Source organism: Scomber japonicus, chromosome 18 (assembly GCF_027409825.1).
Source record: "Scomber japonicus isolate fScoJap1 chromosome 18, fScoJap1.pri, whole genome shotgun sequence".
In the NCBI taxonomy this organism is placed as follows: domain Eukaryota; kingdom Metazoa; phylum Chordata; class Actinopteri; order Scombriformes; family Scombridae; genus Scomber; species Scomber japonicus.
The window spans coordinates 14,064,959-14,209,137 of record NC_070595.1 but is presented as its reverse complement, the minus strand read 5'-3'; the positions used below and the strand labels follow the sequence as shown (position 1 = coordinate 14,209,137).

Below are 144,179 nucleotides of genomic sequence, written 5' to 3'. Positions count from 1 at the left end.
GTGGGAAAACGAGGCATTAAAACATATTTACGTTATTTTTCTTTTCTTTTGTTTGAATGGTCGATATAGCATATAGTAATCTGCTTCGAGTGTAACATAATTAGCCTTTACACACCAGTGGGCAAAGTCACCCCATGAGCCAAAGCATGTAGCCATGTAGCCCCCACGCTGTAGTAAAGTACATCCGGTTCAGAGGTCGCGTGAGCTGCTGGCTGTAGCTGAACCGTGAACCGCCGTTTGATACAGCATCTGCCATTTTGATTAAAGCTACTTTTAGCGCAATAGATGGTGTGAACAGGCTCTCCGGGACATATCTTAGTATTTTATATTAAGGCTACTTTTTTGGGCCAAAATGCTCTCCGCAGCCCAGCTACTCGATGAGTTGATGGGCCGAGATAGAAATTTGGCCCCTGACGAGAAGCGATGCAACGTACGATGGGACGACGAGAGCGTAAGTTAGCATCCTGTGTAACATTAGCCTAGCTGGTTTTATGAGCTGATACAGCTAAAATTCCTGTAAAAACTGGAAGTTTGCTCCTTGTAGCCGTGATTCATGCGTATACATTTTAAATAGTGCTCACTACTCTACTACCACAGAGCTACAGCTAACACGTTACGTAAGCTTGGCTTTAGCTAAATTACATGTTTAATCATGTTAGCATTGTTAGCAGCTATGCATGTGAGGCTAGCTAGCGGTACAATGAAGCTGGTGACGTTGAGGTTTAATTGGTAATTGTTAATGTATTATTGCCCTGCTTTGTGGATTTTATATGAATTTGTAAACTGGGGTTACTAAAACAACAAAGGGTCATTTGTGTTAAATTCACAGTGGGCTTGTGTGTATTGGCTTATCATTGTCCCCACTAACCTTACATGTTGTTACGTAACTCGATGAAGAAAGTGCGAATTCAGTCTGAAATAATTGAAATTCTCTCCTCCACAATAAGGTCTGTCGCTACTATCTGTGTGGCTTCTGTCCAGCGGAGCTATTCACAAACACCCGCTCTGACTTAGGTAAGTCTTGTAGGTGTTCATGAGCATGCTTTTATATAACTGTAGCACACAAGTGCTTCTGTTATACTTTAATCCATTAACGTTACGATTGCTTTCCAGGTCCTTGTGAGAAAATCCACGATGAAAATCTAAGGAAAACGTAAGTTATGAATGCAGTTTTGAAACTCAGTAGTGTGTCATCTAAAAGCCTCTTTCTATATTGTTCTGTGAAAGCATTAGTGTTGTGTTGTTTAAAAATAGTCTTTTGACTGAGTGAACTGAACTGAATCAGTCATAGAAACAACCTGATAATTTATCTTTCAGGTCAGTTTTGACCAAATGTGATTTGCATGCAGGGATAGACTCAATTGCTGATTGAGTGATTCAAGTCATTCATATAACTTGTGGTTCAGTTAAGCACTGAACAATTTGGTGAACTAATCTGTATATTGAACTGATTCAAAGTATTCAGTATACTAAAAACAACTTCTTTGCCCATACTACTAGGTATGAGAAAAGCTCTCGGTTCATGAAAGAGGGCTATGAGCGAGATTTCCTGCGTTATCTTCAGTCACTCCTGGCAGAGGTGGAACGGCGGATTCGTAGGGGGCATGCCCGACTTGCTCTTTCCCAGGCTCAGCAGAATGCAGGGGTACGTGCGTCATCATTCAGAAACATCCTCTGCTCACTTCTGTTGCACGCCTTTGAGTAGGCCTACAGTAAAATTCATATCCCTTTTAAGGAAATAACATGGTTGTGTGTGTTTCTACCTAACATAAAGTTTGTTTATTTCTGCAGGGTCCTGGTCCATCAGGAAAGAATGAGGAAAAGGTTACGGTCCTAACAGAGAAGATCGAAGATCTTGTTGTACAGGTTTGTATAGTTTTTATAATTGATTATTCTATAGTAGTCTCAGTAATTTGGAACATACTGGAACAAGGACACACAATACTTAAAACGTAATTACCAACATGGAAAACAGAATCTCTTACCATTCCAAATTACATTATATGAAAAGAGTTCAGTGTTTCCCCTGTAATTGTACAGGCCTGGCAGGTTGCCAGGCCAACGAGAACCCCAGAAATAAGTCCTTTTAATGCCCAAAATAATAAAATATCCATCAATCTGGAAATCAATAGCTGTCAGGGAGCTTGCATTGTGATTAATTGGCTGATTTATGTTGCCTCTGTTTTACTTTCACTTAGATTGAGGAGCTGGGATCTGAGGGCCGAGTGGAGGAAGCCCAGGGAATGATGAAGCTGGTGGAGCAACTGAAGGAGGAGCGGGAGCTGCTCAGCTCCACCCCCTCGGTGAGTCAGCTAACTCCAGGCTAATCAGCCTACAGACCTCACTGAGGACAGTAGGCGTTGCTCATGTTAAGCTATCTGTTGAGATGTTTCATTCTTGCAATTTATAAAAACCTAAATGTGACCTGAAAATGATTTTTAGTCCCTCTAACATTCATCATGCCTTGCTAAAAGTTATTTTTCACTCTGACTTTTTTTGGTTTGGTTTTGTTAATCCAGACAATCGAGAGCTTTGCAGCCCAGGAGAAACAGATGGAGGTGTGTGAGGTGTGTGGGGCCTTCCTCATTGTGGGTGATGCACAGTCCAGAGTAGATGACCACTTGATGGGCAAACAGCACATGGGCTACGCCAAGATAAAATCCACTGTAGAGGAGCTCAAGGTAACAGGATCACACGTCACCAAGAATATGTAGATGAGATGCAGCAGGCATGAATTGTGCAGTGCAATGACAGTTACTGGATCCACCTTACACCAGAAGATGAAAAACAAGCCTGTTTAATAGTTACAGAACTTTGGTACATTTTTATGCTTTCCATTTAAAAATACTTGCACCAAAATGCTGTCAGTTGATATGGATTCAGGAAAACAAATACTTGAATATAATATGTCAAATGAATTATTCATATGTTGATTAAAACAGTTCCTTTGTACAGAGTATTGATGAAGTTGCAAGAGTTCCCTGCTGTCTAACATCTCCCATCTGGTCCATGTTAATAAATATTGGCTCAGGTTTAAAATCTGCTGATCAACTTTAATTTGACGGCTATCGCTTTACTTTCAGGAGAAACTACGCCGCCGCTCAGAGGAACCCCCAGGTGAAAACCCGGCACTTAAAAGGGACAGAGAAGACCGTGAGCGAGAGAGGGAGGAAAGGGAGAAAAAGCGTAAAGAGGAGGAAGAGAAGGAGAAGGAGCGTGAGAAGGAACGGGAGAAGGAGAAGGAACGCGAGAGAGAGCGGGAACGCGAGAGGGAGAGAGACAGAGAACGGGACAGAGATAGAGACAGGGACAGGAGGGCACGGCGAAGCCACTCAAACAGCCGCCACTCCAGTCGAGCGTCGGACAGGAAAGGGAGCAGGTCCCGTGATCGCCGGAGGTCCAGGAGCAGAGACAAGGAGAGGGAGAGGGAGCGCAAACGCAGCAGGTATGCTTCTGTCGTTTGTCATTTAGGGGCACCATGAAATCCACATTCACTACAGTTAACGTCACATTTTGACTGTGCAGTGTCTTTTTGTTCACTGCCTGCACACTCAGCTTGTCCAAACAACAACCAGTGGCCTGTCATTACTTTTCTATTCCTACATCACAGGACAAATGGTCCAGTTTATTGTCTTCGCCAGTTTTAAATGCATTTGTCGATTGGGGTGTGTTAAATTTGGAACCCGCTTGTTCATACAACAAACACTGAAATTACTGCGAACATCCAGCCTGCTGCCGACAGTACTAATTAAAATGATGAATGCTATCAAAACGTCACTTGACAGCCCTAATAGTAACGTTTGTCCTTTTTTATTTTACATTTTAAATAGCAGGTCTCTCCTTGTGAGCCTTGTGAAATATTTCTGGAAACTTAAAAGCTACCAGCACACCTCAGAGCATTCCCAATGCATTAAACGTAACATGTTACACAAACAAATGTGTGCACCTCATGACTATACATCACTCTGCGTGTATGTTTAAAATATCTCTTTATTTGTTTCCTTAATGACTTATTCCTCCACGCTCTCTCTGTAGGAGCCGGGATAGAGACCGGGAGAGGAGACGCAGCCGTGAGCGCTCTGACAGAAAGCGTCGCTCCCGTAGTCGTGACAGGAGGAGGTCACGCAGCTCGGAGCGCAAATCTCACCGCCACCGCAGCCGCAGCAAGGACAGGGACAAGGACAGAGATAAGGAGAGAGACAGGGACAGAGAGCGGTCATCGAAAGACAAAGGTGAGGACTTAGAAAAGTGTTGGGGTTTTTTGTACTGCATGTAAAAATGACCGTCTTGGTTTTTGTCTGTGTGTGCATATGTTTACTAGTTAATTTCCAGTAGACAGAAGATGCTGTTACTGTCCTTTTGATCTGTATATGTCATGCTTTCCCAGACCGTAAGGCGACAGAGGAGAGGAGCAGCTCCAAGAAAGACAAGCACGCTGACGGCGATGCAGCTGCCATCAAGGCTTCATCAGAAGCGGAACCGATGGAGACAGAGGCTGCTGCCTCTGCCTCCTCCCCTCTGCTTAACGGCCAGCAAGAGCTCCTCCATTCTGAAGGTGACACTCAGTCCAATTAAAACTGATCTGATAGGACCTCAGATCAGGCTCAGGTAAGTGCGTCCTCCTCCTCGCTCCCCCCTGGCTCTCAACCCAACCCACCACCCTCCCACTACCCTCCCCCTCTCCCATCTCCCCTACCCACCCTCTCACCTTGCCTCTCCCACCCTGTTTACGTTCAGTTCAATGCCTATGATTTTTGTCTTATGTACTATATGCATATATCTTTATCCTGTTTTCGAATAGTGCATCATAAGTATGCACTGAAGATGAAGGACTAGGCCCGATGAATGAGAAGAAGGTAGAAAACATTCACACAAAGCCCAGAGGGAAAGGCCAGTGTAGTCCTGAGCAAACATGCCCGGAGGTACCCCTCGTTTTGTATCGGTTTTTGATATAGATGTATATTTGTCTTTGTGGACAAAATGGCAGAAAAAACAATTAACCAATACAATCAATTTTCCTGCCTGTATTTACCTGTTTTTATTTTGTTTTGTTTTTTTTGTTTTTTGTTTTTTTTTTTACTTGGCAGTAGGAAGATGTAATAACTTTTGATTTGTTGAGATAAATTCTTCATGTAGGAAGAAAATTCCACCATTGTGTGTCTACATGTACATATATTTAGGGGATTTTTTTCCTCATGTGTAAACACACAGACATACTTCGTCAAAGGTGTATGTGAAAAACAAGCCATTTATTTTTCCTTAATTACAACTCAAATGCCATGGATTTGTTGTCCAGCTTACTGTGCCTGATAATGCCATGCAGTGTGTGTTTGGGGGGGGTTTCATAGCACCGGGGGGTCCTAACGTAACTAACTAACTGGAGGGTAGGGTTTATCAAATGAATTGCAGCTGACTTCCATACCTCACACAGCGTTGGTGTTGTGAGCGAGACCACATGAGAAAAGGGCAAATTAAAAATCATGGATACTCTCTGACTGTCAAACTGTGCAGGTACTCACCCCAGGTACTCCTTTCTCTACCCACATCCATTTCTGAATGCTGTTGCCTGTCAGAAAAGAAAATTCTGTACTTCTCCAGAACATGAACGTAAAAGTTTGATTGTGTATATTTTGTTACTGTGTTTCTTTGTCGCTCTTTGTTAGCTTTCACATATGTTTGGGGGATAAATTTGGTAGAAATGTTTGGGAGACACACTTTTTAAAATGCTGAGATGCACAGACAGCCTGCTTGATATGCCCATGCCAACAGCTGAAATTGTAACATTGTGTGTATTTCAACGGTGCATTGTCACAGTTGTTCACTTTCACATTGGCAAAGGGAATATCTAACAGAGTTGTCACTGTTTGTTTTTAAATATCTATGGTAGTGACCAGACTTTGTGGGCTTTCTTCTGGCTCTCCAGAAGATATCAAAGCAATACAGTAAAAATATGCTGACAAATATTTATGAAGTATCAGCTTATTCAGCCGCATACACAATTTCAGATGTCCACTGTGCAGGTAAATGGATAATATTTGTGCATTATTAGCAGTGTCTTTGTTTTTCATCTACACTTTCCCCTGTGACTAAATTGAGGGACATATTTGACTAATAGTCTTCATGTTGATCATGTTTGTTGCTCCAGTAGCAACAGCGGTTGCTTCAAACACTTGTTGTGGGGCCTTTGCTAACATTGCATTCTGTGGACATTTTTGCTCAACAGGGGAAGCTGGGATAACTGTTGGAGGAAGAATCAGAAGAGCGCACCCACCCTTACCCTGAACCTGACACTTCGCTGCTTAAAAACAAGGTGAACCACAAATGTGTAGTGGCTTATTTAAAACATGAACATACATGTGTAAATGAGGAGAGAGGAAAAAACAACTTTGATTTTCATGTTTCTGTCTATTCTTTGGATGAGGATAGATGTGGTTCATCTGATGTATTTCTTGGTCTAGATGTCCACCAGACATCACTTTAAATACCAAACTTAGAGGAGAAGTTCATTATGGGTTTTTGTTTCCTTATTTTGAGAATCTTTACACATCCTCGTTTCTTGGCATTTAGTGAAAATGAAATAAAAACAGTGCTTGTGGTTTGTTTTGGTTTGTCAGGTTCCACTTCACTTTCTGACCATTTTTTTAAGAAGTCAGTTGAAAGCGTCTGTACAATGTTAGTCTCTTGACAGGGCGTGTCTCTTTTCTCCTCCACTTTAGAGCTCACATTGATTGCTCTTGTCCCCTTACTGTATAATATACTGATTTAATTTTGATCAAAAGATTTTGAAGACTGAAGATTTGTTTAATTTTGCTCTGCTTTAAATGTCCGTGTGGTCTTGATGAATAAAAAGTAAAAATGTTTGAATGTTGTTTTGTGTTCTCCATCATTTTGACTTTCTACCAAATAAGTCTGTATATTCAATTTAAGTAAATACTGGTTAGTGTAGTTGATTTAACGGATTATTATTATAATAATTATTAGTTTGAAATAGTTTTTAAGCAGTGTATTTATATTTGTTTGCACTTAAGCAGTCTTATAACATCTATTTTTCTTATAATTACTGAAGCATCTATAGCATGACATCATAGGATTGATGTATGACGAAACAGTCTCATGATTTTGTTGAAGGACTATTGAAGTGCTCTCGTCCAATTTTTTTTTTTTAAATGCATTTGATAAGGAAAAGATAGAAACTGTTCTCAGCCTTTTGCAGAAAAACCCTAAATTGAAGCATCCACACTGCACCCAGTCTGTCTCTCACCAGCTTTTGTTGTCCTAAGACCCAAAGTCTCAGCTTGTATTTCCTGATACCCAACCACACATTATAAGCAAAACATGCCCTTTCAGCTAGCATTTTCTTCTAATTGAGTGACAGCACACTGTAACGGTATCCAGTTACTGCCAACCTAGCAAACAAGACATTAATGCAAATGGTGAAATGTACTCCGGCTGGCAGCCACCTGGTTCGCATGCATAATTTTCATTAATCAGCAAAGACACAAAAGCTTCTTGCTCATCAATGTGAGACATTGTGACTTGAGGAAGGAATATCACTAAATTATATTTTAGCTCCAAACACATAAGTTGCTGTTTGGCCTCTAAGATGCCTAGAATTTGAATGGCAGTGTTACGAGCACATTTATTACCAAACAGCTTGTTCCATATATTGAAATACTTTGCCTTGTTCCTGTCTATACAGTATGGCTCACATTGCCCACATTCCAGGCCTGATGTTTCTGACCTTTCCAAACTAGGTGCCTGTGGATTAAGCAGCAGGACTTCATTCATTCATCATTTGAGTGTAATTAATAACTAGTGGGCACCCCTGTCATGCACAACTGGGGTTTACACACCACATCCTGCAGATTCACCAGATCTGAAATCAAGCCAAGAGAAGACAACCACAGAAAAAACACTTGTCCTGACAAGCCTGTGCTATTATCCCACTTGGTGTTGCATGAATTTGAGATGTTCTATTTTTATAAACAATGAACCTTCAAGCTAAGTATTCTGAAGCAATAAATATTTTTTAAATGTTAGAAACTGGACAAATAACTGAATCTTGTGATCAGTTTGCCAGCAAATCGTTTTTTGAGTGTTCAAGTTCTAATTATAATCCAAGCAATATCCTCAGTGTCACAACTAAATATCTTGCAGGTGCCTTCTAGTAGATATTTGGACTGCGTATCGAATTGATTAGTGTCCAGTTTTCAGTAGTTGCAGTTGTGACAGACTGTGGGCATGACTCAGCTATGTGAAAGCTGCTCCCCAAGCATGACTGTGATCATGGATAGTGTTAGAGATCATTACTCTACATGATCTGTGCACATTTTCCTCTGCAGAAAATACTTGAAATGAAAATTGCCTGCTTCTGGTGCTTTGGCACATACTTGTTTTCCCCCATTATTCTTGTTTTGGAGTGGACTAAAACCAGTTTAACATAATATCGATAGAGTTAAATTAGTGTTGGAAAAAATAAATGGCTTTGGGGTGTTTGTGTACTCCATGAGCAAGTTAGCCACCGATTACACATAAACATGTTTGATTGTGCAGATGGACTGGCCCAGCTGTGACCTTTGCTCCTCCTCTTTCTTTTTCCTCTCCTCTGTGGCTTGCTGAGTTGTTGCCTGAACTGGAATCACTTGCCCCCCCTCCATCTTATCCCACAACACCAAAATAACAGGTTGGCTTTAGATGGTTAACTGCTAGGACAGAAGCTGGAATATGGAACAATGATCCATGGAGTAAAGGTGCTTATGAACCAGGCACAAAGCTCATTTAGGGTGATAGATTGGCACCGTGCAGCCAATGATATGCTTGGTTAGGAGCTGAAACCATAATGCAAGTGGGAATGAATACACTGAATTTGGTTTCTATCATACACATTATTTTTATCTTTTAGTTGCCAATTTACTGCAGTAATGTTATTTTTCATGAACAGCAGGAGGCAGTATTTACCTGTTTTTGACTGAAAGACCAAACCACAAACTGCCAGGCACAGGTCTCACAGCAGTGCAGATAACAGTATTTCTTGATGCATATTGTGCCCATTTCTGCATGTACCTTCACACACACACACAGGAGCACAGAAGGAACCCTGAGAATAGTTTAAACAGTGTCACACTCAGGCAACATTAACACCTCATTCTCTCTGCAACAACACAGTCTGCACATGTCGTTAGGAAAAGCTGTATTTCCCCAGAGTAAGAGTTGCAGCTGGTGGAAAAACAGAAGCAACAACAGGATGATAGTGAGCTGAAAAGACAGGGGAAATGAAAAAAGCGATAGAGCAGGAAACCAGGGGAGAGATGGAAAGAGTCGGCCCAATGTGATGCTAAAAAGGATAATGGAGATAAATTGTCTTCCCCTTTCACTACTTTTACTGTACATAGACACACAGTCAGTCTCAAGCGAAGGTCAAGAGGGAAAACTGTATGTAGATTATTTAGTGGAGAAGGTAATTCATCAATGCTGACAGTGTGCAGTGTGATTAATGATTGGAACTCCAACACACACTCGCACTTTATGTCACTTGTCAGTCATGTTCAGATGGGAGAATATGATGTACCCTGAAGGCATCTGCCAGTTGTGCTGTGCTTGTACTTATTCTGTTACTCCTTGCACAGCTGCGGCACTAATATACCAGTACTAGAGCCTCTCTTTGTGTTATTACAGGTGATGCAGTGATAGTATGTATCCTCCCGGGAAAGTGCAGGATGGTGTCAGCACTGCAGAAAGTCTCAAACTCTGGCATTACATTTTATATACTATAACAAAGTCAAACTGATATCTATCTATATATCTATCTGTCTATCTGTCTATCTATCTATCTATCTATCCATCTATCTATCTGTCTATCTGTCTATCTATCCATCTATCCATCTATCTATAGTACCGTTTGGGCACGACTTCCCTTTCACTTAGATGAGAGAGTGTGTCCAAACCTTTGACTCCAACTATATATGCAGTTTGACACTTAAAGGTTGGTTTTACATTCATCTGCTCAAAGTGGAAGGTTTCTCTGACCTTAAGTTTAAGGCGAGTATCAACAATTACAATTTGCCAGTTCATTGTGGTTGGGGGCTGGCAGCAAAATCCACCACATGTTAAAATGCTATAACATATTAAAAAGTGTGAATTCATCAGTTTTTCAGGTTAACAACTCAATGCCTTCACAAATTGACATGTTGGATTTCCATAAGGCTTATTTTCCACATTAGTGTCATTGATGACAGTGGGTGTAAAAATGTTTGTCTCCCTGCATAATCAGGTATAAGTTAAATCTAGACTCCTGCTTCAATTACTTGATGAAGTTGTCTTTAATGTTGGATCTGGCATCATGAATGTTAGATAAGCACAGTTACAGAATACCTGCAGTATTTACTAGGGATCAACTTTTCCCTACATGTGAACACAATACATGTGAACTGAATGCAGTCCAGAATAACAACACCATTAAGTGAGCCTCAAAAGGAACCATAGTGTTAGGCCATATCCTCTCTGACATGGTCTACAAAACATAAACATTATCAGCTCCGAGCACAGATTGGTAAGATTTTTTTTTTCGAAAAGTAGTTTTTTGCGTCATGTAAGTGTATCTATGTCGAGTATGGTTGATTATTGCAGTGGTTTCACCTGTATGTGGTTAAAATCCCAAATCTCTGTATCAGTAATAATGTAACAAGAGTGCACCATGCTTTAGTGTCTGCACCGCACTCTGTCTCTCTCCTTCCCTCAGCAGATGGCTCCACCACAGGAATGGGCTCCGAACTGATAAGTAACGAGCATAGCACCCTTCTTTCTGTCCCTTCCTCTGACTATCTCTTCTTTCATGTTTCTCTCTTGTTCTTTTCTCCCCTCTTTTTCCTGCAGCGTTTGCCGTTTCTGGCCCTAGATAAGCTGCCCGGAGCCAGGAACCAGGGTGACAGCCAGTGAGAGTTTTCAGTCCTCCCACCTGAGCATCAAAGCCCTTTTGTGGGTGTTGGAGTGAGGACAAGCCTGTTCCCAGTGCTGCCTCCTCCTCTGAGAACTTGAGAAGGAATAGTTGGACAGAGAGAATGACAAAACAAAACAGGAGACTTTCCCCCCCCCCTGTTCTTTCTATTTTTAAGGAGCTGAATAATGACTTGTAGACAAAAAGAGTTTGGAGCATGTTTGGAGAAAGTAATGAGAGAATTTTGATGTGCTGAATCACAAATTCCTGCCAAATATGGCTAATATAAAATATTTAGATAAAGTGTAAACTGATGAACATAGGAGTCAGCCAGAGAGAGAGAAAGACAGACTGGGAGGGGGGTGATACAGAAAGCTTTTAGCATCACACAGAGACCTTGTTTATGGGTAAATTGCTGGATCTGATATGTGGGTGAAGTCTATTTTACCTCCTATCCATTAAGAGTGCACTAACTGACACGCACACAGACACACACACATTTGAGACATTTGAGGCACAAGCCAATACCAAATCATCCCCTGGTGCAACCCTGTCCCCATGGCAACGGCTCAAGCTGACCTTGCCTAATTTGTATCATAACAACTGACAGGCGTACAGTGCACAGAAATATGCACCAGGTGAAGTAAAAAACAGTCCGTCATACAGAGCTTAACAGGCCTGCCTTTGTGTGTCCCCACACAGCCAGCAGGGGAGAGAAACCTGGCGGAGAGCTGAAGCAGAACAAATGACAATTACCATCAAAGTCTGGCTGCATTATTATAGAAGATTGTTGTTTTCATTGACCATTTGAATGTCTCCTTTTCGTGTGTGAAGTCAAAGATAACAAAGGTTATCATACAAAATTTGCTGCGCTGTTGAGCTGCATGATCAACAAGGGTGACTTTTTAGCCCCATGATGAGCTCCAGCATCATTAGAAGGTCATCAATGTCCCCTATTTTTAGATATTGATCTCACACAGTGGGACCCAAGGGCGTCTCATTACAAGTTGAATCCACGATGGGGTTTTTTTGGTCTTTGTCTGTCATGAGTGATCTTTGCTCTCTAAGTTCATTGGTATTGACCCACTCATTGTCTGTTGATTACCACTTGATTGATTAATTTGTTTTCCTCCGGTGTGAAAGTAACATTGATCTCACTCGTAGGCAATATAGACCTAAAGATACTTTATATTATTTCATTGTTATGGATTATTACTTACAGAAAACTTTAATTACATGTCAGTCATGTTTGATTTAATGACAAAAATGCAGCTGTTATTCAAGCTCATAACCCTCTATTACACAGTGTTGCCATACAGCCATACTACTACCAACTACCCCCCGCCCTTTAAAAACATATAATGGAACAAAAATAATGGAAATATTCAACTATTTCCATTATCTAAGCAATTTGAAGTAATAAAAACACTTTAAAACATTTTTTATAATGTTTAGATAATAATGCATGTAGCTCATAATGGTGGTTTGATGAAGTGTGAGTATTTTCGGGGGGGTTTTTATGGTAAAGCACACACATGTTTGTTACACACAAATACACACTCCAACATTCTTCTCCCCTCCAGAAAAATGCTGATGGTGCAATTCTTGTCTTCTGTCTCTCGCCCACCCCTCCTCTTTCTTAACACACTTTTCCATCCCATGAATTATGTATCTGATTAATTAGGCCTGTCATTACAGTATATGGTCAACTGGAAATTCCCTTCTGGTCTAGTTCAAACACAAGATGGACCTCCCCCCTCCACTCTCTCCTGGCGATATTGTTGGCTGTGTGTTATGGATGAGAGGGAGGGCCCTGGGTATTTGTTGTAGCCCTTCGGGATGTTGCATGGCATTGCGCGTGGGAATACAATGAAATAACAAGATAACAAGATAAAAGTCTTGTGTTGGACTTCAAAGCGGAACGGCGGCTTGAATAGAAGCAGAGTGAAATGCAGTCTGCGTCTTGGTGATTTCAAAGAACCCGTCTGCGTTCATGGAAGACAAGATATTCACACATGAGATGCTACTTACAAACACGCGTGCACGTGATGGTGTGAATATACACTTTTCTGCACCTAAAATCCCCTTTAAGTCCTACACAATACTAGAATTGCCCTATAGCTTATCCTCACTGGAATGATCAAGTAAAGCCTTATTAACACTAGCTGCAGTGTATAGCCTGTATTACTCTTCCTCTATGCTACAGGCATTACCAAAAGGTGTGAATCCCAGACAAACATGTGATTCCTGGCAGACCGCAAGTCCCCCCAGCCCAAGGTGCCATCTGTGCAATAAATTTGCGTAGCAGTTATTGATCTGTGCTGTGCTCGCAAAGGTAGGCCGTCCTACACCTCAGAGACAGTGAAACACATGTGAATGCTCACACACTTCTGACAGGAAGGAGAGGATGTTTTGGCATACTGTATATCTGTGCAGATGCTCCAAGCTAAGCTCACTATTTTCTCCCTGTGTAAAATATATACAGCACACACACTTACTCCCACATTTTACAAGTTTTAATGCACTGCTCTCACACCATGAAGCAATAGAAGGTTGTTGGGAGGTTGGCCTCTGCATTGTGAATCTTTTGGCCTTTTATTGATCCTGGGCTTCAATTGCTCTGTATCGATCGTCCCTCTTTCCTTGTACAGAGATCAGTCATGTACCTGTCCACTGATGCTCTGTGGCCACAGTGATGTCTTTTATGCTGGCCCAGCAGTGAGATTATACAGATGAGTCAGTGATGGGCAAGGTTTAACAAGCAAGCCACTTATGCTAATTGACAATGTGGCTTGGAGCTAAAGCTTTTGAAATACCTGAAGATTTAAGTGTCTTTTAACACAAGCTTGTCTGGGTGTGTCATCACCTTCGCTACAGCTCAGCTATAAACAGTGTCAAAAGGCTATAGGCATTACTCTGATGTACAGTATTGGTGTGTGCTGTCTCAGTGAAGGTGCATTTATGCATGCGTGGTGTCACTCATTTTCCTGTAATCATCCTGTGTGCGTTTTGTGGTGAGTAATGAAGCTCCTGCTGTCTGGCGGATGCTGTTTAATCATGCAAATCAGTGCCACGCTCATTCCCAGCAAGGATATTACAGGCGATGCCGGACACTGAGCACGGACGAGCTCCTCCTGGCTGATTTACTCTACCCTTCTCTCACTGTCCTGGTGAATGACACCACAGCTCTTATGTAAAAGACGACATGGAAGGAGAGAGACTGAGGCTGAAGAAATTGCACACAAAAAACTGTCAGAAATAAGTAGAGGAGAAAATGAGCAGGAGGGGAAGAAAACAGTGGAATTGCTCCACAATTTTCGTGTGTTCACTGATTATGCAGTACGTTCCATTTTTTCAGATTAACTTGTAAATTACTCAAGTATTTATTTATAGCATACAACATTATCTGCCTCAACTAGCTGGCAAATATGTGTCCTTGCTTTTGAATTAAAGGACAAGTTCACAGTTGTTCAAGCCTGTCTTAAAATAACAGTTAGGTGTTTTTTCTTAATGTAATCATTCCTCCTGTTCATAGAGACCGTTAAGAGACCCCTCAACAGCCCTCCTCCTGTGCAACATAATATTCAAAAGTTTATTTGAAGTTGATACGATGCTTCGACCATCCAAATGTGTCAAATTAAGTCACTATCTTTCAAAGTTAGTCTTTTTCGTGCCAAATTCCCTCTTTTTGTTGAATAGAAAAACACTGTCCGTCGAGACACAAAAGGAGAATATTTTACTAAACAGACTGTAATTGCAGAAAATATCTAACGTAGCTGTGGTCAAAGTTTAGTCAGGACCGCTATTTTTTGCATGCTCAGGTTTGTATTCTTATCTTTCAACTATCTGTCATTCCCATTTCACATGTATGATCATGCATTATTTCCTTATTGTCATTCCCCTGGGCATCAATGAAGGCGTCAGCTGTTCACATCAGCTGGTCACATCTAACCAGTAGCACCATGACGCACCGTCACTGTCAGCCTATAATGTTGCAGTTGTCTTTTTAAATATGTTTTCATCCTTCTCTGCCTTAGTCCTTTCATGCTTTATACACGCCCCACCACCTCCCCATCACCACCTAGTCTTTTCAGATTCATCAGTGCATCACTTCATTAATCTCATCAGCCTTATCAGTTTCAGCAGAACACATCAGCCACCACCACCAGTGTCTAGACTCCATGAGGGGGATTTGTCTTGCTATTGCTCAAGACTGATGTCCCTCCATTCAAAATCTCCTTGTAGAGTCTCAGCACTAAAGACGTTTGGCAACACTTAATCATCAATTTCATCTTTATGATAAACAATTCTTTTGGCTCCGTTCACTTGTCTCTGCTGATTGAACCTCATATTATCTTCAGACACACTTTTAAATACATTTTTGCTCAAAACGAAGACTGAGGATTTTGTCTCCCAGCACAATAAAAGTGCAGTTGCAGTGGATCTTATAATCATCAGTATGAAAAGGAAGAATGATAAAAGTAAGGAAAAACCTGTTTTAATGTTCATTTAGGCACCTGGCTGTTGTTTTAAGACAGACGTTTTGAAAAATTGTGAATCCCTCCTTTAAACCCATCGCATTGAGAGACACTAAGGAGCCTAGAAGCTTAATGGCAAGTGGAATGAACACAATGACAGACATAAAAGGGAAATCATAATGGCAAGTAGTGAAAACAAGAAAGGTGTTTTTATAAATGTAAAGAGCAGAAGTAAGTATACTGCCCGCTAATAAGCTACACAGTATATATGCATTAGAATATTTGTGTTCATGGGTGTGTACACATGTGTGTTGCATTTGTGTCCGAGTGTGTGGTTGTGTGCGTTCTGGGACATGAAGTCAATGAGTACTGACATTTGCACTGATGTGCACTGAAATGGAAAATACAGTGCGGACTGACAAACACCTGACTCTCACCTCAAAAAGAGGAGCAGGTCCGCTCTACACAAAAGCAGACATGCATGCATTCGTACTCATTCACATATTGTACATGCATTTTTCAAACATTTAATCAACATAACAGCCTGTTAAAACAAGTGATGTGAGGACAGAGTGAGCAGGCCTGAGTGTAGGCTGTAAAAATGCTGGTCGGACTCAAATTTTGTTTCATAGCTGCACCCACAGTATAGTCCCCTCCCTCCATTATTACAGGACAGAACCTTGTGAAAATAATGAGATCACATGCCCCAGGTGAGTGGTAGACTGCTGGATGGGCTGTCAGGGCTTGGGAAGGGGGAAGGTGATTATCAGGCTGCTTGTTGCTGTGGAAAATCGAAGAGTCGTACTAAATCCCATACCCAATTTAGGATTTCATGCAAGTTTCAAACTCATCTAGTGCCAGAACTACTTAACTGTGTAAAGACAACAAGTATTGATGCAAATTGTTGCTTTGGCAGTTGTTCTTGCACATTTTATCGCCTCAGCTTGAAACAAACACATGCACACCCAAACCCCTTGTCATTACCAACATCATCTCCTGAGTATACAGAGCAGCAAATGGTGAATGGACATCTACTCCGCTCTTTTTTTAGGTGACTGCATACCATATGTGCAGCAGAGAGAACATCTGCCACTAAGCAGGGATGATGCATACGCAAGAACAACAGTCGTGCGACAAGATACAAAGCCCTGAGAGAGCAGAACGGGGTCACACTACACATTTTCAACTCTTTTAAAACTAATAAACCAAGGAAATTAGCTTGTGTTGTCACTTGAGACCATGCAACTAATACAATACCTTTCCGCAAACAATCTTTCATCCAATGTGCTATGCCTAATAAGTGCAATGCCTAAATAAGAATGTGCCCATTAGGAAGGCCAAATTGGATTCTATTTGGAGTGTAATGAATACAAATGGAAGTAAAGCAGGCTTGATTGTCTTTTTATGGCAGAAGCAAATTTGTGAGTCTGCTTTCTATTGTGTTATTTATTTTTCACATTATATTTGCTTTATTGTATATTAAATCCATCAAGATGAAAATAAACAACGTGAAAGAAGTAATTACCTGAAGTTCCAACCTTTTTTTTAGATCATCAAAGCTTTTCATTCAATTTCTACATCAAAGATTGATTTTAATATATTTCTGTTGCTATGCCTAACAACAATCAGCTGCTAGTGATCTAGTGTGCTTTGTAGAAAATGATGTCACTGTAACCTTTCTAAAAACTTATTTTATATTTTAATATTCTTTTAAATAATGACCTTGATGATTTTTGCTGCCATGCCTCCATAACGGCATGACTGTCAATCACTTTGGTCCACACTTCTTAAAAATTACTGAAATCTGGTACGGACATTCATGGTCCCCAGAAGATGAATCCTATTGACTTTGTCAGTCCCTCAACTTAACCCCTAACCTTATCAGGTCTTTTTTAAATACTTGATAACTTAATACCTGCAAATCTAATGGTTTTTCCATCAACCTCAGCTGTACTTTGTATTCAGGGCAGTTAGTTGTTGCAGCATGTTAGCTGACATTAGCATTTAGCTAATATTTTGCCTCAGTGCAGTTTCACAGAATGTGCTCATAGTGTGATGTTCTTGTTAGATAGGTTGAGCATTTTATTCACTCAAACTTAATGTCATTCAACAAAATTAATCCACTACATCTAAATCTGATTTCCATTATTATTACATTTGAGGTATCTTCATTAACTTGAATGTCAGTTTGACAAAACCAATCTCAATTCAATGCCAATTTAATAGCTGTTTTCAGAGCTGTCAACAGTCTTCATGGAGTTTTATTTCTATTCATGAGGTCAAGAATGAACTTTCATGCTCATCTTTCACAAGAATTTGAACAAGGTTTGCCCCTAGGATTTTATTACAGAATTACCAGGAAGAGACAATATGATTATTTTTTCTGATCAATAGTCCATTTTCCATATGATTTTATGTTCAAACTTGAGTACAATCAAGAAGGTTCACCTGAAACAGGTGGTCTGGGGTTCACGTCCACCTTGCTTTGTTGCCATCACCTGGGCTGAAGATAGGCTGGAAATGTCACATTAACATCAGATTAATAGTAAGTGAGAATATAGGTTAATATTGGTCTCACTTGTCCTTTTTTACATTCACATGGGGAACTGAACAATTAGTGCACCAGGAGAAATCCAATTTTCAGGCACATCAGTCTCACATCAAAATGTGTAATAGCTACATTAGTCCACAGTGGAAAAAAGTATTAGTTTTTCAATAACAGCTCTAAAATTGTGAGATGTCTATGTTGTTTGGTCTATTCCTTCTACTGGCCTACATCCATGTCATGAGACTGCCAAGTTTCTGGCTGTGAAAACAAAAAATATGACTACCTTCCCTTTTATTCTCAGTGGACAATGCAATATTTTAAGATAGTTTCAGTATTAAATTGCATTTTGATTACATTTCTAGTGGCAGACCAGAGGACCCACTGCTGGGAAGCAGCTAATTTTCCTCACTATACTCAAAAATACTAAAGTGTTCTTGATAACTCAACAATACAATAGGTTGATGTCAAGTTATAATAATCTGTTTCACCTTCAACTCTGAGAAATAAAGTTTCTTTTGTCAGTTTTTGATAGCCAAAGTGGCTATATAACCCATGAGCCACATCAGTTGTTACTATGGAGATCATGACATCCTGCTTTGCGTTACATTACAAAACCAATGTAGCTATTATACATTTTGATATGAGACTGGGTTGACTCACCCCCTCACTTGTCTCTTGTTCTCTGTATCATATAACAGCTCCTTCTAGGTCCAGCAACCATACATAGCCTCCTGTCCTGTGATGTCCCTGTCATCACACTGGGGTTCTGTTTGGTGATCCATACAGACCCAAGAACATCAATGTGAGACTGAGGTAAAATCTTTTTTTAACTTCATCTGTCAATCTGTGTGCAGTATTTGGCTTCATTCCTTTGGTTTCAGTGTCTATAATACACCCATAATGTTTTTAGCTTAGTTTTTACAATAGCCATCTTCTAAACACTTCTCATTAATTAGTTGAACTTATACCTTTGAGCTGTGCACACAATAATGTACTAAAAATAACACTCAGTTGAAAAAGAAAGCTGACCTAACAATGTGACCATTAACAGGAAAGACAAGAAAAAAAACCCTTGCTGGGCATATATTAAAATAATTGATCTTCCTTCCTGTATACCAATCATTTAATCATTTCATCTCCTTGAAGCATGGCCGCATCAGCTGTTTCCTCTCTTTCTGCCTATTAGTATCTGCCCTCACCTCATCTCCCTTGCCTCCACATGAGCATCAAAGCCACAGACATCAAAAGTCTTACACAGCTACTCATTTGAATGCGTAGCTTATCGCTTCGTACATGTGAGTAAGACTAAATAACACACCAGCATGCATGCCCACATCTCATAATAAATACAATCGATTCAAGTATGCCATCAGCTTTCAGACTGAAGTGAATTGGAGTTTCTCCTGCGAGCTGTCAAGACTACACCAGATCATGTGATGGATATAAACAGTGGTTCTACAACACACATTAATGCATTATACACTCTACTTCCATTCTTTCGCTGTGTGGACCTTAACAGAGGTGGCCCAGTTTAAGACAATTCATTATCATGTTATCAGCCAGCCTTTCCCCACTAAATTATTCAACACCATTAAAAAGAGGCTAATGTGCATTCAACTAAATTAGAGAAGACTATCAGAAAGAATGGGTGGCTTAAAGGTCTCTAAGTATGTGAGTGAGTCATTGAGTGTTATTGCTGTAGAATTAAAGCCTTGTAATTTGGCAAATGTTTTAACTTTGCAGATTGCATGCTCTTGCATGGGTTGAGAAAACTGTATCAGAGGCAGCATATTAAAGGATATGGTTGGCAATTTTATATGTTTCATGTAAACTAATCTAATGTGAGAGCCAAAACAATTATGAATTGGCCTGATATATTGTATTATTCTGCGCCATAGACCTCCATTGTCATCAGAAAATTATTAAAGACTTGTCAGTGAGCCACACTGCTGCACTGGGTTGCCTGTTCCTTCATGCCACAGAGAGTTTTGGGCATGCTATTTTATGTAGAAAAACCTCCAAAGACTGATAACAGCGATCACATTTTCAGTCTAGAGTAGGTCCTTGTTCAGTGCGGAAACACAATTCTGTTGACAGAGCTTCAATAACTTGTTGTGCTGCATATAACAACCTCTTGACTTTGTACTGACGTTCTTTGAGAAATGAATAAAAATTCAAGAGGTTGTGATGTGTAGCACAACAAGCTATTGAAGCGCTGTAAGAACAAGCACATTCCAGCATTGCAACAGTGTTGTCAAGAAGAAAAATATAGAAAATCACCTGTCATATCTTTCAAGTTTAGTTGTCATTTTGGAGATAGATTTTTACCTGATCAAAGTGATCTATAGATGCTCAGGATAATGTCAAACTGAAGACAAATGCTTACATCATTGTGGTGTATTGCAGGAGTTGTTGTATGCAGGTATCTGTGTGTGTGCCGTGTCTATGTATGTATTTAGGCATCCATCACTGTGAACATGAACTCTGACTTATATTTTTCTGCTCCTCATTTGTATCCTCTTATTGTATCTACAGTCTATGTCCCTCACCATTTCTTGTTTCACCTCTTCTCTTCTTTCCGCTCTCTTCCCCTATCCTCTTTCTTTGCCCTCTATGCTCTTACCTCTTTGTGAATGCAGACAGGGCAGAGTGTAATTTCAATATGGAAACATCCTGTGCATGAAGTGTTGGCTTCAGTTTCACTTCCTGGGCTCCTGTGGATATACAGCATATGCTCAAAAGCTAAATATGGACATTTTTCATCCACCAATGGACTTTGTAGTATGCAGCACATGCTGCTCTACTTTGTCTCGCTGCCGCTTTTCTGAAATGCTTTTTACCTTCAAGCACCTTTCTGCTGTACTTCATTTTGTTTCAGCCACATTCATCTTTCCACCTGTTCTTTGCATTCTTTTGTCGCTGTCTTTCTCTTGCTTTCACGTCCGCCCCGTCTGTCTTGATCTGTCTGTCAGTGATACCGTCACTGTATTTAATACAGACACAGCAAGGACAAAAGACAACATTTGCTACAAAGGAAGCCCCGGTGGCTTCTTGATCCAGGTTGCAACAAAAGGCAGGAGTACTTGACAATCAATGGTGCTCAAAACTCCATTTGCAGTCTCCTTTCTTCTGTCCCTCTCTCTCTGTTACACACACATGCATGCACACAGCAGGCTCTTAGGTAAACAGGGGCAGACAGGCTCTCTAGTGGAGGAGAAATGCTTTCCAAGTGTGAGCCTCAGCACGCTCAGCAGAGCGCCTAATTGCAGTGATAAATATGAGATGGTGAAGATGGGAGACAAAGACTGCTCTCCTTACATGAACCTGGGGAGGGAGGTGGCTGTATAATGGACTATACACACAAACACATAACTGTACCACACACACACACACACATACACACACACACACACACACACACACACACACACACACACACGCACACTAATGAAGCAGGTAGTTAGGATGCACACATGTAGCACAGGGACTCAAAATACATACAGAGAAAAACAGCTTGGAAAATATTATACTGCAGTATGTCGCAAAGACCAGAGTTTACCTCACTGTCTATCTTTGAATAGACAATAAATGCAGTAAACCTTGTCTGGCACCGTCTTAAACTGAGGCTGAATCTGGAGCATTAAAACGCTTGAATAGCCTCATATTTATTTTCAGATTGGCAAATACTATGGGTCATTATCATCATGTCCCGTGCTGTAGACATTCATTTAAAAACTAATAGGTCACACAGACATGATTTCAGTAGTCAGTGTAACATGCAGGATTAGGTTGTTAAAGATCCCCTCCAGACATGTATTAAAACATATTAACATTCTCTATTTGGAACAATAATATGTGTGTCTGATATGGTTTGTTCACAAAAAAGTATAATTAGCTAATTGAATATATGGATATGCAAATATGGTTCATTTTAAATGTTTAACCCGCTGGATAGAAGATGTCTCCCACTTCACCGTAAAGCCCATTATCAGTGTGTGAAGTTTCCACATCACACTTGTGTAAATTGGATACCTGGACCAGGATTGGCTTCCAAACTAGTGATGTCACAAATCATGCTTATAGACCCCAAAATCCCCCAAACAGATGGGATGGAGACTTAATGAATGGATGGAGACAGATGGATGGGGACTTAAATCTAACAAAGTTTTGAGGTATATTTTATATGAGCCATATAAAAAATATCAAACAATTTGAGGAAGGCATATATTTATAATCCCAGAGTATCCACCTACGCACTATTATAAAGATTTGATGGCAAGAGAGAGTTCATGTTTTCAAATTGCAAATCTGATTCTGATTAATCATATATCTCATAGGCTATATTTCAGAAATACAAAGAAGGTGTATGAGTATCTTCATAGTTTGCCCTTTGCTACAACCTTGAGTTGTGCTTAATGCGGATTTCAGTGTGTTTCTGAGTTTTAGCCGATGTTCTTCCTCTCACTTGGCTTGTAGTGCAGCATGCATGAGAGGCTACAGCCAAAAGCTCTTAACACCAACACTCAGGTCTGAGAAACAGAGCTTTCTAAGTTGCAACAGGCATCAAACTCACACACTTTACCATTGAATCCACTCAGCACCTCTGATATGTTTTAAATATCTTAATTTAGTTTCTTCTCTCTAGGCAATGACTCTTCAGGTTTTATAGGCATCATAACACACTGAGATAAGAAGAATGTTAACAAAGCTAAAACCAGGAGTGCCCTGTTTGTGCACCACCCAATATTGAATTAACTTTCATGTACAATTGCTTTGAAGTGCATTGATATTTTCACAAGGTTATTATAATTAAAGGTCCAAATATCAAATAGATAAACTGCATGAATAAAGAAACTAGTGCCTGTGTTGCTTTGTGTGCTCCATGATTTGGAGGACAAAAGATCTCCATAATTTCACAGCAGATCAAACTGTATTACAAATTCAGCAAAGTTGCATGAAACTGTAGCTGGTAACCTTACCTTGGGTTTCTTTAGAGGGCATGATTGATGTTTTACTCAGAATACTTACACTTTAGCTTAGCAAACAATTGCAGTGAACTTTTGGACTGTTCCTGCTTTCATGCTGAAGCTAGGTAATTCAATCAGAGCAGTATTCTTGGACGCAATCATTAAGTGAGATTTTTGTGCTCTCTCTCTCTCTCTCTCTCTCTCTCTCCCTCTCTCTCTCTCACACACACACATTTAGAAAGAGGTATAGCAAGTGCCCCTTATGAAAAATACAACTTGCACTTTACACACAAAAAAAAAACAAAAACAAAAGGACAATACCAGTCATCTACCCCCTCTTGATGCTCTCAGTTATTCTTACTATTCAGCAGTAAATGTAATAAGAGGATTTCTGGCTTTTGCAGCCTTCAGTTGTGTTCAGGTTCGGGGGAAATTGCAGAGTTCTAAATTCAGACAGCGGAGAGATGTGACAGCTTGAACTGGGATTTCAAATCTGGCTGTTGCAAACACAGCCCTATGTGTGACTGAACCGCCGGAGCTCACTTTGAATAAATCTTTCAAAGCATAAACCAGTCGCTCAGGGTTGTTACTGTATTATTTTTCACTATTATCTTACAAAACACCGGGCCAGGTGTTGAGAAAGCCAGTCAATCATCCATCATGATGAAAGCGCGACGAGGCTGAAACCAGCAGTGTCAGCACTGTTCCCAATCTCACGCTTTCAGCTGTCGCCACTTCCCTTTCTCTGCTAATGGCTTTACGTTGTGGAGGCAAAGCGGGAGAAAGAGGTAGAAGAGAGAGAAGAGAGTTTGTGAAGGGATAAGCCTCAGCCATTAGCACTGATGCTTTGACAAGCACACTGCCTTGCAGAGTCACACTGGGAGAAGATGGAGTGCCTGTGTATGTGCATTTGTATAGACATGAAAATGAGTTAATAAAGGCCAGAGGTAACACCCACTAAATTAGTTCAGATATGGAGAATGTGCATACTGTACCTGCTTAATGTACCCTCTAAAGTCACAGTCAGTGGAGTTAAGGTGGTGACAGAGAGTGAGCAAGTTTCTGTGTGAGTCAAAGGTGAAAAAAATAAATGATGTGAAAGAGAAGAGAGACAGAGAGAGGAGGGTGGTGGGCAAACAATAGAGAGACACTCAAATTGAGAGAAAAATCCTCAGAAGTAGTTTAAATTTCAGAGAGGTTAAATATCGTCTGGAGATTTCCCTGATCTTATACAGCAAACTTATTTCAGTGGCACCTCATTCATCCTTTTGTTGTGTTGCCTTCTCAACGTGCCTTTATCTGGCTCTCTCCCTCGAGCTTGTGATACAATCAATGGGCCTGGACAACTCCCTGGGCAGTTAGCCTTGATGGATGACAGGAACTGGTTTCCATACATGGCCTTGATGTATGTGTGTGTGTGTTTGCGTGTGTGTGTGGTGGGAAAGACTCAGGTGTGAGCTATGGGTAAAGGTCTCCCAGAACGATGGGAAAGAAAGAGACAAAGTGGAAGAGGAACTGTTGCTTCAAGAGGAGAAGGCAAAAATATTAAAATGTTCTTTCTTTCAATAATAATCCCATAAAACTGAATTATAGATAAAGAAGATGACTCACTGCAATCCCCCAAAGTGAAACGAAATCTCATCTCCTATAATCCTCACTGACCCTTCTGTCTGTCTTCTGTTATTTATGCTAACTTGAAAAACACTGTTTCGTGGACCATGTTCCCTGCTTTAAGCAATACTCAGGTCACCTCTCAACACATCAAAGACACTCTGCTGGCTTAAGTAACTCATTAGGTGACAGAGCACTAAAAACAACTCATAATTTATTCACTTGATGAATAAAAAGCTTCATATTTCCCCCAGGAAAAGGCAAAAAACGCCTATGAAAACAAGCTGGATGTAAGAAGTGTCCCGCTCGTCCCTCTTGGGCCCAGAAACAAACATATTAATGAGACAGATCTGTTTGGACCTTGTTTATCAGACTTATGTTTGACAAAACTTTGGGGTTGGGATTCCTTTGACAACACAGTATTTCTCGACTACCTTTTCACCTCGCATCTTTAGCAGGCAAACATATGATGTTTTGTTCTAATTTGAATCAATTTTAATTAATCATTACCATCAAAAAATGCTCGCTATTTGTATCAAATTTCACATAAATGTGAGTAAGCTTGAACTTCCTGATATCTCTCCTTGCAGCTTTAAAAGTACAACCTTTGTCATGATTTACAGAAGCACTATGAAGGTTATAGTTGAGACTTGAAGAGTGGGTTTCCAGGTGCTCTTTTTTACCCAAGAGTCCTTGATGTCATGGATGAACTTTGTGTATTGCCATGCAAGGAAATCAATCACATCAGCACACAAGCTCTTATAATTCAGTATAGTTTAGTTTGCTTACATGACCTTTACCTCCAGAGTTTAAGTTGCAAGAGGTCACTTTGTACTCTTCAGGTGATGGAGATGAAGCAGAGATAAAACTTTGATGACAGGACACTTCCTCTTAAAAGACCTTGCCGATAACTGAAGCAATGACATATCCACTCACACGTACTTGTGTGAGCGCATCAACACGCACACGTCCCAGAGACATGCACACTTACCCCTCACCGCACACACCTCCACCCTCCTGCAGTGACATTTGAAGGACAGGAGCCTGGAGGGAGAGCTGGTTTTTGAGAGGTTAGATGAGGTGGAGGGCTAGCTGGTTGGGGGTGTGAGGTAAACAACACCTCGGAGTTCAGCATGCATGCCTAATGTGCTCTCTCTCGCGCTGGCGGCTCTACTGGGCAAGGCTGCTGATGACAAGCTGTCTGGAGAAGTCTCCTGCTTCTGCAGCATCTCACTACCTCGGTCTCTCACACTGTCTGTTGGCTTTACGCTGTACAGCTGTCCACGTCAACACTTCCGGCTTTTGTGCTCCTGTCCTGTCTCTGGTTTTCTCTTCTCCGTTTTAAACTGTCCTGACTTGACCTTTTTTGCCCTGCTGTCATGTCATATACTTATTAACTTAAATGTAAGTAACAGGTATAAAGATAGAGCAGCAGACACTGAGCGGCAGCTTTTACTTACCAAAAAATGTCATATTTTATCATTTTACAATCATATTAAGGATACGTTTGAAGAAAAAAGCTTTTTGCGTCTCCATCAGATTTTTTGTGTGTGGATTCATTAGCAGCAGTCAAAAAACACTGGGCATTCCCTCTAACTTTGTACAATTTTATGAAATGCATACTAATGATATAATCATGGTTACTGGCAGCAATGTACACATGCAGATCAACATACAAAGATATGTACAAACGTGAATTGTACACTCATAAGGCGTGTTCAGACTGAACACAAAGCAAATTTTAGAGGCAGCATGATTGCATACAAATTCAGTGTAGAGTCGCAGTTGGACACAGGTTCGCTCCAGGCAGCGTGGATTGAAACGCACGCACAAGTTGACATTTGAGTGAAAAAAAAAGTGTGCTTTTTCTTCAAGCAGTTGAGACAAGAAGAAAAACCCCCCAAAACTTGAGTTGTGGTAAGTTTTGAAATCAGTCTTAGCTGTGGCACACATATACTGTACAAAGGCACACTCCACTCACACATACTGTTAGCTAGCTACAGCTAACATCTGTATTGTTGGTGCATTGGCTCCAGTGCACTCCAGCAGTTAAAGTTGTGCGCATGAAGCGAGGTGAAAATTCACTTTGTGTTGAGTCTGAGCACACCTTTACAGCTATTTCTAAAATTTTACTAGTGGTTTTTACCCCCTGACCTGAGTTCAATAAGCTAATTTGTTCATGTTTGTCCAATTGTGGCCCATCTCACTACTGACTGAGACTGTTTGGTCTCTGAGAGGGCAGAGGTGTTATCTGATTGGTTTTCAGTTCAGACAAGTAGAAGCAACAACAGACAGTAATGAATACTGTTATATTCTGAGGAGATAAAAATCACATTGACATCATTTACTCAGGGCATACACATAGAACATTTATTGCTGTGTAGTCAGGCTTTAACCTTTGACTCCATATTCATTGACATTTGTCTCAGAAAGATAAGAGGATATATCTTTCAAGCTAAAACAGCCCTTGGTTGTTTCATGTTTTCCCTCTTTAACCTTCTCAGGTATCCTCACGGACAAACAGGACACTTCAGGAAAAGGCAATCACTACTTCACCTGAAGTCATAAACACACACGCACGCACGCACGCACACACACAACTGTCTTTGCTATCACTCATTAATACCCAACACCATGTGATAAAACATAGTCATCAAAGTGATTTTGCATGATAAAAAAACCCCTCTGATTTTCACACATCACCTCATTCTCTTTGAGAAATTAAAAAAGTAAGGTAATGATCAAAACACTAGGGATACAACAGTCTACCTCTAGAAATCAGGCTTTAAGTTGAGCATCTCATTTTTGGATGGAGTAATTAATCAAGTGGCAAAAGCCAAAGTAATTTTGCATGAAAAGATGCAAAATTTTGTTCATTGTTACAGTGTGACCCTTTGATATGAAACAATGTGGCATGTGAAAGGGTTGCTACAACATACTGTATGTGCGGAGAGATGGGGGAAGAGAAGATGAGTGCATCATTTCAATAATAAGCATACTGTATTGCAATCCCAGAACCATGCTTAAGGAACACTAATGTGTCCATAATCGATATGTTGTGGTGTAATTCTCAAATTAAAGCTTTCATAGAGATGGTTTACACTATTCATGTTTTTTTTTCTTTTTTTTTTAGCATAAGAGGCTAAAAGCAAACAAAGTTCCCTGTGTGCAGCCAGGAATGTCTGTGAGCTAGAACGATCCTCATGTGCTGAGTGAATATGGCTGTTCCCATCTCTGGTTGTCCCCTGGGACTCCAACATCTGAAAAAAGAAAAATCCAAGAGGAACCAGCGTTCCCAAAGAGAAATGTGCTGGAGGGAACAATCACTTCAGCGCACAAAGTTTGTTTGAAATTTTTTGCTTTGTTGTTTTATACAATGTCCACACCTTAAAAAATGTTATAAAACTGGAAGCCACTGGCAGACAAAAAGTCCTAGACAACAAGTCAAAGAGACTGTATGGGTTTAAATGAAATAGGAACAAAGTAACGGCAACACTTGCACGTGCCTATTCTCTTTTCTACAAAAATAGTGAAATAGAAATCACATGGTTATCACCCAACATTGACATCTTGATACACTCTGTATATAGATAAAAATCTTGGTTAAATGCAATTCCATCATGCAGTCGAGGTCCCTCGCATCCCTTGTGGTTTTGTCCTTTCATCTCAAATCCCTGGTGAGAGGAAGTGGTGTCAAAAATCGAGTGTGCTTAAAGTCTCGCTTTGTTATGTAGCTGTGAACCAATTTTTTTTGGTGCACACAAGGCTGCCACAAACGTGCATCATTGTTTCTTCAGATGGGGCTTTGTAAAGTCCATCCGACCAAGCCCTCTTTCATAAACATTTCTCTTTAAGTTTGAGTGAGTGAGAGATGCTGGAGATAGAAAGAAAAATAAACCAATTTCACGAATCACTCCATGCACGGTTATACCTCTGCAATCCATCAATTTCTTTTCATTTTCCGCTGCCACTCAAGACCGAGTTGACAGAGGCACAAAGCTTTGATAAGTCAATACTACTCTTCTGTCATGAAAATACAGAGGTATGGTGAGGTGATGAGGATGATTTAATTCATGCCTTGGATACCTGAGGCAGTGCTCTCACACACAAACACACATTATGAACACACACTCTTGAACTCTCCTCCACCTTGCATTTTACTCTGATCTCAGCAGAAGGTCCTATGCCAGAGCGAGTAGGACCTGTTGTTCCGTCTGCCAGAACAGATGGACATTAGATCCGCTTTCTGCTTTCCCAGCCAAACAAATGACCTGACTTCTCCTTCCCTAGCCTTCCTTCCGCCTTGATATATTCTGCCATCTCTGAGCCTCCTCCCACTTACTTGTTGCACTGCCTCACAGACATAAACAAATCAAAACGGTCTATGTTGGCATGGATATCTATTTCAGTACGGAAATTTCTATTTTTGCATTTCGAACCTTGCTGACATGGAGAAAAGGAAACTACAGTAGAGCAACAACAAGACTCTTTCATGTGTCTGTGAGTTTAAGCTCTTTTGCCTCTGCTCCTAACTCAGATATGAGTGAGCCTCTTGGTGTCCCAGTGTGAGCAGAGCCTTCCATGGCCCCCTCTACAGGTATAGCCCCAAGAGGTGTACAAGAGCCTATCTTCAGCCCTTGGGCCTTAACTCCGCAGGGTACTGTGCATCCTCACCAGGAGACTATAACCAAGACCACTCCCCCAGGTAGCAAAAACAGGACATGGGCTTGTTACAAATGTATAGAGAGGGGTTGAAGGGGCAAGATGATGAATACAGGAAATCATGTGTCATCAAGCCTCTCTCTCATTGATGGGAGCAGAGAGAGTGCAAGGGACAGCAATGGGTTTAGATCCAAGGAATGGAGACACAAAGAAACTGTTAGGTAGGTTTCATCTGTTTTCCCGACAAGGCCCCACTGTTGTTTGGCTTGAGCTCTTCCCTTTGAACCCATGCTCTCCGTCTCCTATGTCCCCTCTCCCATCTCCTCTTCTTGTCTCAGGTAATACCCCTGTCCAGGGGTTGGCCAAGAATCCTTGAGGGTCCATAAGCTCCAGACCCAGAATCTCCCTGCGGCCTTCCCTTCCCCGGGATGACAGCAGCATTCCCCCTTGGTCCAGGCTGCCTGTGCTATTGCACTTCTTCACTGCTCCTCCGGGGTACACCAGAGAGCTGGGCGACAGCAGTGATGTCAGCGACAAGCTGCTCAGTGTCTCTGACAAGTGTTCACTGTTGCCTGCTTGGCTGGAGCCACAACCACCAATTGATGACCCAATGACAATGCCCAGATCCTCATCTGAAGGGTCAATTGAGTCATCACGGGTGTAGCCAGGGCTGGTGCTACCTCGCCCACTGCTCTGGCTCCGTTGGTGGCCCCTAGTGGCCTGGAGAGTTAAAGCCGATGAGGGGTTCGGTCTCGGTCTTAGGGTCTGGACTGGGGAAGAGAGCGTGGTGCTGTCTTCGGGCAGCGGAAGTGGGCACACAAGTGGCAAGGGAGCTGTGGGCAACTCCAAGTTCTGTGGTGGAGAAACGCTGAAACTCAGTCCTTCTTCCAGGGTGGTCTGGAGGCTGCCTTCAGAGCTGCCCGTAGCAAGGGATGAGTCACTGTGAGATGGGTACTGAAGAAACATGGAAAGGAGAAAGAAATCTCATCACATGAATCCAACCCTTTTTTTATTAGAAATGTTACAGTTAAGATCACGTAATATCTGTAGTTCTGATGCACTGACACACATTTCCATTTTTTATTGCATTTTTAATGCTGGTTACAAACCAGCTTCATAATATTAAGTTCATATATCATCATCTCTTGTCAGCGACCAAACCATGGGCAATTACTCATCTAGATGAGTTCAAAAATTAAATGTCCTCTCCTGCATCAATCTAATGACTCAATAAAACCCCAACTATCTTTTTGTTCCCACTTCTAGTATCGTCTAACCTACCTGTGTACAGAGCATCTTGCTATGGGCTCCTGGTGAGCGTAGTGAGGCCCAGGAGGAGGGGGAGGTCAGCCTGAGGCCCCTGGACAACCTCAGGCTCCTACTGCGGGGAGGTGCTGGGATGGCTGCTCCTGCAGGGTGGAAGAAGTCTGCAGGCAGATGTAAGAGAGGAGAGATACCACTGGCTCCTTCTTCTCCTTCTGTGTTTATCTCCTTGTTGCTGCTTCTGGAAACGCCACCTTGGGGAGAGAATACACTCGTTACATTTCTATCAATTCATGTAGTTTTTACAGTTTTGTGCTTAGCAGGGTTTTTTTTTTATTTGGGTAATGTACAATATGTTGACCGAGCTATAGTGGAGGGGTACAATCATTTTTTCTCTATATATTTCTGTAGCTATAGCAACAGATAAATATGCTATTATGGCAGCAAGCCCAGCACAAGACTCGTAGGTGGATGTCATGAGTGAATTCTTATCCGAGTCTAGACAGAAGCATGATAAATCAATCAATAACTGTGTGTATTATTCCCAAACTTAATTAAAAAGGGGGAAAAAGGTTGAATATATTTATTAAATAGATGAATTGTGTGTTAAAAATTGAGTGGGTGCAGAAAAAGGCAGCAGGATTTACTAAGTCATTCTGTAAATGCTGTTTTACTGAACAGAATTTACAGTATTTCTTCTACAATATTTATCTTGGGAAGTTGTTACTCTTGTTTAATAAAACCATACCGTATCTTATCCATGAACCACTTGATCTGGTATATAATGTAAGCCATAAACCACTGTGAAAAATCTAAGTAGAGTTTAACTTGTTTGCTGGTACAAGCAAACATTTGAATCTATACTTCAGTCAGACATTCATTTGATAATCCTTACTCACCAGGGCTGCACTGAGGTGAGCACATATTTGGTTGATGTGTTTGCATCTCCATCTCCTGTAGTGTCGTTTCCCTCTCAACACCATTGCTGAGGGCCCTGCACAGCTTGCTGAACCCCTGCACCTGGCTCTGCACTACAGTCTGAGTCTGGTGAACTCCTACATGACCTCCTCCACCCGCGGCCTCCTCAGAGCTGCGGGAGTCGCTGCTGCCACTTCCCTGGAAGAGAGCAGATGATCTGAAATCGAAGAGGAAGTCCTTCCCAATAACTCACCGGGACAGATTAATTAAGTAAGTGTGTGGATTTTCCCCAAACTTAATTTAAATATGGCAACGGATGGAATATATTAAATAGATGAATTGTGTGCTGAAAATAGCTTAAAATCTGACTTAACCTCTTATTTTTTCTGCAAAGGAACACCATTAAGTTTAGGATTAGCACTGTATATTGTAAAGTAATAAATCCAGGTAGAGACTAAGGCTGATAGAAAGGGAGTGCAGAGAAAAGCAGCCCTGCAGACATCCTGCAGATATTAAACATGTCCTCTGATTCTCATCATTCCTCAGGCTTTTTGTTTTAGTGCCAGTGAAGGGATGAGGACTGATTATGAACCTGAAACAACCTGTTATTGTCATGTTAATGTTATATATCGTAACAATAAATGTTTGGTTACAAATTTGGGAGTGTGCGTGATGGCTGCAACAGCTGGAAGCAGATTAAGGCATGAGTTTCGGCTTTGTAAGCTCCTACCTTGTACATTTTAATTACCATCATGTAGGGACTGCAGAATCATTTGTGCGTGCTCGTACACACTTGTGTGTGAGTGTGGGTGTGTGGGTACGCTTTTGTGCTTTCATTAGTGTATTGTACCTCTGAGTCATTCAGTCCTAGGCTCTGAACAGCCCCCTTTCAAACAGCCAGCCACCCACACCCATACAAACCTCAAACAGCCTTGGCACACATGCTTAATGCCACGCACGCACGCACACACACATGCACGAACGCACAAACCTTTTTTTAACCAAACAATGCTTGGCAAATAAAATCCCTAACCTTAGATCCTCTCTCACCTTCTGTCTTTCACTCTTTTTGTTTCTTTTTCCCCTCCTCTAATGAGCAGTGGTTCACAGCCATGCTTGGTGATTGCAGGCTTATCTGGCTATCCTGAACCAAGGAGCATTACCCCGTTACAGAGGAGGAAGCATGGACGATAAGGGATAGAGATAGAGGGGCTAGAGGGAGGTGCAGAGAAGGTGTGCAATTACCAGAGGACTAACAGTGAGAAGGGAGAACCACGAAAGATAAAGTCAAAAGGGGAAGAGGGGATGCAAGAGAGGGAAGAATGAGGGCCACTCGGGACAGCTACTAGGAGGAGCCTGGTGGAGAGATTTATTCATGAGAAGGTCTGTGGTAGATTGAGACTGTGGATACTTCAAATACGATATAGTTACCACTGACACAAAGAAAGAAAGAGATAGAGGAGCCTTTAGAACCTAAAGTATATATCTGAAATTCACAGAGAGCCTATAACATAGCATATCCATGATAAAGATTTTATAATGGTCATTGTTTTTTTTTTATTCCTGACATGAATATAAAATATTCATCAGTGAGCCTCTGCTATTGTTTGTGCTTACCCTCTTGGGGGAGCAGGACAAATTGCCAGCATACTGTGTATGTCAAGTACAAAGTGGTGGCAAAACTAGAAGTGAACAACTTTGAATCTGTGGTGCTGCAGTGGTGACTACATCCTTTTCTGTCTCTAAAGCTGTTTTTTCTGACAGGAAAAGTATAATGGCATGGAGAAAGATCTGCTCTGGTTTATAATTCTGTGTAAAGATGATAAGCAGGTATATAGCCTAACAAAATTACCCTGACAGTGACATTAAAGCAGGTGTTAGCTCCACATCTCACAGTCACACATACACAAACACACACACACACAGAGTGTGTCACTCAGTGTAGAGGGTTTGTTTTTTTGAGATGTAATTTTTAGCCATGCTAGTGCTGTTGATCCACTGACATGAAATTTGCTACAGATATTCAGTATTCCCAGATGGCAAACATTACTCCTGAGTACTGATCCTCTAACTTTTATTCTGGCACGCCTATGGTTTCGAGACGATTTGTTTTCTAATGACTTTGGTAATTCCCTGACTTTTTCTCTAGCGCCACCATGAGGTTGACTTTTTAGTTCTTTAATTAAATATCTCGAGAACTATTGGATGGAATGCTGTGAAATTCAGTACAAACATTCATGGTACCCAAAGTATGAATTATAATATCTTGCATGACTTTCTGACTTTTTAAGTAGCACCATTATCTGGTAAAAACAAATAAACAAAAAAAACAAAAACTAAGTAAAACAAAATAGGACTTTACACTGGCTAAACATCAATATTTTAGCATTATCATCATGTTAGCATTTACCTCAACTATAGCCTCACAGAGCAGCTGTGTGGCTGTAGACCAGCCCTGTTTATTGGAGCAGTGTCATAGACCCAATTTTGGATAAAGTCAATACAAGGACATCTTTTGTGAATTGAACATTCCAACTTCATTTACCAGTATAATCTATGTAAAGCCAGCTTTGTGTTAAATCAGAGCAGGCATACAGTCAGTATTTAGCCTGATCTACCTTGCAAATTGCCAAATGAAATGACAAGGCTTTAATTTCCACACACTGTCTTTCACTTTAGCCCTCTTCCGGATGAGTCATACAGTATGTCCGCACATTTTCCCCCTTTTTTCATTAGTGTAGTTCTTAATTTCCTCTTTCCACCTTACTCTGGTTACCAACCTTGCCCTCTCGTGCCAGCAGCTGGTAGGCTGTATGTTCATCCAGGCTGAGGTCATCTGGCAGGGCAGGGGATGACGACTTGTCTGAGAGTTGCTCTGACTTCAGTGATGCCTGCTCAATCTCTGCCATCCTGATCTGCTGCAAGGAATTTACCTCAGTTATTCATGTCTCAGTCAGAAAGTGAATAGGAACAGCAACTGTTGCACACTTCCTGGAATGCAGATGAATTAGTAGAGCATGGTCCCACTGGTGCCACATGATTCACATCATCTTCATGTACATAGATATTTATAAAGGACAAAAGCAATAAAATGAAGACCATGGTTTCTTTGTTTATACAATATCTCTCCTAATAATAAAATATTAATAATGATGCATTCTTAAGAGCCACCATAAATAGGTAAAACCCCAGTGAAGCTTCGATATGCTTCACCAGACATTTCAAAGTGTCTGTAAAGAGAGAAGGGTGAAAGATTTCAAGATGTAATGACTTTGCTTTGTCATCATCAAAATATTCCATCCGATGTGAGGCCTGTTAGCAATACGTTAACACGTAAACATTGACGAGAAAAAGACAAATAGGTTCAAAGAAAAAAGATTCATGGCTGACATGCAGCAGTAAATACTGCTAAATTACTGTTGCCTGGGCCCCCAAGGAAAGTGAGAGAGAGAGACAGAGAGAGAGAGAGAGAGGAGAGAGAGAGAGAGGAGAGAGAGAGAGAGAGAGAGAGAGAGAGAGAGAGAGAGAGAGAGAGAGAGAGAGAGAGAGAGAGAGGTAGGAGGAGGCAAAGAAAGGAAGCAATACAGAAGCACAGCAAAGAGAACTTTTTTTCATTCCTTTTTCACTTATCTCCATATATCGGCAGTCACTACTGCTACTGTGTAATAATACCATATATGCTGACTGTGTCTCAGAGGTGGGTTGTAATAGCTTCAAAAAGGCCCTCTGCAATTTGTTGTGTGATACATTTATTGGCAGGTAATGGAAACTATAGCCTTCCTCTACCTGTATTCTTGCCTACGCTTCTAGGGACAATGAAAAAGGCACAATAGGTACGGCAACACAGTTGCTTCTAAGGTAACTGTAGGGATATTGAAGGTTTCACTAACAAAAGAGGGGACTAGAACCAATTGAAAGTGTCCACCACAGCCTGAGAGTGCTGAGGCAAGGTATCGTTTTATTCAGCGCCGCTGGGAAGCAATGAGAGTGTGACTGAGCAAGAAAATGAGCATGACTAATATCTCATGTCCACATTGCATGACTCATGGTATGCAATATCATTTATGCTAAACATAGGATGTTACCAACCCAAGTGCACCAGTAGTCATTTGGGCAGCCAAATGACAATTTTCCACAACACACAAAAGTACAAAGAGAGGTTCAGCTCCCGCTGTCTGCCACAGTTTTTGGATACTATAACAAGGACAAGTCAGACATATTCAAATCCTACACATAGGTGCTTGAAATGGTTTGTTACGTATTTTTGCATGCTAATGTCTGTGTCATTTAAATAAATGAAGCATTTTTTCTTGCCCAGTATGACAATGTATTACTATGTACCAGAGTCCATTCACATCATCATTGGTTTGGAGTTTTGCCTTAAATTTTTACTTAATATTTTTTGCAGTAGTTTAATCCGTTTTCTTTACCAAGCAATCTTTTTTGCCTGTACTTTGCTATGGTTTAGCCTCCACCTGTTCACGTAGCTTGAAGAACTATACTTTCAAAGTAGCTTGCAAAACTCGCCTCCCATGATGGTGCCCTTCCAAAAATAGTGTCAGGAGAAATAATCTTGTGGAACGTACATGCACAATTGAGGAATGCCTATTTTTGCTAGCAACTGAATGAATGGCAAAGGCCTTCACCGCTCCATTGAACTGTTCCCTGCAGACTCAACTGGAGTCAGTCTCAAGCTGTGGTTGATCTCAACTCCTTATTAGGCAGTTACTTGATGAATATTCCCGCTGTTAGACACACTGCACCAATGTGTCCCGCTGCTCTTTTGTGTCCCCTTAAACACAATAACATTGTACATACCTCTCAGCAATGACAGACTGTCTGAAAATACCACACACACAGACACACATACACACACTCATCCTCTCACACACAAACACACACAAATACAAGTCTAATGGTTAAAGAACATGGGAAATTGAAATAGAACCAGACCAGTCCAGATACAGTACATCAGACACAGATAGAGAAATAGCTAAAAGACCAGAGGGACAGATGGAAAGACGGAGCGTGTAAAAGAGGGAGGAAAGATTGACGGTTTGACAGCATCTGCAGACAGGCAGAAAGCAGGACTGACAGGTAACGAGGTGTAGAGCCCAGTTATTGCTTCTGGTGAGCTGACCCGCTGCACTTTGTCATTGTGATGAACAACATAGTAGGTTTGTGAGTGTGTCCTCTAAAGGTATTCTACGCAGGATTTTCCTACAAAACAGACCAAAAAACAAACAAACAAACAAACAAACCAAAAAACAATGTACAGACTCATACAAAAATAATCCCTCTCAATAATTACTTATGACCAACTAGAAGTGTGTGGCAGTGTATTTATCTAAAAAGACCCTGCCCTCTGCCTTTATTTTCTTGTTTTCCTATTATTTTGCTGTGTTCAGTACATTTCTGGGTGTCAACATTTGGGCATTGGGTGTGTACCCCCAGTCACTAACAGCGCACTGGTTTGAGGTGGTGACTCCTAGCGTAGCAACTAGGTTACATTGCTGTCACCATCTCTCTCCTTTGCTCTGCTCTGCTCTCTGTGTCATGAATGTATAAAGAGCGGGTGGGGCTGAGCTACACACATGCAGAACAGAGACACAGCGGACCGGATGAAGCTCTGCATTCACCCAAAAATTCCGGAAACCTTCCTGTAGCGTTGTGGGGAGGTGTGGGACATGTTCATTTATGCTTTAGAACATAACCACATTGAAACAATCTGACAATAACATTTTCATTTATCTGATTAACAGCTTTGTTCTCAACAATGCTGCTCAGTCTCTTTATTCACTCTCTAGCTTGCATGACCATCGCTGTTCTCTCTCTCTCTCCCTCTTCTCAGTTCATTCAGTCCGGGGAGGAGGGGCCAACTTTGAATGCTGTTTCTTTACAAACACCAACCGACAAATCCTGCATAGTATACCTTTAAGCACTATCTCCTGTGTACATACTACTACATAGTACAAGCACGAGTAAAGGAGAGTGTTGCGTGCATGCATGCATATCAGAAGTAGTTGCATGTGTGTCTGCATGCAATGGGCCTCATTAATCCACATTTTGCACATATGGAAAGTTGATATTATCTTGTGTTGTTGTTGGGTTTAATTGCGGGCTGAAATTCATAATAACATAATAGCACATAGAGTAGTTGATGTGCCTGATAAAGCAACTACAACACCATTCATGCTACTTTGTATGATGAATGAGGCCCTGTGTGTGTGTATGTCCCTGAACATACATGCAAATGCATGTTCCCTGTTGTTACATGCATGAAATCTGGGCCCAAACATCACGGTAAGAGTGTGTGTCTGCCTGTGTGCAAGAATGTGTGTCCTGCAAATATGAATGTGTCTGAGTGTGTGAGAGAGTGTTTAAGTCTTTACTGTTTTCTGCAAAGTAATAAGTGATTAGCAGCCACTCACTTATTTAAAAATAAGTGCAAAAGCTGGTGGAAAATATGTATAAACACATACATGATTCATTGGCAGAGTCATTAGTAAGATGCACTGACCACAGCAAATAAACTAAGACTTTTTTAAATGCACTGTGGATACTCTGCATTAAGGTTACATTTCAGTCTGGCTGTGTGGTCATCTAAACGTGCTTCCCTTTCTGACTCACTGAACGAAGCTGTCACAGAGAACCACAGCAACAGTAAGTAAGGAGGATCAAAGATTCACCTTTGATTCTTTTCAGGAGAAAGTAAAATATTTTGCCAAAAATCAATAGATCTGTTGCCAGGTGATTTTTAAAAAATAATGTAGCTGTCAGAGTCATAAACGCGGCCATGTCTAAGGTACACGGTTGCTAAATTGATTGATCCTAGTGAAATACTCTGTGATTAATAGGAGAGGTTCTAGCCTGCTTGATAAGTATGTTAAACCAAAAAATGAATGCTTGTGGTTCTGTTGTAAATTCAAACCACATCAATGAATTTAATATCTGGGCTTACTGCTCTCTCCTCACCATATGTGTGTGTGTGTGCTGCATGTACACATGTGTACAAGGTGGTACCTCTTGTGGGTGGCCCCTGCAGTCTTTGCAGACAGGTGGAGGAGAGGAGTAGTGGTGGAAGACAGAACCGGAGAGGTTGTCGATCATCAGCATCTCCCCCTCTAACGTATCCTTGATCAGGAGAGAGACGCTGTCCAACCACTGGCTCTCCTGGAACACATACACACACATACACACACGGACACAAACACACGGGACGCAGGCCGGCAGACCAGTATTGCACGCAGGCGCAAACATGTGCACATGCCGACATGCGAGGACAAAGAAACACGCAGGGAAATGCATACATCATCGTAAGGGTTATAAAAACGCCTGTGTGGAAACGCAGGTAGGCTTTTACACTTTATGTACTTACAGACAAATGTGCTCACTCTCTCTCTCTCACACACACAAGCACACACATATATTTCACATTATGTAAGCTTTAGTTTCTAAAATTCTAAAATAAGCATCTTCAGCACTTTCTCTGTGTCAGAGATGGAGAATATATAAAGCAGAACAAATCCTCCTCTCAAACTTTGTTGTTTTTCAGAGCTAAACACTTTCAGAATAAAGGTGTCAATAACATGACTCCAATCCCTCATTAGCCAAGTAACACATAATTTTACTATCAAAGCCTTGAGCACTGAGAGCGGTGCAATTACATTTGATATATCAGCTCAATTAAGCTGTTCAATACCTTATTGAAACAATTTAAGATTTAAGCTTTTGCTTTGTGCTCTGGGTATTATTAGGTTAAAGCAATTTAGACTGAATCAGTCAGGGGCCTTTCTGCAACTTAAATGATCTCTCTTTGCTTGAATCTCATCTGCCAGATTGGTTTTCCCAGAAACCAATCTGGCAGAAAAAGGAAATTACTGACAGCAAAAGGAAAACTACTTTAAAAACGATTTCTATGTTTCTTGGCAGGGCACTGTATTTCACAATGAATTGAATGTACTGTGCCTCTAGCGCATTCGTAACAGCCAAAATAACTGTATTACATCAGCAGATATATCCCAAAAGATACTGTGAAACAAGGTCACTCCTCTTCAATCCCCACACAAGTCTATTTTCATAACACATTTCTACAACACCGCTTATAGGTCTATACTTAGATGTGTTATGCAAAGACACATTTCTGACTCATACTGCTGTATTACAATCAATCGTGGCTCATGTTTTGAAAATGAGGGAGCTATGAATTCAAGAGACAGGTTACTGTACTCTCAGTACTATAAATACACCCAAATCATACTGCTTTATGAAACATGGGCGTTTGTTGCAGTGCCACATTTTGGCAGAAAGTCTAACTGCCAGCTTTTTAAATACATGCAGATATATATATATATATAAAAAAATAAAAAATAAAAAAAAACACTCCCTCTCTTTCTCTCTTTTCTCTCCCACACACTCTCACAGACAGTCCCAAGATAGTCAATTCTGTGTAGGTGGAGAGCTTGATATAAAAAATAATGTTTGATTGACTGTGGTGGCCTATGTGCTGGCCTCCATTAATAACTGTATTAGTGGACAACAATAGGGCCCGTCTACAGGGAATGGAAGTTGAGAGAGAGAGGAGAGAGCTAAAATTAATTACTGCCTCTATCTGACTGTCACTGGCTCAGCTATTATCTCTCCTCTCTTTTTCCCTTACTCTCTCTCCCTCTGTGTGTGTGTACTTCCTGCAGAGTCTCCTTTTGTGCCTGAGCAATATATTACTAGTGTTTCAAAATACAGTCAAAAATTACATTTCCAAGCATAATATGGCACATACTGTAGTAGCTGCAATCTTTCGCTGACCTGGTAGATCATCAAATCTCATCTGATCCATTAACACTCTTATACATATAAATATTACGACCATGAAGTGCCACACACACACACACACACACACACTCAAACTCTGGGTATAAAATGCATCGATCTACCAGATCCCTAATTGCATCACTTGAGAGACAGACAATGAGAGGAAGATCAAGATAGAGAGAGTGAAAGACAGAGGGGGAGGATGCTGTCAGTGTGTTCTCCCTGGTCTGCGTTAAGTTCTCTTGTCAGCCAACACTGAGCTAAAAATGGCTCCATGTGGCCAAGTTTAGCTCTGCAAAGGTGAAACTCTGCATGGCAGCCGATGAGTCATCTTTATGTGTGTTTCCCGCGTTGATAGCTCAGACTTTTATTAGAGATTTCGTAATGAAAGCTTGTGTCTCGGCTGCGGGCTGTGAGTAAAAATGAGAGACCATCTACTCACTCACACACACAGATGCAGGCTGTGAAATGATCATTTCAAAAAATGTAACCTGTGCACGTCCATCTGCATACTAATGTAATCTCATGTGAGTACTGAAAGGATAAAGTTTAAATGAAAAAAACCTTAATTGAGAAAGAGATTAAGTTGCGCATCTCTTCTCCTTGACAACATCGGTTGCTATGACTACAGTGAAGGAAGATACTGTAAAAAAAACGAACTAAAAAACTATATATGGCCTAGCCCTGACTTTCACCCGCTTAATATCATTTCAGCGCTTTAGTTTCATTTTGTAAAGTGCTGTTAATTCCATCCTGATATGGTCACATTCAAATCAGCCAGTTTTCCTATTCCTGCCTTTCCTTTTTATCTGCCTTTTCTTTTTCTTCCCCCTATTCCTGCAAGTGTTTAACCACCCTTGCACTCCCTTCCCTCTCACAAAAACTGCAAAAGAAAAGAAAGTTCAAACAAATTTCACAAGATATTGATAAAATGACTGAACGTAATCATGCATTGTGGCTGTCAGTCAATTTTACACAAAAAAAAAAGAAATAAAGCGATGACCCTACTCTCTCCCATGTCAGCACCTTTCAAATACTATGCAGAAATCACTGCCATATTGTTTACCTCCTTTGTATTCTTCCAGCTTGTGCATCAAATATGTAATGTCTTCTGCATGAACTAATGCACTGATACTGTGTTAAGAGAAGCAAACTGACAGGCAGCCAGAGACACAGAAAGCCAGAGACACAGAAAAGAATACTTAGAATACTTAAGTAGGGATGTCTTTATTCTGTTTTTAAAAAATGATTTTTCTTTTACACAATTTTACACCGATCATTATTATTTAGCATTTGTCATCATACTGTGTCTGATCTGATATTTATATTTTCCCCACTTAATACAGCTGCAGTGTGCCACTAAACCTAAAGTAGGCTTAAATATAAATTATTAAAGCAAATATTGAAGCAATTCAGATATGTTTAGATATGTTTGGCTGTATTATTTCATACCATGTTATATAGCGCCTGGTTGTTCTTTGAATAATTGAGAGAGGAGTGACACTGTGGACAATGCTGGAACGTTTTGGCAGGATTGTGAACAAAATACTTAAGTTCAAATGCTGTCTCCAATGGACAGCATGCACCAGGAAATTGAAGCCAAAATACACACAAGGCCATCATGTATTTATTTATCTATTCATTAATTATTTATTGAATCACTTGCTGGTACATGCTGTCAATTTATTAACAGAAACTGCTGGCTGCTGTCGATGTCGCTGGTTTACTTGTTTTTAAAGCATTAGATAATGGTTAAAAAAATATATATATATATATACAAACTTAAATACATCTGAATGAGGATTTTTGTATAGCCAATAAAAATCCATTGTGATAAACTAAATCCTGATCAGTCCCAATCTGTAGATTGGCTCGAGACATCCGTACTTAAAAGCAGACAAACACAAACACACACACTCATCCATAAACACACAAAACCTTTCACTCTATCAGCAAACAAACATGCAAATACACACTACACGCACAGAGATACAAACACTCACTTGTGCTGGTGAGTACAGGGTCCGGCTGCAGTCGCGGGGATTGTACACTCCTGGGTGAGCGCTGGCTTCTGCGTGTCGGATCTTCCTAACTCCTTCTCCCCTCTCTCCTCTTACACCTCCTCTGCCCTTTCCCCCCGCTGTGCATCCAGGCCCCGATGCAGCTGCGACCAGTCCTTTCTCAACCCCCCCACCCCCGCAACCGGGGGCGCCCATGCAACAGAGGGTGCCCTGGGCTAGCTCCAGCTCAATTTCTGCATCCATCTCCGCCTCCTCTTGGGCCTCCTTGTTGGAGTCGTCCAGGTGCTTCATCAGCACGGCCACCACCACGTTGATGAGCACGAACTGGGCGGTGAGCACGAAGGAGACAAAGTACATGGGCGAGATAAACTGAAGGCTTGGATTGCAGGCGTAGTCCACATCTATGCCATTGTCTGGTGGACACTCCCGCAATGTATCCTGGTGTTGTGCAGGCAGAAGATGAGGACAGAGGGTAGGACGGGGGTGGTGAGGAAGAGAGGGTTAGAAGAGAAGGAACATATGAGCTTCATCAAGATACATACAGGAAGGGGACAATATAATTATAATTTGCAAATACATTTAATCCAATATAACAGCCCTGCAACAAATACTACAGTGTGTTTGTGAAGTTTTTAACATTCAATATTTGGTGGGAGTCAGTCAGAGAGGTGATTTATGAGACTGTATTGTGTAATTTATGAGAAATACAAGGCAAACATAATTTTTCAAACATTTTACTTTACTTAAACATGAATAAAAGCACCTATTCTTTCACTTAATTTGACAGTGGCAAACATGCAGAACAGAAGACAGGCTCATCTGAATATCATCTAACCTAACAGTGCTGTGAGCACAGTCACACCGCCACTACATTAAAATAGATATTTGCATAACCAATTATTAAGAACATTTTAATTGATAATAGAATAAATCTAGCTCATGTTAACAAGACTCTTTGTATTCTTGACAATTTGTATAATCATCAAACACCTAATTGTTTTTGCTTATATGCAAAACAACAAGAGGCTTTTTTTGTGCTTCTTCTTCTTCTGCAGCATTATTTCTAGTTGTTTTCCACTCTGGTTAACATGATTACAGTGGAGTTGAGTCGGAGCAGAACCAAAGTGACAAGTATTTTCTGGAGGAAGTACACATATCTCACCCAGGCTGTGACCACACATAACATTTTTAGCCCTTTAAGCGGTAGCTGGTCATTTCTGTCTAACTTGGCATGACATTTACACACTGTGCTCCTTCAAACAACATCTCCTGTTTTTTGCTGTCACTCCCTCTCCGTCTTATTTCTCAGTACGTCTTTGTTCTTTTCTGTTCCAAATCTCCATTTTCTCACAATTTCTCTCTTATGCTGCTTTACTCCCAACTTTATTATTTTGGCTGTAATTTCCTCCCCTAGAGAGGAGAAAGCATAATAACTAAACAGTTCCTTTAACACCTTTCCTTTCATCTCACCCTCCGTCTTATTACAGTTTGCTGGTTCGTCCTTTTCTCCCTGCTGTTCCTCTCCCTCATTATTTCCACTCTTCCCTATCACCACCGCATGACTACTAACTGCTCTGCCTCACCTGCTTTCTTACTAAAATCAATGCAGGTCTACCTTATTTCACAGCTTGGTAGTAGTTTTAAAGCTAAAATGATGTAGATTTATACTGAGAGGTAGCATCTGTGGACTGCTGGCTTACTTCATGGACCACCACCGTCTGCACTGCCTGCATCCAGTGTGTGTTTAATGGCCCACGCCCAACACGCTCCTGCATAATCTCTATTCCCCTCGCAGCCTGGGTGTGTGCGGAGGAGTGGTGATAGCTGTTGGTGGTACTAGATGTGTGTAAAGGGAAAATTGGTGTTTTGTGTGTGTGTGTGTGTGTGTGCAATGAAGCACAGTCACTCCCCTGACGACCAGCAAGGAAATCTGTGCTCCCATTGCTGAGCAAGCACATTTCCTTTTCATCAGAGAGTATCATTAAAGTGTGGAAGATGGGATGGATGAAAGAAACAGAGGAAGCATTTGTCTCTTTCAGTCCACCTTTTTCTAAGTTGTATGAAGTCTGTCTGTATTTTAGCAAGGTTGAAATCTTCTGGTCTCTTACTGAAGCAATGAGTATCCTGTAGATGACCTTACCTTCATAATGCCATTCCAGTTGTCGCCCGTGGAGACTTGAAACAAGGTAAGGAAGGCCATGCCAAAGTTCTCAAAAGTAGCGTGACGACTCATACCCTCACATGGGTAGTCTTCATTGCAAACTGAGGATTAAAGTAATTTGGGTGAATGGAGGGAAAGAAGAAGTCACGGGTCCCGGGTGAGGAAAGAGGTAAAAAAGATCAAAGATGAGAGAAAGGAAAAAAATGAAAAACAGAGCAAGGATAACCAAAGAAGGAGTGAAAATAAATATTGATGTAAAAGAGAAAAAAAAGGCATTAACATGTTACTTACTTACCCAACAATCAGTACTTATCATGACATTGCTCCCAAATACTGCAGCACGCATACACCGTTACTGTTGCTAAGCTGCCTGGATGACTGTCCAAACAAGACAACTCAGTGTGGGCACAGTCTGTTATTAAATCAGTAGCAATGTGACCAAACACTCTATTTGTCTTTGAGCTTATATTCCAAGATAATCTTTGGAATGGCCTCAAGAAAGCAACGCTTGCATTTGCCACTAATCCTTTCTCCTGCACAAGGGAAATGTGACAGTTTGGAGGATGTATCTTCCAACTTCAATGTGTATATTTTAGGACAGTGCTTATGTATCAGAACATTGGAGAGTGGGTCTGACTGCAGGAGAGAGAGAACTGATGAAAAGGAATAAAGGAGAGAGAGAAAATAAGAAGGTTCTCATAAGAAAGTTTATACAAGTCCTCACACTTTTTATGTTCACTATGACGCCTGAAAACTGAGTGATGATGTTTGGACACACATACATATAAATATAACTGTACATATATATATGGTAATGATGATTAATTCAATTATTAGAGGATCTTATCTACATACCACATACAGTATATAAAGGTATATTGTTAATTCAATACCAGACATACAGCAGAAAAAAAGCAGTTTAGATCAAAGACCAACTCTCGCACTGTTGAAGAAAAGTCTGCCCAAAACTCAAAATCCTTGAATTAACTAAGAGACTCCTCCACAGATTATTCCAGTTTGAGAACGAGAAAGCTGAAGTTATGACTTGAGAGAGCCTTTTCTTTTATCATTTATCCAATTATACTAGCTTAAATATCCAATTGTTTGCTTCCAAGCTGTGTTAACAATAAATCATTTTCTCTAAATTTGATATCTGTTATGTTTTAAGAACTCATGCATAGAAAAGAAAAAGAAGTTTTACTTGATATAATCTTTGTAGCATCACGATTGCCTGTCATGTGTACTCACCAAGTTCTCCAAAAAGCTCTACTCCTAAGGCGGCGTAGATGAAAAACAGTAGCATAAAGAGCAGGCCCAGGTTACCCACCTGCAATACACACACATAAAAATAAACATCTTTCAATGCACATGTTGTAAACCATTTGACAGCATTCTAACATCTGTAATGAACAAGTTCTCTCTAAACAGCATTATGGCTTGGTTTTATGCCCCAGCTTCATTATAGACTCAATATCTAATGCACACCTCTTCTATTTTAGTTTACAGGATAAAAACCCATGAACCCTATTCCAGTCAGCAACCACCAATTGATTCACTGATTAATCATTAAGCCTAGAAATTCCACAGAATTGTAAAAAAATACCTAACACAAGTTCTCAGAGCCCAAGGTGACATGTGAAATGTCTTGTTTTGTGAAGCTGATAGTCCAAAACCAATTATTTGATTCACAATTATACAAAACACAAAAAAGCAGCAGATCCTCACATTTCAAGAGCTAAAACCACCAAAAAAAAGCCATTTGTGCATCAAAAATGCACAAAGAACTACAAATTGTTCCTTGTGTTCTGCTTCTATTTCCCTCTGCTTAGCTCTGCAAACCATGGCATAACTTCCTCTGAGACTCTGAACCCCTGACGCTGTTGTGAATTTTTGAGTTTGGGGTTTTGAGACTTGGCTCGGTTCCACCACATAACTGCCTTTAGTAACCACAATTTAATGGTGATGATGATGTTGCATGGTAAATGCTCAGGGCTAAATCTAATCCCATTACAGGGATGCAAACCCAGTATACTATTCACTGTCTTTAACACGGCTCTACTGGGAATGAGAAAATGCACTGACAAATGGCTGCTATAATTATACTACACGTGTTATAATATAATATAATATCTGTTTTTCAAGGGGAAAACACTTGAACTTCGCTGTTTACTTTGCAGGGTTCAGAAAGAGTGCATCAACATTGACAGAGCTTATTAAGCCGCTATGCAAAAAAAGAGTACACCTGGTAGAAAGATCAAAATGAAAAGTTTTTATAATAATCCTTTATTTGGAGCAAAAGCTCTCAGTAAATAGGAGCCAAGTCAAACAACTATGGTTGTATTGAATTTAGATTGCATTAAATTGACCTACAATGAGATTTCAAACCAATGCAATTTCCAGCAAAAGAAAAAATACAGTAGGTAGAACTACATTTATTACAATCACCTGTCCTCTCCACTCTGAAATTTACAACAGTGACACTGATTGGTGTAATCAGCAAATACTTGCCAATAATTTGTAATTATTTGCATTTTCATACTACCAAAGGTCTTAAAATAAATGGGCTTGCTAATAAATGAAACTGGCTATTCAACTGTATACTTAAAGAAAAGAAAAATATATCTGCTCTCATCTAGTACCATGGAAATGAATATTGTGGATGTAGACAAATATGCCCTGTTCCATACAGCGCAGTGAGTCTCTTAGGAATACAAGTAATGGAGGTAATTGCTGTACCATCTTTCACTTGGAGTGCTGCAATAATTTTAGATGTGACTGTTGGGGAGGGCTTGCCTCAAGTGTCTCTATGTTACTGCTATACTGCCTGGAGTGCTTAACAGTCTGTGTTTCATAATCGCCAGGGTCTTCATGGAATTCAGGATAAGGATGAATGCACTTTGAGAAAGATGAGTTTATGAAGGACTTAACAGTGCAATCTATGAAAATGTGCAGTATATTAGAATAGCTAACTCTATACTAGATGAACACGAGCTTGACAATTAGTTTAAGCTAATTCTGCACATATATTCAAAGATTCTGTTCTGTTTTATTGTTCTCATTATTTCTTTTGAAAAGAAGAACAAACACTCACATCATTCATTCATTTTAAAGCTAATTGCAAACTGCTCTGTTTCACTGGGGGCAGCTCTGATGCCTCCTTAAAGAAAAAATGACACTCTATGTGGTGTCCACATCTGCTGTGGGCTATTCAGGACCATTCTCAGCTATTCCCATGGAAGAGATAAAACAACTGCTTCAACTTTAGTGCCAACATGATGAAGGGCTATTAATGTTAGTGAATGGTGTGTTGCAGCCATTTTGCATTAGCTGAGGAGGAGAGGATAATGGTGGATGCTGGTGGGTAAAATGATCTTGCCTTACTGTGTGTTTGTAAAGAAAAGTAATGAACATGCGTTTCTCTTCACATGTCAATACACTTACTTACCATTTGGTGTAAGTGTGCAGATCCCTCATTACATCTCCATGTCCTGTCATGGCCCATTAAATCTATAAACTGCTTGCAAACTTGTGCAGAATTCAAATCATGTTTTATCTTATAAATTATTAATCTGGCAGACATCCTTCCCTGTGTGCCATGGCGGCATTATTCATATTTCTTGCCCTCTTATACCAATATCAGTGTATTTGCCTGGTCCTTTGTTCAGCTCTATCCTGAAGCCTTTGTTGAAATGTCAATACTGTCTTCAATATCCTATGTGATGTAATAAGGAAACTTTGGCAGCCTGCCATTTCATTTTCACTGTGAAATATAGCGTAATATCACCTCAGGTTAAATCTCTCGCCAGGTGTAACACTTTCACTCTCACTCCTTCAGTACCTCAATATGCACGCATGCCCATACACACAGACAGAGACCTCCTGGAACTGTTTAATTAGCCCTAGTTTTAATTACCTCCCCTTGCGCCCTTGGGATAGAGCAAAGGGCTCAGTGTTAATGAGAGGGGGATCAATAGACAAGAAAGACAAGGAATCTGTTCTTCCTCACCTCTGCCTGCCCTCCTTTCACCACACCACCTGTTTCCCTCCTGTTTGCTTCATCTTACTTTTTGATGGTCAAATCGGTCAGTCTGTGTGGTGTGTGTGTGTGTGTGTGTGTGTGTGTGTGTGTGTGTGTGTGTCTTTGTGCCTCCATGTCCACAAATGAGGCTGCACACCTGTCTGTCTAGTCAACTGTCTTTCTTTACGTTTGCACAGGTAATGTAAAGAGTTCAAGCTTACGATCAATAGTTATTGATTCAGTAAACATTGGGACACTGATGAAATGCTGGCATGACATGACATAACATCAACAAAAACACTGGATTGATAGCATCATTTAAATATTCCATAAATATTAACTAACTTAACATGTATTCTGTTGTATCTGCTTGTATTTCTAACTTGTTAGATAAGCAAAAATGACACTACTTTTATTCAGTATGAATAGTGAGCATGGTGAAGGAGGTGAGCTGTGAGTGGACTGGAATGATCTGAACACCAGATTATCTTACTTTGTGGACAGTTCACCACCAAATGAACTGCAGACTGGTTTAAGAAGCCCCTACTGTTTCTAGCACAGTGTAGTCTCAGTGGGGTGCAGGGTACTCTCCATGGTGCTGAATGTGAAAACAAGACAAAGCTTTTGCGTGTTTGTGTGCATGCACGTGTATGTGAGTGCATGCACGTGTGTGCAAGTCTACCATTCTTAGGCACAAATTAGTCATATATTAGAGTTGCCTATAGGCCAACAGTGCAGAGGAAGAAAGGGGGATATGGGGTGTGGGGTGTGTGTGTTTTAAGGGTTGTCCTGCCACCCTGGATATCGACTGAGACTGATCAACTCTATTTCTCTCTGGGAGTGTAGAGTTTGTGTCTGTTTGTACCTGAGGCAGGGCTTGGACCACTGTATCCAACAGGGCTCTCATTCCTGTCGCCATCTTCAGCAGCTTCAAAACTGTGTGTGTGTGTGTGTGAGAGAGAGAGAGAGTGAGTAAGAGAGAGAGAGAGAATTTTTAAGTGTGGGCATTTAGGGGGAAATCCCTCAGGTTCAATTACAGACTAAATGGAAAACGTTAAACTGTGGGATGGTCAGTTCTTAATTTACACCTCTTGTAACACACAGAGACATATGCATTGAACAAATACACACAAACTCAACCATGCATGTACATGTACACATCGCAATGTACAAAGGCATTGAGACATTAGCTGCTAAATGGCAAGTCATTTCAACATTTATCACATATTTTAACACATCAGTTAAACTACATCAATATTCTATTTTACTGAAAGGATTTACAAGAAGTGAGGTTAGCATAGTACTTGTGAGTATATGTGAGTGTCTTTGTGTGTACATGTATTTCACACACGTGTACTGTAGTATGCGTACCTCGTGCTATCCGTAGTACTCTCATGATCCTGATGATTGTGGGGTTGATGGGCAGGGCAGAACTGATCTCAATCTCCTCCAGAGTGATACCCATCACTGACAGAAGCACAATGGCCAGATCCAACTGGTTCCACCTGGCACAAGCAAACACAAAACACACTAAGTTAACAGAGAAAGGCACACAGAGGAATTGTTGCACATATACACACAAAGCAAATATAAATGCAAATGCACAAACATACTAGTTATGAGATCTCGCACTTTGTTGAATTTGCCTCTTCAGCCATACATTAGACTTGCAGATACAAGGGCCTGCCTGTTCTGATCTTTACTAAGTGACGGGATCTAAGATCTACACACAGTTTGCCCCAGTCCAAAAAGTCCTGAATAAATCCAGCATGTGTGCCAAAATTCTTGTTTCTCTGTAAAGCTTGAGGACAGATGGAAGACAGCTGTTGTCAGATCAGATAAATATAGTCAATGAGTTTGAAGCCACCATAGTCACTGTGACATCTGACTTAAGGGCAAGCATTTTATCCTGATGAAACTATACCACTGTGTGAGTTTCCCAGGATGTTTATCCCCAATCGCCTCATGTAATTGCTTCGTGAGGTTTTATAGTAATCATTTATCTTCTGATCTTTTGGACATCAAAAACACAAATCTTCAAATCTCAGATAACAGACGCTATCAGGTTTACATGTGATTAATAATTCTTAACCTTAGTTAAAAGGGATTAGATCTGATGCACAACTGAACTGAGAGCACAGTCCAAGGCACCCAGCATGTTAAAATATTTGGCACAGCTAAGTTATGTTTCAGTATCATTGCCAAAATCTAAAACACTCGTTAAAATGCAAATCCCGGCAGTGTATCAATCTGCTTCCTGTCATTCATGAACACACATTTTCATTTGCAATACAAATCCTGTCTGACTGTAGGGCTAATTTTTTCCCCCAATTTGTCTCTTGATTATGCTGCTCACCTTTTCACAGTGGCAAACGAAGGTGCATCATCCACTATAGTTGCAGTCCTTTTAGACAGAGGGTGGCACCTACCTTTGTTCATATTTATAAAATCATTTACCTCAATTACTTACACTTATCAAAATCATAGAAACAATGTAGCACGATTTGAAAAGCTGCATGTTACTCATCAAAAGGCTGAACACACACACACACACACACACACACACACACACACACACACACACACACACACACACACACACACACACACACACACACACACACAAGCGTGCACACACACACACACACACATATCTGCAGACTTACAGTACCTGTTCTGTCGGTGGTACATGTGGCAGTGTGTTTGTGTGTCACCTGCTACTCCATTGACCCAGTTCTAAAGCTGGCCTGAGAGCCACCCCAGCCTATGAATCACACTATGCACAGTGACTGCTCACGGCTGTTGCTGACACTACATAAAAAGAGACAAATTGCCAGCTGATAACCGTGTGATAAATTTTCCCTATATCCGCCCATCTCTTTCTCATTTCATCACTCCTTTGTCCTCTTTCTTTTTTTGTCTTTGATCAGACTCAAGACTACACTCCTATATATTATCTGCCCCCCCTCCCAAACTAAAATAGGGCAATGTCATTAAACTACTATCAGTGTAATATAAGCTCCCCAAATCTCTTACTGGCTATAATTAGTCACCTTATCCCTTAAAAGAATAAGACATCATTCTCATCACTGTGTACGTTTGGGTGAGAGACAAATCAATCAGTCTGGACTCTGAGTGAATGAATGTGAAAGTGAACAGACCAGTGCTGAGGTGTCTTAATTATGTTAAGCAGAATGATGGTAAAGTTTCATTTTTAATTATTTTCACCCATTAAAATAGTTTATGCTGGCATTATGGAACAACTTGATGGATTTGGTTTGATGGTGGCCAAATATTATTACTCCTTCTGCTGTAATAATAGGGACATTTCTGTTTCCATTGACTGTCGGTTGTCTTTGACAGAGCTGATGATGTGTGATAATTGTCATGAAATCCATATTTTCAACACAGTATGGTTTAGTCAGCTTAATTACAAAACGCATCACAGCCAGCTCACAAATTTCCACATATTTCATAATCCTTCATCCATCGTCAAAGCATATTCCATTTATAATGATCAAAGCAAAAGGCGGATTTGTACAGCCATTACACTTTGAACGAAATAACTGTTTATTGTAGCACTATTTATATTATATGTTAATTCAAGAGATTATGGCAAGGCCCTGGAGCCATGTAGCTTTAATGTTTCAAAATGTGATACATGATTTAGCTGAATAGACAAAAACGTAGAGTGATATCTGTTTTGAAATACAAAGCTTACTTTTTAGAATTAAATCCAAAAGACGTTTTCAGGCCGAGAATCATCATGCTGCTCCATTTGGGGACAGTAAAGTCTACCTCTGGACAGCAGATTAACTAATCCCACACTGGATATGCAGTGATACCAAGAGCGGATAGTTGCTTTAATGTTTCATTTTTCACATCAAATATGTGATAACTGACAAAATAAAACATATAATGATATTGTAATTTTTAGTGACAGTGACATTAAATTTCTCATTTTAAAGAATCTAATCCAACACTAACTGACTCACTATTATCATGCCACTTCTGTTTAGGATCAGTAAAGTCTACCTCTGAACAGCAGATTACTTACTATCCCACAGTGGATGTCTCAGTTTTGGAGATAACAAGCTGTCTTGTATAAGAATTACACACGTGCTACAAGGGCCAGCCCACAGATACACTTAAATGCAGACAGAAAGTAACAAACTCACACAATCAGACTGCCAACAAACACAAGGTATAAACACACACTGCACCTGTCTTTGAAGAAGCGGCGGAAGCCAAAGGCGATGAGTTTGAGTATTGATTCCAGCACAAAAGTGGAGGTGAAGAAATAGTTGCAGTACTTCAGGGCGAGATCCAGCGACTGGAAAAAGAGAGAGTTAAGAGGCATGTCTGTGTGTGCATGTGTGTGTGTATTTGTGTGTGCGGTGGGGTGGGGTGAAGTATCAGTGGTATCAGCAGGGAGAAAATGTAGGACTGGAATTGCTCCCATTGTTTGCAGAGTAAAACTAAGCATGCCAGAGGCAAAAACAAAAAATCTTCCATTCATAGCACCACAAACACTCACACATTACGTCCCCAAACAAACACACATTTTTAAGCTAAACTGTATTCACAGAGTATTTACATATTCCAGAGCATGTTTTATTTATCTTGAATATCCAGTCTAGCTTCCTGTTACTGCAGAGATTGGTAATTATTTTGCTTGCTGTTTTCTCCTTCCATAGATAAAGCTGTAAAGTATGAGCTTCTAACAAGTGGGAGGCTGTCAAATGTCAGGACCAACAGCTGATAAATACAGCCGAGACCCATATCTGATGCTCAGTCAGTTTGAGAAAACTTGCTCCATTTTAAAGGTCAAACAGGCATCTTATCTTATAAGTATAATCACTTTTCTTCCCATTGCAAAAAGGCTTTTAAACCTATTTATCACACATGAATGGACAGATATGTACTCTACAACTAACACTCTGACAGCAACAATGGCGTTGAAATTGTCTCAAAACCAGTGCACATGAAATGCAGGTACGTGCACATGATAGGAGTGCACAGAACATCTGCAAGTAGAAAGGAGAGTGAGCATTTCTGCTCCATGTGCACAAATACAGTCCCGCAAGCACAGAGAGTGTGAGCTCAACCCTCCCTACATGCTGGTAGTCAACACTTGCTCCCTTGTCAAATTGACATGTGAGATTTTGGAGACAGGAATGGACCACAGACTATAAAAGAAATGGGGTCATAGTCACCATGACATCACCGATTGGTTTGTGGACTGCCATTTCAAGCGTCCTCAAGTTTGGCGATTTGACCATAGCTGTCTTGATTTGACCATTGCCTAGGGTTGCCAACTTCCTGAAAAATAAATAAGCCTAGGGCTGCAACTAACGACTATTTTGATAGTCGACTAGTCATCGATTATTGAAACGATTAATCGACTAATCAGATCAGTGGTTCTAGCTTGTCACACAGTGACATTATATCATTGACGTGAATGAGCGATAGAACTCAACCTTAGAAGGACGTTTAGTACAACTGAATGTTTAAGACTTTTTAGTTGGACAAAATGTAACATTAACTTTTGTCAATGAAAACCCACTGAAATAGCGGCTGTGGAATCGATTGTCAGTCACAACATTGCCACACCCTGAAGTATATTTATTTATGAATCTGTTTACTGAGTTTATAAATCAAGTGAGACGTATATATTTACTCTCAGGCTTCCACACAATCTAACTTCTTTCTGCAATCAGTAGTGTCACCTGGCCATTAGAAATAATGCAGGTTTAAGGCACTTCTGCACTGTCTTCACTTTTCAGACTGGGAGCTTCCTGCTTGGGCTGAAGTCATGTATTATAAGAGTGGATACCAGACCATTCACCATTCAGTCCAATAGAAGTCGCTTGGCTGGTGCATATGCGCAAAAAGTTTATAGCTTCCAGGTTTGCTTCTGCGTTATGCGGCCCACTGAATATATGAGCAGCAGTGTTCCTCCCTCTGGCCCTGCCAGCGAATTCCTGCTCGGCTCATAGACTTAACATTGTGATAACATTGCAGGTTTTAAATCACTTTTCTCGGTTGCAGTTTGAGGTGTCCTGTCAACAGTCTCTTTCACAATGGTGTTCTTGGGCCACAGAACATATCAAAACTTTGACTGTTTTCACTTCTTCTATCCAGCTTAGAGTTGAAATGACTGTTCTTTCAGGCAACTGCCAATCCTTGACTGTCAGTGGTCAAAAAAAAAGTCAATCAAAGATCATGGTCAATATTCAAAGTGACCAATTAAATTGGCAGAGACATCAGCCGCAGTCTATTCCAATCCTGCCTCCTAAGTCTCAAAAGTCAACTTGACAAGTGAGTGAGTGTTGAGCAGCTGCAAGCACAGAGGGAGGGTTGGGCTTGTGCTCCTCACAGCCCCATGCTTGCAGGACCGTGTTTCTGCACACAGAGCAGAAATGCTCCATCACAAGGAAGGTTTTTCTGCTCACAGATATGTTCTATATCCTGGCAGGGCAGAAATGCTCCCTCGTGAGCATGTGGATACTGTTCTGTACACTCGTATGCGCGTGCCTGGTTTTTATGAGCGCTCTAAGACTTAGACTAATTAAACGCCATAGAAACCCACATCAAATCAGCAGTGCAATCACAGCTCCTTTTTATGGACTGCAACTACTCACAACACATGCCGGTGGTATGGTATGGCATGGTGGTTGTCCAGTCAGTTATCACTGGGTCTTTTTAAGATGCTGCTGTAGTGGAGTGCAGGAAAAAGGCCACAAAGATTTGATAGAAATTAAATACTGAGTGCATAAATACCCAAAATAAGTTCCTCTTACTGGGATGGACCTCATAGGGATCTGCCTGTTTTCGTGCATATTTTATGGAAAAGGAGCTTGAGGTGCTAAAAGTAATTACCGTAATTTCTGGACTATAAGCCGCTACTTTGTTCCCACGCTTTGAACCTCACGGCTTAAACAATGACACGACTAATTTATGGATTTTTCCCAGTTTCACAAGCTTCGTGCAAATATCACACGACCACACGGTATTTCAGTGATCGCACGATATTTTGACGATGTTTACAGCTTTAGCAGTAGCAGCAGAGTAAAAGCCATCAGGTTATTTTAATAAACTCCTGGTGTACTTACAAACTTTCCAATAGTGGGGGAATTTACGAGATACACTGGTGGTCCTGTTAGCACCTGTACTAAGCAATTCAGCTGATGGCTCTAACTCCATTGTTTTATATTAGATAGACCTCATGGTGCATATGACGCTAGGTCGAAATTACGCCAAACCATCACTTTAAAGGCTGTGTAAAGTTCCTTTGTTTCAATGTAGGCACCTTAATAGTCCGGAAATTACGATACATAAATGCGAGTACAATACAGAGCAGTACCTGTGCCCACTTCCTCTCCTATACAGACACACATCTTTACACACACACAGATAAACATTCCATCTTACATGAGGCTGATTGTAGTGCTCGAGGGACATGGTGATGACGTTGATGCAGATGATGAAGGTGATGATGAGGTCCAGGTAGTGGTTTGTGCACAGTGTGTGGATCATCAGGCGTATGTTGCCATAGCTGGAATAGTAGGGCAGCTTCTGAGCCTCTGTTGGTGGAAAAATATATCAACAAGATTTTCAAATGTATCTTATTTGTATCTGATATTTGGGTTATTTCTAAAAAAACAAGCAAGACTTATTACTACTATTTTCAGCCAATTCCAAACAAGCTGATTTTGTTGCTTCTATAAATGAACAGGAGATCACCTCCTGTGTAGTAGAAGATTTTCCCAAGGAGGACCTGCTTCAACATTGAGTGCTTGATCAAAGTGCTGTGATCAAGCTGAAATCCCTATCAGCAGATAAAAATATCAGACTGCATAGTATATTAACAATAATGATACTAGCTGTTTGTGTGTTTATTATTGTGTGTGTTCCCATCTATCTGTTCCCTCTATTCCCATTTCTCTTTCCACAGCACACATTTCCTTCAGTGTTGATCACAGCTCTACACACTGATAGAAAGTGATTCTTGTGTGTCATGACATGTGTCATATTAACAATGGAGGTAGAATGAGCTATTGGGGTCCTTGTTTTCAGGCACTTTGTGTTTTTGTGTTATTGTATCATGTTGTTTTATGATGAATGTTTATACAACTATACTAGGAACTATCTTCCTCCCTCTTTTTTCTATCCCTCTCAAACTATTTCTGTCTCCTCCTTTAACAGCTCATATGCCTCTTTTTTTAAAATTCTCTTCCAGCTTTAACCTCTTCCACACTCCTATCTCATCTCTACTATTCCTCTCCACTCATTCTTCTCTCTTACTTCTCCTCTTCTTTTCCATGCGCCGCTGACGCTTCTCCTCTCGCCTCTTGGCCTCCTCCACCTCTTGGTGTTGGCGGCACTTGTGAAAGTTCTCCACCACCACGCCAACAAACATGTTGAGGACGAAGAAGCTGACGATGAGGAGGAAGGAGATGAAATACAGCAGCATCCATGGGTTGTTGTTGGTCACCGGCTGGAGTTGGAGTGGTGTGCGTATTTGTTTGTGATGTGATTATATTAGATGTAAAATGATGTGAGGAGATGCAGATGGGAGGTCGATGAGGATGAAAACAGAAAATAGAGGGAAGGAAACAATGAATTAGACAGATAAAAATGTAAGATTTAAATGTGAATCATGCCTAAAGAAACAGTCAGTTTTTGGTAGTTTGGACATTCCACTGTTATGTATGCATAAGCAGTTTTTCTGTTGCATTGCATTATGGACAAATCCTGAATAATATCTTCCTTCTCTATGATATCAGTAAATGTAATAATAACATTTGTTGTTGTGCAGCTATATGTGGATACCTGTTGGTCCACACCCACAGCATCCAGACCATGATACATGATGTTCACCCAGCCATCCTTTGAGGCGAGTACAAACAGGGACATCAGAGCCTAGACAACAATTGGCAGGAAACAGACACAATAAGGAAAACTGTTACCTATCAAATTATGTGCTGTTATACATTCCAATAACAAACATTATGCACACCCTATACGTGCAGGAAACACACATGAGACTAACCTGTCCGAGATTGTCAAAGTTGTACTTATGGTGGACCCACTTGTAGTTGGCTTGCAGACAGTCGGACTTATTGGTGATGTTTTTGACATCAGGACCAAAGCAGTAGAAGAATTTGCCTTTAAACAGCTGTCAATAGAAGAATAATGAGACAGGCTTTTGATGCTGTCTGACCACTTTCATAAAAAGAACAGACAAATAAGCCTTAGTAAGCCCCTCTGATGAGATGAAATGGTGATATTGAGTGAAATAATAAGCTGGTCAAAGATCCCACCAGCTGAATAATGTTGTTCAATGATGAAAGACTGGAAAGACAATGAGATTTTAACTGAGAGAGACAATTAAATTTGGATCCAGAAGTATGTGTTATCATCATTATTAAACACAGCAGGTCAGTCGTTCCCTACCTGAACACCAAGAATGCCAAAGATGATGAAGAAAGCACAGCAGATGAGGACGATGTTGCCAATGGGTTTGAGCGAAGTGATGAGGGTCTCCACCACCAGCTTCAGACCTGGAGCTCTGCTAATCACTCTAAAGGAAGCACAGGATTAAGTGTAGAATAAGAAAATCAAAAATGAAAGGGATACAAGTGGAGTAACAAACATGTATAAGAAGTAGATTGTGTATATAAATGTATTTCTTACAATGCTCTTTCACAGCCTCTCTAAAACGTGCAATATCTCAGATGCTGGGAATGGTGAATGCCATTGCTCTATTTAAGCATCTTGAAAATTGCAGTGATTAGCTCAAAAGACTTTATAATTCATGAGGGGGGGGCAGGAGTGGCCAGAAGGAAAATTGAAAGTGATTTAATTGATTATTTACAGTCACATTTTCAGTCTGCTGTTAAGATTGTTGAATACATTTTCAAATAGATTTTTGATCCGTCTGGGGCACTGAGCATTCAATGTTTTTTATTCGAGAATGACATTTTGAACTCGTGTGAAATTGTGAAGATAAATCTGTACACACAAGTAGCAGAGCTGTCATACTTCATAACATGATTATCCACAGATGCAAATGATCTACAAACACGTTCAAAAACTGCAGTGCTTTGTCCTTACCTGAGGGGACGCAATGTTCTGAGCAGCCTGAGTACTCTAAGTACACCCAGGATCTTAGCCCCACCCGCCATGGATACAACAATATCAATCAAAGACACAAAGACCAGGAATCCATCCAGAATGTTCCAGCTGCTCCGCAAATAAGCCTGTTCACCCACATACAGACCCATGGAAACCACCTGAGTATGTGAGGAGAAAATAGGTAAAGCAAAGTATTAAAACATGGACTACAAGTCTGCCATATGGCAAATGAAACACAATAACAAGATTTTTGTCTAAGAAAACACTGAAACTAAAAGAGCAAGAGGATGATAGTCACCAGGTGTAGGTCAACAGGCTGTCGACACTAACTAGACATGTTTTACACATCCTTAAATCTCTCTTTTTCTCTTTCTCTCTCTCTCTCTCTCTCTCTCTCTCTCTTTCTCTCTCACGCGTGTCATCACATGCATCACTGTAAGGAGAGCACAGGTAACAGTATGTTCAATATCCAGGGGTGCAGTAATAGCCCCAATGCCTTTGTCTTTGCCTTATCAAAAGCTTATTTGACATGTGAAGATACTTCACCACGTTGTGAGTTCAAGAGTGAGTGATGGATGTTGTACAGGCAATGTAATACACGTGCACAGAGCCGGGTTTTGTGTTTTGCTAAGCAGCCATGGGAGCATCACGCCTGCTTGGGCAAAAATCTGCAACTGACATTTGAAGCTGTTTACATCAGAGAGACTGTGGGGATTAGCATGCAAACTTATCAAGATGGTTGAAAGATCAGTGCTTGGCAAACATCTTGGGTCTAAATGCCAAAATGTAAACTGACCTCAATGACAAAAAGTAAACTGAATGTTCAAAAACTTTCTATTATTCTATTATTTTAATCTGTTTCTCATCTATTGATCTATAATAATCTATCTTTTTTAAATAAAAAAGAGCATGAGAAATTGCATTGCATATTAATACAGCTACAATCATTAGAATTACAGAATGGATTTTGGCAAGTGCTACATTGTGTCTGAAGCTGCCTTATGAAATATCACGCTAAAAGTGAGGTAGCATGCTGACCAATTCCTCAACCCTGCTGTGTGGTGCCTTTTATTTGGCTGCACTTTGTACATAACACTAAACTCTGTGGTGGAGTCCTAGAGAGAGATTAATGCTACACAAACAAACACACAACAACACACACTATTGAGATGCACAAGGCTCAGACAGACAGAGACACAGAGGGAGACGTGTACAGCTCGGCCAGGGGGCTGACAAGCCTGTGGCTCATTGACGAGCTGTGATTGGTTAATAATTGATTGTGGGAGTGCATAATTGATGGCCCACTTGTGCCAAAGTCTCTTGCTGTGAATACAGAGACTATGAGGGGTTGGGGGGTTAGGGGGCGGATAAAAGAAAGAAAAGATGGGGAAAGAAGAGAGATTGAGAGTCTGAAAAAGCACTGGTGAGTATAGAGGGACCCTATGGAAGTGGAAAAACAGATTTAAAAAAGAAGCAGTCAACATCAGAGAGGACAGAAGGAGAGAGAGTGTGGGGGAGTGCAGGAGATGGACTGCATCCATAAGAAGAGACTAGCCACTAATTAATGACATTGCTTAATTGCTCTATTCTCTGAAAGGAAGATGGGAATTGCCAAGAAAGAAGGGAAAGGGCTGGCTGTGGGAGCACTGAGTCAACCTCAATTCTGTGAGAGAGACAAGCAGGGAGACATGGGAGGAGACAGACAAAAAAGATGCATCTCTGTAGTTTGTACACTACACTCAGGGGTCACCGGCAGTAATAGAGACAGGTTGTAAAACGTTACCTTGAGTGTCATCTCGCTCACAAAGATGGCAGTAAAGATGTAGTTGGAGATGGTGAGAAAGACTCTTTCCTGAAGCAAGAGAGAGAAAGACAGACAAACAGCAAGATTGACAGTCAAAAAGAGAGGATGGGGGCAATTAGGGGTAATAAAACCTTTCTTAAAGCACCTTTTAGATAATAAAACAGAATTCATCCTGGGAGAATACAAAAAGCTACCACACAAAAGGAGCTGTACCTTCTACACACACACCAGACATTCACATACACATATCAGATGCATTTACCAAGCTGCCCTGTAGTATCTTGGGCCTCTCCAGAGCCACTGTGATGCAGTTGGAGAAGATGAATGCCAACACCACATAGTCAAACAGCTTGTGGGCTATGATGGACTGGCATATCTGTCTGAACCTGGGGGTAAGTGGAGAAGAGGAGGAAAGAAGAGGGGTGTACAGTAGGAATGAGTTACAGATAAAGAGAGGAGGGTGGAGGGCAATGAGAGACAAGTTTAAATAGGCATTGCATTTGTAATACAGCCAAAAAGAGGTGGAAGAAATGGGTGGGACCACTCTTCCCCCTACATTCAAGCAGAACAGGAGCCAAGTTCCCTATCAGTGCATGGGAGCTCTTTCCTATCTTGCTGAGTAAATAGCTTCATTCAGCCCCTGTTTACATCACTCCTAATTCAAAACAAATTACATTAACAACACTCTCAGAAGCACCAGACTCCTGAGGACAGTGGTCTGGTGGGAGGACGCAATAGAGAGAGATAAAAGAGAAAGAGACACACCAAGAGAGACAGAAAGGGATAAGACGTACAGTATACTGAATATGAATTTCAAAACTTAGCATATGACTCAGTGTGTGCTGCCAAAAAGCAATTAAATATCTTCGCTACAGTGTTTATTGGAAAGGGTGGAAATAAACAGAATAAAACGAAAAGAAGAAGGATCGATTTTATTCTAAACTGTTTTGGAGACATTTAAATGCCTTTTATTAAAACTCACTCAACTGTGTCTATTCAAACCTTTCCTGTGTAGATTGTAGCACAACATCGCTGCAAGTTAATGCGGCAATTTAATGAGTTGCCTATAGTATTAAATTTACCCCCCAAAGGCCTGTTTCTCGCTCTCTAACAGGACAAGAGGCGGTAGAAAATATCCCTTTGTCATTTGCAAGGTGGCGATCAATACTCTAATGTAGTTCCTCTCTGTGGAAGCTTGGCAACCTGTCCTTCCTATTGATGAGGTGGGGAACAAAATATGGCAGCCCATTTTTGATATTGTTTTGGTGAGATATGTCCTGTGGCCAGCTATTATACTGTTTGTACGAGAGGCTGTTGGGATTTTGGCTACAAAACAGCACGCATTTTAAATCTGTTGATGCGGTCGAGTCACTTCATCACTAAAGAAAAAGTGGAGCAAGGGATAAAGGGGACTCACTTGTTCTGTGGGGAGAATAGGAAGATAGACCAGTCCTCTCTGGTCTCACACCAGTCTGGTCTGTACGCTTCTAACATCTTCTGGATGCGGAAGCACAAGCTCTGCAACAAAGAATACACACATCAGAGCATGCATAGACAATAGGAGCCCATACGCCATGCATAATATAATCATGTAGTAAACACAAAATAGAGAGTTGCACAGAGAAACTGCCTGTTTAGACTCTCTATTTAAATTATTTACGAAATTGAAACAATTCTATAGTAACAGCTCAGAGCATCTCCCAAAATTACCATCTGTATAGCTCTCTCCCCCGCTGTCTAAATAGTCCTTTCTAATTAACCTTGTTTCACTCGTACACAGACTTGTTTACAATGAAAACAATGGGACTCCCATGAGGCCCAGGTGATAGGGAGTGCAGGCTTTATACAAAGTACTTGAAAATCCTGCACAAGAGAGTGGGAGATTATTACATGTGTAAAATGTTGTACTTTAACACAGTAGCTAATGGTTGGGTTACTGAGAATCCCAAGCATATATTGTGTGTCTTTGTTCTTTTCCAACACTGTTAAATACTTTCTCTGTGATTCTTATGGTGCTTCATAGTAAATTGGTTGCACAACATTACTTCTCTTACTCACCAAGCTTTTCCCAATGTTGTTATTATTATAATACCTTTTATAGCACATATATAACGTGACTTACATATTCAATATCATCATCCAGGTCCTCCTGGTCCTTGGTGCGTGTGTTAACCTGGGGGAAGACCTCAGCCATCAACTGGCCCTGATTGTTTGCCCCTCCAGCCTGCTCAATCGGGTGTCTAGTAGGGGGCTGGAGAAGCTGTGACAGTGGAGTCTTCCCATTACAGTCTTGGTGAACCCCCACTAAGCCACCCAGGCTATCAAGCCCACCGCCACCACCTCCAGTGATTATCATCCCCCCAGAGAAGCTCTTCTTCCTTTGGGGCAGCAAGTGGTGTGGTGGTGGTGGTGGAGGGTGTGGGGCTCCTGGGACCTGTAGCAGGTGGGGCAGCTCTAGCGATAGAGCTCTGCGATCCCTCCTGGGTACAAAATGGCCCGAGAGCATAGGATGGGGAAGGTGAAGAGCATTGGGAGCAACAGCAGGAGGAGAGAGAAGAGACTCCTCCTCGTGCGGGGTCGGTGAAGAGGCACGAGGGCCCCGGATACGAAGGCTTCCTCCAACCACCCCTCCCAGGCTGCCTAGGCCGTAGCCATAGAAAGGCCTTGCAGAGGTGGGTGTGAAGGCTGGACTAGCAGAGGGAGATGAAGAGGAGCAAGGACGGCATCCTACTAGGCTGTTCCAACTGGAACGACGGGCCCACAAGGCCTGAGGCTGGGGAGCCAGTGGGCGGCCCCAATTGTTGTAACTCCGACCTGGATACTGAGAAACAAAGAGAGAGGGCTCTTTCATTTTCCTGTACATCTTAGCCATACTCTAAAGAAAAATAAAGCAGTGTAAACATAAGCTGAGTCCTTTAATTAGCTAATCAAATAGTCTGTTGAATTGAAAATAATGAAATTTCTGTTGCATATAATTTCCTTGCAAATTCATAAAGAAAAATAAAATCTTTGATATGCTTCTGATGAATGATGCCATTAAGGACCTATGAATACTGGGGTGATCTACTGTAACACATAGCTTTCAGATAAATAACTCAGTCATTGATGAATGCAAGGGTGGATGGATGGAGTCAACCAAAAACGAATAAAGTGCGGCTATGTTTTTTACAGTCCTCTCCGCTTACCACAGCCTTCTGTTCCAGGTTGGCCCTGCCAAGAGAAATAACACTGTTCTTCCTGGATCCGAGAGCAAAGGTCAGCCTCTCTCCTGGAAACAGACTGGCGGGCAGTGGGGACAAGTCTAGGTGTCCATTAGGGGTCAGTGTACAGATCTTTGGGTCTGTACAAAAGAGCGAGTGGAGAGGAGAAAAAGGAAGGAAGTTAGGAAGAATGTGGTAATAATGGGAAGGAAGAGAACAGGTAAGATGGATGAGTGGAGGTTGTCAAAGAAAAAAGACTGTATTCCCTGCTTTTCTTGCTGTTTCTCTCTGAACTTGGTATTTTCCATCACTCTAAAACATTGAAGTCCTAAAACAATATTATGGCCGACTTAGAAAGTTTTTGTTGACACTAAATCAATGTAAAGGAGCCAGAGAGGAGCTTGTAATGGCCAGTGGTTTGTCTATTTTCAAACATAAGTGCTAAGGTCTGAAGGAACTTTAACTTTTTTTTTCCATGCACACTGACAATTAAAAGGCACATTTGGGCTGAGGAAAAGTGTGGCCAAACATCATTGAAGGCCTCTCTAATGTGCTGCTAAGTGCTACTCTATACTGCATGATGCTTGGCTTGTTCTTGGTGAATTCAGTTTTGGGAGAAGAGGTGAGGGAGTTGATGGACAAGTTGCTTTAGGCATGCATTTGTTAAAGTTTGTGCAGCTTACATTTCAGACTGGTACAAGATGCTAAGCAATATTTGTTGTGGAAATCTGCAGGCAATACTTTTAAACCCTGAGGCACAATGAATCAGCTGACACAGCAGCCTTCTGGGGGGCTGTCTATTGCTGTGGTTATACTTCTACCTCAGAGCACACATGTTGGTGCTCTGTTAGCCAGTCAGATTTAAGTACATATCAAGATGGTGGTGTGAGATTCAAAGATCACTTTTAAAGGAGCAATTTATTCAGTTATTTTAAGATTCAGACAAGAAAAACCAGATTATTTGATTGAAATGCATATTCCAAGGTTCAAGCAACTTTAGAAATAAAAGTCCAGTCAGGCTATGATGAATGAAAATCAATACAAGACATAGCTTGTTTAAAGTTGGTCTCATTAATCTCAATTGATTAACAAAAGAAAAATCAATCCAAAAAAGGCTATAAAGCTTCTAGCTGTATTTCATACCTGATACATGCAGAGTGTCTTTCTGCTTATCATTCTCCTCAAAATTGCAGGAAGACCTGTCATCATCTGAGTAAGAGCGGTTTGCATCTCCCTGTATTGTGAAAGTGAGACAAAATATAGAGGAAGAAAGAGTAAAAGTGTTGAAAAACTTAATCAATCATAAGTTAATTTTAATAGGACCTGCTAATTGTTTGACCTCCCCTTATTAATCAACTATGGGGCAATTTCCTTCCCAAGCTTTTCACTTGTCAAACCGAGCTTTAAAATAAAAGAGTCTGAAGTTGTAACTTGAGAAAAAAATTGTAAATTCAACCAGGTAATATGTGATAAAAGAAGAAGTAATTTAACTAAATCTCTCTTTCGGTGCAAAGTTGGTACCAACTTTTGTTTTTGCTTTTGTAGATACTCACTGATACAAATTAGGTCAGTGTTAACAAACTATTGAGGATTCATATTCATCCTATCTTATTTCTCATGTATTATTGTTATTATATGTACATTACATACATTTTTTTAATAATAAAAAGAAGGACAAAGATGGTGTGAACTACAGGGGAGCCAGCAGCCTCTGTTGATAGGTCATATGTGTTTTATCTTTTTTGTGTATTATCTTTATTGTCATAGTTATTGTCCTTAGCGTGGACAGCCTTTCACAGACCTATAATCATATCCAGATCCAACCTCTCTCTGCATTTTACTGCTGTATTGGACACACTGGTGTATAAGACAGACTCTACTTTTAAATGAAAGAAAAATGCATTTAAGGTGCCCTAAACCAAGATGGGTACCCATGTCTTACCTCAGCTTGGAAACCCTCTACCAAGATGGCAACCAGTAAATTGAAGAGCACGTAGTTTCCAAAAGTCATAAGAGCTACAAAGTAGAGGGCAGCACAAGGCGAGGTGGATGCCATGCCGTTGTACAACACCATGTTCCAGTCCTCCTGGGTCAGTATCTACAGCAAAGATATACAAAGAGTGGAGGAACACACACATATAGTACATACTGTACACACACAAACGTGCATAAAGGTGCAAAAAATAAGTTCACTAGCACATTTGGGAAATAAAAGTGTGTTGATGTGGGTGTGTTTGGGATGTCATTACACTATCTGTACCTGAAAGACAGTGACAATAGCCCAGAGCAGGGAGTCAAAGTTCTTCCTGTCAGGCACTGTGTCTCCCGCTTCTGTCTTCAGACTGAACTTGCAACCGAAGATATGCATCCCCAGGATACTGCAACATGAGAAGGTTTTTCCAATAATTCAGTGACACATGATATCATAGAATAAGATTGAAATAGACTTTTTGATTCAAGAATATAGGAAGGTGTGTACAAACATTTGACTGGTGCTGTACGTGTCATATGCTCTACATTTGTGAAATCTGACTGTATTCAAAATTTGAATGAATGAAACAAGAGAATAAATAATAAAGTAGTAGAAAATAAATGATAAAACAAATATTTTGTCTTTTCACACAATTATGTTCTAGGCTTTAATTTTAAAACAAACACACATACATTAAATGAATGCAAGTGTATCATCAACATAAACCATATCCAACACAGTCTTCATTAAAAGCCCTTTTACTGTCGTTCACTCTCCTATTTCCCTCTCTCCTGCTCTTTCTCTTTTATCTGCTTCCATCTGTTTGCAGTTGTGACTTGACTGTAAAATCAAGATAAAGCAGTTAATATTCTCATTCACTGTCGCTTTCTCTTGAGCAATTACGTAAAGGTTTCAAAGTCTTAGCTTAAGTGGCACTGTGCATTAACTTCTTACTAAAAGCTACAATGGTTAGATGTATCCTATGAGGTAAATGCCACTTGCTCAAGCTAACATTAGCTTGCTAAAAGCTCTGATGCCATTTGTCTTGATGAACAGTTGTGCCTGATAGCTGTGCTGCAGGCATAAAAGAGCTGGCTGGCAATTAGTACACACACATCTGAGGTCACACACAGATATGTAAAAGCAAAGAATAGCATTATGCTGCTGTGATATGGTATTCAGATCTGTTGTGTAAACATTATTGCACTCATAACAATGATGGTGAAAATTTCAAATAACAATAATTGTGTTATTACCAACTTTACAATCATTTTTGGTTGTCACTTTCAGACATGGAATAGGGGGGTAAACAGAGGAGGTGTATGTGTGTGTGCATAAACTGGGAAGATTAATAAGAGGAAAGATTAAGATCAATTATTATTTTACAGTTTTCAGAGTTTAAATTCTAACTTATTTATTTATAGAATCATTTTGCAAAACATTAGTACTGCTCACCCTCTCCATCACTGATTCTTTACACATGATCCTTTACATGTAAAGACAAACCATTGCTAATGGTGCACTGCTCACAATTTTTAAATACTCTAAAGTCATACAGTACAAGTCAATTTCAAATCAAACCAGTTATTAGTGTGCTGTTGAAATTTTGAATGAGTTTCTGTCTGTGCTGTCAGTGAAATAGTTAGTTTGCTGTAATCACTTTTCTTTTGCTCAAAGCCCATCTTTCTGTCTAATTTCATGGCAACTGAAAGGTTTATAATGCTGTTGGATTTACAGAACAGACAAACACAGGTAATCATAACCTTCATGGCAAAAAGTAACGCTGGAGCAGAAAGGCAGGTCAAACAGAGAAAAGCCATGACATATCTGAGACATGGTTTGGGCAAAGACGAGGTGCATCTCCAATAACTGGAAGCTAATCCTATTATTTTTCTCAGACTGTGTTCAGGCCTTTGGCTATGTCTGCCTGCACTATGCTCAATCACTACATTTCATCTTAATTTGATATATAATCATCTTATTTTTGTATTTAAAGTTTCGGAGTGGCAACAATGCAACCTGTCTAAGGCTGCGACACTATCAGGCACTGTACTGTATTCATATACATGAATATAGACATACAAACAGACATGCACCCAAAATCTCTATTCTCCTATTCTACAGATTCTTATTTATATGTCCCTCCTTCTCTGTCTTGCTAATCTATATTTTCTGCGCTGAATTTCATATAAATGCATGCCCCCTCTGCTCCTCTGTTACCTGAAGATGAAGATGAAAAGCATGAGCAGCATACAGAAGGTGGCTACGTTGTCCATCGTCTTCATCAGTACCACCAGCTGCCTCCTCAGAGCAGGCATGAACCTCACCAGCTTGATGACCCTGAGCAGCCTGAAGGTCCTCAGCACTGACAGACCGCCGTCCGCCTGGCCGATGATCTCACACACACTGTAAAGTATGTGACACACACACTATAAGTATGTTGCATTGGGTGGACATATGTATGACAGACATAATGATAAAGTCAGAAGATGGAAGATGTGAATGAATTTTAAGGAGAAAGAGTTCAAATGTATTTAGTCACAATTGACAGAAATGTGGGAAGAGGAAGATAAAAATTAAATAGCAAGAAGGCAAAGACCAGATAAGAAAAGATTAGATGAGAGGGTAAGTAAATCTTTTACACTCTGAGAAAACACACTGCTGCACAGTTTTACCGCCATACAAAATCCATACAGCTGTGGGATAAGGAATACTGTTGCATTTTACATATTTTATCCTATGCTGCTAGACAGTTTTATATTAAACACTTGTCTCATGAACTAAGTAGTGTTATTATGTAAAGCTCCATGGGGAATACACCAAAAAAAGATGGAAAATCTGATTGGAATGGTAACTATGATTATGTTAAGAGAGATGAGAGTATATCTTGAAACTCATTTGATGTACAGTATAATTAGACATTTGGACAAAGTTAATTTCTGAATGAATGATTTTATGGAGATTGTGTTATGATTACAAAGAATGGCTCTACAACAGAGAGCATATATATTATAGCGCATTTATTCAATTAAACATAACAATCAGCAAATAATGTTATAGATTGCAGACCTGATGATGACAATGATGCCGTCAAAGATGTTATAGGGGTTCCTCAGGTACTCAAAGAAGCCAAAAGCGGTCAGCTTTAAGATCATCTCCAAGGTGAACATGCTGGTGAAGACAATGTTGCAGATTTCCAGGACATTTGTCAACTCGTCCGGCTGTGTGGAAGAGGGTGGCGGGGTCACGGAAAAGCAGAAACACAAAATGTAAAGAGCATGTGAGATGTGGAAGTGGGTATAGAGTATAGACAGAGTTGCACAGAGAGCGGTAGGCAAAAGATGGGGTGAGTTCAAGTCGGAAGCATTCCAGGTTAAAAACAGAGCAGTGATAGACAAAGAGAGACAGGTAGAGGAAAAATAGATAAAAACAGTTCATAATAAACACCTTCTTTACAATCATGGCTGCTGCAACAAAAGATGCTGGAGCCACTGTGAAGAAAACAATTGTGTACGCATCACATTTCACTGCCTGTGTTGAAAAAAGCTGTCACTCAAACTGTCGCTCACTTGAAAGGAGAATTTCTCCCTTACCTGGCATATAAAATGAACACTCACACGTCTTATCTAAGATAGGAAACAGTAAGAGAAGGAGGAGAGGAAATAGCTTGAAACACATGGACACAAATTGTTTTTTTTTAAAGCACGGCTGTTTATGTGAAATTGTAAAGGAAAACTCAGGAAACATCGCATCAGCAAAAATAAACAGTATATTGAGAAAGGTAAGTGAAGAGTGTACATTGTCTGTGTAGCACATGGTTTCAAAAACTGGCTGAATAACATCTTATCATGAATTGGCAAAGGAACACAAACACACACACACACACACACACAGACACAGACACACAGACACACAGACACACAGACACACACACACACACACACACACACACACACACACACACACACACACACACTCTAGTCAATCCTGGGTTTATTTCCAACTGTATGTTCATGTGCCGAAGTATACTTTCTGTGTGAGTTCATGTGTGTTATACATGACATGAATCATATGCTTTCTTTCAGTTCCAAGCCAGCAGAGAAATAGTAAGCTAGTTAACCATATCAAAGAAAAACACACTTTCATCCCTCCTCTCCTTTAAACCGCTTTTTCTCCCAATCTATCCCCATCCCACTATTTCTCCATCCCCTTTTCTTTTTTATTTCAGAGTCTTATTATCAGGCAGACCCATCTCTTCCCAATCAATATCCTCTTGTCGATCAGATGAGGGAGAACAGGGGTGAGGCAGAACCCAGCTCAAGGAGAAGGAAAAAGAGGAGAGAGAAGGGAAATTGGTAAGAAAGAGAAAGAATGAGAATGAGATAGAGAATTAGAAGGGAAGTAGTGGAGAAGAATCTACTTGAATAGATAGAGCAAGAGCAAGGATGATAAAAGGGAAGGAAGAGAAGGAAAAAAGTAAAAATAAAACATGGCTTTTGTTGAATACAATGTTTTCTGTAAAAACATCTACTGAGACTTTTTTGAGGCCGCTAGCTAGAAGCTGGAGCAATCAATGGACTACACAATGTTTAGATGATAACATGGTTCACCACCTGTAAAATATTCAAAATACCATAAACAAATATTGAAAACAATGATAATAAAATTACGAGTGCGAATGTACAGACACTACAGATATTTATTCTTTAGCAGTTATAGTAGCTCTATCCTTGACCTTTGTCCACCACTCACTCACTAGTCCTAAGTACAAACACAGGATATGAGATTTATTGCTATTGACAGAACTGTCACAGCCCTTGACAACACAGGTTAACTCAAAGAAAATACCATCATTCCTCTCATTCCTCTCTCTTCTTCTTCATATCCTTGAAGCTGTGTTCACCCATGTTACTTTTCATCTCCCCAAAAATCTTATATTTTATCCTTTATTCCCTCTCACACAAACATCATTTTTCCTGTTTCTGTTATCAAAAATGTATCTTCAGCCAGCGTGTGAATGTTGCTTGAATATGAATCAACCTGCAGACCTGAATTCCAATGTGCCTAAGCTTGTCTTCAAACGTGTGCAACATCATCTAATGAATTAGTCATAGTTGAACACAGCTGTAAAAATAAAACTCTTTGGTCGTCATGAGGTCACAATCACAAACTGCAAGATCATTTCTAAAGAATAGTGTACATTTTTGAAGTTGGAAAAACACACTCATTCAGGTGAACATTTCATTAGGGTGTGGTGCAAGTAAGGCAGCCCTGTAGTTAGTCATTTTTCAGGGAGAAAAATCAGCTTCAGAGTTCCTGTTTTAGAACAAAATCACATGAGGTGAGATTCTCCTACTGCAGAGCAAAAACACACACTTGTATCAACTGTGGAGGGAGAAAGACTCAAAAGACATTCAGACAACGCATCTGTGAGTGTGTGCATGCAAATGTGTGTATATGTGTGTGTGTGTGTGTGTATCACCGCATGCACGCCTACTTTGAAACGTGCACATTCACTCACACACAGAATCACACAGGGAATTGAGCTGAAAACTGCTGTGTAACCGGCGTCTGCATCGCTCTTCCCCTCACGCTCGTCTCCCCACCCCCTCACCCCCTCGTTTATTTTTAGAGTCTTCAGAGATGAGAGAAAGCAACTACTCTGTACGCTGTCAAAGAGTGAGTGGGCGGATAAGAAAGAGAGGGAGAAGTGGGGAGACGGAGGGGTGAAGCTGAGGGAGGTAAAAAAGAGTCAGGGAGTAGATGAGAGACGCTTGGGGTAAGGAGGGGAGGACGGACGGGAAGGAAGGAAGGAAGACAGTGAGGAACAAAGGAACAAGTGGGGGGGAAGGAACGTGCGAAGCAAAGGTGCACAGAGGGATTTGTGGGGAAAATAATGGGAGAGAAGTGGAAGTAAAATTAGCAAGGGAGGGAGAGAGAGATTTAAAATAGTACTGAGAGAAAAGAGAATGGCATGACTTGAAAAAGAGAAATGAAGGAAAACAAAAAAGCTGTTTTATGTAACAACTTGTGAGTGTATGCGCCTTCATGTCTTTCTCTTGGTGCATGCACACAATTTTAAAAAGATATTTGTGTATATTCATGCACACGCTAGGACACAAATAGATGCACATTGTGTGTTCGCGCCTCTATGTGTATGCGTGCGCGCGTGCGTGTGTACATTTGGCAGGCTTCTCCCACTTGCGCTCTCAGACACCTGCCTTGTCTGCCTCTGAGGAGCCTGGCCAATGTTAAAAGCCAGCTCGGTTTTGTCTACCGCTAGGCTAAATGTTTACACCTCTGTCAGGAAACGGCGTGGCAGTGATTCTCCACTCCCACACTCATCCTTCTGAATGTCATCTGCTATTATATTATTTATAGCAGCAATCCTTCATCAGCAGTGACGGTGGTTTATCTGCTGAGGCTGTGCTGATTTGTGGGAGTGAGAAGGGAGCAAGAGAGATGATTGTGCTAAGAGATCATATTGACACTATAGTTTGTCAGTCTAAGGGATTAAAGGCAACGGATGAGGGTATTAAAGCATTGTATTAACCATGTTTCGCTATCTTTGTTGCCAAATGACAGGTATTTGAAATCAGTTCACACATAAATAAATAAATAAATGCAGGTCCTATAGCTTGTGCTATGAATGCTCACATAGTAAGTAGAGCGAGGGTACATTTCCACTGCAGAATTTCCATCAATAAAATAATATATTCATGCCAAATAAAAAACACTGGAATGCGTTTAATGTGAAATACATGGAGGAAGTTGAGTTTGCAGCAAATTAAGACAGAAAACAGGAGCAGGTATAAAAACAGGAAGGATTCTTCCTTAAATTTGATCGAATATACTTCTAAGTAGGAAAACTACAATCAAAAGCCACTCTCTAATCATAGTCAGTCCAAATGAAAGGGCAATTTCCACTTTGGTTTGTTAAAATGACACATGGTCACTGCAAAAACAGTGTCAGTACCAATGTTTACGTGACAACATTGACCAAAACATCTTACCTGGTTATGATGTTCGATGCCCATACTGATGGTGTTGATGAGAATAGCGATCATGATGCCCCTGCTGAAGTACTTGCTCTCCACAATGCCCCACAATTTCCTCCTCATTTCATTCCAAATGTGCCTACACTGTCCAAAGCATGTCCTCCTTTTCTTTTTCCTCTCTCCATCTCCCCTCTCCTCTAAGTGGTTCTCCTCCTTGCCCGTCTCATTCACAGCATCTTCCTCCTCTTCCTCTGCGTTGGCGGAGTCTCCAACAGCCCTTGCACCCTCTTTTAGTGATAATGCACATACAGGGCAGTCCTCTGGATTCTGGGGCACAGCCAGACTGATGGAGTTGGCTAGTGGTTGAGATTCATGGTCTTGTTTGCTTTGGTGCGGACAGTGGGTTACTGGAGAGATGCCGACAATTAAACAGAAAGAATATGAGACTGTGCACTTTAATTTCAGATGTTCAGGTATTCTTTTGCTTGATAAGAAAAATCAACAGGAAAAGTATATTTTGGACAGTGTGAAATTGCCCTTACCAAAAGTAAAAGTACCAAATTTATAGTCAAACCCAGTAGCATAGTTTTACATGTTGTCTGAAATGAAAATGTTAAATGTTACATAAATAAAAAAACATTTGCCCAGGTCCCCCTACTCACATTTTGGGTGCTTCGAATGGTTACGCTCTCCATTCACATTCCCTCCACCTCGCCTGTTACCCCTGCCTCCACCAGGAGGGGGGGGCTTGCCCCTCAGCGTGTAGTAAAGAGCTGCCGATCTCCTCTTAGCCTTGCGGAGGACATGGCAGACCAGCTGGAAGAGCTCCTCGTAACAATCTCCTGGTTCAGCCATGCTGGCCAGAGTGGAGGAAGACAGGCACTGAGCCCTTTGCTCCTGCATCAGCTGGTGTTCCCGCTGTTTGGTCTCTGAGAACTGAGTGGCGATAACCACCAGGCACAGGTTGATCATGAAGAATGAACCAATCTGGATGGGTGTAGAACAAACAGAAGGTTGGACTGCATATGTATGTGGAACTTAGTGTGCTATTGAGTATATAAAGTGAAACAAAGCCAAATGAAAATGGCTGCAAGGTACATGAGCTCATTTGACAGATAGCCTATGTAGTCCAAAGGATGAGCTAGTGCAGAAGGCAATAATAAACAAATGTAACACCCCTAATTAAAAGAGAGGCACCACTGCAGTGTACTATTTAAAATCAACCCAAATGGTTAATGCACATGCCATATAACTTTGCAACATCCCTGGTTTGATTCTAGTCAGGGATCTTTGCCACCTCTCTGCCTAGCTCGCACTGTCCGCTGCAAGCCAAGCTCAGGAGAGACTCAGCAGTCAGACATTTCACCTTAAAGGTCAGTCCACCTTAAGTGAACCTGCTAACCCACTGTCACTAACTTCAGGGCTAACCTTCTTTCACTTTTCAGGCAGTTGAGGAAACAACAGACGAGGCTTTTCTTGGTCTTGACAAGCTGCAGCGTTTATTAACTCACACATTGTAGCCCATACTGTACATTTACTGCCAGCGGACAACTCACTGCTAACCTTTTCCTGTGCTTTGGCTACAGTCATTGTCACTTTTCTGTTGTTTGCTCTACTCGCTCAACCACACACATTATGCACTGCCCTAAAGGAGCTACACAACCTTTATAACTATACCTTCCACTTAGATGTCCTTTGAAGAATGAGGAGAGGAAGGATTCTGGGATTCAATGCACTAGTGGATGACTCAAAACAATTCCACGATAACGCAGTGTGTGACTGAAAATAATTTGTAGCCCATTGATATTAATAATCGTGTGAAATGTTGGCAGCGGTACTCACAATTCTGCAGCAGCGCACCATCGCTACAGAATCATGAGCAAACACTGTGTTCATTTAAAAATCATGAAATGTGTGAAATATGTGATGTTCTAACAAAAAATACAGACTTTTTTAATATCAAGATCACTCACTTGCTGATTTCAATAATGTGTGCTAATCCCCCTGTTAGAAATGTTAGCATACATGCTAAGGTCTCTGATGGCTGGCTTCCCACCAAACCAAGGCTGACTGGAGCAGACAGACGGAGCCAACAATGAACAGTTCAGCGTCTGGTTATCTTTCTTTTTGTTTCGTTCCTCGACTCCGACTTAACTTTTCCTCCACCCGTATTCCGGCTCAGCATCTTTCTTTACTGTTTTTCACAAAATAGCTTTGATTTGCTTGTCATGAGTTGAAATTAAGGGTTAAAGGGCAGGGGTTAGTTGCACAGAGGAGATGGGGTGAATATGTGTCGGCTGACCTTTTTTGTGGCAGTAATGGGAGTCACTACAGAACTACTGAAATTACTTTTATTGGACTACTCTGAGCAGGTTAAGGAACAATGATTAGATCAATATTGCCTAATGCTGAACAACTCAAAACCAGACTGCTGGATGTGAAGAGCAGCTTGTAGCAGAGTCTATGTTTTGTTCATTACAAATCTGAACATGTATCCCTCTTTCCTCTTGCACAAATCTCTCTCTCTCTCTCTCTCTCTCTCTCTCTCTCTCTCTCTCTCTCTCTCTCACACACAAACAAAAATATATACACCTATATACACCTGCAAAGGCAAAATGTTTGGAGCAGGAACACTCAATAAAACATGCACAGATATAAAATCCAAACAGAATAACCTTCCACCCACACAGCACACTTTCATCCACAGTGATCAAAGATGCAGGGCCAGGTGAAGGAGAGAGTGGAGAGGCTGAGGAGGAATGAAAAAGAAAGACAGACTGTGAAATATTCACAGAGAGAGAAAGATAGAGGAAACATAGAGGGGGTGAGAGGGAGGAGAGATGCCCATCTGTAGCCTGTGGGTCAAAGCAGGTCTGCAGGTGTGGGGGGCTTTGATTTCCCTCCAGGCTTGCATCTGTTTGTGTGTGTGTGTGTATATGTGTGTGTGTGTGTGTGTGTGTGTGTGTGTGTGTGTGTGTGTGTGTGTGTGTGTGTGTGTGTGTGTGTGTGTAGTGTGTGTGTAGTGTGTGTGTGTGTGTTTGTGTCTATTCTGTGATTCTGATCAGTAGACAGCTTTGCGCATAATCAGGGAGGGCAGTCCAATATCATGCATTCAGATGATCACTGCATTATGCATGCATGAATACACACACACACACACACACACACACACACGCAAACACACAAACACACACACACACACACACACACACACACACACACACACACAAATTAAGATGGCAGCCTTAGCTTACAAGTGATTGCATGTGTCTGTGAGCTTCTATGCAGGAACTGTCACATACATTTATGTACATATACTCTCTCTCTCTCTCTCTCTGAAACACACACACATGCACACACACACACACACAACCTCCTAATAATTGCCCTCTTGCTACCACTTAGCTTAAGTCACTTAAATCCATTTATTCACACTCTTCAATATGTACACTTTGGCTGCACACTCGACAGTATATCAAGCAGGTAGAGATGAGACTCTGTGTCACGACAGAGGTCACACTTGTCTTTGTGCCTGCGTTTTATATTGGGGAACACACACTTATAGGATCAACTCACAAGCAGTGGAGCACAGTATACTGCCAGCTATAATAACTACACGTCAGAGAAGGACAGAGAAAGGGGGCAGAAGGCAGAATTGGCTATGTAAAAGGAAATAGGAGAAAAAGAATACAAAAGGAAAGAACGGTAAGGTGACCCTCATTGCATCACCTTAGGGGGCCCATTGTAGTGCCAGCCCAGAAACCTCTCAAAGTGTCAACAACACTTTCAAGGAATCCCTCAGGACCTCTGACTACAAGTTGCCAAACAGACTGGAGCCTTGTAGGGAAGCTCAAAAGAGGCAACACATTTGTGTCAATCAATCATTTAACACAAACAGAGCAGTGTGTTTCTCCAGTTGTCAGGTGTTCAGCGAGTAACTCACCTCTGTACACTGAACATAAAGCAAATTGTTTTTGCTTGGTCACTTCTCGGAGACTATTAGGCTTGTAGTGGTTCTACTGGGACATGAAATTATATGTGGGATATAATTGTGTTCAGTTCAATTTTACGTGTCTTCTATTGGACATTTATTTAATTGTGGTATATGGATCTACAATCCACATGAGATTTTGATTAATGGAGCAGTTTAAACTAAGAAAAAATGATCACACTGTAATGGGCACCCACTGTCAGCTATCTCTGGGTTGCAAAAGCAATGCCGATCTGTTGTCAGATTTTGTAAAGATTCAGGTAATGCCAGTGATGTGGGGAAGAAGTGGGCAAGACAATGTTTTCATAGGGCAGGTTTTATGCTCTGGATTCTTTCTTTCTCATTTCCCATCTTATAGTGTGATGTGTGAGAATTTTAGCATGCTTGTGACTGATTGCTGTGCTTGTATTCTTTATTCCGCTTCACCTTTTTTTTCACTCATCCTATCACCTTCCATCCACTCATTCCCTCTCACTTATCTTTGTTCAATACAATTTTGACTGTCCCGTTCTTCACCTTCTTTCCTCTCCTCCTGGTCTAATTTTCAGGCTCCACACCCACTTACTAAAGAATACATGTCAATTTCGTATTGTTCACCTGCTGCTGAGTAAGTGCAACATCTGGAGTGCCTATTGTACATCTGCTGCTACACAGAGAGACTGACTGCTGTTTTACGGATAGACCGAGGCATGAGAGTGCTGAATTAAACAACCTTCATTGTGCTGCCATCTGGCACTGCATGCAAAGAGCTGATTTAGCTCTTGCACAAAATGTGTAAACACTATGTTTTCTCCTTGGACATGTAAGTTTTGTTCTTCTGATTTTTTTCAACTGTCCTTACTTCTCCTTTCCCTTTTTTCTCTCTGACCGGAGAAGATACATTTACGTAACATCCACCTCCTTCCCTCCCTCAAACATTGATTGTAGACAGTTCTTTATGTTACTATTGATTTTCACAACTGTATTGACACTTCAATCTACTTCTCAGGAAATATGCCCATTCAATGTATTGATGGCAGGAGACCACTTATGTCAAACCTAAAGTTAATTCTTTCTTTCGTTATTTTTTCATAAGAATGCTTTACACTGAATGTGATGGCTAGAAGGGATATAGAATACTAATAGACTGATACATTTAGTGATAAACGTTACTTACAATGATGAGTAAGATGAAGTAGATGAAGTTGTAGAAGGAATGGGCATCCATTACATTATACATGATCTCTACCCATCCCTCCAGAGTGATCACCTAGGAAGAAAGATTTAACTGAGATTAACATTTACAAACTAATAACAACACATTTCATGTCAAGGCTTGATCAGCAGAATTGAATTGTAGGGAAAAGCTTTACTTTACAAAACAAGTGCAGCATAGTTCATATCACATGTTCAAAAGTATAAGCTTAAGAGACCTGTGCGTGAAGAGAGCATTTTCACATGTCTGTAAGTGAACATACCTGAAAAATTACTATCCAGGCATAGACAATGTTGTCAAAGTTGATGGCACCTTTGTGGGGGTTACTACTCCCTGTGTGGCAACGGGTGTAATACTGGTTCCAGTTGATGCACAGACCCATTGCATCACCAGGACCACTACCATTTGCCATGGGCTCAGGACTCAGGCCCAGAGCCTGTCTGTGGAGAGCGTCCTCCTTGTCCAGGCAGCATGTGCGGCCTCCTTCGCGCCTCGCCGGCACATCAGAACATGACATGATGCCGTTATCAGACGGCAGGGAGCAAATAAAGGGTCGTTCATCATCCTCCTCTGGCTGGTAGTACGGAGCTGGCAGGGCCATACCTGAAGAGCTGGGATAGTGATGAGGAAAGAACTTAAGTTAGTAGGTAGGATACAATGTTTATAACCCTAACCCACAACCCAATATAATTCTATCATGTGTCACTATTATATTTGGGGTGTTTCATACAGTACAGTACAGTGACTGAAGTAAATAAATGAATAAATAAATGCAAATGATTGTGGGTGTATAGGGAGCATATACTTTACTCTCTCTCACTTTCATGCATACAAGAATATCCTTCCAATATCATACACACATGTACACACATAACCAACTTTGAGGTCATGTCAGTCTTTTTCACACCCACTTCCCACTCTCTTTCATGTCACTGTCACTTTTGAAGTTTGAGTTTTGTCTCCAATCCAGTCTAATTAATAAAACTATCCATCTCCGCTTTAGAGATCCAGAAGCTGTGGACCTTACTAGACTCATAAATTGATCAATATGGAGCTGTAAGTGATATACAGTATAGACTGTCTGATGTGTGTGTACTTGAGAGAGACAGAGAGAGACAGAGAGAGAGAGAGAGGGAGAGAGAGAGAGAGAGAGAGAGAGAGAGAGAGAGAGAGAGAGAGAGAGAGAGAGAGAGAGAGAGAGAGAGAGAGAGAGAGAGAGAGAGAGGGAGAGAGAGAGAGAGAGAGAGAGATCCTTATCCTAGCAGTGAAGCAGCAAGCACCTAAAGCTAGTGCAGAAAAGCAAAGGCATGCTGACAGTTATGGTAAACAGGGGTAGGGTCTGTCTCAGCCAGGACATGAGTAAATGAGTGGCCTGAAGACAAATTAAGCCGCACCTCAGATGTCACATTCAATTGCATAAAGCACCCTTATCTAACAGTATGGAGAAGGAGCACCTGTGACAAAGTTTGTTTTCCTATGTAAGTAAACAGCTCCATTAGACTTTGTTAGCTTGAGTAAGTGAACCAGAGAATCAGAATTAATTTGTATAGTTTATTTGCAGTTGGCTGTGCCATCAGAGGAGAGTCCCTTAATCTCCCAGTAGCACCTGTGCTCTCACCTTGTTTTTAGGTGGTGAGGCAGCAGTATTGAAATGAATACAGTCATTTGTAAAAACCAAAAAGATGTGGTATCAGCTTTCTAACGAGCAATCAATGCATCACAGAATTTATGTTGCTCCATTTAACATTTGTTTAAGCCTTTGCTTTCAATGTTCCCACAAAACACATAGAACGGCAATCTTTTGCAGCCGTTCAAGCAAATCATGCAAATTCTTTACAACATTACGTGTAATGTGCCATCATTTATCTACACATAAATGCAAAAATACTAAGATTAGCTGCATTTTGGCGGCACTGATTGTCACCCAGGTGTTTGTCTCAGTTGGTAGCTCTAAGACGATTTCTTCAAAGCTTTGCAAGTAAATAATTGGTCTGATCTTGACAAAGCAGAAATAACAAGTGAGTTCTGCCATGTGAAACCAGGACAGCCCTCTGGTGCTGCCCCGATTACAAAGCTGAACACATGGACCTCATTTGACTGGAACTGTGATAGGTGGTAGATAATCATATATCACTTTCTGAGATGCAAAGTGTTCAGGAGGGGAGGATTTTAATGAGTGCCACGGGGGTCACTGAAAGGAAGCTCTAAAATGTCTGATGGAAACCTTGTGTTCTTTCTCTGAGAAATTAGGATGCACACTCTTAATTTATACATCTGGATCCTTGTGAGATGTCCTGAAACCAGAAACAGATGTATAATTTATGGTCAAAGACACAGGCAAGAAAAAAAAACAGAAAGTGATAGAGACAAAGTTAACAAACCGATTGACAAGCACATCATTGGAGATGAGTATGTTTAGCACCAGACAACAGATTGGTTAATCATGTATACTAAGTCATGTGGAAAGTGTATGTGCGCTTGTGTATCCTAGCATGAAATCAGAAGAAAATTACACACATACACACACTGTCAGTGAACTCATCTACTCCCTGTTAAGTGCCCCTAGTGAATGAGTGAGTGAGTAAATGTCTCTGGCTGATTCTTGCTGAACTTAATGACACACATCTCTAAAATCTGAATCAAGATGTCTCACATACCTCTCTGTTTTAATGGAAGCATGCCAAAGAGTGTATCTTTCACTTCATGTCCACCTAGGGATGCAGGGTGATATGTCTTTGTAGATTTATCAAAAGTTGAACATTTGCGATGTACAGATGGAGCTATTTTGGGCATTTTCATTACAAACACCACTGAACAGAGGAAGAGAAATGGTATAGTCTTTAAGGATATATTAATTCAAAGTAATAGATGAGGAATAGAAAAAACACAAATAAGTGATGATAGTAAAACAGACAACACAAATGATATAAGACCACTGCAAGATTTAGTGTCCTTGGAAAACGGAGAAAAAAAAGAAAAGTCTTACAGCCAGTTAGCGAGACCGATGTATGTGTGTGTGTGTGTGTGTGTGTGTGTGTGTGTGTGTGTTTGTGTGATTGGAGTAAATGAGTTCATATCAAGGTCTGGCCCAGGAGAAGACGAAAATAGACCCCCTTCGTCATCAGGCCCATTATTGGACACACACTCAGGGTCACTTGGCCTTGACAGTATTTACTCATTGCACTGACTCTGGTCTGTCACTCCAGCTCTTCTTTTTCACTTTCTTTCTATTTGTCTATGTTTCTCTTTTTTCATGTATGTATCAATCTCCTCTCATTTTTCTCTCTGCAAAACGAGTAAATAATCAGCCAGACTGACTTGAGGCACTTTGTATCTAATGCACATACCTGTGCAACCAGTACACCTCATGCAAACTACAACATTGCCGTACAATGTATTTCACACCTGAACTCTTCTTGTCACTCTTCCTTTCTTGTCTCATCTTTGCCTTTCTTTTCTCTCCCTTTATCTAACTTCTAACTCCCCTCCTTCTTTCTCTCAGATTGTCTCTACTCTCTACTCCTCTCTTCCACTTTCCCCCCACCTTCCCCATCCTCTCCAATTCTCTTGATCCTCCTCTGTCTCCTCTAGTCAATACTGGGATGGACACTGCTGACATACATTACAGGAGAAATTCTCTGTTCTTCCTCAACCACAAACCACACACAAGCACACGCAACACACACAAATGAACACTAATTCCAGGATCAATAGTAACAGTGGCTATATCGGGCTGTACCACTCCTCATGGAAAGTGGCTCAGAAGCCATACATTGATTTGACGGCAGAGCATAGTGTCCAGGTATGAACTAAAACACAATGAGTACTGTTTGTAGGACACATGGGACTGACAACAGAGATGCACGTAAAAGAAAGGATGTCAGAAAAAGTTGTCAGTTGCATTCAAACTACTGCTTTACTAGATATAAGGGATACAGACTTGGAGATAGGGATAAGGAGCAGAAGGAGTAGATGAGCATGAATGAAGGCTGTTGCCCTCATGCTGGTGACTTGGCATTGCACCACATGGCACAGCAAAACCTGGCATCACACTGAGAACACACCTGCCAGTGGAGAAGGAGGCAGTAAGAGGCACCAAGGCTACCGTGTAATAGAGGAAAGAGAGTTTCTAGCAATGGTAAGTGAAACTGTGAGACAGTTGGGACAGGAATATTGGCTAGAAAATACACTGTATAAAAATGCAAATAGTATGTGAGAATAAGGAGGAGAAACAGGGGGCAAACTCCCCTTTATAATAAAAACGTCTGCTGGAGGAGCCTCCTCTCTGTGGCTATTAGTGAAAGATATTTGTTGCGATGGGGCAACGTAGAGGTGTGAATATGTCTTTGGAAGTCTGGATTATTCCACAACAAATGCTCCAGGGTCTGCATGTGTTTTTTTTCATCTTGCAAGAATAAATGAGCATTCAAGATAAATGGAAAGAGAATGAAAAGAAGAAGAAGGCAGCCTTTTTAAAAACTAGATTAAAATTGAAAAAACAGAAAGTACAATAGTAAGAATAAGGTAGAATAAAGCATGAAAAATAGAGGTAGAGATCAAAGGAAGGATGGTGTAAAATAGCAAAGTGAATGCTGCACTTGACTGTGACACTTAGCCCACTCCATTATAACCTCTCAGAGAGCTAACGTTAGCGCTTTACTTAGCATAATAGTCCTCAAGCACTAACTCACTATGACCTTTCTAATTAAGCACTCGAGCACCCCGACTAACCTGCATAATATGTGAATACAATGCTTTAAATAATGTGCAAAAAATAATAATTTGCTTAAATAATAGGCAGCAGTCAGTTCAATCTGAGATCACTGCTAAAAATTTCCTGCTGCATTAGTCGGCAAATGTATGTGGGAGTTAGAAGTGTATCAATCAGTCTACTGCAAGAAAAAATGTTTTCTAAAGCTGGATTAAAGCAGCATTGTGATAGTCTAGTCTAGTGATTCCCCCAGGCTAAACTTTTTTTCTTCTCCTTTCTTTGTGCTTCACTGCATCCAGCAAAATCAAAGTAAACTCCTCAGATGGTCCTATTAATCTCAAAACTCACCCTTTAGCCCAGTGAAGATAAATGCAGCATAACACTGGTTAAAATAGCCTCGTGATGTGATTGCTGTAAATGTTATTAGAGCAAATGTCAGCTTTCAACATTAAGGGGAGGACAAAGCAGGAAGGACAGCGCTAACTGGCGAGCATGTGGCCCCTTTCATCTGGCTGTTACAGCCATCATTAGTATACGCTGCATCAGCATAATCAGAGACGCTAGAGAGCAGTATACATGGCTTATATACATATTAGAACACACACATCAGGGGCATGTGTCTCTTTAGCAAGCTGATGCCAGCATAAAAAGGAAACTGCGATACTGTAATGCCATGAAATCAAACACTCTTGAATACTGGTGAATGTCATTCACACACACACACACACACACAGACTCAGTGGGTGATGTTGTGTCGTGTAGGGTCATGAATATGGAGGAATACAGCTGGAATCTAATCACCTTCTTAGTTGCAAGACAAGGACAAGAAAATAGCTTGAGAAAGAGATGGAAACTGAGAAAAAGGTAGAAAAACATAAATGACGTATGCTCATGTATTTTCTAAATTGTAACACACATTGCTTGTATAACCTTGTATGAAATGTGGAAGGGATAACTATCTATTAAAGTTGCATGTTATACAAATGGGGCTGTACATTTAGCAAAATAGTGATTTAATAGATTCATTCCTGTAATATGACTTTTTGTTTTCACTTGTATGACATGATGAAGATGAGAAGGATGGGAGATTTGAAGGCTGGGTCAAATTCTCTCCCTACTAGTATCACAACTTCATATTTGTGGCCCATCAACTTAATTTCCTAGAAACAAAAGCAACAGCACAACATATACACTCATACAGTCCTCACTGAAATACAAGCACAACTCACAGAGTGAAGTTCTCCTCAAGGTAGCAGCGGTTCCTCAGTAACCCCGCCCACAGCTGCACGCCAATGATCCCGAAGATAAAGAAGACGAAGAAGCAGAGCAGTAGCACATTTCCCAGCATGGGTAGAGTGTCCAGCAGCAGGTTCACCAGGATTCGCATACCTGTGTGTTTTAAAAGGTCAAACAATGACTGTACTGTCAGACAATAACATATGATAGCCACAAGCTACTGTATAAGTGGCCAATTGTGGTTATCTATCTTATCTCATGAAAATGTATTACCAATACCGCTACATCCAAAGCACTGCTGTCTCCTGCGGTTATACACTACTAATCGTTAATTTTGAAGGACACATAATTGATGCCTCGCTTATGTTCACTGCCAATGTTTCTTTTATTACAAGATGTAATTTGAGAAAAGTAAACATATCCTATGTGGAGCTTCAAGTCAGTCTAGACTTTTTCAATATTTAACCAAGACCTGCACTCTGTCTATGGCTGGATATTATAAGGAAGAATTAAATATGTAACATACTTTAAAATATTTCCTCTTTATACTTGTAAAATGTATTCTGGGTGGTATTACATTTCCTTTAAAGGGTATTCACAGCTGCAATTTAGTAGACTGTCATTTCTATAAGATTTAAAAGCATTCCCCACATTTCTAAACATCGACATGAGACACCCACAACAGCAGTTACAATTCAGCTTATGACAACAAACTGACTTGAAAACACAATTCAAGAACTAAACAGGAGGTAATAAAAAGAGACATAAAAGCATACAGTGAACAAAGAGAGTCATGTTGGTTCAAAAGTGGAAGTTACTGTAACAGCCTCTTCAGAGGAGGCGGTGAGTAGGACAAACATTTTTCTGGCAACATGGGGAGTTACCCTGTACCAAAATAGATATGCTGTACACGAACCATCCCCTAACAGAGCTTCAAAGTCAGAATATCACAAAGACAAACACACATTAATATTGGTCCACCACGTGACAAGAAAACAAAGCATAATCAGGGTATGTGGGGTCTCATTCATGATTAGACAAAGCTTAATTGCATACAAACATATCCCCTGTCAAATAATGATGACCTCATCCCCTGTGGATGGGCTTGTCCCGCAGTGATGACATATTGAGATGTGATTAGTGAAACATAATGACAGCTTATTGGACTAACAAGAGGGAGAGGTGAGACCCTACTGATGAGATCACAGCAACCCTGTACTGACACCTGAGAGAAGTGTGTGTGTGTGTGTGTGTGTGTGTGTGTGTGCGTGCGTGTGTGTGTGTATGCCTGGGTGTGTGTAGCAGTTACTACTCTGAGTGTGACTATGTGTGCAGGTCTTGACTTAACTGATAAGCTTGTGTTTTTCAGTACCATACTGGGATTTGTGAACAACAACTCAACAGCAGGTTAATGTGTCATAAACACAACAGCGCATCTAAACTGCCAAAAGACTGAATGACAGAAAAGAAGTTTAGAGAGGGAGTGAGAGGGAGAGAGAAAGAGAGAGATGGTGCTGGTGTACACATGTAGAAAACATGCAAACACAGTTTACTATGTTAAAGCTCATTACAGTAGATCTCCTAATTTTGTGCTAACAAAAGCTAAGTGCTAATCACTCCATTTTCATTTTTACTACATCGACTGGTATTGTGTGCTAACTCTCAGAAGTTCAGTTTTAAAGTCAACTAAGAGTGTGTATCTGCATGTGGAGAATTGATCGAAACACTTAAAGATGCATTTAAAGATATGGAGGGGTTAAAGTACAATGTGTACCCTTTCCCAATCTTTTGTTATGTTGTATTTTATGGATGTGACAATAAATCTTGAAATTGGCCAAGCTCATTGTAGAGAGACAAGTTGGGAATGACAGATTTCCACAACAATAATGTGTTACTCTTGGATTAAAAACTAATTTCAACTTTCAATTTTAAAAATTATGGAAATTTTAACTCAAGAGCACAAAGGAAGGAAGTTTTCTTGAGGTGAGTATGCACCCTCCTCTGGCTTATTTGTCTCATTAACTGGTATTAAATGGAGAGCAGTAGTGTTGTTGGTGTGCATGTGTCTCTGGTGGTGGCTGGAGGCGATTCTAAATGTGTTTGTTCCCCAGGGTCCTTGTCATTAGGCCACTGTTCCATTAGGCCTAATTGGGTGAAGAGAGGGAGAGATGGATAGAGGAACAGAAAGGGAGAACGAGAATGAGACAAGGCCTGAGGCTGAGCCGAAAAATAGGGAGTGTCGAAGTAAGAAAGAAAGCATGGAAAAGCAAAAGATAGAAAAAGAGGAAGAAAATTATATATTCAACAACCACAAATAATCAAGGAAAACAAAATAAAGTAACTAGAGAGAACTGCTCTTTCTGCTTTGCCTGCTCTTCTTTTATTCTTTCTTTCATTTTCTACACTACCTGCCTCCATCTCTCTCCCCTCTTGGTGACTGTACCAGTTTGCCAGTTCCTGCTGTTCCCAGATAAAGATTGATGTCTCCCCTTGCGCCACAATAGAAACACACTTACAGCTACCTGCCTGTGCTATTCATTTACGACCAGGAGAATTCTCTCTTCTCTCTGTTTCTCTTCTTTTCTTCTCTCATCCTCTCTTCTCTTCTGTGTTTGTTGTCTTTCCCACTCCTAGCACTAGCACTCCCTCTATCTCACACCAATTTCATCAAAAAATACATCCAGAGCAAACACACACACACACACACACACACACACACACACACACACACACACACACACACACACACACACACACACACACACACACACAGGACAGCACATGACTATTATCTGCCATTTTGTTGGAGGGTTACAAATTGAGGTGTGTGAGGGGTCAGGATGCGTTCATGCTCCCTGTGTATCTGTGGGCAAAGTAGCGATATAACAAAACAAGGAACAAATAGCTTTATCCTCATGCTTCCTCCTCACTGATGGGGTCACTGACAGGTGACAGAATCAGGCTACCACACAGTCATTACACTCAGAGTTCTCATAACAACATAAACAGTATGCATATATGATACACACATAGCCAACTATAAAGAAATATAAATAAGGGACACTAAGAGTCTTCTAACAAATTCATCTATCCAAAGATTCATGCTATGATGCAAGATTGTCTCCACATATTTGTTTATAATCTGCACACTTCTCCTCAAAATATTAGTATGCATTCTTCTAGACATAATATCTTCTAATCAAACCACTTGAAAGATAATGCAGTTAACATGCATATTTTCTGCCATGGCTGTGTGAAACATTGGGCTGAGTGGGTTCTTTGTTCATTCATGGCTCCACCTGAAAGATAACTTGTCCTACCGAATGTGTGGAAAATTGAAAATCAATTCAGGTGCTAAAGACAGGCTGCTTTTCCAGGTAATTACACTAAACATGAAGAATTTGCTATGATTGGACACCTAACATGGCAAGCAAAAATCTTTAAGAATTATATAAAAAAATATTTAAAAAAATACAGGAAAAGCTATAATTTTGGATTGATGTGTAGTTATCTGTCTTGGTAGCCTGTATTTAAAAAAAAGCAAATAAACAAAGCAAAGAAAAAAAAAACAAGAGGACATGTATCTGAACATATAACAAAAGAATGATGTGAAGAACAATAAATATACAGTATATATTATTTTATACTTGTTGAAATAACACACAGGAAGATTAGCTTATAGAAAAAAGTCTTGTTATAGTCCTCTCCTGCATTCTTTTGGGCCTGTGAGACCTAAGATCCTGTATCTCTCAGTGACATTTAGACACATCTACTCTATCTGCTCAGAAGTCTCTCTCTCTCACATGGAACATTTTCTGCCTATTATAGCTCTAAAATGGACCTTATTAACTGCCATACAGACTTATTCAGAGATCTAATTTAATCCGTTGGGTCACTTTTTGTCTCCATACACAGTATTCTACCATTATATCTTTTTTCTTTTTGAACTTGAAAATGACTGTTCGCAGTCACAGTCACAAAGGTATCTTTTTCTCACAGTAACTGACCCCAAGGTTAAAACTGAATTAGGCAACACAACCATCTGCTATGGACTCATTTCATGATTTAAAAAGTGTTAAAGACATTCTCCCTCAGTGAGTTGTTTAGCTCAGATATTTTGTAATGGGAGGAGGAACTCTGCTAGGGAGGCCCCTAGATAAGAACTAAATCCAAGTGTCAAGTTAAAAAATGTGTGATAAGTTGAGACTGATAAAACATTGGTCACTTGTATTTAAAGGTAGTATAACATTGACTGAGTGCTTCAGCACCTTTTTATGAAAATGAATGAATTCAATTCCTATGATATTGACAAAACAATAATGTAATTTCTGTCTACTTACCAGAAACTGCATTATCTACATATTCCATTAGCTGCTAATGCTTGGCTAACAACTAAAGTGCTGAGACCAGTTTGAACCTAGCTTGGAAAGGCTAATTGGTGCTTACAATGATTAAGAGCTGCCAGTTAGGGTAGCAGGACAAAGAAATCAATAGGTGTTAAAAAGATTGACCAAGAACTGAGTTTCAGATGAAAGGAAAAGGGTTATGGTCATGTACTGTTCAGTGAAGCAGCATTAATGGATGGTTTGTAAATCTGATAAAGCTGTGACTCAGGGTCTGAGCGGGCTGTTTGATTAAGCATAAGATGAATGTTTAATGATCCCCATGGGGAACAGGTGGCATGCAGATGCACAAAAAAGCCAGAGATGTAATACATAGACATGAATTTTCATGAAGATGTACTTGTATTTTTTATGGCCTGACAGACACATATAAACACAAAGAGAAACTGCAAGCACAAACACACAGAAAACTACACATACACAAATGCACAAACAGACTTCAACTGTTCTTACTTGGCACTCTGTTGATGGCTTTGAGGGGCCGAAGGACTCGCACCGTCCTTATGGCCGATAGGTTGATGTTCTGCAGGTCCAGTGAGTACTCTACCATCCTGAATACACAGACAGAGAAGGACAGAGAAAAAGAGAGAGAGTAGAGAACACCAGTTAACATCTCAGTAGTTACCTCGAATATGGCAAAAAAACGATTACCATTGCTCCAACTGGGCCAGATATCCCTGGTTGCGTTTCAACATCAGAGGTCATTCTTTGATGTAACTTCACCTGTACCCACCCAGAGCAGTGTGAGTCTCAACCATACGGAAAATGTACTGCACATAGTGGTACAACACTCCAGAGAAAGTGGCGGGGGGATAAAGTGACAAAGCATCAAAAAGGGTGAATAACATGAAAGGGAGGTGAGGAAGAGAAAGAGCGGGAAAAAGAGGCATTCATTCTATTCTAAGTGTTGCCTGCAGGATGTTGTGGCTCAGTCAGAGCCTGGCATCTGTTAGCAAGTCATTTCCACAGCATGGCTAAGCTGTTTGTGCCCTCAAACCCAAACCACTTTCACAGGAGAATGGCTACGGTTTGCCGTGTGTGTGTATGTGTGTGTCTGTGTGTCTGTGTGTGAAAACAGTGTGCGTATGTTTGAATGTATCACACTTTTTCTACATGACTCTTATCATTAACAGAGATATAGATACAGTGAGTGAAGGAGTTCTGCAGTAAAAAAAAGCCACTGTGTGCATTTAGATGTGTGCAAATGGTGAGGATTGTGTAATGAGAATGGAGTGTGTTTGTGCAAGTGTGTGCATACAATTGATGTCCCTGGGGCTCAACAGTGTTGGGACAGCATGATACCAACAACTGCACCAATACCACAAGCTAATAACACCCAGAGCATATCTACTGGCTTCGACAATAAAAGCCTAACTCACTGTCTTTCACATAGACAGACAAATCAACCATGTCATTTACAATAATGTGCCCTTCACCACAGCACAGAGTCATCAACTGTGTAGCACCCCAGCTCACACTTGAGTAGGTGTACTTGTAACAGAGGTTTGAACTGCTGCACCATTAACAATTTATTCATATAGTAGGGAAGTATTTAAATTGGCAGGCATGTGAGGGAGCTAGAGCACAAGATGAAATGCTTTAATCCTTTCAGATTTATTGCCGTAGTCTAATTTTTTTGTTTTTTGTTTGAAAGAATCCAGAATTTGTGATATATAGGCAAACCAAATTTGTCTTCTTTTTACAGTCAAAAGTGTAGAAATGCCACACTGCAGCTTGATGAAAATGTCACAGTGTAGAGAGGAGCAAAATAGTTATTTTGGGCCATGCTTTTCTGATTTGGCATCGTGACGTTACAGCTGTACCAGTGATATAATGTGGGCAGATGAGAGGCTGAATAAAGGGCTACAAAGACAAAAGGGAGTTTTGAAGCAATTAAAACTTACATGGCCCCCTTTTAGTGAGCCTAAGGGCACAAATACTGGATGTTATATTTTGCTTGTGTGGGATACAGGGTGAGTGACAAACTATTAAATGAATCACACCAACAAAACCATTAACAATTGCATGGATTAGTGATCCAATTCTATCTGGAGGACAAACACAGCAGCAAATAAAGTGAAGATCACAGATGTGCTTGTGTGTGTGTGTGTGTGTGTGTGTGTGTGTTCGACATGTGTGTCTATGTGAGGGTGTGTGCACGCAGTGTGTATGTGTATGTGGTCTACAGAAGTGTCTCTTCCTGTACACATCAATCAGGCCGCTGTGTTTGGGAGGGTAATTAGTGGACTGCCGCAAGCCTCCTTTTTATGATTGTTCTCTATTTTTCACATTCCTTTTTTTGCTTATGATGCCTTCATCTCATTCATGCTTTCATGTGACTAGCGTATGTGTGCACGCGTGCGCATGTGTGTGTGTGTCTATGTGTGTTCACATGCATGTTTATATTGATATAAAAGAGCCTCGGGGGAAACCTAGGATAGAACTAGTGAGAAGAGTTCAGAGACAGCTTTAACATGAGAGATGTGGGAAATATTGGTTTAATCTAGACATGTAAAAGCTGTCTTAACTCAAATTAACAATGTGTCCTTAATAGAGTCACCAAGCTGAGGTTGCCCTTCAAAAAAGTAGTTTGTCTGCATCACTCATATAAAAGACAATATTCTTGCATTGGACTGTTAAAAAAGGAACCATGCCCCATGTCGATGGGGCATGGTTCCATGTCGATCAAAAAAAATGTGTGATCTGTTAGTGAACTTTGTGGCTCAACAAAAGACTATAGCTGCAACACCTTGTTTTGTCTGTTCAATTATGCATTAAAAAGACAGACTTTGTGAAAAAAGGGTCATGCCTCATGCTTGGATCAAGAAGCTCAGTGGACACAAGCAAGAAGACATGCTGCTACATTTGTTATTGCTGCATAAATGGGACAGATTAGAAAAAAATAAGTCTCAGTGTGTATACAAAAATTAAATACGATATAATAAACTCCAGGAGATCATGGAGATAAAGTATAAGAGTGTAGTCTGTATGGAGTCTGAAGACAAGGAGAAACACTTGTCCAAGCATGTGAAAAAGAAAGAAAAAGAGGGGGGAAAAGAGCGAGGTAGTGCCTCTGGGTAACAGACATGGAGCTCATAGCAGACTGTCGGCTGAGATTTGGCCTGGCAAGGCTGGCACTGCCCTCCACAATTAGCCTAGACGCTAATCTAATGGATGCTGCCAAGAGGAAATGAAGACCGAAGCGTTCACACAAAGCCATACAAACACAGACAGACACACGCACACATAGACAGATTAAACAAACTCAAAAGGCATAAACTGACAGACTGTAATCTTTGTGTGTTGTTCTATGGCACACACACATACACACACACACACACACACACACACAAACTTACACGCTCACAAGCACAAACTCTGAGCAACCACAGGGGATAAACTGATTCAGCGCAAATTAAGATGAATGTCCCTCCACCTACACCAGTGAGTCTGTTGCTCAGTCCTCCTTTGTCTTGTATTATAATACCACCACTCTTCCTATCCATCTCTCTCTCTCTCTCTCTCTCTCTCTCTCTCTCTCTCTCTCTCTCTGTCTCTCTCACACACACACACACACACTAATTTATGTCCCCATTTGGACAAACCATCTCCAATTAACTGGTCTTTAGTCTGAAATGTGTCCCCGAAAGTACCCTAAGACACACACACACACACACACACACAGACACACACACACACACTACTTGCTTCATCACCCGTGTCTGTGCCTCTCATTTCAGTTCATTCATAGCAGGTGTCTGAGCAGGTGTGCTTTTGTGTTGTCCACATGCACCCATCTAGCATGAGTGTATGTTTTTCCCTTAGTAGCAGCATGTGTGTTGGACCAAACTTATGCAACAATGGACACATGACCACGGATATGTATTTTCTCATAAGCAGCTGATATAAATGTTTCAGCAGTGGATGTCATTTTGTTTTGTTCTTCTTCTTCCTGTCTGTCTTCAATCTAAACAGATGTGAAAGTCCAAAACGCTAAAACACTCCCTAGATTCAAGTGTTTATTGATGTAGAGGGATCCTAACAATTACAGTGTGTTTTCATCTACACTCTGGTGAAGACCCTATGTTACAACACACTGTCACATACCCAGTCTGCTGTTATATTGAAGTTTCTGTGCCCACTGGTGCCTTTAATTCTCATAGGACACTGCACACATGCACAGTGAGATCTCATGTACAGTGAATCTACTAAAATGTCTCTACGGCTCCATTTAATAATTAATATGTATGATTATAAGACTGGTGCTGTATGAATTACAAATGTGATTTAGTAGTTCCCTCTGCTTTTTAGTTCTAGTCTGTTTAATGTCACACTGACATATTGTATTAAAAACAAACAAAGAGTTGTAAACACAAAGTCACATGGACTGACAGGTTGCTTATTCATTAGACAGTTTTGGTGACCTGTCATGCTGCATCATCAGCGCTACACAGACTTGCAAAAAGAAAATGTCAAAATGTCTGCACTCACTGTCAAGTATTCTGCACTTAACAGAGCTTGATGTCTTAATTAATATTTTCTCTGATAAAAAGAGCTTAGAAAACAAACCCATGAATAAATACTGTATAGTGTAAGCAGCAGTCCAGACAAACAAGTCCAGGTGCACAACATGATGGGATAAATGGTTGATGTGCATGATATTTTACATTTCAATAATAAACTATGAAATTACATCAGTGCACTGAGACAGTAAACTTCACTGGGAATAAATAACTATGAAAAATGAAGAAATGCAGTCTAGATAACTTTAAAAAAACAAACAACAACCAAAAAAAACATATACGTCAATACTGATATATCTGTATAGACCAATATCAGCTGACTCATATATCAGTTGGGCTCTGAACATGACATACAAAATTTATCAGAAGCATAATGAATGCTGACATATTGGTATACAGTAGTTGCTTACCCAGCCATGACGATGAAGAAATCCAGCCTGTTCCAGGTGTCTCCCAGATAACATCGACGTCCAAAGATTCCTAGGGCCACCATCTTTATCACCATCTCAAGTGCAAAGAAGATGTAGATGAATGCATCAAAAGCCTACAAGAGGAGAGAGGGAGATAAAGATGGAGGAAAGGGAGAAAAAACAAGGAAAGCATTTGATACATTTGGCTTGAAACATTGAAACACATGTGCCAGGCATCTGTTTTGTGTCATGTGTTCATGAAATTATTAGGCTCAAGCTGTTGTCCCTCTTCATTTTTTTCCCAATTCGGTTAGTCAGTAAATGTGAAGAACTCATCTCTGGTGAGAACAAATTGTCTCTCCTTTTCTTCAAATTGTCAAACCGTTCTTTAGCTGTTAACAAATAGATTTTGCTTGATAGCACGTTAGAAAATAAAAGCCTGAAAGACAAAATGACACGTGCCCTGGAGTGCATTTGTGCACTTCTCAAGCCTCTAGGGATTTTTGGTTTCTGACCGTGTATCTATTCTAACACCTCAAAATAATTCTTGACTTCTACTTTCCACCTTTCAAAGGCAATTTTAACACTTTTTAAGTGTAGCTAGTTCACACTCCACCACTGACTCATCCCAAAGCTCACAGGACCTGTCAAATGAATTCTTTTCCATCCAGTTGGCCTTTTAAACACCACAGATTATGATCTTATAGCATGCTAAAAGAATATGTGATATTCAAGACTGATGTGTTCCTATGCGTTTGTGTGGGTGTGTGTGCTCTAGCAGAGACTATATAAAAACACCTACAGTATGGCTATAACTTAAGCCAAGTCTACAGTAACTGTTGTTATTTGAATGACTTAAGATAACTAAATGTCTTCATGTGTCCATGCTATATGCACTATGTGTCTGTACTAATGTACGAGAGAGAGATCCAGGTCAAACTTCAGAGGAGATAAAAGATGAAGAGACAATAAGAGGCAGATGAAGAGAGAGAGAGAGAGAGAGAGAGAGAGAGAGAGAGAGAGAGAGAGAGAGAGAGAGAGAGAGAGAGAGAGAGAGAGAGAGAGAGAGAGAGAGAGAGAGAGAGAGAGAGATGAGCTCATATATCTGCCATGTCCTGCATGCATTATTGTAATGAGATCACTATTTAACCCATCACATTTTCAGAACAAAAATCTTTCTTTCCCAGTGCTTTGCCTTAGGCTAAATGACTGTGCTGCCTTGTTGCATATTCCTACTGCATGTAAGTCAAGCTGCTGCCTCTTGACACAGACATTTCCAAGGTCTGGAATTTAAGCCATGGTTGCTTACCAAGAAGTCACTGGTCATAATTTGGCTTTGTGACGGATTTTTGTTTATTCCAAAGCTGTGTGAGGACATCCATGCACAAAACACACAGAGCCTGATTTACTAAGTTTCCAAATAGCGGGGACATCAGTATTTAAATGAAGGTTTTGCATGTCTGAATGGAGAGTTTGGACGAGCAGAAAGATTCAAGTGCAAAATGAAATGTGATCAGGTTCTAGTGGAAGAGGTCAACAAACATACTGAGTTATAAAAACAGTTTTGGTAAATGTACTAAATGGACAGCGCGTATTATCTTGCACAGTTGCAAGACACAAACCTCAGTGCGTTGCGTTAGTAGATCAGCTTGCACATTTTTTGTGGGTGATGTCAAATTTGCACACGTTTTTACACATGCAAACCTTTAGTAAATCAGGCCCATAGTGTACATTATTAGAAAGGGGGTAATATTTTTCTCCTACTGGCTTCGCTGTCCAAATATTATGTGATATTAAGACTTTGACCCAAAGTGCAACTGATCTAAATTGTTTTTTTTATAAAAAAATAAGATAACTTCTTCAGTTGGTTACAGTCTCAACAGCAAGTTATAGGACAAATATACTAATGTACAGTGCTAATGTACTCAAATAAAGGACAGGTTCACAATTAATCAACTCTATCTTAAAACAACAGTCAGGTACCCATATCAAGATTGAAAGAGGTTTTTTGGCCATACTCATTCCTCGTGTTCATACTGGCTATTAAAAGATCTCCTTCAAATGTGCTGTCAATATATATGAGTGGGGCCAAATCCTGACTGTGTCCACACAGTTATTTTAAACAAAAATGCATTGAAAAGCTGCTGAGTCGATACATCAGACGAATCACTGTTTTTGTTTATTTAGCCAAGTCATTGGTTACGTAGCATGTCAACATGACAGGATGAAAACTTTTACAGTCTTGTCTCTATATGACCTAAATACATAATTTTGATGGTAACAGAGAAGGATGATGGAAGCAGAAGACAGCAGGACGCAGAGTGACTGCGTTTCCTGCTCAGAGCTCTCAGCTCTGGTATTAAATGCAGTAAAGTCAGCTAAACTTCTGTTTAAAGAGACATACCAAAGAAATATATGTAATGAGATAACATTAGAGAATATAAATGGGAATAGTGCCCCCCCCTCCTTCCAAGTCGATGCCTCTAAAGGGCCAACTCTGAGTCGACTGTGAAAATCCTCAGTTGGGGACGGCCCAAGAAAGTTTAGCTAGATCTATTTATCTGAGGCTTCAGCAGTCTGAGTTAATCATATCAAGTGGATATCTGCCAGATTCACAGTCTTTTTAGCATCAAAGTCCCTTTTTGTGTTTCCCTGTTGAGCTGCAGTGGAAGAACAGTAACAAAAAGAGGGACTTCACCACTAAAAAGACTGTAGCATTGAAAAACATGTACTTCATTTGACTAATTTGGATGGCTGAAGGTTTAATTAACCTTAGATGAAAAAGAAAATGCTGCTACAAGTGCAGTAGTATGCCCCGGGAATAGAGTCTGTGCAGTCAAAACAAATCAGATGACACAAGCCAATCCACATGTTGCAATGGGAAAACAACTTTCTTTGTGCTTTAAGGTCATTACCTTTTTCAGGTTGCAGGCTGAATATAAATGACAAGCTAGTGAGTCAACAATAACCCACAGTAAAAAACTGTGGAACTGTGTGGAACATTTGCTCAACGGGGAGTAACACACTTCAGTTGGAGGAGAGAGCATTTGTTTCACTCAGCACTGATGAACAATTGCAAGATGACATTTGTAGCTATAGACCACAATGGATGAGGTAAATGGTGTGTGAAATTTTGTGAATGTGTTCATGTTGCACCACCGGTACCATATGTTGTTTTGTGTCCGAAAAATAAATAGCAAGATTCAAGAGATGAGACAGAAGTGATCTATTCCTCTATTCTACAAGTGTGAACAGTGTCTCAAACATTTATTATTCATAGGGATCCAGATCTCTAAAAGCAGAGCAGGAGTTCAGTTGGAGCAATTTTGTGCACTTGGGAGTTTGTGAAGATGAGCATACATGTGTGTGCACAGGACAACAAATGTAACCTATACATGTCTTTCCTTTTTCACACAGAGCACAGCTTTGTGTGTGTGTGTATATATCATTTGAAGCCAACATGTGTGCTTCATCCATGCTCATTCACACAAAAACCTAACACAAGCATCAGCTCAAACACAGCCAGCATTCAGAGCTGGCACCGTGCAATGGGAAAGATGAGAAGATCAGTCTCACATGCTGTTTAAATGATGTTTTGATAAATAATGCAGCCTGCACGCTTCATATGTAATTCGACATTGGCTGCACCAGTCGGATCCCTGTCGCACTCTGCTCTGAGTGAAAGGGGAATGAATTCATCATAGTTATTTGTCACTACCGCCAGCTCCTTCTTCAGTCAGCCTATCAGGTTTCATCATCAACATGATTTGTAAAGAGGTTGAGGCTGTCTTGTGATGGGCCCTTTTCATGATTTGAAATAGGAGGTGGTGTGGAAGCTACTTCATATGCGGTTATTGTGCTGCTTATTTGGCAGGAGAAGAGGACGTGTTAAGTAGGTCATCAGAATTGTGACGGTGGGCCATTTTAAGAAATATCTTACTAACTCTTTGGAATGAGATATAGAAAAGATTCATCAGTGTTTCAATTCAAAGGCAGAATAAGGATAAATGTTCATTTCCCACTCAAAGATGATAGGACAGTCAAAGGAGTACCTGATATAGTCTGATAAGTGTCTGAGTGAACATTTGAAGCTCCATTAGAAAGGCTGAACAGGTGCGGAGACTTGTCCCATTCAAATCCATTTTAAATAGGCTAACAGCTTTCTTTCTGCATGAGATGATGACCTCCACCTCTTTGATTACAATGTTAATGTGAGTTTGATTTTTGGTGCTTAAACCAAAAATATCTACAAAACAAACACGTTCATGATATTTTACTTTTTTTTCTTATCCTATTTTCCTAGATTCATTTAGGAGCATACTGTGATCCTCTTGTGTAAGATTAGCTGGTCCGAAGATGTCATGTTTTAATTTTGCAATTACTGTTAAAGTAAGTTAACTTATCACTTCTGATGTCTGGCTTTGTAGATACATTTGGTTCCTTGTGCCAATTTTTGAGATGCTTATCTCTAAAACTTCTTTGTGCTCCCCAAAGCATTGAAAAATATACAGCAAATTAAAAAAAGAAAAGGCAATTAGGGCTGTGTAATAGGGCGATATATATCATGTGATGAAAGAAAAATAGTTTCATATTATGCTCTATTGTTTATTTAATTCTGACACACATTCTGCTCCATGTTTCATCATTTGGAGTCTGTCTATCTTTATTGTGGATTACATTGATCAATTACTCTTCTCAGCTTTTTACTTGTCAAGCTTTTATTGCACTTAGGGCCTGATTTACTAAGATCCCAAATAGTGGCTACTAAATTGCGTGCGCAGTACAATAGATTACGCGTTTCGTTTGCGTGCGTTTTCTGGGTGATCTACTAAGAATAACTGTGTAAATGAAAACAAGTGCAACAGGGTGGAGACAGCAGTATTTAAATGAGGGTTTTGTGTGTCTGAATGGAGAGTTTGGACGACTAGAAAGCTGCAAACGCAAAATGAAATGTGATCAGGTTCTAGTGGAAGAGGTTATATATTATTATATATTGAGTTATAAAGAAAACAAATATGACCAGAAAAACCGACATATGGGAGAGTATCTGTGACGAAGTCAATTCTGTTAGTAAAATTAAAAACTCCCACTCCAAAATTCAGGTAGAAAAACTCTGTCCTGTACGTATTTTGTCATTGTGCCTCTGTCTCCTCCTCTCCACAGTGACAAAAGTCTTCTGTGCGCAGTGTTCAGCCAGTTAATACCTGCCCTTCAAAGGTATTATTTATTTCCGTCAGTAAAATTACCTTCAGGTTTGGTAAATCACAATGCGTGTCCTAAATAACATATTTGCATTTTCTCGTCCCTGTATTTTGTACATTGTGGTTGAAACTCCCCATATTACATATACTAATTAAACGTGCTAAATGGACAGCGTGTATTATCTTACACATTTGAAAGATGCAAACCACCAGATCAGCTTGCACATTTTTTGCGGGTGCACACGTTTTTACACACGCAGACCTTTAATAAATCAGGCCCTTAGAGTAACGTAATGAGTTCAGTTGTCATCAATTCTCCAGCACTGCCTGTCTCTCCTCTGCTGCTGTACACAGGGAAGGCCTAGCCTCACCCATGTTGAGAAAGAACAAGACGAGGAGAGAAACAAAGAGATGACAACTATAAATTATTAGTTATTCACCAAATTTATGTGCACTTGTTTCATTTCAGCTTAATGTAAGAGTCTCTACTTCAGTTTGGTGTCATTTTGGTGTAATTCATGGTCGCACTACTGTCTCTGCTGCTCTTTATGGTTCACCCAGAGTGGGGCTGAGAACTGGCTGACCCTTTCATTTTGACAACTTACTTTTCAGGGCACTTGTTATTTTGACGTTATAATAAATTATAGTCCTGTGTCATGTAGTCTGGTCAATGAAAGGAATCATTATTTGCTTTCTCAACAAGAGTCAGATGAGATGATTCATACCATTCTTATGAGAGTGTAGTATCACTTGTCACATCTAAGTTCTACCTCTTAGGTAGAAAGTGAATAAGTGTAATTGCCAAAATGCCGAACTATTCCTTCAACTTTGATTGCATTTTTAGGTATTGACCGAGGTGTACCACAAGATGCACCACACCCAAGTCTCCCCACCAAGAATGTAAGTAGTGCGCCTCATACTAAATACCAATTTTACCCCTGCAGAGACATATATGACCAGATACTGTGGAAGTGTAAATGCTGTGGGAGGCTCATACTGTGTCTCTTTCTTCCAGGAGGTGAGGTGGGGATACTGTATTTCATGGACGGACGGAGAGAAGAATGTGAGGGCCACTCTAACTATCTGCGCCTTGTCAGCAAAATCCCTCCTGTTACCACTAGCAACCAGCAGAACAAGACCCCTCACACTCCCTGGGGAGACAATATGCTTGTTAGAGAGACAAAGGATGGAGGAAGAGAGGGAGATGGGGGGAACGGGAACATAGAGGAGATACCAGTGCTGGTATTGGAAGTGAAGGCAGAAAGAGGAAGAGAGACTGTGTGTATAAATTGTTATCAGTGGACATTAATACATATGTGAGAGGCAGAATAAGGTAATTATTGTGCCTGAAATTGAGCCTGCCAAACTAATTTAAATGAAAATCAATTATAATCCCAGAGGTACACACTGAGTCCTCTGACAGTTGGCAAATTACCCAGTCAGTAACCCATGTCACTCAACACGGCTTACAAAGAGAGACAACGGGAAAATAGCAGTTTTGTTAAAAAAGAAAAAAAAGAAAAGAAAAACAGAGTAAATTATCTGTGTTCGAACATAAAAATACAAATTATGAGAATAAAACTTCTAATCTAATCTAATCTAATATTTGTATATTTGCTTCATTTCAATCCACCCTGAGAAAACCTGTATGAAACCTTTGTAGAAACCTTGATAATAATCACAGAGCAATTTAAACAATAAATTGCAGCAGAATTAGTATTAAAGCCTTTGAGGTGAAGCTTGGCCAACTGTAGCATTTTGTAGCCATCCACAATCACAATTTCAACTGCTGATACTGGTATGTCTCCACGAGTGTATTCTCATCACGAAAAGACACAATCACATGTGGTTCCACAAAAGTAGCCTATATTAAAACAAACAAAGTCCCAATTCCCTGTACAGAGAGCAGGAGAAAATGCAGACTTTCCAGGAGGGAAGTCGTCTATCTACATTGTGTATTTGCATCACAGTGATAAGAAGAGTGGTGAGTTTATAATAATGGATCATTTTGTTTTATCTCTTCATCGGTCTGCTGACATGTTGTATTTTCAAGCACACATACACATGCACACATCATCTTACCTGTAGTATCTGGCAGCGGTCCGAGGTGCAGTCGATGTTCTCACAGGGCTGGTACATGCCAAGTGTCACACAGTTGAGAAGAATCACCATGATGCTAATCCTCTCGAACCATGTATTAACAGGACTGGGGTTAAGGAGCATTGCAGCTGAGGAGAGATGCGCAGCCATACACATACTGTATATTTCAAACATTACTGTAGCGGTAAAATAAAGGATGGGTAATATATATATATATATATATATATATATGTATATATATATTCTGGGTGATTATGGCAAAAATCTAAATCACGATTAATTGAACTTTTAACCTCGATTACAATTAATGAATGATTGTCTCCACCCTCAATGAACAATTATGTATTTTCACAGTTTCTTTTGTTTTGTATTTTACACTGCCCTCACACAATATTTTGTGATATTTTCGCATATGAGTATCTTTAGGGAGTGAAAATAATGTGTGTGATGTGTTAAGGTGTGACGCTGTGGTTAATGTCTGGTTTAGGCACAAAACCCACTTGATTAAAACTATGTAAAGATCATGGTTTGGGTTGAAATGATCACTGGAAACAAGTTTTCAAATTCCTTAAAGACATGCAATCTTTACTGTCATGGCAACAGTGAACACCACGATTAATTGACATGAGCAAGATTAAGTCGATTAGAGTTTCTAAATGTCGGTTTCCATTATTTTTCGATTAATTGCCCAGCCCTAATATATATATACACACATATATATATCGAATTTTGAAACAGTTACATGTTTTTTTACTTTCTTTGTGTTCACTCCTTCCTGTCATCCTAATGTCTCCTCATCCCTTCTTTCATTCTCTGGAAATATACTGAATGTTTTCTGTTTTAACATGATTGTGATAGTGTTGCAACAATAACTGAACTAACAACTCACTCAAGTTCAAATTAACGTTAGCTTAATGTTACAGGCTAACGTTAGCTTGAACTACACAGCATGCTATACAACAATTTAAAGTATTTTGGAAAAATGTTGCCTTATAGTACCATGAATTCTAAAAAACAAACAAAAAAAAGAACATATATGCTTAACTGACTCATTCACAGCAAGTACGCAACCCTTCACAAGAGCTGAGGTCACGCAGCAGCCACCCTGCCAGTGAGCAATTCGTCAATGTAAATTAAGATGAGAAGTACTTTTCTAGTCATCCTATTTTTGCCACGTAACTGTATGACTCACGAAATCAGACTCAGAGTGAAAGCGTGTACTACTGCCCAAGTCTACCAAGGCACAGGACAACTTTTGTGATATTTATTCAAGATGATGAAAGACACAGCAGTATATACCCAGACTAATAATAGGAAAAAAACGACTGTCGTTAACAAAATCAAAACGCTGCCAACATAATGAAAGATTTTGCTTAAGCTGTTGTTTTACAGGTATAATTAACTGTGTTTGATTTACAACCTGGCAGCTTGTGAATCATGACTCACCTTCACTCTCTCTCTCTCTATTCTTTCCTCTCTTCCCTTCTTATACAGCCATCTTTTCACAATGCATTGTGCTCTACAACCCATGATGTTGTGTCTATCTAGGGATGCACATGCAGTACAGCAACGGCCTTCTTTACATGTGCAAGATCATTATTGTGTCATTTTGATGGGATGCAAACACAAGTAAAACTGAAAAGCCTAATTCACATGCAAAATGTATATTATGCATATGGTAATAGGATGTGTGTGTGTGTGTGTGTGAGAGAGAGTGTGTCTGTGTGTACTATAATCACTGTCATGCAGTTTAAAACGTTAACAGCTTATCCCTTCTTTTATATCTTAAGCTGTCAGCTTAAAAATGTGTTCTTTTAATTCTTCATCCTCTTAGGTCTCAAATTTTTGTCTTGCTTTATATATTTTAAATATTACTTGTTCACTTTACAGAATGAGCTTTACGTCTTGTATTCTAATGAACTTAGCACTAATGAGTCTGGGTGTGGCATACAGCACAGCTCCCTGCAAATGCAAATCATTTTTGTGGATGATTACTACAAATATTTGGTATCCATTTATCTAACACAGCAAAAATTGCAAGGATGATTTATGTCTGTTTGTATACCTCCACCACAAAATAATGTCACTTTGCACATGCATTATGGATAAGAGGTGGCCTAATCACAAAATTACACTGCTCTTATCCATCTGCATGAACATATCTGTATATCAAATACAAGAGGAGAGAACACTCAGAAATGCTCAAAAATATATTTTTAAAAAGTCTCAAATAAAACTTTAAAACATGCACAAAGAAAAGAAAATATGCTATGTCACTGATATGACGCATTTCCCATTTTCCTTTTAAAACATATATCTGATTAAATGCTTAAGGACATGCACATAGAGCGTTAACTTTCAGTTATGTAACATCTCATTTCAATGGGTAACCCTTCACTGAACCTGCCTTGTACAGAGACCCACATCACTTCTAATTCAATAGAATTCCTCAGGACAAAAGATGAAACCTAAAATTGAAAAAAAAGAAGTGATTTAAAGTGATTTTGTGCAGCTCAAGGGTCTTATGAAGAAATCTTTTAGGGAAATCTTATCTAACAATGCTTTGTGCAACACATTGTGTGGTTGGAAACATCTTTGTTATTCATTTTATTTTAAATGTGTCTCTTTCCCTTGCACAGACATACTATCCACTTCATTAATCTGTATGTCTTTCCTTCCTGCTAGCTCCTCTCTGCTGTCTCTGCTATCACTTTAGCACTCCTCTCTGGGGGTAACTCACTGAAATGGGGAGAAATAATATCGAATGATGTGAGGAAAGAAATATTTTAATCATGTCCCTTCTGCCTTCCGTTACTAGTTTCCTCATCTAACCACCACCTCCCCGTCCTACGAATGGTGTCTCACCCCTTTGGGTTACAGTGTTCTCTCTTTTCCTCTCTGTGACTCTTCTCTCTCATTTTATTTCAATTTTCCTGGCTGTTGCATCTCTCCCTATTCCTTCTATCTCTCCTTTTCTCAGCTTTTCATTTCATTCCCAGGTGCGACATAGCAAACGATGGACAATTTTGCCCTTCCAGCAAAAACAAAAGCAAACACTTTGGGACACCTCATACCTCAATAGGCAATGAAAAATCAATCAGACCTGCATGTGTATAAATGTGAGCGTGTGTTTATACGTGAGTGCAGCACTCCCATAGCGCTGCTAAAGAACCTGCCCTGAGGTTCTGTGCTAGCAAAGCAAGAGCCAATAACAGAGGTATGGTTTGAACTCTCTTAGAAAGAAAGAGTGAGATAGTCTGAGAAAATAAATAAACACAGATATACAAATGATGTTGAAGATGTTGTTTGGGACTGTGTTATACACAAACAGGAGACAGAGGGCTGAAGCTATGCCGATGTCATCAAGAATAACAGCATTTGCAGGGCAGCTCAGGAAAAAAACAGACAACTTCCTCCACATTCATTCATTACATGCATAATACCCCTCCTGCACAAAGACTCCTCACCTTCAACTCATCAAAGATAACACTATCAGCAGCATCTGCGCTGACATGTTAAGTGACTCAGCGCTGGTTTGAGTTCAGTTTTTCTGTCATACTGACTGACCCCGAACCATTCTCTCCCCAGAGAAATGAAGCATCAGGCGGCTGACTCACAGCCAACCGATTCCAGAGTGCAAGCTGATGGCTGGTCATGTCACTCCCTAATCATGTTGGGAGGGAAACTAACTGAGTCTGACACTTTGAGGAGAAAGGAAGGAAGGCATGCTGTTATTGAGCTTGAGTATTTAATTTGATTTTGCTTTTAAAGCTCACTTTGTAGATTTTTACCTCAGAATGCCCAAGCATCCGGGGTTCGTCTATGTGTGACTGAGGAGGTTCAGTTTAAATTTTTCTGTCTCTGTCTTTCTCTTTCAAATCGCATCTTCTCTTCCTCTCTCCGCGCTCCTGTATGTCTAATCTTCTTAAGACGTGGACAGGGCCTCCTCTATGTCTTTTCTCTCTCTTCATCTTTTCCTCTCTCTTCTTCTCCATGTCTCTACCTATTCTTATGCCTGTCGCTCTGCGTCAATACTGATTTCATCAGACAGTTGCTCTCCACTTTTATCCTTTTTTTCTCCACCTATTTAAGGCTTTCCATCTTTATCAAGCTTTCCCTTTTTGATGAAACATTTCAGGATCCTCACTGATTATCTGTTTTGTCTCTCTGTCTGCCTTTCTGATGCATTTGGGTAATAAAAAGGGAAGGATAAGGAGCCCCACTTATACCCTATTTTCCACACCCTTAGTAGGAACACTTTTTTAGAAAAAGCAAATTATCAAAGTAAAAAAACGGAGAGCCACGGTGCATGTGTAAAAGCAATTTATTACCTGAGTGCATTTCTTATTTATTTTGTCCCTATAAAAACTCTCTACTCCCCCTGGTTGCAACATAAACATTTTCAGTAACAGGTAATAACAGCTATGATTGCCTGTGTTTCATTTCTAGGCCTTTGACATGTCCACCAGAAACCTTTTTTTCAAGACCAGCTATACTCTCAATTGTTATGTGAATTATATTTTAAATTAAATTCACTGGAAGGACCCATATGTCCACAACATGTTTGGTTGAATTGTCTTACAGTGTCTGTTGTTCACTAACTCTACACCAAATAGTTTTTATTCTTCCACTATCATTAAATGAATGGATAAAGTGAATGACAGTGTGCCAGAGACATGAAAACACATGTTCATAGGATGATATACCTTTATACTGCAAAAGTTCCATTAAAATTACAGCCACTAGTAACCATTTTTTTGACTCAAATTGACTCAGATGTCTTGTTAACACCTCAAAAATCACAATAGTATAACTTTAAAAATGAAATATTAATAATCATTTACAACATAGAAAATATACAGTTAAATGACACAATGTCCTAAGTTTGTTGCAATTCAACAGGGACAGCAATCCGATTCTTGGAAAGCATAAAATAAATTGATTTCTATGTTTAAGATCCACGAGTTAAGTATTAAGTATGGACATTTGATGTCATTCAATTTTAGCCTCAATCCATTTAATTTTCTGTCATGTGTAATGATGATTGCTCCACTAAAGCTGAGCAGGAAGAAAAGACCATCTCAAGTTGACTGCATGATAATAATTTGGCTTCCTATTCGTATAAATAATTAAAGAACCAAATTATATTTCAGTGTGACTCTTCTCTCTCCTGTAGAAAAGTAATATATGTGTGTGTTTCAGCTTGTGTGTGTAGACATTTATATAATCCAAGGAAAATCTAGGAATGACTCCATTAAATTGATGCACCAAATCAACAGCTGTGTGCGTATGCTTGTTAAAAAACAGGATGACTCATGACTGAATGAGATCTCTGTAATTTACAACGTGGCTTTTCGACAGCGCTCCCGTCCTTAGTGCCTACATGTGTGCATGTATGCATGTGTATGTGTGTGCGTTCCTGTGAAAACCCTCAGGATCAGTCTCATTCAGAGTGAATCAAAAATGACACTCTGCTTCTCACTGTGGCACTGAAGCCTGTGCCTGTCGCTTCTCCCAATGAGAACACAGCATGATAGGTCACACGTTGTTACACATGTATGTACACACACAAACACACGCATACACACACACAGTAAAAGCCATTCACTTGCAGCATTTCTGCCTTCAACACAACATACATAGAAATAAAGAGACAGATAGCATTCCTCCACCAAAAGAAATCTGACTTTGGCATGTCACAACATCACCTACTGTGTGTGACACAGTGAAGAAGATCCCAGCTGCTGGAGGAAGGATTGAGTGATGTCTAGGTCAACCAGTGTTCAAGCTGATATAGTATGTCCGCCCATTGTCCTTGGCATCAACAGTCACACATCAGTCTTTTCTCTGCTGTAGTGTGCCCTTTCTTCTCTACCTGTTGCTCTCTCTTTCTGTTTCCCTAATAGTGGGACATGCCAGAGCTCTCCCCACCTACCTACTCTCATCCCTCTTTTTATACACTTAATTTCCTACTACCCTGTGAGAAAATTGATCAATTAGTCTATCTATATGTCTGTCTGGAAGGCTTGTGGGCCAGTTTCCTATCTGTCTGACACTCTGGCTGCTTGGCCTCATTTCTACTCTTGCTTTGTGGGTCCACAAAGCTTTTCTGCTCATCTTTGTCTGTCTCTGTTCAACTCTCATATATGTGCTGATCTCTACTTTTGTCAAGAAACCTGTGGTTCAACTGCAATTTGCATACCACTCACTGTGCACTCTATCTATGCAAACAGCAGGGCAAAAACTAACTGTAGGCAGTGAACAAGCATAAAAATTTGCAAAGGTGCAGAAGCACTTTGACTGTTATGCAACGCAGACTTTATTCCATGAGCTAACATTTCAGCACATGCCTTTTTCAAAGCTTAAACACTAAACAGAATCACATCATTAAAGCTTCCAGAGCACCTGGATGTGTAAGTCTTTGCAAAAAGGACAATTACAATCAATCAAATCTTAGAGAATTATACATACAAGGACAGCTCATACTGTATATCATTCAACCCTACATATATAGTGAGTAATATAGTCTAGAGAAACAAACACAGCAATGAAAAAGATTTATAGACTGAGTAACAACTAGTAACATGGATATAAATAGTAGAACCCAATATGGGTGCAAATAAAATGTAAGGGAGAACAAATGTACAAGGAATATACAGCAGTCGAGCACACCTGCCTTCAGTTTTCAACATGCTTTCTACAAGACGGACTGTCTCTTTTTAACCTTTAATGATGAACAAGGTCTATTGTCAGAGGGTTCAACATGCTCTCAACTAAGCCCTTCGTTCCGCATACCAGTGGACCAAAGAGGCGTACACACAGTGGAGCACCTGGAATCATAAGCAAACCAACATTTTAAAAGCCTCAAGTAATCTGCAGTATACTGTATGCTCTGTAAGTGCTGCTATGCTTGTCTCAGCAAATGTAACTTTTACTTTACCAGCCCCAGAAAAAGTTTGCTTATGAGGATACGCTTGCGCTCCTATACACCCCTTTCTGCCCCTCCCATTCAAAACACTATTTGAAATTTGAGGGATTATATTTTTGCATATTCCATCCATTTCCACTAAAATCCGTCTTTGCTTTTCAATAACAATGTTGGCTGTCTTTCAGATAAGACCTTCTTAAAAAAATAACGGCTCTTAGTGTATGTCAAAAAATGAATGTAATTGGGTCTAAAATGTCCAAGAACCACAGGCTTGCCCTTCTAACACCATGAAAAAACAGAAAGCTATTAGAAAGTTTGGTTTTTATCTTTCGTATCTGATTGCACAGTTAAAAAATACTTAGATGAATGCATAGATGAAGTTATTGTCACCATGGACTACCTTTACTGAAAGAAACAAACTTGGGATGAGCTATAGATCAGTACACAACAGCACTCAATGCATCCAATGCACTAGACCATCAGGAAGACATGTATAGATGTAAATTAGAGTCATAACGCAGCCAATATCAAAAAGTTAAAACACATGGATTACAGGGCATGATGTCAAAACATAGGTTATGACAAAATACTGAACAATAAAAAATAAAAGTGATGAAAGAATAATAAAACTTAACTTGATTTGATAAAGACATAGATGGTTTGCTAAAATTAGATTAATTGCAATATATTGTTCATCACAGCGTGTCATTATATATATATAAATATATCTGTATTCAGGGTAAATATGCATAAAATGCCTTTTCAGCATATGCTGTACACTGTTTTTGGTCAGTTTGAATATAAGAGTGGAGCTCACAGTCAGGTTTAATTTGGTATAATAGCTTGGTAGTCAGCAGAAATGACTGAGGAGGTGGTTTCTTATCTGTTTCTGTGAAATGGGGGAAGGCATACTCCACTGATAAGCACATCTGTTTTATTGGAAAGTAGGGAAAGCTGCAAATATTTGGTATGTTAAATGACACAAACTGAAATAAGCAACCTTTTGGGCCTCAATTCAAATGTGTAAGAGTGCTAGTCTCACAAATGATAAAAAAAAAAAACATATTTTGCCATTTTCTGCCTGCCAATGAGTTTCAGTATCATCTTGAAACATTTTTTGACGAGAAAATAGGCAGTTTTAAAACAGTAACATCAGAAAGTGGACTCATTATAGAGTCCAACAAACAGCAACTAAATTTGATAAATGCACTCAAGACTCATTTATCGCTTGTGAAATTGCAATATAATATGTTGTGCTCTTACCAGCAGACAAGCCACACACACACACACACACACACACTCATGCATGGACAGAAAGAAGACAGAAACATACACAGACACACACAATATAAAACATGTCTTTACATACTTTTACTTTTTACAGCATAAAGGCTCTGATGGGCAGTGTCTTAGTTATGCCAATACAGTGCAAATAAAGAATGCTGGTCAAAGAAACCTCACAATGGTAGAGGGATTAAACATAAAAAAATAGGATTACTGCAAGCGCTTTGACTCAGGGACACCTTTCACTGAAAAATACAGTTTGAATGCTATTACTTTGACATTCTATTGTCAGTAAAACTTACTTTCTGAATGTGGGTTGTCAGATTTTACATCACACTCTCTTTCTAAAGGTAGTGCACATGAAGAGAATTTCTATGGAGATCTGCAACACAAGGACATCACCTACAGTAAAGTGGATGCAGTGTCTCCTTATGAAATGTAAAAAGGGTTATGTTTATCTCTGCAAGGAAGGGACTGCATAAGTAGAACATTACATTATGATTTGTGCAGAAACAAGTCCGAGTTTGACATCCAACTAGAGTCTTAAGTGCAGAAGAAGTTTGTGGTTATTTGACAATGTTGTGGACATTTACTGTAAAGACATTGTACAATATCATCTAGTTGATTGAATTAACATTTAACATTTGGTCTGTTAAATGTGAAAAACAAAAACAAAACAAAACAAATATGTGACATTAAAGAATTCAATTGATAATAACTGCAATAAATTGTATGACACTCAAAAGTCAGACCTGGTAAACAAAGACATCTACACACATGACTCCTGGCATTTGCAAACTTTAAGTCAACCCAGTTTTCTTTCTGACATGACAACACATTCAATCAACTGAATTATAAAGACTCCACACACTGCTCAAGGTTCACAAACAAGAATCTAACAATGTTTCAGTCTGACAAGGTTGTTCCTCATGTATATTTTAGGTTTTGTATATCTTGCACAAATATGACTAGGTTTCGGTCAGGTGAACGGGTGCAGCTTTTTTGAGTATACATGGTAGAAAAACAAGAATGTATTTTTGGGTGACCTTGTAGTTGTGATGGTAAATGTATTGTTTTGGGACTTCAACCCGCCTTAGTGAATCTCAAAGACAAAGCTTTGTGAAGGTTATTACTTATGCAGCCATTCCTGCCCATAGCAGGGATAGTTAGCATGTCTGTACTCAGTGGAAGAAGAACAAATAAAAATTTAATGCCAGTTGTAAACCAACTGTCATGGAAGAAGCAGGGCTGTAGGGTAGAGGATGTGCACATATCAGAAAGCTATTTTTTATACTTAAAATGCAGATTTTTAGATCACATAAAGAGACATTAAGGGAGGTTTTTCACAAATCAGGATTATTATCACTATTTGCTTATTATTTCCTTGCATGTTGAAACCGCTGTGTGCAAAAAAGATGCAGTCGGTCTCCACATGTGTCAATAGGAGTACTTGGCGTATCAACTGAACACAAAGTCTGACTATGGCGTACATTTATTTGAAAATGTAAAACCGTGGTATTCGTACACCATGCCTGACATGGCAGGCTGAGACCTGGAGCACCTCTCAAGACAGACCTATGGCCTGTAACCAAGGCAATGAAAGCACAAAGGTTTTCTTCAGCTACCGTGACAACAAAAAAACTGTATGTCAATATTCATATGTGTGTCTGTGGTTTTTATGCGCACATTTCTCTAAGGGCACTTTTTAAACATAGAAACATTGGTAATTTGGTACAAGTTTCTCGTTATGAGCAGTGTCTGCATTTACAGAGAGAGGATGATTACATTTCCCATCCATATTTGAGCATGTGAAAGCTCATAGTGTGTGTGCCTCTGTGTGACTGTATCTGTCTTTCTCCTCATATCAGCTCAGCACAGCAGGTGCCTTGCTCCAGTACATTGCTGCAGCTAGTGAAGCTGAATGTATTGCAGACACCATGGGAAATATAAGCCAATACTTTGAGTGTGTGTGTGTGTGTGTGTGTGTGTGTGTGTGTGTGTGTGTGTGTGTGTGTGTGTGTGTGTGTGAGGGAAAGACAGATAGAGAAAGAATAACATGACTCAGTGAGATGGAGAAGAGGAAACTGAAAGACAGACAGAGGGAGACCAATAAACTGAGAATGGAGGCAAGTCGGGGGTGAAAAAGGATGTTGGTAAAAGAAGCGAGAAAATAAATTTGAAAAAGCATGCCTAGGCAAAAAGAGAATGGATGGAAGAGAAGGGCAAATACATAAAAGCTCAAGATTTTGGTGGGTCAGTGGATAGAGGTGCATGCAGAGAGTACACACAAGCCATCAGTTTAAATTCGACACAAAGTCAGACTATTGAAAACAGGAGAAAGGAGAGTGAGAAGAGGAAAAAAAAAAGATGCAATGACAGGACTATGCTGCTGACATCCGCAGGGACTAGTCAGACTCTGATGTGACAAGTGACCACCCTCACCAACCCTCAAACTCCCTCCAGCCATCTGTCTTGCTCTCTGCCCTTATTCTATCTCTTGTCACAAGTAAAACTCTTGCATTTGCAGAAAAATAAAGTTGGTTTGTGCGCCTTTGCATACTGAGCGCTCATTAATAAACACTACTGACGATTATGTGTGCCTCCAAACGCACCCCTTCAGCCTTTCATTGCAACTTGACTGGTCACACGCAGTGATGCCATCTGCTTTGTGATCTTTCAACCAATTTCCTCCTTGCAGCTGCTACGACACCGAGTGAATGTTAGAGCAGCAGCGCTGGACAATGTCTGCTCCCCTCTGGTATCTTGAGATCAGAAGCACCTCTTTGCTTTATCATTATGAGCACTCAGAGACGGGACAAACAGGAAGAGCCTTTCCAATGGTTTAATTAGCATCACAAATGGTTGCTATTCAATGGACTCATAATTCTATTAGAGCCAGTATGTATCTCTTTCCACTCGTCATTCATAAGTTGGTCTGTTCTAGTGACTGGTTTGGCCTCAGTGTGTGGAACACCTGCGAAGGAGTTCAACTTAAAGGCCATGTGTCCAAATACAGGGGATGGATCCTCTGTAGTCTGCATTTCTAGAACAAATACATGTATGATGTATTTGTTCTAGAAATGCATGCTAGAATATCAGCCCCTTATTTTGGCCAAATTTGGAGGAAAAAGTCAGTGTATTCTTTGCAGCCCACATGTTTGAAGTTTGGAAATATTACATGCCCATAATAAATTCAGGTGGTTATAGCTCACAGGTAAACAGGATATAAAATGGTGAAAAAGCCACTTCAGTGGATAAATAACTAACTAACATAACTTTTACATACTTACTTTTGATGAGGAGGGCTCAAATAGGAAAAACTGTTAGTGCTCTTGGGTTAATTTAAGGAGAAGATGCATGTCAGTCTGGTCTTAAGGGACAGTTTTTCAAGTTTGTCTTAAAAGAATAGTCTGGTGTCCAACTGAACACAAATACACAAAATGACTGTGGACACACTGAGGATTTTGGTTCCCATCACTTATACTGCATAGCCAGTAAGAACAGGAGGAATGATTACGGAGAGGAAAACTTCTTTAAGTGTTCACATGCACACTTGACTTTTGTTTTAAGACAAACTTGAAAAACTGTGAACCTGTTTTTCTCTGTAGGACCCATCTTCATAGGCCAGTGTTTCTCAACCGGTGGGGGGCGCGAGCGGGCGCGAGTAGGCAACAGGATGGAGGGAAAAATCATAAAAATAAAAAAAAAATCATTAAAAACAAATCGCGAAAATCCCCATGTCGAAAATGCAAGTGGTTGGACTACTACACATTGTGTAATGGAAGCCTTGCAGACTTTATCACTGATGCAGGCACGTCACACGATTTCACCTCTTTATTTCAGTCAGCGTCTGAGCACCTGTCTGCAATGAGACAACAATTTGCGACGTATTTCAAAGAGGATTATCGCTCTTTCGCGTGGGTTCGAGATCCATTTGTGTGCACAGCAAACGAGCTGTCAATTGACATGCAGGAACAGCTTATTGAGCTGAAGAGTGACAGTAGGCTGAAGGAACGTTTCACCTCCTGCCCTCTTTCGTCATTCTGGGCAGCATTGATGCAGGAATACCCTCAACTCTGTGACGTCGCATTGAAGATTCTCCTCCCTTTCGCGTCGACGTATTTGTGTGAGGCAGGCTTCTCGAAAATGACTGCACTCAAAACGAAATACCGGAATCGTGCACAAATTGAGGATGATTTGAGGCTATGTTTATCAGACATTGCACCAAGAATTGAGGATCTTTGCAAGGCAAAGCAGGCTCAGGTCTCACATTAACATCGCCTACCTCCCGGTTATAACAATAGCCTAGTAATGATAATAGGCCTATGATAATAATAATAATAATAATAATAGTAATACTACTACTACTACTAATAATAATAATAATGATAATAATAACAGCAAAGCATGTAACTATAATTATATAGCTAGCCTAGTAATGATAATAGGGATATCACTACTCATAATAATAATAATAATAATAATAATAATAATGCCTGCAAGCTCACATTAGAAGTCTGGTGCTACTGCCAGTTATAACAATAGCCTAGTAATGATGATAGGTCTACCTGATGATTATAATAATAATAATTATTATTATTATAATAATAATAATAATAATAATAGTAATATTACTACTACTACTACTACTAATAATAATAATGATAATAATAACAGCAAAGCATGTAACTATAATTATATAGCTAGCCTAGTAATGATAATAGGGATATCACTACTCATAATAATAATAATAATAATAATAATAATAACAATAATAATGCCTGCAAGCTCACATTAGAAGTCTGGTGCTACTGCCAGTTATAACAATAGCCTAGTAATGATGATAGGTCTACCTGATGATTATAATAATAATAATAATAATTATAATAATAATAATAATAATAGTGTGGGCCTAAAAATAACAAATCTATTATTTTATATATCTATCTATCTATCTATCTATCTATCTATCTATCTATGCAAGGTGGTGTAGTGGGGTTGGGGCCGCGAGGGAGGGTGACACCGGGAGGAGGGGGGGCCCCAACTGCAATGAACCAGCTTTGGGGGGGGCGCAGCTTGCAAAAGGTTGAGAACCCCTGTCATAGGCCATTCCACCCCACATACTTTGGGCTTTGGGCTACTGACTAGTGCAGAGTCATGGGTTGACTTGCATGTATAGGGGATGGGCACTTTCCCAATTAATCTTTAGGCTCCAGGTGCTTCTTTTAACAGCACAGACTGGAAATACATTGACAAAAATACCTTGCTGAAGGTTTAGATTTTGTTTTCTGTCTGTTTATGATCTTTCCCCCAAATGTCTATATCTGTATCTCAGTCCTGTATCAATGCCCACAGCTGACCAGGCCAGCCAGAATTAGACTTTTATATTAGACTAATATAAAAAGAATAATACTGTGAGTTGGGATTTTCTGTTTAATGTGTCTGATGAAAGCAACACATTGTTGTTGATGTATTGATGGGAGATCATTAAAGCCAGCAACAAAAAGACAGCCAACAAAATGTTCAGATCAATTAACAGTCTCTGGGAGAATGTGTGTGATATGTGACCTTACATTATATTCAGGTTTTACTCTAAGTAGTACACAAACAACACCCTTTTCACTCTCTCTGAACTGACAGAAGGAAGTGAGGATAACAGAGATCACAACGAAGAGATGGGGATGAAGAGGATCTGGTTGAGAAGTAAGCCCTCGTCTCTCTCATCTCTTCATCCATGTGTCAACAGGGGTCTAATGGGCTGACATGTTGTTATAAACAGAGGGAGAAAAAAAGGGTTTGGGCTCAGTGAGAGGAAGAAACATGACAGTGGGGCTTGGCTGCAGGCAGCGATTAAATAATTTTACTGTGATCTGACTTTTTGCAGTTTCCTTTATACTTTCCATCCATTTTAATGAAATTGTGATTCATGGTTGACTTTGACCTTGATATATGAATGTGGCCATAAACAGAGCAGACAATATCATATTGGAAATATTTGAGCCGTATGAATTCTGAGCAAACTCACTTTAACAAGCCAGCATATATAGCCTATATGACAGGAATTCTATAATGCACTGTATACACACAAGTCTGTATGTTGAAACTACAGCAGTACGGTCTGAACTTTTAGAGTTTCTCTTCACCCTCTGCATGTCTTTTCTTTCTGGCAATCGATTGCCTTGTGATTGGTCAGGTTCGCAGAGTGTACGCCTCTAATTGCAGGCAGTGGCACGTGGATCCCTGAGCTTCACAGGTGTTTCATGAAAGGAGAACAAACAACCTGAGACTAGCACAGTAGATGAATGAGAGTGTGTGAGAGATAGAGGGAAAGAGATACTAAGAACAAAAAGAATTATTAATAGGTTGTGATCCAGCCATTTGTGATGCTAATTTTCCAGCAGAAAGGTGAAAGTGTCTCTGTCGTTCTCTTGCTCTCTCTCTTTTTCTCTCTGTTTACTGTTGTCTGTATTGTGTGCTGCTATTGTTAAAGCAGACCTAAATAGCTTTCTAATCTTGTGTCAGTAGAATGTGACACGACAATTTCCAAAATGAAGAAAAGGGCAATATTTTGGTCTCCAATCTGACTGTATTTGTACACTTTTTTCAGTTTTTGCCAAAACCATTAGTCAGTTAATTGATTAAGAAGTGGCTAAACATTCACAAGTAGATTTCCAAAAGCTAAAGTGATCAGTTCACGCTCTTCCTTTTGTATTTTTACTTTATTATTTAAAGGTTTAATGATCAGGGACAATGCACATTAATAAAACATTTTAACAAATGTAAACATGCCAGAATTAGCCAAAAGGCTATTTTACATCTGCTGTCCCTGGACTGATGTTAAATAGTCACCCTACAAGAATATAAAAAGATTGTAAGCTTGAAGTTTTATTTCATCAGAGGATCAAATGAGACTGCACCACTGCAGTGCTGCAGGCTTTGCAAGAATTGGGTTAAATATGGTGAATTTAACAGGCACCTAGTGCATCCACCAACAGACAAGACCTCAGTCAGCCCTTGATCCTGTATGTATCATTAAGTAACACAAAATGTGTTCGGGGATGATGGGGGATTCATTCTATCTTTAGATCTTACAGGCATTGAGAATATGTGTGAAAACATATACATAAACTATCAAGGCTGCAATGCAGAGGCATTCATACAAAATATAATAAAATAAACATTTAACAACTGCTTGTTTTTAAAAAATTATTACATACATGTATAGTGATACAAAGAGAAGAGAAAGGACTTTGTTGAGCTTGAGGGGGGAAACATGTTCCTCCAGCTGCTAACATATTTTGTTTTTCACTAGAATCAGATATTGATGTTTCTTCTGCAAGGCTAACCTAACCCTTCAAAATACTGCATTGCATTGTAGATTCTCATAGTACCTTGTGGCATTTACTCTATCCCATAAATGCTTTAGTATAAACCAACAGATGTTACTGGGGACCTGAGGTCAAAGCAAAGAAGTATTCTGGCCTACATTTTTGCCCCTGGCTAGTGTGGCAGCTTCCCACTTAGCTCCTGCTTTTGCTACACCCTAATAGTCAGTTCCACCACCCAAAGAATAAGCCACAAGGCACACTCGCTCAGGGTTATGGAGTGACTGACAGCTAACATAACTGACAGTTTGAACCCTCTCTTGGCTGTAGACATGTGGACTAAAACTCCTAAATTCAAGGAAAATATAGGTAGCACTGGAGAGACCTCAACATGTCCTTCAACATGTTTTGGTAAGAACTGAACACAACATTAACATGAACAGGGAATATAATGAGCAGACACCTTTTTGAATAAGAGTGTGTTGATGTTCTTCTTAAAAAGTGTCTACAGCCACTACAAATTCAAAGTGATTACCAAATAGTAAAATTAGACTGACAGAGGAAGAAAATCATGCACACTCACTACATCACATCATTTTGATTTTCACTGTCCTTGTTTCCTTTGACCTTGCTTTTGCTGTTCTCCATCTCTCCTCTCTCACTTTCATCTCTTGAGTTATGGCACTGTATTCTGTCTGTAAAAGATTTTCTGCTTGGTTGATGTTGGAAAAGAAGTCTAAAGAACGTTTATCTGTTTTTATCATATACTTGGTTTACAACTGAATCTAGAAACATGCATGAACATATTCACATGGACATGCATAATACACAAAAGGAGACTGTCCTCCCAAGAAAAACGAGAGCATCAATCGTTTTTCGTGACAAAGTCCCCTAGCGGCCATAGTAATTATTACCTGGGAGCAAATGAAGATGTAGTGTGACATTAATATAGAGTGACAAAGTCCACAGAGGGAGGAAATCGGGGTGGATGGATAGGACAATTAAACCTCAGACTTTAACACAGGAGACTGCAGTCAACTATATTTTACCAAGACCATGATTGATTCTTTACCTTCACCCCATTGTTATCATTGTAATAATGACAATGAAGGTATTAAACCTTAACCAAGTAGTCATTTTAACTCTCATCCTAGCCCCAACCACACATAACCAAACCTTAACCACAATCAGAAAATGTTGTGTTGTTCTGGAGGACATAGACCACCAACCAACAATTCTGATATTTGATTTGGAAGATCTGTTGCACAAAAACTGATGTGTAATATGTCTAATACAGCGCATAGGCTATTTGTGAAGGCTATCACTGACTAAATATTTCTGCATTTCTGCAATAACTAAAACAATTTTTTTCCCCCTCTTGTAATACACCACTAGGCTGTTTTTGTGTGTTGAAAGTAGCAAATTGCAAGTATATACACACAGATACACATGCACAAAACCTCATAACCTGTATAACCATCAACCAGAATTTTCTATTATATCTTTCTCAGATGGTTCACTCCAGAAAACAAACACTACAGGTCCAATAGTTAGTTTGCAGAGTGTGCTGAACGCCTGGAAGTTCCCAACCCACTAAGTGGTTTTGTCCTGACGTGCTGTTGTTATTTGTTTGCAAGTTAACTTTGTTGAGAACTTTTTTTATGAAGGGCTCGGAGGTTGAGCTAAGTGCTTCACCATGACTCTAAGTCTATACACACCCTATTCTCTCACTTTCTTCCAGTCTTTCATTTTTTTGTTCTTATCAGACTACTACAATATTAATCTATGTGTGCTGCAAGACTGAAATGAAGTTGAAGAAGGGACTCAATAATGCATAGCACCCTCTCCTGTATTTCTACCTCCAGGTGAAGCTTGTACAAAATTAGGACACTGAAATTACGAGTGGGCTAGATTAGCCAAATTAAGTCTAAGTTTACTTTTTAGCTGGCTGAGAAAGTTTTAGCCCTGATGTAGTTGGTCGAAAATAAGTTTGTCTTCAGTCTATGTGTGTCTGTTTGGACTGTTGTCAAGTCCCTTGGATGTCAGCACAGCTGGAGAGCCAATGTTCCTGTCTTTATTAATTACTACCTGACACACACACACACATACACTTGTTCACACACACATACCCAGACCTCCAATAAACTAGTCCATGAAACACACATAATTACACTTTGATTCAAACACACACCTGTGTCAACATCTCCTCTCCTATTCTTGAAGTAATTCACATTTCAACACACATAAGCGCAGCAGCAACAGGAAGCTAGTAATTTGTCCCCGTACGCCCTCTCCACGCTTCTACTTACTCATGCTTGGTTAGGCTCTGAAGTAGACAAAGCAGAATGACGAGCCAAGTTGCCTGCAGCCTCAACTAAAGACTGCTAGTATGACCAAGCAAAAACCATAGTGCAATACACTGCATGGCATGTTATATTTATGGAGAGTTTAGATCTGTTACACCTTTCTACTTTGGGGCTGCATGCCAAGATTTTCTGAAAAACATGCCAAACTCTTGGTCAGCTCTGCATTATTAATTTGCATAGCATAGCAATGGTATTAGCTACTGTACATCGCTCCCAGCTCTCATAACTACTATCTGTCATGCTTCCAAGCTTCTCCACTATGCCAACCCTTATCCTCGTTTTCATTACCATCATTATAAGAGTCAAATGGCCATTCCCTCATTTTAATGTGCCTAATAATTAGCCTACTTGTGAAGGGCACAGTGTGCGCACAGCTGCCAAGTCTGTCCACAGGAATGCTAACTAAAACAAAAAGGTTAAAAAAAAAGGAAGACTGCTTACCAATGGGTAGCAAACATTAAGACTAAACATTATGCAATGATATAATAACTGTGAAGTCATCTTTGTGAGTGACTCCTTGGAGCAAGGTGGATACAAGATGGTCTCCTGTCTTTCTGCCATCAAGGTGCCCTTGTACAAGGCGTGCAAACCTCAAAGGCTCAAGCGGTGTTGTTAAGAAGTTATCGGTACAAGAGAATGTCTGTGCATCTCCCAAGTGAAAGTATGTAGTTGTTAAATCATAAAGCACAGTAATATTGAAAACAAGCACAAATACAAAATAAATGTCTGCACTAGTACACATATTGAAATGATTCCACAGAGTCCACAATTGATTAGTTGGAAATATGATTTGAGAACAATGGGAAAAATCAAGGAATTGTACGATTTGACAGAAATAAGTGCAAAAATGTGTGCACCCTTTGCAAGCTGTTGATGAAAATAACAGGGTTCCTATTTAATCTCATATTCCAACTTCAGAAATGGCAGCATTTGCAAAAAGCTCATTGAAGCCCACAACGCTGTGACACTAAAATGAAGATGAAGGCACAAAAGAACTCCATTTCCCTCTCCTATAATTCGATTTGTTTAAATAGGGTTTATATTTTTTATAGCTTTCTGTTTCTTTTTCTCTCTCCCTCTCAGGCAGTTCCATCCTTCTCTGGCTGTGTTGGGAATAAATCCTCCCTTGAGGCGAAGTCGTAGTTCGTGAGGGGACACTAGAATGACAAGCTGTGTGTGTGTGTGTGTGTGTGTGTCTGTCTCTGTCTGTCTGTCTGTCTCTGTGTGTGTGTGTGTGTGTGTGTGTGTGTGTGTGTGTCAGTACCTATTAATCTAATATCTCAACCACAATGCAACATTTTTTAAATCAACCATTTCTAACCACTATTTTTCTGCTATCCTGTTGTAATTCAGACTAAGGTAGCTCACTGGTTAGCTAAAGCATTACCAAGGTCAGTCATTGCAGCTCAACTGGTTCCATTGATATTAATAGGCACTGGCAGTGACTGCACCCTGTGGGATCACATCTCTGCAGGTTGGCAAGCACAGGTATGGGCAAGCACAATATGCACAAGCACACAAGCTTGCACACGCACACATGAAGGTACACACACACAGAGCACACTTGGATACAAGGACATCGGAGCAGACAAGCACAGACTCAGAGGCATAAAGCACACACCAGTTCACACATGCTTTCATATACACATGACAAACACACAGAAGGAGTGAGGAGATGCAACAAACTGTGGCGTTTCTAGCAGTATTTCATGTTATTTTGAACAAAAAAAATCACTTTCAATATATTTTTTATTTGGTTCAGGCATGGTGTACCAACTCTCACAATAATTCAGTGAATTTATACATGACGAAAATTCTCTTTTACCCAGTTTGTTATCTATTTGTTGATGTATGAATAGAGAACTTGCTCTCAGTAAATTTTCAAGTCTTTATGAGATAAAATCTCAAGTGTGTTAGTAAGTATGACAGAAAAAATGCATCTTAAAAGGAAAATTCCTTTTAACCATCTGACAGCCACAAATCAAATGCAGAGTACTGCAGCTGTTCACTACTGACGCATTTATAATTAATTGAAGCTCGGAAGTGAATTAATGTTAACACTTTTTCAAACTCAACATTACACATATTGAACAGAAGCTCTACCGTCTGTCATTTTGATGGTAAAAATGGATGAGCTTCTGTTTGTTAATATTGAGCTCAATACATACCCTGAACAATTAATTGTGTAATTACTACCATTCAATATCACTGTTGTCCCAATTTACCATGGCATCTACTCATTGACTTACTGATGGCTTCTGTGAGTGATGTCTGTCACACTGACAGCTCTTTCCCACTTTGTCTCTTTTACTGTTACACCCTCTTCCATCTGCCTCACGTTGCCTTACAGATGGCTCAAGCAACTGCAACTCATTATGCAATGGTGCAAAAAAACTACATAAGAAACTGAAGAAGAGAGGCTCGGAGAAAGAAAGAGTGACAAAACTGGGCAGGCAATGAAGCAAGGGAGAGAGAGAAAGAGATTGAGTCCCATATTAATTACATGTGGCAAGGAAGCAAATTCAGCACATTTCTAGGAGTTACTTACACATCAGCAGCAACTGTCTTCTATTTGATGTCTTTCTAAAGAAACATCCCCATTTATTGAGTCCTTAACTTAGAGACATATTGGTTGACATCAAATAATTACATTCTCTGCCCATCCCCCCTATGTAATCTGTATCTGGGAAATGCACGAAAATGGAAAGTGTATACCATTTGATCAGCTAGACTACCTCTGGAGACTGTCTGACTTGTATTGTGACTGGATCCAAGCCAGGTGTAAAATCTGTGCAGTGATCAAATTCTTAAGAAGAAAATCCACCCAACATATTGAAGGGTCACCTAGCTGTGCCTCTTCCTGCATTTTCAAATGTGCCCATGAAATGCTACAGATTCAAGAAAACAGCAGCATCACCTCCCTTGACCTGGAATGCACCATGTTTCTTGAAAAGTTTGCCATCTCTGCCTGTATGCTAGACTGCATACTGAGATGACATTGCAAACAGAATGCAGATAGAAAGAATGTTTAAGAAAGGAGACATATTCTTTTACTCATTATTTGTTAATTTTATAGTCATGATTTTGGATGTTAAACATGAGGTGAGCGTATGAAAAACACATGTCAAACATAGCCTTTCTGTAGTCTTTGTTGCCAAGTTTGTTCCATGGTTGTTCACATTGTCCACTCTTACTTATATTTTGGATCGGATTTGGGCTCAAACATGTATGACAGTCTTCATAATTGCAAGAAGTCAGAACAGAGTGGGCTCATTGGGGAGCCTAAAAAAGACAGGCTGAACTGAGGGGCTGCATAAAGGGTTGGTATAAGATGAAAAGTATGTTTTTTGTAACTGTTAGCCATGCAAAGATATTGCTGTAGAGCCCCAAAATATACAACTGTAAATGCGTATGATATGTCCCCTTTAATACTAGTTAAAAATACAAAGGCTTATGATCAGATGTCACAATCCAGATAATGTATCCAGATACAGTTTGCATGTCAATATCAGCTGTAAATGTGATTGGTGGATCGGTGGTTATGATCTTTTGATGAAGGTGACAATTTTTGATGGAAGGCTCATTGCAAACAACATTGAAATCCTGAACATACATCAAAAACATGCAACGGTAAGAAAATGAGAGCACTCAAGGTCATTCATTTTAACACACGTATTGAAAAGGAAACATATACAGTTTGCAAAGATCCATACAAACCACTGAAATCCATTAATAAGGTGTCCTCTGTGAACCCGTATAACAGGCACATTTCACTGTATGCATTCTGATCAATAACCTATTGGACCACTAAATGACAAGAGGCTGTGGCCAGATGGGTATTAGGTAAGCTGGAGGTGTATGTGCACTGTGGGTGTTGGTAATAGGATGAAGGGTGATAGTATCATTCCACAACCACATAAAGTACACATGCACACATAAACTGAGCACACACATATTTCTGTAACATTAAACATTAAGTTCAATGTTAATCGTAACACAGAGAAAAACAAATGAGTGATGAGGAGTAGGAGTGAGAGAATGTGTAAGTGAAACAGATGGAGTGGAAACAAATGTATTGTGATAACATCATTTAAACAGTGCTTGGCTCTCTGAGGGCCCTGGCTGCCTTTGCATTCCCTCTCACACTCGTTTGGGAAAATGGCCAAAAGGATGGGCCAAAAGGACACGCACTCGCTCTCTCTCTCTTTCTCTCTCTCTCTCTCTCTCTCTCCCCTGCCAAGAGACTAAATTGTACAGAATTGTGCTGTCAAGTCTCATTTGTGAGAGAAATAGCGCACTGGGTATTACTCGAAGACAGCAGGTTGTTTAGCGAGTTCTGATGAATCATGTTATTTTCATGTGCAGTTCTAGAGGATGATAATACATGTGGTCTTAGCTGAAAGAGAAAGAAAATGCGTGTGTATAAAAAAAAACTATTTGCGTGGACAGATGTAAGTTTGTATATGCGTATACTGCATAAACACACACACTCAACCAAACATCGTAGGAACCTTAATTGAGGTCAGTGGTTTTTAGTAGGTTGCAATAAAATCAGGAGCAGAAGGTGACATGTCAATCATTTTTCCCAAGCCCATGTCAGGGCAAGGTCAACCAATGTAGCCAAACTGCACATTTCTGTATAATATGGGGTCAACGTAGGGGGCTTTTTTTCTTTTTCAGCCAAATTCAGTAGTTCACAGTTTGCATCATGGTCCCTTTTGCTGCCAATTCCTCTGCTGGCCTGGGGAGGGTGTAAAATGACGTGCCTGCTTTGACACACATGGAGTTGCCAGACAAGCAGAATTTTGCTTGAGAGAGTGTAACATGTGCAGATAGTCCTGCCAAGACTGTACAAGGTCTGTTCAGTCACTGAGGCTTTTCTACCTTTATTAGATGGACAATGTAGATATAATAGGAAATGAACTGAGGGAGAGATGGGGACAACATGATACAAATGTACACTGCCATCTTAACTGTTAGGCTACCTGAGCACATCACCTTGTTTTTTACTTGTCCTTTTTCTTTTTTTTCTCCTTGAGGCACCTTTCACCTACATTACTATATCTCCACTGAGTTCTTCCACTACTCCCTGAGTGTATGACTCCTCTATTCCTCATTTCTTTGTTTCACTCTTTCCCTTCCTTCGTCTCTGAGCTGATTTCACTTGAGCTTGTTGCAGTTCTGTCAGTGACTCAGCCGCTAATTCAGTTACATGACAGTCTACAGAGTTGTTGAAGAAACTTACCAAGTCAGCTACTTGGGGAGAACATCAAAAGCTGTATGGTTATGTGTGTTTGTGTGTGTGTATATGTGTGTGTGTGTGTGTGTGTTGGTAAGTTTAAAGTCGGTGTTTAATGACCTAAGCCCCAAGGCTCATTTGAGCTGCAGATACCAGCAGTCAACTAATGTCCAAACATCTGGGTGGTCTCACACACACACACACACAAACATATACACACATGAGGGCTGAGCTTTTATCACTGGCCAGCGGAAGGCTTTAAGCATCCGCCCTGACAGATGCCGCCTACACATCATCATACACACGCACGCACAAACATGCACACAAACACACACATACATCATATCCAGTGGAGAAGCAAACACTGAAGAAGGATTTAGAGAGTATGATCCATATATGTGTAACATATATCTGACAGCTAGGATTATGTGAATATATGAGAGTGAGAAGAGCGCAAGAGAGATAGTAGTGTGTGTTTGTGTGAGACAGTGACAGAGCAGGGCCATTTCAGCAGGTCCCCAGCGGTCACTAACTCTTTCTCACCTCTCCTAGCTACATATCTTTCTTTCCTCTCCTTGATACTCCCTCTACCACAACTCCACTCTCTCGTTTTTTTTTTCTCCCCTTCCCCCACTTTTCCATCTTCTTTCAGTCCTCCAGAGCTGGTGGAGCGATAAAGGAATATACCCAAGAGAGAGTAAGGGTCACCGGACAGAAGTCAGGGAGGTGGCTGAGGTCAGTGTTGAAAGGGCACGTTACGGATACAGTCAAGGTGTGGAGATAAAATCATTTAATCATAAAGCCATGATGCAGCTTTGTCCCACTAATCTAAATTCTTTCACTGTATAAAATATTATATTCACCTGCCCTTTCCATGAAACACACCTCAATTCACTTCAGTGCAAAAAAAGAGATATATGCAGCTGGTGTGAAAACATAGAAGAACAATTTAAAAAATGTATCATTACAGTTTGTTATTGCACTGCACGTTCTAGACATGTCTTACAACAGTAATGCATCGTTGCAAAGCCGTAATTAGAATTAGAGTAGCATTTGTCACGCACAACCTTGCATTTCGAAAAATATTAGGTTTTGATGAACTTTAAAAATGTAATTTCAAGCTTGACAAAAGTGCATTTTTATGAGTACATATTACTGATATAGCCTGAAAGACTAGGGACAGTTTAGATGCAAGCTATTCAAATGTTTTTTTTTGTGGGTTAATGTCCCATATTAAAGCAAATTGCTCACTTTTTTACACATCCAGCAATACGACAACATGGACTATAAAATATGTCACCCTGATATCATTTTAAACCAATTTTCATAGTAAGAAAGTCAAATGTTTATCAAGATAAATCAAATGAGATGCATTTTTAATCTGATTTCAGTTCCTGATCCACACAGCTCTACACTGTTTATATTAGATGCACTCAGTCAAGCCATATCCTCTCTGCATCTTATGGTTTTTATGGATTTGGTACCAAATGCACCAAATCTGGGAGTGCAATCTCTGTTATTTGTCTGTTTGAACATTTCTGTGTGCCACACGTTTCTAACTTCATTTAGTCTCTCTTCTTGTTACTTAGACCTTTTGTCTCTTTTTTTCCTGATCTCAGGGTAACTCTGCCCTCCTTCCCACTCTCTGTCTCTCTCCCTTTAACTGTGGAAGAGGTCTGAAGTTACAGTCACCAGAGCAATTAGAGACTTCATGTTCCTCCTCACTGTCAAGAGGAGGCAAGGATACACACATACACACATGATGCTTACACACACACACACACACACACACACAAACACACACACCGCCCGTCCTCTGTACTGACAGACACTGGGCAAAAGTTCACTCTGCCACTGTGCTAACTATCTCCCTTTCTCTTCCTCTCTTTTCTTCTTTAACACTGTCTCCTTCTCACGCTCTGCCTTTTCAAGAAAAGTGCTAACTAGCTATCTCTCACATCTTCCCCTTCTCTCTTTGCCCGCCTCTCTAAGGGCTATCATCCTTCTCTTTCGTCTCTGTCTTTTCTCTTTCTCTTTTATCGTGTCTTTCAGAGAAAAGCTACAGCTTGTCCTTCACTCGGTGTCTCTCTTTTGTGCTTCTCCCTAACTCTTCGCCCCTCCCTGTGTATCTACACAATAATTACCCCTTCTCATCTTCCACTGCCATCTTTCTCTCTCCATTCTCTCATTCTGTTATCTTGCTCTGCTCATTACATACAGTACCCATTTCCTTCATTTTCAGTGTGTCATACGTATTTCCATTAAATCTGTAAACGTTTTTGCAGTAAATTTGATATTTTGTGACTTGAGTGACTTCAGTGAGTCACTGAACATGCGCAGTGCTGCAAAAATACATACTGCATCCTCAAATGACCTGAACATGAACACTGTGGTTGCAATTACTTGAACAAATATTAATTTAACACCTCTAATGTGTCTATTTCTTGGTAATGCTTTTCTCAGTTCTCAAAGAAATGAACTGAAATGAACATGAACCCGACAGGCAAGACCCTCAATCAAGTTAATTTCACTATACATAAGCTTCTTTATCATGTCATATTAGATCGATACAGTGGGCTTTCCACAAAAACATCTTGACTTGCACACTCATCTTAATCTTAAAATGTTCTCATCTATTAGGCATTCGTGAAATGTTGCCATGTTCTAATATCAGAGCGCCTTGAAGAAATTAAATTCCTCCATCTGTCAGCTCTGTGAAACTCGCTTTGATCTCTCCCAGGTGAACACCGGCTTGGCCATAAACCTACTACACTCTCTTTTTATCAAGGGAAATGAGAGACCTAAGATGGCAATCCTATATCGCACCCATTGTGGTCTTGTGGGCAGCTGCATGTCATTCATCCTTTGCAAAGTGCAGTAAGGTCACCATCACACATACTGTAGCAACTCTGGGGAAGAATCACACACTGCTTCATGCAAACTTGTGATCACTGATGCAGTGAGTATCAGTCACCCACTAGAGCTCTAGAAGGGGAACCCCAATTTAAGGTCTGTTTCAACTGTTTGAAAGGTGCTGCCAGATTTCCATGACTTGACCTCCAACATGTAAAGATGCGTCTGTGGGAGATTCATTTGAGCTTTGCATAATTGTGACCCATGACGCTCATGCCTCATATAGCCAGGACACAAAGAGAGATACCATGCTCAAAGGCACTAAAAGGGCATGTGATCTGTTGGTCTCCTTGATATTGTAATGAGTCTTCTTGGTCTGCTAATGTGCTCATAAGTATTCATTACTAAGGGGTGGACCTCAAAGCCTGAACAGCAAGTGGGCAAATGGTTCATGCTGAAAAATACTGACAATCAATCAAAAAGCAGAATATTCATAAACATCCCTTAGTGACTCACGCTATCCTCTCACGCTTCCTGCAAACCTAAAAAACTGGACTGGAAATGTTCCCAGGATTCATAATAGCTGTTTGTTCTCCTTTGTAAAACATTATGTCTTTGACACAACCTCACTCTCCTTCCAAAACAGTAAACAGCACAGCCAGGTTTCATAATTACCTGTTTATCATTCTATTATCTAAAATATACAGTCTGCAATATACACTTGTTTAAATGTTATGAATCATTGTGTTTATGGCTATTTTTTCTCACAATCCTGTTTCTCATTTTAGAATTAATAATCTACTATTTGTGATTAGAAACGTTTCCATATATGTATATAGTAATACGAACTATGGTTTGACATGTTTAAGCATGCAACTAATGTTTGCTATTCATTGTTTTCATAGCATCAGCCATAGGCGACACAGAAGAATTTGCTCTGAAAAGACAAAATGTATTTCCCAACGTTAGGACAGACTGTGAGCTGTCACGTTTGATTTATTAGTAATTCTGTCTGCTGGCATTTTAGCTTTCTAGAGTAACAAGACAAGAACATTTTGAGTAGAATAATTATTGCTTTGCTTATCTGTAGCTGTCTTTAGAGCTGCCTCTGGTAATAACCATAGAATTCATATTCAAACTAATAACATGTAAGCTTTTTGCTGCTTTTGTTGAAATCCTTTTGTATCAGGGTGGGTGCTACAGTATGGAGAGTTGCCCTCTTGCTCTGATGGAGGAAAAGAAGCAAAATACAAGTCAGCGTGCATATTACATATTATATTATACGATGTGAACTAGCTTTAACTTTTACGGCTGGCTTGTCACTAATTTAGTTCATTTCCATATTGCACTCAGTCAATTCTTGCACAAAACATGTATTGACTTTCCAGAATGTTTAGTTAGTTCAGAATATTTGCAATTCTGCTAATCAGTATAGTGTCATGTATGTACACATGAATATTATGCATATTATTCAATTCAATTTCATTCATATTGTGCCAAATCAGAACAAAAGTTATCTCAAGGCACTTTTAATAACAAATACATAATACAGTACAGTCTACCATATACCTAATGTTCTTGCTTGGTTTGGTAGTAAATCTACAGTCACTAAAACACATATTGTCCTATTGTTGTGGTCAGATCTACGTTAGATTTCACAATGATCGCTCAGGAGTGCCGATCATCACGTTTCTACATATACGCTCCATGACATAATTCAGCTGCAGTCTCATAAATGTCCGCCTGAGCAGGGATGGAGAGGTCGATACGGTGACATCAGCAGAGATATGGACAAGCTGTTGGTCTCAAGCTGAAGCAGCATGCACAACAAACATGTTCTCAGAACACACATACAATAGCTTTCACCATCACGTGCCGCCGATGGATGACTTATAAACATAATATTGCCTTCACTGAAGATTCCAATTCAAGGCTGACAACTAACAAAAGGACAGGTAGCTACTCATCATAACCTCATTTCGGCATCATTATTGTGCTCACTGTTACTTTCCTTACTCAAAAAAACCCATATTGTTGAGGAAAGCTCTGTATTGGAAAATTTCTGATCTGTTCAGGAGAGTTTTAGGGAGGTCGGAAGCAAAGAACAGACTCACTGTAGTGCAGAATGACTCATACAATTTATATAGCACTTTGTGGATAATAGATGAGGAATAGCAAACTACAAAGCACTCACTTGGATAAAATGTACCCTGCAGTTAGTAGTGATGGAGCCATTAAATGACTTATTAAATTCTCTCAAGAGTCCCATTTGGTGTAAAGCAATACTTCTGAGTTGAGCTGACATAAAAAGGAAGATACGATTCTTTCATAAGTTAAAAAATAAGGCAGCAAAAGTGATGGTCACAGGCGGAAAACAAAAAGAGAAAAAGAAAATGACTTGTTCATGTTTGTGTGTAGATGCAAGCATACAGTATATGTTGTCTGTGTGTGTGTGTGGATATGTGCATGGGCTTCTCTGTTTTTGCACTCCTGACATTTTATCTGTGTGGTTTATCCAAAAGCAATCTGCCCTGCTGTTACTGAGTTCAGACAAATGGGCTCTGCTGTTTGAAGTATTGCTGCAATACAGCATATAGCATAACACAGTGCCGAAGCAGTAGGCGGATAATGTCAGCCAGTCATCTGAATGTAATTCTCTTCGAAGAATATGACATTGAACTAACCCATAACCCAATTATGGATGCAATTCAGGAATGGTGTCTACATAATCCATAATCCAACAGTGGGATATCATGATAACACACGCACATTTGTTAACACGGACTGGTGCATACACATGTGGACACACGGCACAGTATAAGTACAGACAGACACTGGAGATAAAATAAGAAAAGAGAAGATTACAGAAGAAGAGGAACGGAATATATAGAGGACATCTTAAAGGTAGACTGTGCAGTTTCTGACCTCTCCTAGAACTATGGAGCAGAACTTTATGGCATGGGTCCCTGTTTTGATTGCCTCGTGCTCATGATGCAATACATAGTCCTGCAAATAATTTCACACTATACCAATTATCTACAGGTGGCACAATGCACCAAGTATGCAGCAATGTGTCAAGTCAAGTCAGGGAAGAGCTAGCAATCATAAATATAGACAATGCAGGATTTTTGAATACTTAAAAAAATCTGTTTGTTTTATGAGGAAGGTCTTTTCACACTTGTTAGATCTCAAGGATACACACAATGCGTTTTGGTAAGAAACACTTACTCACACAGGGTAAACATCACTTTTGATTATTTAAGAGAACATTTTTCAATTCAAGGTTCCTCCTAAGTACATACCATTTCTTCCTAGATTACATTCCTAGCAAATTGTTCTCAAACACACTGCACATGGAGAAGAAGTGGACTGAGTTGGAACAGTGAAGCAAAGGTAAATTCACACATTCAAGTTAATTCAAATATCCAACTTAATTAAATGATTCTTGGACAATGATTGCATTAGTTCTGTGAAGTCCTGATGCTTCTTCAGATTATAAGTAAATGGAATAAGAAAGATGAGGTGAGTGGCTAACACAAAGTAGCATTTCCTGTTTTAGTATTCTTATTAAAACCCTCTACCTCACGGTGCTGTAGTATAAAAAGCACATGTTCATTGCAACCTAGCTACTGTACTTTTAAAGAGTAATGCATGTAAAAGAGGTCATGTAGCGTATGTATACACTGAGATATGGTACTACAGTAGTCATTAGAGTCACTTTAAGCCCTTCATCTCTTCTCCAGTGTTTCCCTCTCATCTCTTCCTCCTCTCTTAGACATTATAGGCACTAATGGAGTTTGGACTAGACCTGAGGGAAAGGAAATATAGGGAGGAGTGCAAGGAAAGAAGTAGAGAGGGAGGAAGGAGGAAGTGAGGATGAATGGAAACAGTATTGGTACTAGTATTCACATGAGCATGCATGGGGTTGTATTTTGGAAGTGTAAGCAAGTTTTATTTGTGCTTTACAGAGGTTGTTTCATTAATGTTTGCACGTCTTTTAAAAAGGAGACTTTCCCTGGGGTAAAAGGACAACAGTTCATACACTTACTTGAAGCAGAGGCTCATTAAAAAAAAGTGGAGCACTAACAATATTGCACAAGATGAAGGCAAAATGGAAATGTGAGGAGACGTCATCTTAAGGAAGAGGGAAATGGATGTATGAGTAAAAAGTGATTGAATCTGAGAGTGTGAATAGAATAGAAAGCAAAAAAGAAGAAATGACAGAAAACAGACAGGAGAACAAGCACAAGATGAAAGAAAGACAGAGAGTGCCACTGAGAATTAAAGACAGACTTTTGATGTTCTTTAATAAAGCATCCGTCAAAACAAGTGGAACAACCATTCAACATGCACACACACACACACACACATACACACACACACACACACAGTCATCAAGTTGCACACCTCACAGCAAGTGTCATTACAAAGAAAAAAAAAACAGAAGTCTCCCATGTAGCCCCACAGCAACTTTTCCAACTAGAACCACAGGAAACCGAAGGACACAAAAGCAAAAGTTGAGAGAAGGGAAAAGAATAAAAAGCAAACCACAGAAAGACAGAGCCAGAAGGTGAAACGAGAGAAGGTGATGTGTCCCAGGTGTGTGCTCTATCCTCAGCAGTAGTTAAGAGCAAGGCACGGCAATGCCTCAGCCATCCGTCACCATGGAGATAACAAGCTGTCAGGGCTAGAGAGGATCATGGGCCACAGAGGCCGGTCACTCTGCTTGAACACCACAAGAGCCAATCAGAGGAGAAGGGAATGCGGTGAGAAAATGTGAAGAGAAAGATAGTCACTGGTATCAAGCTCTACGGTGAAAAAGGAGAGGAAAAACAAGAAAAAAAAGGACAGAAGCCAAGAGCAAAGAAATGACAGAGGGAGGAGAGGATGACAAGCGGTAAGTAGCACAAGGTGGAAAGGATGAGACAGTGTCAGGACAACGATTATGTCAGAAAAGAAAAGACAGAGAAAGAAATATATAACGGAAAGGAGGTGAAAATATTTTTAAGTGAGTGTAATTGTAACAATGTTTGGATGGAGAAAGAAAAAGGACAGAGCCCAGAGCTGAGATCACAATGCTCTGCTTCTAAACAACTGGAATACACATCCCAACACCCCCTCTGAAATGCTGTAAGTGCAAGTTATTATTACGAATTTGAAAATATAGCTTAAAATGCCCCTATACAGTAGAAAATGCCCATTTTGTAGTTTTAACTTAGAAGCCTGGGATAAGTAGTACAGACAAGTTGCAACAATAAAGGAAGTTGCACACACACAAAAAAAAGTTCAACAAATAATTTCAAAAGGAGAAATCTGTGTTATTTCAGATGCAGAATAGTTTTAAAGAATTAAACAGTAAGATAACATAACATAACAACTCCACAGATGAAATTGAACCTCCAAACAAGTCAGTATGTGAAACTAGAGAAGGAAAAATTGCTGTCTATCTTTCTTTTTGTTCTTAGCCTGAATAACATGTTGACAAGTCAAGTTTCACTGAATGCAGCTAATTGCAATGTCTGAGGTATAATAGAGTTTGAGTGACCTGACATGTTTTCATCTCGATCTGTAGAATAAAGCTTTGATGAGAGGTAATCTTCACAACATAACTAAGACAAGATGCAACACACTGGCTGAATGATATGTTGCCCTCTGTGCGCACAGAATTATAGTCTCTTCTCTCCATAGACTGACCAGGTGACACGTGTTTGGTGCAGATGCTGATGAAGTGAGTTAATTAAAAGCAACTGAAATTAACACAATTTGAGAAGGGTGAAGAGCAACAGATATATTTAGATATGGGTGTGCCACTGCCTGTGTGTATACATATATCAGTGAGTATGTGCATGCATATGTTTGTATAGTGCATAAATCTCTGCCCTTCACTGCACTGTAATGAATTCATTCACGGTTGAGGGGAACTGTATCAGGGCCCACATCTGATCTGCTATCAGTCTCAGCAGGAGTTAAGTGACAGGCGTTGCAGTTTCTCTAAATTGGTATAAGGACTGGCAGAGCAGAGGGAAGAACTTCTACTTAAACATTTGTCAAAATAGAGACACAGAAATATCAGTCTGCAGATCAGATGTAACGGGGGTTTATCATGCACATGTCCAGGTCTATACTTTTATTCCAGGCCTCCATTGGGATATCTCAGCATGATTGACAGTTCAAAAAACTCATTTCTTATCTTATCATTTATCTTATAAAGACTCCATATATAAGTAATTTCTAAGCTGACGTGCCAGATGGTTTGTTACACAGAATCATCTGAGTTGTTCTTGGAAACTGTTTGGAAAAGGCCAGGCAGTTTCAAAAAATACTTGGCAGGTGATTGGATGAACCATCTGTCTATTACCGTCTATCACTGACTTACCCTGTTAGGCAGCTGGATTCATGATACTGATTGTTCTAAACCACCAGTGGTGCAGACATGCGCGTGTAACCTGAAGTGACATTGTGATGTCCTAATCTCATGAATCCAGCTGCCTCTCAAAGTAACCTCAGTTCAGCCTCTGTCTGAAACAGGCCATTTTACCTCCTGTCACTTTAAGACCTCTCTCCCAGTGACTCCACTCTGTTCTGATTGGCTACCTTCCAGAGGCTGCATCTCGGCCCAATTCCAGCTACTTCAGGAGGCTACCTAAACAAACTGTATTAGTAGGAACCTTCTTTACTCAAAATGTAAATCTCTCAAATACATCAAGACATGTTTAAGCCCAATTCTTATGTGAATAATGCCAGTGGAAAACACCAACAACCTCTGGAAGAAACTATAGAGTGGATGATGGTTTGTCGATACATGAGCAATCTGACATAAGTTTGATTAGGAAGTTTAGGTAACTTTTCAAGAGCCTAGCTTTTGACTTGCAGGGAGAATTTTACATATGGTCACCTCAAGTTTGACATCTTTGACTATGTTTAACATAGACATCCAATATACAATCATAACAGTCTATAAATGACTGAAAATCCAAAAACATGTTATACACATCTCTGTCATGACAGAGTGTATAATACAGTTAGGCACATTTGTGTTTTTCTTCGCCAGCACAAATATCTGGCTATTACAAAGATTGAGTAGGGTATGTGGAGGGGGATGAGTGGAGGAGGCAGAAGAAAGAAAAGGAATGACACGTAGACAGAAAATGAGGAGAGGGAGTGGAAAGGAAGATAATTAGGGTGCAACAAATAACCGATATGAATCGGAAATCGGTTTTGATTTAAAAGATGCAAGTGCATCTTATTCTCTGTTTCTCTCTCTCTCTCTCTATTCCATAAAACTCTCACAAGACTCATCATAGTAACATTAAGATAGCGATCTGCTAGCGAGGGGGAGAAAAACATGTCGGATAGAACAGAACACTTGATAAAACCGTTGAATCTGCAGTGAATCGTATTTAATCAAACCAAATTGAATTGTATTGTATCGAATCATTCCATTTTAAAATGTATCGTTCCTGAATTACATGTCACCCCATTTAGATACATATCGGATCATCTTATATTGGAGACACACACCCGTGGAAGATAACAATAAATTGGGAGTGGATATGGGCAATTACATGACTAAACTTTGTTGTAAGAGGATAGTTGTGAAATTGAATAAACCTTACATGATATGAAATATTAGTACCAGCATATGTGAACCACGGGAATGAGGTAAAAGAGTATGAAGACTATGAGAGAGAAGGATTGTGCTACTGTAAATTGCATGGTATAGCGCGTGAGTGTGCACTTTGAAGAGCAAGAACAATAGAGAGAGGGACAAGAAGTGTGTGGGGTGCAATGTAGAGAGGTGCTCCAGGTGCTATGCTGCAGGCAGGCGTGGGAGAGCATCTGTGTGTGTGTGTGTGTATGTGTGTGTGTGTGTGTGTCTCACAGCTACAGAGTGGTGGACAGAATTATTGATCTGGTGAAATAACCACTTATTTCCCCCTCTTCACATACACAGCTTCATACTGTATTTGGTCAGTACATAAACAATCCAACATATATATACTGTAAATACACAGCACTGTCTACTTTTGTACGATCAATGCACACAGACACACAAACAGGTACAAATTCTTGTTAAGCTGCAACAAACATCAAACGCCAAACTCTTGCTCCAGTTTAAGTTCTACACACACACACACACACACACACACACACACACATTTTGTTATTCCTGCACAAATAAGGGCATAAAGCTTGTGAATAGACTGTCATCACACACACATACACACATATGCTTCGGCAAGCTTCAAAACTGTCTATACTAATGCAGTCACAGCAGGCAAAACTAACACATCACTAACCGCCATGGTGATGGAAATGTGTGTTTTCTTGCCTTACTAGCAGAGGAAAATCACCTAAGCTACAGCAATACCAACCTTCCTGTGAAACACCACACACACATTCAATATTTTTCACCCTTCACAGAATCACTTTATACATATACACACACACACACACACACACACACACACATATATAGACATAGGTGTGTGTCACTGTGTTTTAACTTGCTTTGGGTTTCAGCCACCATGAGTGTCCAGCAACCAATTTGCTGCAATAGAAGCTCAGCCGATGTGAAATACGATTTAAAATGTGTGTGTCCTTGTCCCTGTGTGTGTGTGTGTGTGTGTGTGTGTGTGTGTGTGTGTGTGTGTGTGCGTGCATGTATGCATCGGCATGTTTTTACCCTGTGGCATGGGGCCAACTGAGAGTAGCAGAGCTCAGCCATTAGCAAGCAGTGTAAAATCCTCCTGAAAACTCTTTTCCTCCAAACATCAAACACAGAGTCTGAAAGGCAAACAGACAGTCTCCCTGTCCAGTTTTATCTTTCTGACTGCATAGATTAATTCAGTTTCATTTTCTAGCAATCCATTTGTTTGTCTGTAATACAAACATTACCATGGTATTAGTCTCCCCTCACGGCTCACTAAAAATGCAAGGGATGAATCAAAAGTAAATCTCGTAACTTACAAGGCATTTCATAGACTTTTGTCTCAATACTTCACTAAATTTCTTTCAGAAAAATCTTTCTTTGTGGCAATATTCAGGAATATTCCATAATCACAGGTTGTTATTTTTGGTTCAAGAAGGCCGGTCTTATGTAATATTAGCTGACCTGAAGGCAAACAGCAGGAGGAGAGTACAGATATGGTTCATGAGAGAGTGTGACGGACACTGAATGATAAGCATCATTTCTGAAGTGGCCCAGTCAGCCCAGGTCTGCATCCTTTTTTGTTGATTGGCAGCCAAAGGCGTTCAGGTGATGTATTGGCCTGTTAGTAGCCATGAGGCTCAGTGTTAATCCAAACATTTTTAAATAATATATTTTAAAAAACAAGTTGCAGACTAAATTTAAAAAATGTAGCCAAATAATACACTTTCTTGTCCATGTATGTGAAAGCACATTAGTATTTAATTTCCTAAATTCTCACTCCTTCTATTTAGTCACTCATGGTATTTTAAAGGACAGATTCACCATTTTTTCAAGTCTGTCTTAACAGTCTGATGCCCATATGAGACCTGAAATATGTTTTGCTTGCTGTAAGCAGTCTTCCTGTTCATGCGGTAAATTTAAAGATCCGTTAATAATCCACTTTCAATGTGAGTAATGGGCGACAAAATCTGCCATCCTTGTTTTGAGGGAAAAATGGATTTAAAAGTGAACTGAATCAAATATGAGGCTTCAGAACATAGAGAACACTTAAAGTGGATATTTTCCACAGTTACAGTCTTTTTAGTAAACATTTCCCTCTTTGTGTCTTGATGGACAGCGTGTGTCAACTGCAGTAGAAGGATTGTAACAAAAACAGGGAATTTGGCACTAACGTAACATACGTAAGTGATATACGTTTATCAATGAGTCAGGCATTTATAGGAGAGAGTAATCCACCTAAGAAGATTTCCCTGCCAACTTTAGGAAACTTAGGTCCTTAGGAGAAACACTCTGTCTATCTGGCACCTCCTACTTTGGATAAACAATGTGTTGTATTATAACAGCTTACAATGGTTCATTAGTTCCTGGCATAAATGTGTTCATCAGCTTTTTTTTTTTTTTTGTCATGTTTTGCAAATATACACAAACAAAATACTGGCATTCAGATAAGTCTTCTTATATACTGTGGACAAGCAAATGCATTTCAGCTAAAAGCCATCATCGACATGCAAATATTCACATACATATACACATCCCCTTTGAGCAGTAGCCAGACACTTGACACACACTTGAGTAATAACACACATGCCAAGCTTTGAAAACATACAGTAGTTGCAATATGTTTTCTAGTGAGAACAGATGTACGGGGGGGTGGTCAGAAATAGGCTAGAGATAGATGTTAACGCTATGATGATACTGCTGGAAAGTTGGAAAGCACAGAACAAGAATGCCTGTCCCTAAAGTCTCTGCTGTTCTTCACACATGACAATGATAAGTCATGTTTGGGGTGATTTGAACTGACCGACTGACCAAGCAAAGGGTCTTACTGACATTACAATCCTTAGAGCCCTGCACTCAGACTAGCGGGAGTAAATAGGGCCATAGTCATATTTCACTTAGATGTACACACACACACACACACACTCACACACATTCCTGCAGCAGTGCGGCAAGCAGCCCAGTGTGGTCTTGTCTGTCCCTAATGTGAAAGGATCATCCTTAGTCCCATCGCCACTGTCAGTGTAGCCAGCAAACAGACAACTGCTTGTTCTGGGCTAAAACCACACACACTCACACACACACACACACACACACACACACACACACGTTCCATTGTTCAAGCCATCCAATGCTGATCACAGCAGTTGTGGCTGTATAAGGATGTCAAACACACTTACTTTGAGAAGATTCTGGGATGTCTGCTGTACCGTGGTAGCAAATCCACAAGATAAAGGACTGAGGGTGGATGATGGGGGGTTGGTGATGTCAGAGTCAAGATGGATGAAAATGTATCAAAAGAACACAGACAGAAGATACATTTACAAAAGAAATTCACAAAGAAGACAAATGTAACTCTGTAAAAGTGGATGACGGATAAGCAGAAAAAGACTCTAAATAAGGAGGGACTGGATATAAAGGGGAGGAGAGCACCAGTGTTACATAAGGAGATGAAAAGAGACCTGAAGATGGACTGAATGCTGCATGAAAGGTGTTTCAATGAACAGAAGAGGGAAAGAATGATGGGAGTGATTTGAAGAAGAGGGGGATAGATGAAGTTAAACATGTATGTTGCTCAAAAATATGTCCAATGTTTAGTCTAAAGACGTTTGAGGTGGTTTGTATGTAATGTAAAAACTACCATTCACAGATTGAAGAGTTAAAATTCATGTACTTAGAGATGATTTATGAGGACAGGTAGGTGATTATTAGGTTTAGAGAATGATGAAGATTAAGGGATAAAGTCCAATTAAGTTCAACTGAAATCAAATTTACTTTTTTTATGACTGCCACAGCGTATGTGCTCTGTATATTGCTTGTCCTGTGTTCATCTCCAGAAAAAAAATACAAATTTTATAGTTTTTGGTTTCATTATGGCAAGTGTGTAGTTTGTCTATGCACAACTTGTTTCCATTCAAGCAGTCCGATCTTGCACAAAGCAGTAGCATTAGCTTTCTATCATTGGCACAACTGTCATACTACTGTAAGCGTAATAGCATCCTTCTACACAACACAAGTCCCTGAACAACAACCCACATTAGCTTTCCTACAATTTAACTTATAAATACAAACACACATATTGTCCTGCACCTTAGTATGTTGAATAAATCAACAAACAATCACTGCTAGCGTCAGTTGACATGCCAGATACTGTAGCTAATTGGCGGTTCAGTTGCAGCACGTTAGACATCACGTAAACATACCTGCAAATATCTTCTGGTCCTTACTTTTCAAAACCACTGCTAACAACACACTGTCTGCCAATGAGTTTGTTTACTTTGTCTCTGTTGTCCCATTGGTGCTACTGGAACTTAGCCTGCCGGCTGCTGTCAATTACACACTGAGACAGCCCTCCAGCCTGCTGATATTTACTCAAAGACCATTTTTCCCTTTAAATAAAAAACAACAAAAACATATTTTTGGATGATGATGATTTCAGTTGGACTTTCAAGTTCAAAGGGGCTATTCTACCAGTAAATGAAAGGATATGGGCTGGAAACCATACGGATGCACCAGTTGCGAGGACAGGTGGTCTGCTTGAGGCAGAAGAAGACCACAGGCGCCAGCTCTGGGAAGGGCACCACAATAGTGCTTAGGTCACTGCCGATACTGACATCGTCACCTGGACCCACTTCCTCAATGATGTCATCAGCCTGCGCCAAGCCATATTCCTCACTCTGCCCTGGCACTGCTGAGGAAATGCTCCCCAGCGGCACAGGACACTTCTCGCTCGTCATGGCAACCCAGGTGAGATCTGAAAGATAATGTGAGATGACACTGAGATTAGAGGGATTAAATGATTCATTGAATGCGTATATTTCATGAATGTTTCATTGGACAAACAGGCTTTTGGCTTTGCAGTAAACTCATGCAGACTTCTAATTCACCATCACATCATAACATCATCTAACAAGTCACAGATATTTAATGCATGTTGTTTTTGCCTTTTTCATCCATGAAAGCATATTCTCTTAAAAAGTCAATTTACTTGCTTGCTTATAACAATCACCTCTCACAATCAAACACACACAGAGGGGAACGAAAGCATAGAGGAAACAGTCATTGCACATTCATTGATGATTCCTGTTTAGCCCCATCACAGTGTTGTGGAAGACAAAATAACTTTCCATCTCTACCACTTAGCTCATCAATGGAATCACTTTTATTTGTGGAATAAACACAGACACAATGTGTGGTTTTGCATACGCTACTGCAAAATTGCACATACCTGTGTATTTATGTTTATTTTAGCAACGGAAAGAACAATACTGTGTATCACTGGCTTTCAATATAACAGCTTGTATATGGGAAAGGAGCGCTGTGATGACGTATTGCTGGCTTGGAAGTCCAAATGCTGTGTTTAAAACTTCAAAGGCAAACACATAAATAATACATGAAGGAAAGAAAGACAGAACGGCAAAAAAATGTTGTTCTTTTGGCTCAGCCAGCCTTACCCGCACATCAAACCATTGAGCCGGCCAGCAAGTCAACCAGTAGCAGCTGAGGCCTACAGTAAGTGAATGCATAATAAAACACTGGACTTGGTAGTCGTCTTGCTTTTAACTTGCAGCCAAAGGAAGCATCCAGCAAGAGGCATGGAGCCAAGCAAAGGCTGGACATGTGCATAACTGGACATATGCACAGTCTTACACACATACCCACACTCACACTCACTCATACCCACACACACACCACACACACACACCCACACAGTCATAGACAAGATGTTATTGTCTATTTAGGCTTTCACTAATGCGTAGCAAGAAGTAACATGAGGACCATATTCGAGACAGCTGCATGACTATTCTAAGCTGCGTGAGCATGTGTGAATGTTCGTCTTCAGTAATTAATTGTGATTTTACGCACGTATGTGTACAAACATGCATGCGTAGGTGTGGTTGGCTTTATGTGGTCGAGGGAATGTGTTTGTTTGCGCTTAATCCTACTGTAGGATTAATTTCCAGTGGGGGAGAGCAGACTTTGTTTTTATAGGGTAATGATATTAACGACTATCTATTATAAGCTAAGAAAATAGGACAGTGGTGATTTAGTAGCCAGTGTCTCTCACAGTTTCAGAGCTTATCCTCTGATGAGATGTTAAACCAGGCGGAGATATCAAAAATATTAGAAAGAGGAAAGTCAGCCACCACGCACAGCGATGTATGCTGATAGGTTAGGTGTCTCTGTCTGTGCCTGATAATCATCTATTAGTGTGTATCCATTTATTATCTCATGTGTACAGTCCGTACAAACACATACTGTTTGTCAAGGCAGGTTATTGTTTTGCCTTTCCCAAACAGGCCTTTCAAATTAGCTTTACCATGGCAACAGCTGCTTCCCATGGAGGCAGGAAGTTTACTCTCACTCTGCTGTGTTTTATTTCCCATGACAAAGCCTCTTAGAGAGGCCGTGCAGCTATTACCAGCGACTACAATTAAGCAAGAGACAGCTTTGCAAAAATGGTTGGATAGAGTTTGTTTTATTCTGTTTAAGAACATTTGTCTGTGTGTGTGTGTGTGGGAGGGGGGGGGCATTGCTCTTATGTTTGTTCATGTTAAAGAAATCTTTCATCTAACTTAATTTACTTTTGCTCTCTTATCATGGTGTATTCCTGCATGCTGGGTAAGCTTACCCTCAATGTATTTTTGTGTATAATGATGATGACTGATACATGCATGTGTATGTAACACAGATAAAGTGAATGAGAAAGAGAGACTATGCACAAGGTCCTCACTACTGTATCAGCGCTCACACACACACACACATACACACACACACACACACACACACACACACACACACACACATTCACACTCTATCAACATACGCACTCTCATACATTAACACCCTTAATTGGGGTAGCGGATATACAGTCACCCATTTAGCTGCACTATGAGCTAAAGGCTGTGCTTTGGCTATGGAAAAACTTGCTTCCCCCTCCCACACACACTCACTGCGACAGTCTGAGACAGACACAGGACGAGGCTGGATGGAAAACAACCGTGAAACATACTGTGGATCCATAAGGGACTTGAGCAACACATTCTTCATTACAATAATTTCATATTGCCAAATTGAAGAAAAAGCTAACGTATAATACCCAAGGGAAGTAATGACAAAGATTTTTAGTGAGTATTAAATGAGCTCAAAAGGGAAGGCTCCAGATAAGGAATTGGAGGCTTAAAATAAAACAAGATTCCCAGTGTCCTCAGATGTGTTATTAATGAATTAATTATAGATAACGCCCGTAATGTACTTTCAAAGCAGGATGTTCCGTGTACGTGGTTCCTTAAAGATTCCTCCTTTCTGCATGTCCAAGCTACAAGCCAGCGATTGTGAAGCAAACATCTATTTCATTCAACTGTTTTCAAAATGTCACTGGCTGACCACGTAAAGTGAATGTGAGTATTTAATGAACTGATGAAGTTAGGCAGTACTGCCGAATTCCATTTAGCTGCTTCAGTTTCAGGGTCTTGGAATCTTGCATGCTGGTCACTACAGACAAGTTTACCATTTGCAAACAATTGAGGGTGTGCTTGCAGTAGGGGGGGTACAAAACTCATGCCACAATGTCACCCTGGCTTATATACGGACATTGTCAGTAGAAAAAAAGTAACTTGCTAGAAACCAGTAATATTATTGTAAATGGCTAAATTTGTCTGTGGCACTCAATTTTTGCATTTCCAAACCTTCTACAGTACCATGACATATTCTGGTGAGAAATGGCAACCAGTAGCAGTGATAATGCTAACCCAGACTACACAAAGTTACTTCTACAGGTAATGAATAAACATAGCCTACTGGGTATTGAAAGGCAGCAAGAGTTAAAAGTACAGAAGTTTTTAGCATAAAAAAGGTAGAAGTGTATGTTAAGGGGATGACCCTTCCTCATTGGGCATGTAGGCATGTATGAAAATCCTACTGTTTCCTCAAAATATACCAGACAATATAGATAGCATTGAATAAGTATTATTTATTATTATTATTTATCACACACAGGATCATAGATAAAGAAGCAAACATAGAAACAACATAGTGCATTTTCCATCCAAAGCCATCAGTCTGCCACCTCGATCAGTGGGGTCACTACTGAAATGAACTCTAAATGTGTGTTAAACTGACAATACTTCACCAAAGTCTTGATATCAAAGCCTGACAAACGTTTGCACAGTTAATTTACCAGCCGTTAACACTCAGGAACAGAGAGCTGTCTTAAATCCTAAAACAGGGTCAGGCTCTGTGTGAAACTATTCACCACAGTCAGTACTTTGCATCAAATAAAATCTGGGGCTCTGCCCAGATCAGTAGATGCTAACAACTAATTTTGCACTCTGAAGTGAAAGGGAGGCTTGTGGTTGCTCGACTATGAGGCGCTAGAGCTGAGCAGAGATTTAAACAGATTTATCTTTTATACATTTTCTTTTTGGTCAGTTTCAACTTAAAAGTACAGATGATTCAGTTAATTTGGAGAATTAGTCAACATAGTTTTCTGAGGGCTTCATAGAAATGTTTCAATTCCAAATTAATACTAAGCGAAGAGAATATTTCGGAGGAAGAGGATTTTTCACACAACAACAATAATTAAATAATTTCATAAAGTAAGATAACCACTAAACAGACAAGAATCTGGATGATTTTATTCTATACTTTTGATTAAAGCAGTTGTATAGCTTTGGGAGGCAAGTCCAAATCTACTGTGAAAAATCAGGACTTCTGGGAATGCACTGATACCATATCTGACACGCTGTAGCACATAATCCTGAGTTTCTACAGGAAAAAGTTATTAAAAAGTGCCTCCATGTAATATTGTATTGTGAGTTTCAGAAGTTACAGAGATTGGTGTGGAAAGTTGCAAGTACAGGGGAGGATGATTTTTTTTCTCTCTTTTTTTCAGCAAAATAGAAGCGTGCATGAGTATGTATGCTTGTTTGTTTGTTTTAGTGTGTGAGTGTGTGTTGGTGTATGTGTGCCTCTGTGTGTCAGGTGATTTGGGACAATGCTGAGCCCAGCACAGCACTCAAAGACAGCCAGGGATCTGACTGTCACGCTGACTTAACACAGCACCCAGCCCTAACGTCTCTTAAGGTCTTTCGCTCACTGTGTCAAAACATAGTGAAAGAAACACAATATTATCAGCTGAGAACACACACACGCACATACAGTCTTGAGTGAATGAGCAAAATGAGCGAGAACATTGAGCATACAGTATGAGAAAAAACATGGGGCAGATCCCTGATGATTGTTACTGTCCCAGATGTATGTGTGTGTATGTGTGTGTGTGTGTGTGTGTGTGTGTGCGCGTGCCTCGGAACAAACATAATGCACCATTGGACTATTCAGCAACAGACAGTGGCTAATGCTATTAGAATCACTTCAGGGCAGGGATCCCTTGAGAACACAAGTTACGCTACAGAACCCATGCACAAACACTACACACACGCCCTCACTATTCACACACGCTCACACACACTCCCCCCGTCTCGTCAGCTATGTCAGGCAATTTTTCATCCAGTGACCTGAGACAAACCAGTTTTGACACCTATTGCTGACTGATCAAAACAACACATTATTTTGTTAGTGAGGCTAGCAATATATTCAATGAGAGAATATAATGCATTTATAAAGTAGCCAGTGACAGAGGAGCCAATGCGGAATAAGACGGCCGGCTTTTTGACAGCACTATAAAATACCTTCTAAAATGTGATAAATGTGACTCGCATAATGGAGGAAGAACATAATTCCCACTTGGCAACTTTACCTCACCACGTAAACGTTAATATTTCAGGGCGATTGTGATATTTAAATATGTCACAATAAATGGACTTATGAGAATGATGAAACACCTTTTAAAATTTCAGTTGTACCGCATCATACATTATACCAGCCTGGCTCCACAGCTCATGTGCTTTACTTATATCTTAAGAAAAAAGAAGAAAACAAATCAGTGTAATCCATCACCATTATCACAGTATTGTTTGCTGTATGTGTCATTTGTTTAATTCAGTTTCTTTCCTGAGAGGGGTTATAATATCACTAACCACTGCAGAGAAATGGGTTGTTAACCTGCAGCCACAGACAGTCACTTAAAGGTATTTCTGTCTGTAGGTGACATATGGGTGACAGACCCAGCAGTGTTACCCTGACTCGGCAGAATGGCCAGATTGGCCCAGACGTTTGCTATGGATCACAGACCAGCCGAGTGGGCAGATTTACCCTTAACAGCCATTTTCTCTGTGAAGGTAACACTTCATTGATCCAT

At 40.0% G+C, this 144,179-nt stretch overlaps 2 protein-coding genes across 3 annotated transcripts; one reads left to right on the top strand and one right to left on the bottom strand.

Annotated features, from left to right (window-relative positions):
* The first annotated feature begins 209 nt into the window (after positions 1 to 209).
* luc7l3 (LUC7-like 3 pre-mRNA splicing factor) lies at positions 210 to 6,860 on the top strand. Of its 2 annotated transcripts, XM_053338581.1 has the most exons (11): positions 210 to 451; positions 948 to 1,014; positions 1,114 to 1,153; positions 1,501 to 1,645; positions 1,792 to 1,866; positions 2,199 to 2,303; positions 2,520 to 2,681; positions 3,084 to 3,445; positions 4,036 to 4,232; positions 4,388 to 4,608; positions 6,224 to 6,860. In XM_053338581.1, the coding sequence occupies exons 1-10, from the start codon at positions 353 to 355 to the stop codon at positions 4,573 to 4,575; spliced, it is 1,440 nt and encodes a 479-aa protein (XP_053194556.1). In that variant the 5' UTR covers positions 210 to 352; the 3' UTR covers positions 4,576 to 4,608; positions 6,224 to 6,860. The 2 variants fall into 2 exon arrangements, with proteins under 2 accessions (XP_053194556.1, XP_053194555.1); XM_053338580.1 differs by having other exon boundaries at positions 4,388 to 6,860.
* A 19,517-nt stretch (positions 6,861 to 26,377) lies between these two features.
* Positions 26,378 to 138,657, bottom strand: LOC128378982 (voltage-dependent T-type calcium channel subunit alpha-1I-like). The gene is made up of 36 exons (XM_053338576.1): positions 138,410 to 138,657; positions 100,258 to 100,369; positions 92,975 to 93,108; positions 88,495 to 88,592; positions 83,632 to 83,791; positions 77,954 to 78,302; positions 77,653 to 77,745; positions 73,168 to 73,492; positions 72,521 to 72,912; positions 68,577 to 68,728; positions 67,728 to 67,913; positions 65,796 to 65,913; positions 65,478 to 65,633; positions 64,679 to 64,769; positions 63,521 to 63,675; positions 62,458 to 63,156; positions 61,753 to 61,853; positions 60,598 to 60,721; positions 60,315 to 60,383; positions 58,511 to 58,689; positions 57,851 to 57,977; positions 57,447 to 57,572; positions 57,227 to 57,316; positions 56,699 to 56,891; positions 55,826 to 55,977; positions 52,615 to 52,724; positions 49,763 to 49,896; positions 49,257 to 49,327; positions 45,622 to 45,700; positions 44,353 to 44,474; positions 42,195 to 42,650; positions 38,404 to 38,553; positions 34,161 to 34,298; positions 31,362 to 31,578; positions 30,481 to 30,716; positions 26,378 to 30,153 (listed from the first exon to the last, which is right to left on the bottom strand). Exons 1-36 carry the CDS (start codon positions 138,655 to 138,657, stop codon positions 29,428 to 29,430), a joined length of 7,068 nt encoding a protein of 2,355 aa, XP_053194551.1. The 3' UTR covers positions 26,378 to 29,427.
* Positions 138,658 to 144,179: the final 5,522 nt, after the last annotated feature.

Coding starts and splice junctions, on each gene's coding strand:
- luc7l3 (XM_053338581.1), top strand. CDS start 353: ATGCTCTCCGCAGCCCAGCTACTCGATGAGTTGATGGGCCGAGATAGA. Junction 1,154..1,500: donor GATGAAAATCTAAGGAAAAC/GTAAGTTATGAA, acceptor CCATACTACTAG/GTATGAGAAAAGCTCTCGGT. Junction 1,646..1,791: donor AGGCTCAGCAGAATGCAGGG/GTACGTGCGTCA, acceptor TTATTTCTGCAG/GGTCCTGGTCCATCAGGAAA.
- LOC128378982 (XM_053338576.1), bottom strand. CDS start 138,657: ATGACGAGCGAGAAGTGTCCTGTGCCGCTGGGGAGCATTTCCTCAGCA. Junction 65,634..65,795: donor CTATTGTCACTGTCTTTCAG/GTACAGATAGTG, acceptor TCTTTGCTGTAG/ATACTGACCCAGGAGGACTG. Junction 56,892..57,226: donor CTGTGGGTGTGGACCAACAG/GTATCCACATAT, acceptor CTCCAACTCCAG/CCGGTGACCAACAACAACCC.